Source organism: Caretta caretta, chromosome 6 (assembly GCF_965140235.1).
Source record: "Caretta caretta isolate rCarCar2 chromosome 6, rCarCar1.hap1, whole genome shotgun sequence".
NCBI lineage: Eukaryota > Metazoa > Chordata > Testudines > Cheloniidae > Caretta > Caretta caretta.
In genome coordinates this window covers 4500339-4612974 of record NC_134211.1, presented here as the reverse complement: position 1 = coordinate 4612974, position 112636 = coordinate 4500339, and the positions used below count along the sequence as shown (strand labels likewise).

General features: G+C 46.9%; 1 protein-coding gene across 1 annotated transcript; it reads right to left on the bottom strand.

Moving 5' to 3' along the window:
- Nucleotides 1-7782: 7782 nt before the first annotated feature.
- LOC125638251 (uncharacterized) lies at nt 7783-104574 on the bottom strand. Its single transcript, XM_075129186.1, has 30 exons — nt 104452-104574; nt 104083-104195; nt 101509-101608; nt 99858-99976; nt 93965-94041; nt 93505-93636; nt 89991-90110; nt 87762-87890; nt 81925-81962; nt 77767-77819; nt 69900-70163; nt 66037-66136; nt 64157-64278; nt 59301-59380; nt 58772-58900; nt 56253-56348; nt 55877-56047; nt 41056-41175; nt 40394-40431; nt 35631-35665; nt 34103-34202; nt 32361-32479; nt 29343-29422; nt 28116-28247; nt 17489-17581; nt 17180-17299; nt 16415-16543; nt 15627-15664; nt 15311-15363; nt 7783-9316 (listed from the first exon to the last, which is right to left on the bottom strand). The coding sequence occupies exons 2-30, from the start codon at nt 104171-104173 to the stop codon at nt 9252-9254; spliced, it is 2943 nt and encodes a 980-aa protein (XP_074985287.1). The 5' UTR covers nt 104174-104195; nt 104452-104574; the 3' UTR covers nt 7783-9251.
- Between the last annotated feature and the right edge of the window lie 8062 nt (nt 104575-112636).

Sequence of the window (112636 nt, the reverse complement as noted above, 5' to 3'; positions counted from 1 at the left end):
CTCCACCCAGGTTGGGAGGTAAAGCTCTGTAGATAAACTTTTGAACTCTGGGGCTGCCCTGACCAGGGACAGAGACTTTTGGGTCATTGGACTTTGGGGACTTTGGGTGATTTGGGGTTGCTGGACTCAAGAATCAAAGGGAAAGGGGCATGTCCCCATTTGCTTGGGGTGGGTTTTTTGCTCATGGGTTGTGTTATGAATCCTGTTGGTGGTGTTTCCCCAACATAATGCCACATTGTTTCTCTCTGTTATTAAAAGGCTTTTTGCTACACTCAGACTATGTGCTTGCAAGAGGGGAAGTATTGCCTCTTGGAGGCACCCAGCAGGGGTGGTATCTATTTGTCCCAGGTCACTGGGTGGGGGTCGAGCCGGTTTGCATTGTGTTATTGGAATGGATCCCCTAGATATTGAACCCGGCCCTTGTTGCTTCCAGCTCTGACGGGCAGAAGGGTTACACCTGCCAGGCAGGGTGAGGTAGTAAAAGAGAGCAAGTTGGTGCAGCAGCTGTTCCTGTTATAATATGAACAGAGTAGCCACAGTGATACTGTAGGATTATCAGGAGTCTGAACCCCAAAACTAGAGGCTTCTGTCAGCTTAAAGTAAAACTATTTTTCAGTACAAACCACTCCATAGGCAACCCTTAAAGGAGAAAGTAAATTTTCTTCCTAGCAGCCAGGAGGCAACGGTATCTGGCTTCTTCAAGTTTTCTCAAACCCCTTTCCGCAGGGCTTCTTTTATGAAGAGTCCAGAACTTCCCCTCAGGGTTTCTGTGGGTGTAACCCCAGCTGGGGAAATTTGGCCTAAAAAAATTACTTTCAAGGCAAAATAGCTTGAAGACTTTTCTCTGCATCTTCAATCGGATCTTCTTCTTCTTCTTCTTCTCTCTGCCCCCGTGTCACCTCCCCAGAATCTCCTTTAGCCAAGTTCTAAGAATGTAAAACAGACTTTGTGGATGAGCACTGCTTCTCTAATACTTACAGTCCTCCAATATTGTGCTGGCGTTGGGTATTGGTGTAAGGATTTAAATGGATTGTCCAGTATGTAAAGCACAGTTGCCAACTTTCGTGCAGTAAATAAGCACCCTGACTTTCACAATAAGCCAAAAATTAAGCTAATCCCATTTCAAAACAAGCCAATCCCTAAGAACCCCAACACTCTATGTGACTAGATTCCCCCTGGCGTGCAGTCTGGGACTGGGGTGGGCCCACTGTGCACCCCGACTCTCTCCCTTCCTTGCCCCTGCTTGCAACCCTTTCCTGGGAGCAATTCACAAGCCAAAAACAAGCCCAATTTCTGCGTTTTTCCCGTGGGTTTGGAATGTCTGATGTAAAGGTGAATTATCTAATCATATGCACAGGGAATCAAGTGTTCAAAACACCAGAAGAACTAGCCCTGGCTTTTCTGACATATGCATGAAGGATCTCCTAGCCCTGCCTCATTCCTTGCACACAATACACCTTTACACCCATCCAGTCATAGCGAAAGTGATAGCTCAAGGAGCAGCCAAGTATAAACAGTGACCAAGAGCCTCTTTACAGACCAAGAGGACAGAGTCAGAGAAATAAAGGATTCAGTTGTAAGAACTGGGTGTGTGTGTGTATGTGTGTGCTTTCAGAATAGATAATGGATCTTGTATTTAAGATAAGATAAGAACATTATTAAATGGATCAAGTAGCGAGTGCGTGACTGTAGTTTATTTTAGTTAAAAAGGAGGAATCAGACTTCTTTTCGTTCAGCTGTCTGTGGGCCTAACGAAGGGACACTACTAGACTATTCTCTGGTTAACATGCAGTGTGTTGAAACGTGCCACAATTTCAGATACTTGAGGCTGTCAGATGATGCACTAAACACATGAGGAGATACGAAGGAAGGCACAAACGTGCAAGTCGGTTAGTATTACTAACATAAATAACAGCAGTAATCACATATTGTTTGTATAGTCCCAAAAGTGTCTAGCTGCTTGTATAAACTGAAGGTTTTGTTGGGGGTTAGCCAGCTAGTTAGGATAAAATAAGAACTGCCTTATCATTGAGTTAGGACCCCAATATTTTAATAAGGGATTGTGACTTTACCCAGGGTATAGTCTGGACTGGTGAATGGCTGTATCCCCTCAATCCTCCAGCCTGCGGTGCCTTTTACCCTGCTTTGCTGTAAGAGCAACCACTCCTGGTCTGCTCACATACAGCCTCCAGCATGTAAATCACTCCCAAATATACTGTGTGAGTGCTAGGACCAGCCACTGTTGAGTTACACAGCAGAGCAATACCAGCAAATTCCCAGTCCCAGACTTGCCCCCGGAAATGTGCGTCTTGTACCGTCCTGCACAACACAAGCTCAGAGAAAGTCCGTCATTTTATTAATAGAAAATGATGTGGACAAATCTTGTTATCCCAAATGGTGTTTCCTATACACTTGGGTAAAAGCACACTGGTGTTGATAAAACAATAAAGCAAGTTTACTAAGTACAGAAGGATAGATTTTAAGTGATTACAAGTAATGAGGCATAAAAGTCAGAATTGGTTACAAGGAAATAAAACGTACAATGCAACGAACACCTGACTTAACAAGCTAAGTGAATTCAAAGAAAAGTCTCCATCACCCCATTTCCTCAGGAAGTCAGTTCAAACACAGCCTTTTGCTATCAGCCCCCCCCCCCATGTCTGTTGACCTCTGGAAAATCCAGACCGAATGAGTGTATGCAAGCCTACCCGGGACTGCCACTCTGGAGGTGCTTACAACCTGAGTGATCACCTTACTCAGCCCTCCCCACCGTTTATAGTTCCTGGAGGAACTGTGGAAATCTTCCCCATGGCCCACAGTGATACATAAACCATTCATAACCTTAATGCAGTATGCTTCCCCTAAAGATCCTGTCTGTGGGTGCACCCCCAGTACAGAAGCCCTCCCATCGGCATAGGGAGTGTCTTCACTGAAACGATACAGCAGTGCAGTTGCAGCATTTTAAGTGTAGACAAGCCCGAGGGTTGCCAACTTTCTAATGGCACAAAATGGAACACCTTTGTCCTGCCCCACCCCTTCTCTGAGTTCCCACCCCTGCTCACTCCATCTCCCATCCCTCCTCACTCACTTTCACCAAGCTGGGACAGGGGGTTGCAGTGTGGGAGGGAGTGAGGGCTCTGGCTGGGGTTGCGAGCTGTGGGATGGGGCCGGGGCTGAGGAGTTTGGGGTGCAGAAGGGGGCTCCAGGCTGGGGCCAAGGGGTTTGGAGTGAGGATGTGGGAGGGGCTCAGGACTGTGCAGAGGGTTGGGGTGCAGGGGGTGTGAGGGGTCTGGCTGGGGTGTAGGCTCTGGTGTGGGGCCAGGATGAGGGGCTTGAGATACAGGAGGGGATCCGGGCTGGGGCCGAGGGGTTCGGGATGCAGGAAGGGGTGAGGGGCATAGGCGCTGACTCCGTGGGTCCTCCAGGGCTGGAGCACCCACGGGGAAAAACTGGGGGGGTGCTCTGCACCCACCGGCAGCTCCCCGCCCTGCCGCCCCACCCCACCTCACCTCCGCCTTCTCTGAGCACACCTTCCCCGATTTTCCTCCCAGTGCTTGCTGCCACAAAACAGCTGTTTCGTGGCATAACAAGCTGTGGGAGGGAGGGGGGAGGAGTGGGAATGTGGCACACTCAGGGGAAGAGGCGGGGCCGGGGTGGGGATTTGGGGAAGGAGGTCCAATAGGGGCAGGGAGGGCGCGGAGTTGGGGCAGGGACTTTGGGGAAGGGGTTGGAATGGGGGAGGGGCCCGGGTGGAGTCACGGCGCGACCGGGGGTGGGGAGGGGTAGGGCAGGGGAAGGGGTTAGAATGGGGGCAGGGCAGGGGTGGAGTCGGGGCAGGGCCGGGAGGGGCGCGAACCCCCACCGGCGCCCGGGAAGTTGGCGCCAATGATGTGGGGTGTGGGGTCCGGGCAGCACTTATCTAAGGCGGCTCCTGCGAAGCGGCTGGCAGGTCCCTGCGGCCCCTAGGCGTATGGGGGGGCCAGAGAGGCTCCACACACTGCCCGTGCCCACAGGCACTGCCCCTGCAGCTCCCATTGGCCGGGGTTTGGAAACAGTGATGGCCGGAAAGGTAGGCTTGAAATTGCGATCAAGGAAACCGTCTCCTGTTTGATCCGACTGCATGCAGTGACCCAGGCTTTGGGGCACATGCTTTGTAAGTGAACATGATTGCAGCACAGACATACCTGACATTTATATTCTAACAGAAATAAACCACAAGAGCTGAGTACTGGCTAAATGCTCCTGCCAAAAGAGGGGAAAACTATGGAGCTCAGCTGTCCCTTTGGGAAAAAAAGCTTTCGGCAGAGAGGGGTATTGTGGATATTCCTGAGAAAAAACTGAGACAGCTCCAGCAGATCAATGAACTATACAACTTAAGGGAAAGTTACACCCTGGCACAGTAGCCGGTTTAGGGACTAAACAGCAAAATCTAGCCTGAGGTGCTAAGTAGCGAGTAGGAACGAAGCAGGAACCTGGTGCCCTGGTGCAACAGACGTTTTGGCTGTTTTATTAAATAGTGCCCCTAGCACCAGTCTCTGCCCAGAGATGTTGGCTGGTGCCCAGGAGAGGGGGGAGTGTGTTATGCTGCAGGCTTTGGCAATATGGGGTCGTGGTAAGGTGATATGTGCCAGGGGCAAGCAGTGAGGAGGCATGTGGTGTTGGTCCGTGTGTTGTCTTGTGGGGTCACAAGAAGGAGGCGAAGTCTGGACTCTTAGAAGTAAGGCTCTGTTAGAGCCAAAACATAGTTACAGAGGAGAGCTATGGCCTCCTCGCTGTGTATCTGAGCAAGCTGCCGCTAGACTGCTTCAAACCAGTTCTCCTTAGCATGTGCCCTGCTCTTAAAGGCAGAGTATGTACTTCTAACAGCAGTGGGAGGTGGTCGATTACAACAGGGAAACCTCGTGTGATAGGGTGACCACCTTTTCGAAAGGCAAAAGAGGGACACAGGCAGGCGCCCTGCCCCCTGCTCCTCCTCTTCCCCTGAAACCCTGCTTCCCCCTCTCCCCTCCAAGGCCCTGCACAGGACGGAAGCCAGAGTCGAGCCCTGGTAAGAACCACCCAGGGAGCTCGGGCCACTGTGGGAAGCCCCGGACCCTCCACCTGCCATGGGCCAAGGGCAGGTGGAGGGTCCAAGTCTCCCCACAGCAGCTTGGGCTCCCTGGGCGGCTCTTACCACTGCCCAGCTCTGGTTGGCTTCCAGCCTGGCCAGGGGCAGGGCCTCAGCTAGGAGAGGAGGAGCGGGGGGGGGCTCATGGTGATGAGGGGCTAAGGTCCATCTCAGCCTCCTCCACCGGAAAGAGGCTGGTGCTTCCCCTGAGCCTCAAGCAGGCGCAGAGCACCGCCGCAGGGAATCCGGGACAAATGCTGTCCTGGAGTCAGTCAGCCCGGGACCAGGACTTGAACTCTGTATTTCGGGACAGTTTACCTAGGGGAATGCAGAAGAGAGATATGGTTGTCACAGGGGATGTCTGGCTTTTTAATGCTTACTGCAAATTGCTTGGTGGTCTGCAGGCCTTGAAGCAGCGAATTCATTGCAGAGGATGCCCTCTTTCTATTTAATAAAAAGGGGGGTTACTTTGCAAACTGTGCCTTGCATCGCCCTGATGATCATGCAGCCAAACCCCTGAGCTTCACAGGAAGCATGACCTTGGGCTGGGCCAGGCCTTTGTGGGGCTCCGCCCTTGAGGGGAATTCCAGACTCCAGCCTGTCTGTTTACAAGCAGGCTCAAAGATCAACTCAAGGCACGACTTTCTGAAAACAGCTCGACTCCTGAAAATGCTGCTTCAGTCAGCAAGGAACATGAAACTTAAAACTGTCTTTCACTTTCTCTTTCTCGGGGAGGGGGGGTAGTGATCGATCTATCTAGTGTAGACACGATAAATCGATCCCTGATCATTCTGCCATCGACTTGGGAACTCCACCACGCTGAGAGGCGGAAGCGGAGTCGACGGGGGAGCAGCCGTCGTTGATCCCACACCGCGAGGATGCAAAGTACGTGATTCCAAGTCGATCTAAAATACGTCGACTTCAGCTACGCTATTCTCGTAGCTGAAGTTGCGTATCTCAGATCGATCCCCCCCAGTGTAGACCAGGCCTTTGACTCTCAGCTTTCCTCCCTACATATTTCACCAGCTGGTGCTGCATCAAGTAGAAAACAGTTGTAGTAATCAAGCGCAGTTGCCTGTAGCCATGTTGCAGTTTGAAATGACCTTTTAATCCCTAGTCCACAAAACCATGCAGCCAAAACTCCTTGGAAACCAACAGGATTTTTGCCTGAATAGGGTATTATGTTATTGACATAAACTATGACCGTATAGATCATTGTTGCAACCACTGTTATACAATATTTGCAGCAAATATTGTACGAAGTGTGAGAAGAAGAAAAGGCTGACCCAGAGGCGGATTTGAGTAGATGGGCTTCTTTATTGCTGTACTTGTTCCCCTGGACGCAATTGTCCAGTAAGCGCTGGATTAGTTACAACATTCTCTTTTTATTTACATTAGGATGTAAATCCCTACATTTATTACAAACACCCCCAATATCCTTACGGAGTAATATGAATGCCCACACAATGAATATTGATAACCTTATACTGAATATAATTATCCCTGCCCCTGATTACTATTTACCTCATTGGCATGTTCTACCGATAAGTTTTACTTTGAAGATACGCTCCTTTGCTATAATTGCAGTCATGAACTCCTTGGATCAGCAGTTTGCAGGGAAGGGAGGAAGGGGCCATGACCCCAAACTTGCCTGTGCAGCTGGGAATGAAAGGGAGAGGGAGATAACACCACGTTACCCAAAAAGGCATCCTTTAGCTCCCAACATTCCTCAGGCAGCTGCAACATTCTCAAACCCTTAAGAAGGAGAAGGGAGGTAACCCTAAATCTATCAGACACAGAAAGATGCCTGCACTTTATCAAGTGCAGAAGCAGTGCTTGCCCGTGCCTTTACTCCCTAATGCAGGGGTCGGCAACCTATGGCACGTGAGCCGATTTTTAATGACACGCTGCTGCCTGCCGGGTCCCAGCCGCCGGCTCCGCTCAGCCTGCTGCCGAACCCAGGCCGGGACCCCGGCAGGCAGCAGCGTGCCATTAAAAATCCTGCTTGTCCCGGCCTGCTCTTCTCCACCCCCTGCCCCCCCCCGCCACGGGGCAGGGTGAAGAAGCTTGGTCCTGCCGGCTGCTGCTGCAGGGAAGGCAAGGTCCCCCCTCCCCTGCCTCTTTTCCGAGCGTGCTGGGTTCCTGCCCCTCCTCCTCTCCCTCCCAGCATATCCCCTCCAGCCCCCTGCCGTGAGCCACTCAGGGCAGGGGGCTGGGAGCACCCCCACGACCCTAGACCACACCCCAGCCCTCTGCCCTGACCCCTACATCCCCCCCCACACACCTCAGCCCTCTGCCCTGACCCCTGAACCCCCTCACACACACCCAGCCCTCTGCCCTGACCCCTGCACCCCACACGACCTCAGCCTTGACTCCAGCACCCCCTCACATACCCAGTCCCCCCACAACCCCAGCCCTGACTCCTGCACCCTCCCCACACATACCCAGCCCTCTGCCCTGACTCCTGCACCCTCCTCACACACCCCCAGCCCTGACTCCTGCACCCCCCAAACCCCATGACCTGACTCTTGCAAACCCCCCCCCACATTCCCATCCCCACCCTGAGCACCAAATGGGAACTGCCCAGGTAAGCACTCCACACCCAAACCTCCTGCCCCAACCCTGAGCCCCCTCCCTCATTCTAGCTCCTGTCCAGACCCTGCACCCCAACCCCCAGCCTGCTCCTTCACCCCCAGCCCTGTGCTCAGTGCACTCCCACCCTCAGCTCAGTGCAGAGAGAGAGGAAGAGAATAGGCTAGAACCAGGGAGAAGGTAGGTACCCACTCTATGTGGGCAGAGCCGGGATCCCAGACCGGCAACAGGCTGAGCAGCGGGCTGAGCCGCTCTGTCCACTGCCAGTCTGGGGTCCCAGTCGCCGGCCCCGCTCAGCCCGCTGCCGGTCTGGGGTCCTGGCTGCAGGCCCCGCCCAGCCTGCTGCCAGCCTCAGTGAATGGCCCAGGCTGGCAGCAGGCTGGTGGCGTAAGATCAGCATTTTAATTTAATTTTAAATGAAGCTTCTTAAACATTTTGAAAACCTTGTTTACTTTACATATGACAATAGTTTAGTTATATAATATATAGACTTATAGAGAGAGACCTTCTAAAAAACGTTAAAATCACTTGGTGGTGGCAGCAATACCATCCAAGGTCAAGGAAAGGATTGTGCCTTGGGGAAGTTTTTAACCTAAGCTTGTGGAATATAAGATTAGGGGGTCTTTCATGTGGGTCCCCCCATCTGTACCCCAGAGTTCAGAGTGGGGAGGGAACCCTGACAGCTTCTCTTTCACTTAAACTCACTGTGGTCTGTGCTTCTTCCTCACTGACCCCATTCTACCCCTCACATTTCAGTATCAGCTCCTTCTCTTCTTCCCCTCCTCTTTGATCACTCACTCATTCATCTCACCTCACCCCTTCTTTCTCCCTCATCTAAGAGACTAGTTACACCAGTGGCATTTCCATCTAGTGGCTAGTGCTACTGTCACTACCAGCTAAATGCTTAAGCTTGAGTGGTAGATGCCCAGGCTTCTAGGGCTGATGCTCTTGGTGTTCAAACCCATAACGGGAAAGACTATTAAAGTGGTGTCCCAAAAGTGAAGGTTGAACTGCCGTGTATCTCAGATGCTTGTGATGAATTTCCCTGACAGGGTAAGTGTGTAACACACTTGTGGTTGCTGTCTCCCGCTGAAGTGACTGGTCTACACAGAGGAAAATACCTTATTACTACTATAGAAGAGGGAATTAACTCCTCTAGCTAAGATGTCTATGCCTTTAGTGCTGTAGATCCAGAGAACAAACCCCAATTACAACCCCTGAGGGGCACTGTTATGCACATGCATTCCCCTGCTTATCCTAATATGCTCACAAAGTCGCTCCCCCAGAGACATTCCTCAAGGGCTGTTAGGTCACCTGCTAAGCAGCCAGAAGAGGAGCCGTTTGTTGAGCACAAAGGAACTGAAAGGAGCCCCAGGACCCACAGATTGTTGCATCGGTAGCTGCTGGGAAGGCGAAGGAGAGGACTTCATGCTCTGAGCACCTGCAATCTCAGCTGGAGAAGCAACTTTCTGCAAGATCCCCAGGCAACAGCACCAAGGCAAAGGAAACTGTCCTGACTAGGGTGCTGCCAAGCCCAGCTCCAGCACAGGCCTCAGACAGTTGGTCTTGCATCCATCCCTAGGGACAGCCCTGACTTGGGTGGGCTTTGGTCAGCATCTTAGACAATAAGAAACAATTTATTTTATTTAGGATAGATGTTTTGTGTTAGGATATAGATATTCAGGCCTGTCTGCAAAGTCCTATACTTTAAGAATGTAGGTATAAAAGAAAGAATTAAAATCACTGTCTGCCAGGGTAAGGGCCTTCTCTCTCTGTGACAGTCTGGGGCCCTGTTCTTAGGCTAAGGCCTTTGGCTAAGCAGCAGAGGCAGCCTTATGCTGGGAAGCAACCGGTCACATCCTCCCATTCCAAACCCGGCTCCACCAAAGTTCAGGGCCGGGTCTCTCCCCCGGCCCCGCCTGCCGCCCCCAAGCGCCTCCCCCAGAGCATCCCCCATAGCCCCACCTGCCTCCCCTGGGCAAGTTAAAAGGGCCCGGGGCCCCCGCCGCCACCACCGGCAAGGCAACAGGACTAAGGCGGCTTCTTGCTCCCCGGCTCCGCTTACGGAAGCGGCTGGCACGTCCCTGCGGGCCCTGGGTGGGGAGGAGGGGGAGTGAGCGCTGGGATATAATTGGTTAGATAATCATGTTACAATATGTTAGGATTGGTTAGTTAAATTTCAGTAAAATGATTGGTTAAGGTATAGCTAAGCAAAACTCAAGTTTTACTATATAGGCTGCAGTCAATCAGGAAGTAAAGGGGGAAATGGGAACAGGGAATGGGGGTGGGGGAATTGGAATTACGTTTCGCTAAGTGGGGAATGGGAACAGGGACACAGGCAAGGTTCTGTGGTGTCATGGCTGGGAAGGGGGACACTAAGTAAGGAAATTGGAATCATGCTTGCTGGAAGTTCACCCCAATAAACATTGAATTGTTTGCACCTTCGGACTTCGGGTATTGTTCCTCTCTGTTCATGCGAGAAGGACCAGGGAAGTAAGCGGGTGAAGGAATAAACCCTCTAACATTTTGCCTGGTCCAGGAGCTGGACATGGCCTCTGCAGAAGAAGAATTGCTAGGCAGAGACGGGCTCCACCTAACGAAGAGATGGAAGAGCATCTTCGCAAGCAGGCTGGCTAACCTAGTGAAGAGGGCTTTAATCTAGGGTCACTGGGGAAGGAGACCAAAGCCCCGAGGTAAGTGGGGAAGTGGGATACCAGGAGGAAGCAAGAGCAGGAGAGCGCAAGAGGGGAGGACTCCTGCCTCATACTGAGAAAGCAGGACAATCAGCGAGTTATCTTAAGTGCCTATACACAAATGCAAGAAGCCTGGGAAACAAGCAGGGAGAACTGGAAGTCCTGGCACAGTCAAGGAATTATGATGTGATTGGAATGCCAGAGACTTGGTGGGGTAGCTCACATGACTGGAGTACTGTCATGGATGGATATAAACTGTTCAGGAAGGACAGGCAGGGCAGAAGAGGTGGGGGAGTTGCATTGTATGTAAGGTAGCAGTATGACTGCTCAGAGCTCAAGTATGAAACTGCAGAAGAACCTGAGAGTCTCTGGATTAAGTTTAGAAGTGTGAGCAACAAGGGTGATGTCGTGGTGGGCATCTGCTATAGACCACCAGACCAGGTGGATGAGGCTTTCTTCAGGAAACTAACAGAAGTTACTAGATCATAGGCCCTGGTTCTCATGGGGGACTTCAATCACCCCGATATCTGCTGGGAGAGCAATACAGCAGTGCACAGACAATCCAGGAAGTTTTTGGAAAGTGTAGGGGACAATTTCCTGGTGCAAGTGCTGGAGGAACCAACTAGGGGCAGAGCTCTTCTTGACCTGCTGCTCACAAACAGGGAAGAATTAGTAGGGGAAGCAAAAGTGGATGGGAACTTAGGAGGCAGTGACCATGATATGGTCAAGTTCAGGATCCTGACAAAAGGAAGAAAGGAGAGTCCAGTCAGTCTGGACTTCAGAAAAGCAGACTTTGACTCCCTCAGGAAACTGATGGGCAGGATCCCCTGGGAGAATAACATGAGGGGGAAAGGAGTCCAGGAGAGCTGGCTGTATTTTAAAGAAGCCTTATTGCGGTTGCAGGAACAAACCATCCTGATGTGTAGAAAGAATAGTAAATATGGCAGGCAACCAGCTTAGCTTAACAGTGAAATCCTTGCTGATCTTAAACACAAAAAAGAAGCTTACAAGAAGTGGAAACTTGGACAAATGACCAGGGAGGAGTATAAAAATATTGCTCAGGCATGCAGGAGTGAAATGAGGAAGGCCAAATCACAATTGGAGTTGCAGCTAGCAAGGGATATTGAGGTAACAAGAAGGGTTTCTACAGGTATGTTAGCAACAAGAAGAAGGTCAGGGAAAGTTTGGGCCTATTACTGAAGGGGGGAGGAAACCTAGTGACAGAGGATGTGGAAAAAGCTAATGTATTCAATGCTTTTTTTGCTTCTGTCTTCACGAACAAGGTCAGCTCCCAGACTACTAAAGCTGGGCGAGCACAAGTCCATGGGGCCAGATGCACTGCATCCGAGGGTGCTAAAGGAGTTGGCAGATGTGATTGCAGAGCCATTGGCCATTATCTTTGAAAACTCATGGAGATCGGGGGGAAGTCCCGGACGACTGGAAAAAGGCTAATGTAGTGCCCATCTTTAAAAAAGGGAAGAAGGAGGATCCTGGGAACTACAGGCCAATCAGCCTCACCTCAGTCCCTGGAAAAATCATGGAGCAGGTCCTCAAGGAATCAATTCTGAAGCACTTAGAGGAGAGGAAAGTGATCAAGAACAGTCAGCATGGATTCACCAAGGGCAAGTCATGCCTCACTAATCTAATTGCCTTCTATGATGAGATAACTGGCTCTGTGGATGAGGGGAAAGCAGTGGACGTGTTGTTTCTTGACTTTAGCAAAGCTTTTGACACGGTCTCCCACAGTATTCTTGCTAGCAAGTTAAAGAAGTTTGGGCTGGATGAATGCACTATAAGGTGGATAGAAAGCTGGCTAGATTGTTGGGCTCAACGGGTAGTGATCAATGGCTCCATGTTTAGTTGGCAGCTGGTATCGAGCGGAGTGCCCCAAGGGTCAGTCCTGGGGCCGGTTTTGTTCAAATTCTTCATAAATGATCTGGAGGATGGCGTGGATTGAACCCTCAGCATGTTTGCAGATGACACTAAACTGGGAGGAGTGGTAGATACGCTGGAGGGTAGGGATAGGATAGAGAGGGACCAAGACAAATTGGAGGATTGGGCCAAAAGAAATCTGATGAGGTTCAACAAGGACAAGTGCAGAGTCCTGCACTTAGGACAAAAGAATCCCATGCACTGCTACAGACTAGGGACCAAGTGGATAGGCAGCAGTTCTGAGGAAAAGGACCTAGGGGTTATAGTGGACGAGAAGCTGGATATGAGTCAACAGTGTGCCCTTGTTGCCAAGAAGGCTGTTACGAATTACACCTGAGAGGACACGCACACAACTGCTACGAATTACACCTGGTAGGACACGCACACAAATGCTGCGAATTACACCTGGTAGGACACGCACACAAATGCTGCGAATTATACCTGATAGGACACGCACACCAGTGCTGCGAATTATACCTGATAGGTCACGCACACCAATGTTGCGAATTATACCTGATAGGTCATGCACAGTTCGAGTCTAGGCTGAGGCACAGAAACAAAGTCCACAACTGCAGAGTTCCCAAAAGACACTAAGTTTATTACGCTCAAGCGTGGTGCCCCCCTGCTAGCCAGGAGGGGACCCTGAATACAGATTATTCAAAGGTTATATACTTTTTAGCAAAGCTTGTTGCCCTCGTGCATCGGAAACCTTAGCCAATAAACAAACCCTTGTCTTATCTACCACCTATCCCTGCTTGGTGCATTCCTCGTGCTATACCAGTATGTTAATTACACAGCATGGTCCTAAAGCCATGCATCAGTAACTTTTATTATCAGGATGGGAGGCCTCACATCAAGGCCAAGAGACAAGGAGTTAGAGACTAACAAAAACCAGATACTGGGAGTCAAGGCAGGCTGGAGACGAGGAGGAGGATTTTCACAGGGATTCAGTATCTAAGGATCACTCCTCCTGGCGTATAATGTGCTGGCATTTAAACAATGGTGGGCCCCAAACCAAAATGGAGTCACATGTGCTAACTTTTCCTTAACAGGCTAACAGCATTTTGGGCTGTATAAGTAGGAGCATTGCCAGCCGATTGAGGGATGTGATTATTCCCCTCTATTCAGCATCGGTGAGGCTTCATCTGAAGTACTGTGTCCAGTTTTGGGCCCCACACTACAAGAAGGATGTAGAAAAATTGGAAAGAGTCCAGCGGAGGGCAACAAAAACGATTAGGGGGCTGAAGCACATGACTTATGAGGAGATGCTGAGGGAACTAGGATTATTTCGTCTGCAGAAGAGAAGAATGAGGGGGGATTTGATAGCTGCTTTCAACTATCTGAAAGGGGGTTCCAAAGAGGATGGATCTAGACTGTTCTCAATGGTAGCAGATGACAGAACAAAGAGTAATGGTCTCAAGTTGCAGTGGGGGAGGTTTAGGTTGGATATTAGGAAAAACTTTTTCACTAGGAGGGTGGTGAAGCACTGGAATGGGTTACCTAGGGAGGTAATGGAATCTCCTTCTTTTGAGGTTTTTAAGGTCAGGCTTGACAAAGCCCTGGCTGGGATGATTTAGTTGGGGATTAGTCCTGCTTTGAGCAGGGGGTTGGACTAGATGACCTCCTGAGGTCCCTTCCAACCCTGATATTCTATGATTCTTTAAAAACACAGTGAATAGAGTAAGGAAGAAAGGGAAAGCTCTAGTGGCTTGGTGCTACTGGTGAAGAGAAGGCAGCTCACTCCAAACTGACTGGGGTAGCAACCCACATGGAACATGACGGGAGGAGCGTGGGTCGCAGGAGGGAAGTGTTTAGAAGAGGCTACAAACAGTCAGTCTGGATGCATGTGGCTAGAATAATAAGCTGCAAGAACTGGAGTCAGGAAACTGAAGGGAAATTTAGCAAGGTACAGCATACCTGACATACTACGCTCGGACAATGGGCTGTGACAATGATTCAATGCAAAATGGGAATTTGAGCACAAGGCCTCTTCCCCGGCTACCCACAAAGCAATGGGATGGCATAGATGGCAGTAAAAACAAACAGCCAAGAGATTGATGGCAAAGGCCAAAAACCAGGATAAGATTCCGACCTGGCAATGCTGGAACATCATAATACTCCCTTCCACAGACTAGGTAGTTGCCAACCCAGCTACAATTGCTCCACCAGTTACCACAAAGGATTCCTAACCCAGGTCAGCCCAGAACAGGGGTAATAGGATAAGAGACTTGTTGAGATTCCCTCACTTTGTCCCCCTGCCTGCAGGCCGCCGCCCTGTGTCTTCCTGCTGTGTCAGCAACAGAGTGTAGCTCTGTTCAGCTCTCAGCCTTCCCACCCCAGCTCACAGGTTGCCTACTACCCAGGTACTTCTCAGCTGCTTTCTCTGGCCTGTTGCAGCTGCTTTCCCATGGCGTAGGATTCCTTCCGAGTCCTGAGCCCAATCCTTTTAACCTCAGGTTGGGCTTCCTTTGTTTGTACCAGAGAAATTACAGAGCCCTCTACTGGCTGGCTGTTGAATGGGGTTCTTTACAACAGGAGAACATAAGAACGGCCATAGTGGGTCAGACCAATAGTCCATCTAGCCCAGTGTCCTGTCTTCCAACAGTGGCCAGTGTCAGGTGCTTCCCTTGGAATCAGAGGTGAGGGACGTACATTTGAAATCAGAAAGATGATTTACGCACAACAATCCCAAGAGCCTGGCAATGTCATCACACCCCAGTAGCAATTTGCAGCAGCTCCAGCGCTCACTCCCCGGTTGAGTGGCGGAGAGGGTATCCCAGTACTTGGGCTTAGGAGGGCAGGTTTCTGTCTGGGCCTCTCCCTGTCAAACCCCACCCCCACAAACTGCAGCAGCTCCTTCTCACACTCCCCAGTGGAGAGGTGGGATGTGAGTCTCCCAATACATCAGCCAGGGCAGGGGCCCTGGTGTAATAATGTTTCCCTGGCTCTGGCAGCGAATAGTAAACAATAGGTGCATGTTACTTACCTGGCTTAGCATCAGAATTCACCTTGTGGTACATTAACAGAGATACGGTGCCACTACGACAGAAACAAAGGGCTTGTTTATACCTAGTCACGTGGATGCCCATATCCCTGAGCCCTTCCCACAGCTCAAGGGTGCTTTGCAAGTGTAGTACAATATTTATATTATTCAAGTGAGTTATACCATCAGAGTGCTCGAAGACAAATAGAAATAGTCTGTCAGGAGGCCTGACCGGGCCAACTCTTTGGGAGCTCTGAAAATGTCACACTGGGACTGAAATGGCTGAAAGCCTGATTCTCAGAATGGGCATTGAAAATACCTGTTCTGGACTTTTGAAGAGATCTGTTCTTCTGAGACCTGTAAAAAAACAGACAGGATCATTTCCCAAGGCAACTTCTGACTTAGTTATTAAATATCTGCAACACAGACAGTGGATGGAAGCAAAGGGAATGTCTCCTGTGTCCACAAGCGACAACTTTCAAAAGTGCTGGGGGGTGCTTGACCCCCTGGCTCTGCCCCAGGCCCTGCCCCCACCCCACCCCCCAATGCCCCACCCAGCCCCACCTCTTCCCGCCCCCACTCCACCCTTGCCCTGCCTCTTCCCGCCCAGTTCCGCCTTCTCCCCTGAGCATGCCATGTCCCCGCTCCTCCCCTATTCTCCAGCCCCGGAGCACCCATGGAGTTGGTATCCCAATGGCTGTGCTAATGCTAGACAAAAGGTGATAACATTATGACGTACATTAAACACCAATCAAGGGGAGAACTATGCTTTTTTCTATGTGTTTCAATTGAGTATTTCATTTCTATCTGGTCAGTCACTTCAGAGGATCATTACAGCTCTCATCTACTACACCTGCTGGAAAAGGCTGAGGGTTGTAAGCTGAGGATCAGAGGCATAAAACTGGGAGAGAAACGTTCTATAACTGACGAGGGGGGAAGGGCTGGGGACTGACAATGCTCTACCTATATTTTCGGTAACACAAATAATAGATAATAATAATTCTCCTGTATTAGGAGACGTGGATGACCCTTTATCCAAATCAGAGCTCCGTCCCCACACAACCCAAGGTATTACATAGTTTCCATGAACTCTTAAGCACATTTTACCTCAGACACTCCTTTATCATTGAAGTGGTACCAGTGATTATCTTCCAATGACTTTACTTCAGCTGTGTAATGATCACCATGAATTGCTCCAATATGGTGACATATTCCAAAGAGCTCATAGTCTGTGTACTACAAGATAATCATGATAAAGTTCAGTAGTCAACCATCTTGTATCTTCACAACAAGAAGATTGTCAGAGTTCACAACTGATGAGGTCCTAGGGCACTAGCAGTGATGTTAACAATGAAGGGTTGGGATCATGAACTGAACCCTACATGATTATATCTGAGGAATGGGTCGTGACCAGACCACGAAGGTTTGAGTTTATGGGCTTATCTCTCCAAGGGGACATGCTCTGAGCCTGGTGTTCCCCAGATACAACTGATAGGGGAAGCCATTGAGGACAGGGAGCCAGAGGAGGAGGCCATAAGACCCTACCAGAAGATGGAAATGGTAAGTAGAGGCCCCAGGGCTCAGAGAAGGGCAAATATCAGGCTAGGGGCATCCAGCTGTATTCATAGATTTCTCCTAATGGCAAACTTCCTTCCTTCAGGTTCACAAAATATCAAACTTCCAGGCCAGGCTCAGTCCCACAGGCTCAAAGTTCATTACAATAGCCTTGCACAACAGCAGAGCTGAACTCTGTGAGGCCTGGTTAAAGAAGCTGTTGGTACATTTTCCTTCCTGTTCTTTTTGTCATTAGATCATGTAGGTAAAACAAAATAATAATCCCTTGAGAGCTCGATGGAAAGTCCATGTACTTACAAGCTGCTTGCCTGTTGTTAGCGTGAGTGAGAGGGGCACAGACACCCCAGCATTAATGTCAACCGGATCTCTCTCCAAATGGATGACCAGAATCTGAGGTAGAGTTTCAAAACAGTAGCACTGAAAGAGACAGCAGTGCAGGACACTGTATCATTTTGGCCATGCTAAAATTCCCTATTGTAGGCAGACAAGAGTAATGAGATACACGTTTATAAAAACCTTTGCCTTCTGCTTGGGCTTGCCTTTTACATTTTAACAGCTCAGCCCAGCACTGAGCACAATAGAATGTTCTAAAAAGTCCTTGCTTACCTGTGTGCTTCTTTGGTTTCCACAGCATTGACAATAGTGTTGGCCATCCCCAGTATAGGGATGTTCTTCCTGCATATCAGCCAAAGCATGATCCTATGCAGAGAAGGATATTGAGATGTTATACGGCATTACTGTGACCAAAATAAAACAGTATGGATTCTATTTGACAAGGCAATAAAGGGACCTGCCTTGGGAGAACTATAAGGGAAATTCTATGGACAGTCATTAGGGGGAAAGGTAATAGTTGGCTGTAATCCACCTTGCACTCCTCAGGTCCTGAACCCTAATGTCTGGGGGAAAAACATCCAACGCACACAGGGTGCCAATTTTATATAACTGGTTAAACTAAATAACTAAGTCAAAAGCGCAATACATATAAACTAATCAAATTAAAAGAAAGTGGGTTAATATGAAATCATCAAATTAATTTAGTAATCAGGTTGGTTAAACCACATCAAATAAACCAGCAATTCTTTATAAGCATCATCTAATAATTTGGGAAGGTGGCAGTTTTTTGTTTAAGTAACAGCCCCAAAATAACAGGACATTTTCAATCTCAATGCCAATTAATATGTTTATAGTCCAGCCAAATGGTTGGGAGGGTCAAGTCACGCCAAGAGCAATTTGAATGTGAATCACTTTGATAGCAATTCGGTAATCATGCTCAAATAAGAGGCAGTTAAAGTGATAGATCATCTCTTGCTCCCACAATGGATTACATGAGACATTCCAATGAAATTCAAGATAACACATAGCTGGTTACATTTATAATTCAAACTAGAATTTAGGTGAAATTAGCAATGTCAGGATTTTACATATTACTCCAAACCCATAAGATATATGTACACATGATCTTTCACACAGAGGGGTTATTTAACTTAGAGCTTTTTTAGATGTTCGAGGGGGGAGAAACGGTTACTTTACCGTCCCGTAACTCTCATGCTTCAAGATGTGTTGCACATGTCCGTTACGCTGTACGTGTCTTGTGCGCTGCTGCCAGAGAGTTTTACCTAGCAGTATCCATAGGGGTGGCCCCACCCAATGCCGAACTCCTCATGCTCCATAGCGAGGATATAAAGGGTGCCGTTGCCCCACTCATCCACAAGTTCCTTCACCCTGGAAACCGATGGGAGACTCCAACACTTCTGGGAGGGAGGGTGGGTGGTTAGCATCTCCCGTTTACTACGGCCACAACTAACGAACCAGATGCATGATGTAAATAAAAGTGTTCAGACCCCCTGAGGTGCCTGGTATTTATGTTCCATTCTTTTGGCCACAGTGAAAGGGGTTTGCCAGATTGTTTTGGCCAGCTGCATGATGACCTCATTTACGGGCAGAGCCACTTTCCCTGCCATAGCAATTAGTTTGTGGGTATTCTTCTCCACTAGCTCCACCGGAGGAAGGCTGCCGTTCTCCTGGGGAGCTCCTGTAGCCCCTTAAAGTCACCCAGTACTGGGTAGGGTGCCCCACCCCTGGTACCAGACCCTCATCAGGAAGACTCATGCAGGAGGAGCTGCTCTTGTGGTACCCGGACAGGTTGCAGCTCCAGAACAGGCTGAGGTAAGTCCTGAGCTGAGGTCAGTGCAAAGGCTGATCAGTGCCAACCGTGACAGGTCTCAGCACCAAAAGGAGAAGGCTCCTTCCTGGAAAATCTATTTGCATGGAAAATTGGCAAAGGACATCTGGATACTGGAAGCATCCCCCAGGGTATTCAGTAGGGCCCCTGAAAGGCTGGTATGGTACCAAGCCACAGGCGTGTCTGCCCCAAGCATCCCAATCCCTGGCTGAAGTCTTCTCAAATCCAGACTGGTGATGAGAAAGGGACTGGGAGGAAGCTCTGGACTCTCAGTACCGACATAGCCCAGAGCCTACCCTGGAACTGGAGTATTCTAAGTACCAGGATGGCACAGAACCAAGAGGGGACCGTTGACTGAGAGCTAGGCTTGCATTGAGGATGCAGCACTGGAGGAAGCATGGATGACTTCCTAGCTACTCATAACGTGTGGTGAGGAGGAGCCGGTACCAGTCCAGAAGACAAGGTAGGAGGCGGTACTGATCCTGAAGCTGGAGGTGCCAGACTAGAGTATTCTGGTGCCAATGGTTTGGGCAGCTGCACTAGGCCCAGAGGAGGGTCCTCAATCTGAAGCAAGGGTGATGGCAGTACTGACAGGCACAGCAAGGTCCTGGCTGCAGCATAGGGCTCTGGCGTAGTTGGAACAGACATGGGCTACTGACCTGGAGTGATCAGGGACAACTGCTGCATTGCAGCTGAAGAGGTAGACTGTCTCGACAGTCTCTGGGAGGGTACCAGAGACAACAGCTCAGATCTGTCTCTATGAGCCAGCACTGGGGACCGTGCTGTAGGGTACATTCTATTGTCTGTACCAGACCGATCTTCTGTAAAGGAGACCCACACTCCGGACTTCGAAGAACCTGATGCCAACTTCTTCTTATGTTTCAAGGCCAGGACTCTTCTGAAATCTTGGGCCTCAAAGAAGATAGTGCCAGTAAGGGGGATCTCCTCTGGCTCTGTCTGTGGGCAAAGCTGGGGGAGCTCTTTCGGACCAACAGAGTGCCAACGCTGACCTCCAGGTAGCCTCCATGTGGATGTATTGGAGACACTCCTCCCTCAGTCTCTTTATCCTGGTCTTGAAACCAATACAATTGGAGCACATCTCTCTAACCCAAGCAGTTGAGACAGTGTGATAAGGGTCATCAACGGACATAAGTTTTCTGCAGCCTGCACTAGGTCTGAACCCTGGGGATCCTGGCATAGGCCCCCCGACTGGGAAAATAAAAAACTAAAAAAATAAACAAAAAAACTGAACAAAAGGAAAAGCAAACAAACAAAATAAGATTTTAGAACATCAGGTGATGGGAAGAGCGCCATTGTGCACAAAGGTAAGTTTGTTCACAAGGAACACCAATGCTCCAACCACGGATGATAAGAAGGAACTAAAGGAGGGATGGGGTGTGTCATAAATATAAAGGGAAGGGTAAACCCCTTAAAAATCCCTCCTGGCCAGAGGAAAAATCCTCTCACCTGTAAAGGGTTAAGAAGCTAAAGGTAACCTCGCTGGCACCTGACCAAAATGACCAATGAGGAGACAAGATACTTTCAAAAGCTGGGAGGAGGGAGAAAAACAAAGGGTCTGGGTCTGTCTGTGTGATGCTTTTGCCGGGGACAGAACAGGAATGGAGTCTTAGAACTTTTAGTAAGTAATCTAGCTAGGTATGTGTTAGATTATGATTTCTTTAAATGGCTGAGAAAAGAACTGTGCTGAATAGAATGACTATTCCTGTCTGTGTGTCTTTTTTGTAACTTAAGGTTTTGCCTAGAGGGATTCTCTATGTTTTGAATCTACTTACCCTGTAAGGTATCTACCATCCTGATTTTACAGAGGTGATTCCTTTACTTCTATTAAAAGTCTGCTTGTAAGAAAACTGAATGCTTTTTCATTGTTCTAAGATCCAAGGGTTTGGGTCTGTGGTCACCTATGCAAATTGGTGAGGATTTTTACCAAACCTTCCCCAGAAAGTGGGGTGCAAGGGTTGGGAGGATTTTGGGGGGAAAGATGTATCCAAACTACATTTCCCAGTAAATCCAGTTAAAGTTTGGTGGTGGCAGTGGAAATCCAAGGGCAAAAGGGTAAAATAGTTTCTACCTTGGGGAAGTTTTAACCTAAGCTGGTAAAAGTAAGCTTAGGAGGTTTTCATGCAGGTCCCCACATCTGTACCCTAGAGTTCAGAGTGGGAAAGGAACCTTGACAGGGTGACTGTCCTTGCTTTCGAGCACAAGGAGCTCACTGGGTGGATGAAGCCGTCCCTAAAGGTACTGCTAGGGAAGCCACTCTGGCACTGGTGCATGAGATACATGCACCATACAGCATAGTGCACATATGCGAGCACTCAAAGAAGAACTGTTCTATAGGCACCATTCTCAGAGCAATGCTATAGTCATCTGCTGGAGTTTAAAATAAAGTGCAAGAATTCTAAGGTGGTTGTATTCCCGTATCAATAAAAGTAGGGGAAAGAAAACCAAAGCAAAAAGGTTAATACTCATGGCAGGTTTATAGCTGACACTCTGGGAGGAGTGGTAGATAGGCTGGAGGGCAGGGATAGGATACAGAGGGACCTAGACAAATTGGAGGATTGGGCCAAAAGAAATCTGATGAGGTTCAATAAGGATAAGTGCAGGGTCCTGCACTTAGGACGGAAGAACGCAATGCACAGCTACAGACTAGGGACCGAATGGCTAGGCAGCAGTTCTGGGAAAAGGACCTAGGGGTGACAGTGGACGAGAAGCTGGATATGAGTCAGCAGTGTGCCCTTGTTGCCAAGAAGGCCAATGGCATTTTGGGATGTATAAGTAGGGGCATAGCGAGCAGATCGAGGGACGTGATCGTCCCCCTCTATTCGACATTGGTGAGGCCTCATCTGGAGTACTGTGTCCAGTTTTGGGCCCCACACTACAAGAAGGATGTGGATAAATTGGAAAGAGTCCAGCAAAGGGCAATAAAAATGATTAGGGGTCTGGAACACATGACTTATGAGGAGAGGCTGAGGAAACTGAGATTGTTTAGTCTGCGGAAGAGAAGAATGAGGGGGGATTTGATAGCTGCTTTCAACTACCTGAGAGGTAGTTCCAGAGAGGATGGTTCTAGACTATTCTCAGTGGTGGAAGAGGACAGGACAAGGAGTAATGGTCTCAAGTTGCAGTGGGGGAGGTTTAGATTGGATATTAGGAAAAACTTTTTCACTAGGAGGGTGGTGAAACACTGGAATGCGTTGCCTAGGGAGGTGGTGGAATCTCCTTCCTTAGAAGTTTTTAAGTCAGGCTTGAGAAAGCCCTGGCTGGGATGATTTAATTGGGGATGGGTCCTGCTTTTGAGCAGGAGGTTGGACTAGATGACCTCCTGAGGTCCCTTCCAACTCTGATATTCTATGATTCTATGATTCTTGTACTTTTTTCATTCAGCTTCAGGAAGCTCGTATCCCGCTGAAAAGATGAGCTCTGTTTCGAGCTCAGACTTGCTGGCTGGCTAGAGGTTGCTTGCTTGTGTGATGGGATACGCCGCCATCCCACTGACAGCAATGCAAATGAGTCAATGCACTCGGCAGCAGCCAGGCACACAAGCAGAGCATGCTCTACCAGGAGAAGGGGAGCTTACAAAAGTGAAGCTGACCGCAGAGCAGGAAGGACGTTTGCCCAAGAGCAGAGGCTGCTGGAGACTGCTAAGGAGCCCAGCAGCCAGAGGAGTCTAACAACTAGGGGAGCCCAGACTGAGGCAGTGACTAGCCTTCCCTTTCTCCCCCTTATTTAGGGCACACAGACACTTCAGCCCTGAGAGGGGCTCTGGGTGGCTGCTCCCTGTCAGTGCCCTGTAACTAGACTTGATGAGCAGTGCAAGGGACTGGATGTAATTGGACTCAGAAAGGACTCTGGGAGAGAGCTCAACTCCCATGGGGAACAGTGAGCTTGCCCAGGAGTGGGGCTCCCAGGGGGAGAAGGGATGGTGATTACTTTTCTTGATTTTGAAGATGGCGGCCTGGCTGATACTCCTTGGGACTCCTCCTCGGGAGTTTTTTGGTAAATCACAATGGAACACTCGCTGTCTAAAGGCACCAGTATCATCCAGTGGTGTTTGATTGGGTCACCTTTATGCAAACATTTATGTGAGTCCTGACTAAAAAAACAATGAAAATGCAAAGCTAACAAAAAATTGAAATTTAAATCATAAGGAAAACCCCAATCACACATTCATTCATCCAAGCACACAGAGGAAGAATAGTTCCTTATTCTTCAGACAGATGCTTAACTTTTCTTTTGTATTTTGGTATTCAGCAGCTCATATCTGAATAGTGACACAAAGTATTTGTGAAAGGTCAGAATTTAACTCTATCAGAGCAAAGTCTTTTCCTCCTAAAAATGATGGTTTAGGAGTTCCTTTTTCATCAATACAGGTCTATATCTCATAATCTGAAGGTCAAGAGATTCAGAATTTGATCTGTTTTTTTCCTTATATAGAGAAGTTCACTGACTTTGCTAACAAAGGACTTTAGCCCAACACCCACAAAAACGTTTTGTGCAAAGAGCATTCATGTTTAGGAACATCCCTATTCAGGAACACACTTAGACGTATATCTTCTATTAACTTCAATGGGACTTAAACATGTTTCAGGCCATGTCTACACTACCACTTACGTTGGCAAAACTTATGTTGCTGAGGGGTGTGAAACCCCTCCACCCTCAAGTGACATAAGTTTTGCCAGCATAAGCGCTTGTGTGCAAAGTGCTATGTTGGTGGAAGAGCTTCTCCTGCCGACACAGCTACCATCGCTCATCAGCATAGAGTGGCTACATGAGCGATCTTACAGCGCTGCAGCAGGATTGGTACAGCTGTGCCGCTGTATGTTCGCTAGTGTCAACGTGGCTTAAGTGCCTTCCTATGTGGGAATGGACTTAAGCATGTACTGAAATGCTCTGCTGAGTTGAGATCCTAGAGCTGATGGTCACACAGGGGCTGTGGCAGTGGCTGGCCCAGAGAATCAAGGAGCTGTAACTGGCCTGAAGCCCTCTCCTACCACTGACTTCTGGCAAAGAACCTAGTCCCATGGCTACATTTTTCTCCTCAAATGCATCATGCGACAATAACCTCAACTACCTTGACAAATATTTGATCTAATCAAAGTAACGGAGCAGAATTAAATAACCCTTGTTTAAATCATCCATGTTTGTAGGTAGATTTAGAGAACAGGATGGCCCTAATGCTGCAAAGACTTACACATGACTTTAGTGTTATCTATTTTAAGGACAGAAGGGCCTGTTGAGATAATCTAGTCTGACCTCCTGCATAACAAAGGCCAGAATATTTCCTGCAGTAGTTTCTGATTTCTGTTTGTGCTATAGCAGCGGTTCTCAATCTGTGGGTCAGTACCCCAAAGTGGGTCACAACCCTATTTTAATGGGGTCACCGGGGCTGGTGTTAGACTTGCTGGGGGTGGGCGGCACGGCTCAGGCTTCGGCCTTGGCTCTGGGTGGCGGGGATCAGGTTACAGGTCCCCAACCCGGGGCTGAAGCCCTGGGCTTTGGTTTTGGCCCTCCCACCTGGGACGGTGGGGCTTGGACAGGCTCAGGCTTCGGTCCTCAAAGTAATTTTTATTGTCAGAAGGGGGTTGCGGTGCAATGAAGTTTGAGAACCCCTGTGGCTCTAGCATGTTTTTTTAGAAAAGCATCCAATTTTGATGTACAGCCTTAAAGTGACGGAGAATCTACCATGACCCTAGGCAAACTGTTGCAACGGTGAATTCCCCTAACTGTCAAAAATGCAGAATTGTCTAACTTCAGCATTAATCCACTGGATCGTGTTATGCCCTTGTTCGCAGAGTAAAGAACAAACCTTCTCTCAAGGTAGGTACTTACAGACTGATCAAGTCGCCACTTAGCCTTCTCTTGGATAAAGCTAAAAAGATTGAACTTCTTAAGTCTTTCACTATACGGCAGTTTTTCCAGACCTCTAATTATTCCTGTAGCTTTTTTTCCAAACCCTTTACAATTTTTCAACATTTCTTTGGAAGTATGGACATCAGGGCATATTCCAGTAATGGAGTTCACTAACCCCATAAAAGAGTGGAGCAGAAGCTCGGTTAAAGGTCTGAGCATCTCTTACTGTTGAAGAGACACCTAACCTAAATCCTCTCCAATCTACACACTTAATTGGATTTTCTTGAAATTTGTGGTGCCTCATGGAGATGGAGGATAGAGATAGTGGTCCAAATTTGGAACCATTTGAGCAAGGAGTTTCCCCCTAAAATCATGTGTTTACAAAATCTCTTGTTTTTTCTAATGATTTTTGTGCACACCTGGGACTAACTATGTCTTTAATCTTCCCCAGGTTGATCTCAGACATTAGGGATTTAACTCAGCAACTGTACAGCAGCCATTGTCCCTTAGGGATGTAATATTTCCCCAGCTATTCAGGATAAAAGTTTAGAACTCCAGCTTACTTTGAGTCTAACGGATGAGCCATGAGGGTATGTCTACACTGCAATTAGACACTTGTGGCTGGCATGGGCCCGCTATGGATTTCTATTTGCAGTGTAGACATACCCTGAATGTGCAGCAATATTAGGGCTCTGTTCAAGCTACAGGGTTTGCAAGCAGGCTGTTGGTACAGTAATGGGGTGGCTCTTACTGTGGCCATTGAACCCGATCAATACCCAAGTCTGAGCCCATGGCAGCTTTCACAGAATGAGTGTTTGTGCACATTAGCTGTTCTCTGCCTGCATTCTGCAAGCGTTCCTCTTGAAATGTTTGCCCCGGTTTAAGAGCTGGTATTTTAAAGTACTCTAAAATCCACATGCAGACTCTGATTTTAGAAGCCCTGTCACAGAAATTAGCATTAATTTTAAATGGGGAAGATGAAAGACTCTAGTAAGTAACGTAATGTAATCATGGCAATGTGGTCATGATTCAGGCTCCGCATCCATTTCCTGAACAATGGGACTGAGCACAATCAAAGAAAAACAAATTGCTGGGTCATTCAGCCAACTGATACACAGCCCCTCTACCAGGAGCTACCAGGAACAGTTAACATAAGAACATAAGAATGGCTGTACTGGGTCAGACCAAAGGTCCATCCAGCCCAGTATCCTGTCTACAGACAGTGGCCAATGCCAGGTGCCCTGGAGTGAGTGAACCTAACAGGTAATGATCAAGTGATCTCTCTCCTGCCATCCATCTCCACCCTCTGACAAACAGAGGCTAGGGACACGTGGGTTTCCAAAAGCATAGCTCTTCTATGATCACTTGCTGAATAAGGGATCCTTCTCAAAGGGATCTTTGCTCTCTGGGGGCTCAGAATCACTGAGAGCAGAGCCAGATGGTGTGTGTGGAGGGAACTGGGCACCTTTCCTTCCAGTGTTATACTTGGAGGGGAAGTGAAGCCATCTATGTCCTTTCCCACTCCCCTGCAAGAACCACCACTGCCCAACAATTCCTCCCATGGCTGCTCCAACAGGCCAAGGCAGGAGGCTCAGGAGATCCCCTTCCCTGCACTGAGCCCTGTTTGGGGGAAGGAACCCAGAACTCTCCTTCTTCCCCAGGCTGCCTCCAGCAGTGGGCTCCAGGCTCACCCTTCTCTTCAGTGCTGCTGCTCCTATGGAAGAAGAGGTCAAAGCAGTGCATGAGAGTGGGGGGGAGAGGGGAGGGAATGAGGGTGTCATAACTGTGCAGTGGAGGAAGTAGGAGGGCTTCAGCTGCGACAAACCATACCCACTATTTCTATCCCCCACTTCAAAATGTGCCCCCAGATGACTCCGTCTAAGTTTCTGTGTTGTCTGCCCAGTTCCGCAACCCATGGGATCCCTGTCAATGCCCACCCTTCTGTGGGAAGGAGAGTTGGTAATGGAGGACTGCCCTCAGAAGGGCAAAGGGGAAGGGTGGTAACGCTTAGTAGGTCTGGGACAGTTTGTGTGGTGTAAACTCAACGCCTGAGTGTTGGCAGCATCTGTTCACTACAATTGACCTAAACCTTAGCAAAGCGAAGGTGTTAGACTGTCTCCTACAAGGCTCTTGTATTCTGTTCCCTGAGTGTTCAGTAACATCTGCAAGGGGAAAGGGCTAATCTGTGTGTCATTGACATGTTTGGGCATCACGCAAACAGGGCAGAGTTAAGTGTGCTTTGTGGGGATGGCTGGTAACTTAACTCTCCATTTTATGGTCTTCAGAAGTTCGAGTGTAGCTGAACTCAATGTTCTGGAAGGGCACAAGGACAACTGGCAACCTTCATGGCACATTAACAAAGTTTTGAGGCAGTTAGTATAGAGGTAATACCACCTTCCTACTTCTGGGTGAGATTCCTCTGCTCACACATCTAGCAAGTAAATTAGCCATCTTAGCAACATCCCACTGGGGGCTCATGTTCAACTGGTTATCCACCAAGTCCTTTTCAGAGTCACACCTTTTCAGGATACAGTTCCTCCATCCAGTAAGTGTGACCTACATTCTTTGTCCTTAAATATATGATCTTACATTTGACTGTATTAAAAGACACGTTGTTCAAATTAGTCCAGTTTACCAAGAGATCCAGATTGCTCCATGCAACTGATCTTCCTTATTATTTATCACTCTACCAAATTTTGTGTCATCAGCAGATTTAAGCAGTAATGCTTTTATATTTTCTTCTACATCGTTGATAAAGATATTGATTACATTGGGGCCTCATTAGAAACACACCTATTATATTAGAATTAAGAAAGAGAATTAAAGCAGAAACCATCTTCAATTTTTTAAAATAAATGAACAGTTGAGATCAGCAAATTCCCAGAAGTGCATTAGACCCAATTTGTGGGGAAATTTGGAAATGGACAAAACCAAGGTGGTTATGCAGAGCTGAATGCAAAAGTTAGCATGCACCCACACTTAATTTTCTTTTGAATCCCCCAATTCATGGTGAGATTTGGATATAAAGTTCCAGCATTCAGGGTACTTCCAGGAACCTCCCTCCCCCTTAATATATATGGAAAGAAGCTTGAAGACTTCCTATTTAAGGTTTAACTTTAGCCAGCAGATCTGCCTTTGTAGCTTACCCAGAATTCCTAACAAATACCAGGATATTTTCCTTACCACAGAATAAAGCGCACAATTAGAACTTTGTTTCTGAACTGAGACACAAATACTCAGATTGGATTTCTTCAGCATCTTCTGATGGTGGCATCCATGGCAAGTGATGCGGTGGACCATTTTCACCTGGTATAGCTAGTAAAAGAATGACAAGTTATAAGTGTTTCTGCCCATCTAGAGAGATTCAGTCCTAAAGGTAATGCACAGAAATGCCTTTTATCTGGGTGGTGGTGGTGTTTCAATCTTCATCTTCCCAGAAAACCTCCCCAGTAACAATCAAAGGGGTTTCTGACTTATATTGCCTTCTGAGAGCAGAGCCAGCCCTATCTGCTAGAAATAAGGACCACACCACACGTCTAAGAGCACAGGGATTTCCCAGTCTGTCTTACACTGGAAGCTTGAAACCCACAAGGGAGTCTCCTGGGGAGATGGGATCTTTACACAAATGATCATTGCTTTCTTCTGCTCTAAAACAGTGGTTCCCAAACTGTTAGAGGGGGTTCTTGAGAAAAAATTCCCTAATGGTGGACAGAGCTGTCCATAGGGATCCCAGACAGCATGGGGCCAGCAGCCAGGAGCCTTGGGGACTTCCAAGAGCTAAGCAGATCAAAGCAAGCATATCTATCACACTGAGGAGATTTAAACTTCAAGACTCCTTATATGAAATAGAAAGAGGTGTATGTTTTTTGCTGCTTTTAAAATTAAATAGGCAGCTAGTATTGTTTTAAAAATTATTATGAACAAGTTTAAACTTTGTAGTAACGTGCATTGTTTGCCTGGACTGCTCAAGATCTTACTGCTTGTGTAGGAGAAATTCTTTGAGTTGGCTTCTTAAATATCTTCATGCTGTTTCACATCTGATACTCCTTGATGAAACATAGGAGCCTTGTCTTATAACAGATTATTCAAAGGGATACAAGCTATGAAAGTGAGATCTTGGAAGAGTGTTGCTGTTTTCATAATGTAATAAAAATACTGTAATGATAAATAATAATTAATAATAAATAGTGTGAAATAAGCATGTCATAAAAACAAATTTTATATTTCCAAGATCACTGCTTTTATAATTTATACTCAGGTAAAGGAGAAAATCCCTGGAAATATTCATTTTTAGGAGGAGGTTCACGAGACTTGACATTTTAGTGAAAGGGGTTCACAGGTTGTTAAAGTTTGGGAACCACTGCTCTAAAATAAAGTCTCACATTTACACTTGCAGAGAAGATGAGTTACCTGCTGAATATCTTCTTTGTCCTCAATGATTTTATTCATCAGAAGCTGGAAACATTCCTTCACATTTAGCTGCTGGCGCACTGTACACACACAAATCAGAATGATCAACGCGTAACTGTGGTGGCTGGTTCCTCTGTTCTGTGGTGGCTGAGAAGAGCTGCTAGCCCTTGGGGCAGTGTCTTCTGCCCATTTCCATTTCTCCTGGGCTATTTTGGAGGAGCCTCTTTGTTAAGATGGCAGAACTCGCATGCACAGTCAGAAAACGGGGCTGGATGGAACCCTGTAAAACTGTCTGGCAGCTGCCACACAGTTACCACCTTTGTAAAACATGACACACTGAGACCTTTCAGTACCATTTAAAACATCCAGAGGAGGGTTCCCCAGCCTGCTGCCTATTCCACTTTGCTAATCCCTGGGTCAGTCCCTCCCAGAGCACACTTGGTGCCTCTGAGTAGAAATGCAGGCTGGATATCAAGATTCTCAAAGGCCAAGGTCTGTGGGGTGTATTCACTATGTAGAAGGGGGAAGTAAAGGAGAAGGAGGGGGACTTTGGGAGCCTTTTTATTTGCCTGAGAAAACTTTCTGGATTCGCAGAGAGGCAGGGGAGCTAACAGGGGAACAAACAAGAACATGCTGGGGGCTCACAGCAATTAAGGGGAGTAGCATGACAGTCTGTTGGGGACTGGGGAAACAGTAGTGACAGGGGCCAGGAGGCAGAGAAAGAGGAGATGATGGAACTTCAGGAGATTTCAAATGAACATCCAGACTTCTGGGGTTTGTCCAAATTGAACCACTGGCCCTTTTGATGTTCACTACGAGTAATAAGGAGACACTTCAGCAACAATACTTGTCCCACAGGAACAGAGGATGGGAAAGGACCTCTTGGGTCACTGAGCCCAGTCCCCTGCTATCACAGACAACTGCATCATATCATCCTGCTCACAAACTTCTCATGCTCCATTCATATCCCTTCTCAGCTTTCCTTTTGCTAGGCTAAACAAGCCATGTTCTTTTAGTTTCAAGGGAGGTTCTCCATTCCCTGATCATCTTTGTAGCCTTCTCTGTACCTATTCCAGTTTGAATTAATCTTTCCTGAACATGGGTGAAAACTAGGGCTGTCAATTAATCACAGTTAACTCACGCGATTCAACTCAAAACAATTAATCATGATTTAAAAAATTAACTGCAATTAATCATAGTTTTAATCACACTGTTAAACAATAATAAAATACCAATTGAAATGTATTAAATATTTTGGATGTTTTTCTACATTTTCAAATATATTGATTTCAATTGCAACACAGAATACAAAGTGTACAGTGCTCACTTTATATTATTTTTATTAAATATTTGCACTGTAAAAATGATGAAACAAATGAAATAGTATTTTTCAATTCACTTCATACAAGTACTGTTGTGCAATCTCTTTATCATGAAAGTGCAACTTACAAATTTAGACTCTTTTTGTTACATAACTGCATTCAAAACCAAAACAATGTAAAACTTTAGAACCTATGAGTCCACTCAGTCCTACTTCTTGTTCAGCCATCGCTCAGACAAACAAGTTTGTTTACATTTACAGGAGATAATGCTGCCCACTTCTTATTTACAATGTCACCTGAAAATGAGAACAGGCATTCACAAGGCACTTCTGTAGCCAGCATTTTAAGGTATTTATTTGCCAGATATGCTAAACATTCATATGCCCCTTCATGCTTCAGCTACCATTCTAGAGGACATGCTTCCATGCTGATGATGCTCATTAGAAAAATAATTTGTTAATTAAATTTGTGACTGAACTCCTTGGGGGAGAATGGTATGTCTCCTGCTCTGTGTTTTATCCTTATTCAGCCATATATTTCATGTTATAGCAGTCTTGGATGATGACCCAACACACTTTGATCATTTTAAGAACACTTTCACTGCAGATTTGACAAAACGCAAAGAAGATACCAATCTGAGATTTCTAAAGTTAGCTCCAGCACTCGACCCAAGATTTAAGAATCTGAAGTACTTTCCAAAATCTGAGCGGGACAAGGTGTGGAGCATGCTTTCAGAAGTCTTAAAAGAGCAACACCCCAATGAAGAAAATACAGAACCTGAACCACCACCAAAAAAAAAAAAATCAGTTTTCTGCTGGTGGCATCTAACTCGGATAATGAAAATGATCATACATTGGTGCACACTGCTTTGGATTGTTATCGAGCAGAAGCAGTCACCAGCATGGATGCATGTCCTCTGGAATGGTGGTCGAAGCATGAACAGACATATGAATCTTTAGCGTATCTGGCAGGTAAATATCTTGTGACACCAACTACAACAATGCCATGAGAATGTCTGTTCTCACTTTCAGGTGACATTGTAAACAAGCAGTGGGCAGCATTATCTCCCACAAATGTGAACAAACTGGTTTGTCTGAGCAATTGGCTGAACAAAAAGTAGGACTGACTGGACTTATGGGCTCTACAGTTTTAAATTGTCTTATTTTTGAGTGCATTTTTTGTACATAAATTCTACATTTGAAAGTTCAACTTTCATGAGAAAGAGATTGCACTACAGTACTTGTATTAAGTTAATTGAAATACTATTTTTTTACAGTGCAAATATTTGTAATAAAAATAAATATGAAGTGAGCACTGTACACTTTGTATTCTGTGTTGTAACTGAAATCAATATATTTGAAAATGTGGAAAACATGCAAAAATATTTAAATAAATGGTGTTCTATTATTGGCATTATTAACAGCGTGGCAAATGGTATTATTAACAGCATGATTAATTGCACGATTAATTTTTTTAATCACTTGACAGCCCTAGCGAAAACTGTACACAATATCCCAGATCAGGTTTGACCAGTGCCTTGTACAATGGCATTAATAGTTCTCTCTCTCTCTCTACTAGAAATACCTCGTCTGATACATTTTAGGATTACATCTTAGGTCACCCTGTGAAGAACTGTTTTACCAGAATCTGTGAATGCAAGAACCACATAGCATAGGTCTCTACAGAGCCCTCTTACCATTGCCCATCTCGAGGGCTCTTGTAATCTCAGTGGTAGGTGATGAATCACCAGTCATCAGCTTTTTAAACAGCTGTTGCAGATGGCACGCAATGACGGAGTCACCAACATTATCGCACCTACAAAACACCAGAGAGACACATAATGAATACATCACTTCACAGGTAGAATCCAGGTGCTGATGCAAAGGGAAGTGCAGCAGTGCCTGCAGGAGAAAGTGTGATCTCACCAGGTCTGGGTTGGATTCTCCTGGTGGAACTGTGAGAGGAATCCCAGAAATGAAAGAACAGTGAAATCACCTCTAGGAGGATCTCTCTGGCTCAGAGTTACAATGTGTTAGCTCAGGGGTTCCCAAACAGGGGGCTGCAGCCCAAAGATGGGCAACGACACAGTTCAAGGTGGTCCGCCATGGGTGGAGTTGCCCCCCCAAACTGCATATGTTGGCGGAGTGGTGGCCAACGATGGCCCCCACCCAGGGCTGGAGGAATCTAGCAGTGGGTGGAGGGCGATGACGAGAAGGGGCCAGCCCTGAGAGTTGGTGGCTTCCAGGGTGGTTGGAGAAGACTGGAGAGTTTGCAGCCGTTCCCGCTCCGAGCTGCTGCACCTTGTGATCTGTGGCTGTTGGACCCCTGAAGTATCTGCCCCAGGACCCAGCCAGGGACCTGGGCTCAGCGGTGCCGCTCTGTTTCCATCTGGACAATGCTGGGATTGGGACTGTCACAGGTAACGGCCAGGCTCGGCCTGAGTGCCTACCTCTGCCTGGCACTGGCAGCCCCTGATCCCTTCCCTTGTTCCTGGGCAGGGGTGCCCATGAGGTGCACCGGGCACCGGGTGGATGACCGGGACAGGGCTGCCAGGTGACCAGCTCAAAACTGCTGAAGCGGAGGGTGTCGGCAGGGCCTGGCCATGCATGCCCCAGCCTGCAGTGTTCCCTCCCTGACAGAAGCGTGCTAATAGTAGGCGGCAGTGTCGACTGCAGCTGCATGGGTGGGCTACAGGGAAAAAAGTTTGGGACCCCCTGCATTAGGGGCTTGTCTACACTACCGCAGGGGATCGATCTAAGTTACACAACTTCAGCTACGTGAACAGTGTAGCTAAAGTCGATGTACTTAGATCTACTTACCGCAGTGAAGACACCGCGGTAAGTCCACAGCTGACGCTCTCCCATCGACTCTGCCTGCGCTCCTTGCTCTGATGGAGTATCGGAGTCGACGGGAGCACACTTGGTGGTCGATTTGTTGCATCTAGACTAGATGCAATAAATCGACCCCCACTGGATTGATCATTGCCCGTTGATCCGGCAGGTATAACCAGGTTCATCTCAGAAAGGTATAACCAGGTTCATCTCCTCTGGCCCTTTTCAGTGCCCAGCTATTCCTAGGCTTTACCAGGGCAGGTTCTCTGGAACTGGATTGCTGATCCAGCATCCCACGGCCAGCCACACAACAGTCCTTACCCCACCCTCTACTAGTCACTTGCAGACATGAAGGCAGGTAACTGCTGCCTCATTTCCTTTTCCCTTCCCCTGTAGCCTGCTACCACTTCCAGTTCCTTTCTCTTCCCCTCCCCGCCACTGCAGGTTTCCTTCCCTCTCCCACCACACCTGGCACAGTGCTGCCCTTTCAGTCTTGTCTCAATGGGTCAGTCTTACAGTGGGTCCCACAGCACCAGAACCATGGAGCTATCCAGAATAACCACACGTTGCTGATGTAACCCCAGGGTTTATTGTGAACACCCCTCACCTGAGGATGGCCTCTCTGAGCTCTCGCGTGAAGAAGAGACAATGCAGCAGGCTGTTTAAATAGCAGGTGCAGCTTTGGTTACGCAGCCCCACATACATCCCTGTAAACAGAATCTATGTCAAATCCAGTGATATTTATGTATAATTTTTTAAGTAGAACAAATGATCACAAATATTTTAACAGGTAAACTCTGGTTGAAGTGCTGAAATATGGTAGAGCTGTTCATCGAAGTTAATATTTGGTCTGTGTGAGCTGTAGGAAAGGTGCAGGACAGCCTTTGCAAACGCTCTTTCCTTCCTCCCAGAATTGTATTGCTTGGAAAATAGGTCTCTATTCAGCCCCAGCCTCACCCCATCCAGTGCCTTTCTTATCTGCTTAGGTGCTTTTGTGGGCTGGTTTGAGGTTTTCTAACACAACCCATGATGTTCCCAGGCTCCACATTTATGGCTTCAGGAGGAATTGTTGTTTGCTCCCAGAAAAAAAATCAAAGCTTCTATTTTCTTTCTGAGCCCCAGTAAGACACAAAAAACAGTTCCACAAAGACTGAGGCATAATTCCCTTAATAACCTCTCTATCCTAGATTGTGTATTCAGGACACCCAAGAATATCTGAGTAAATGCCTGACAAACTTTCATTCACTAAACTCTGACACTAACCCAGGTAGTTGCATCAATACTCCAATTGTTATTTTGCTGACACAGTGTATTGGGCACGGGGACTCACACTCATGCTTGGTGCCCCAGAAAGTTCCTGTGTTTTGTCCAAAAACAGCCACTCAACAGCGATAAATCAATCAACAAAGCCAACAAATAAATAACTGGGGAGACAAACTGAAATGCCCCCGCACTAACAACAGCCCCCTCCCCCAGCAATAAGGCACAAACAGAACAACAGATGGCTCCAGCAATGAGGTCTCAACAATAATCAAGAAAAAGCCAACCGCTACCTGGGCAGAGCAGACTCCCTGACTTAGCTCTTGGGGGCAGGGACTATTATCCTACGGGGTATTTGTACAGCTGACTGAGCGTCCGTGCCACACAAATATTCAGGAGAACAACCAATGGAGAAACCCACCCCTTCCATCACCGAACTCGATCCCCACCTGGATCCTCACTGTGGCTATGGGGTCTCTAGAGCCACCCTCCGCTTCTCCACGTGCTGAACCGGCTGCACTTTGCACACAGCACCTGAAGAAAGGGCTCTCAACAGGCTGCAGATAGGCTGGGGAATCTGGGAGGCTCAGTGAACCGTATCTGTATGGCCGTAATGTGTGGTGAAAGACCAATCTAAGACACACAGACACTTGAGCAGGATGGTGTCTGGGGGAAATGGAGGTTCCCAAAGCCCTTCCCATGGGTTCTGTTTACCCAGGAACAGAATCTTCATGGCACTGGCCTCGCCCTGGCCCTGACCCTGACCCTCCCTGGCAGCAAACTGAACCAGCTCCTCTCACTGGCTCTCCCATCAAATGGTGGGAAGCAAGCCTCCAGGAACTTCCCTTTGTCTTTGACAGCAACATGTCACTTACTTGGCTTGCGGTACATTAACAGATATGCAGTGGAACTATGACAGAAAAAAAGAGAAGTGAATATTAATACCTAATCAAATGGATGCCACATCTCTCCACACAAACACCTTTTCAGTCTAGGAGTTTACTGGCCACTTTACCTTGAAATGGTCCATTTAAATATATGTTAACTATTTAAGCTAAACAATCTGTTCCACCTTGTATTTAGCTGTGACACTCTGAGTACATTTCCCAGACTAGAAGAAGAGCTCTGTGTAAGCTCAAAAGCTCCTCTCACTCATCATCAGAAGCTGGTCTTGGTCTCTTTGATATCCTGAGACCCACATGGCTACAACAACGCTGCATACATACTTAGATGAACCAGAGATTCTGCCTGGCCAAGAAAAGAATCATAGAATCATAGAATCATAGAATATCAGGGTTGGAAGGGACCCCAGAAGGTCATCTAGTCCAACCCCCTGCTCGAAGCAGGACCAATTCCCAGTTAAATCATCCCAGCCAGGGCTTTGTCAAGCCTGACCTTAAAAACCTCTAAGGAAGGAGATTCTACCACCTCCCTAGGTAACGCATTCCAGTGTTTCACCACCCTCTTAGTGAAAAAGTTTTTCCTAATATCCAATCTAAACCTCCCCCACTGCAACTTGAGACCATTACTCCTCGTTCTGTCATCTGCTACCATTGAGAACAGTCTAGAGCCATCCTCTTTGGAACCCCCTTTCAGGTAGTTGAAAGCAGCTATCAAATCCCCCCTCATTCTTCTCTTCTGCAGGCTAAACAATCCCAGCTCCCTCAGCCTCTCCTCATAACTCATGTGTTCCAGACCCCTAATCATTTTTGTTGCCCTTCGCTGGACTCTCTCCAATTTATCCACATCCTTCTTGAAGTGTGGGGCCCAAAACTGGACACAGTACTCCAGATGAGGCCTCACCAATGTCGAATAGAGGGGAATGATCACGTCCCTCGATCTGCTCGCTATGCCCCTACTTATACATCCCAAAATGCCATTGGCCTTCTTGGCAACAAGGGCACACTGCTGACTCATATCCAGCTTCTCGTCCACTGTCACCCCTAGGTCCTTTTCTGCAGAACTGCTGCCTAGCCATTCGGTCCCTCGTCTGTAGAACCATGACTATAGCCTGCAACCACCTACTTACCATCAGACCAAGAAAGGAACAGCTCTTCTCCGGTCTCTCTTTTTGTTTACATTTGTTTGCTGTATGCTTGAGGGGGGAACTGGACTTGACAAAACTTGCAGCTTTGTAAATAAGCTGACATTGATTGTATCATCATTAATATTCCAAAATTAATGAATAAAAGCTGGGTTGGTGTCTTTAAATTTCCCTGCACATTTAGGCTAATAAAGATTCACATCATATGTGATTACTGACTACATAAAGCTAAGGCCAATACAGATGCCTATGGCAAAGCACAAGGCATGAGGTGCAAAGATATTATCAAAATAACCCTACAACCATGGCAGAACTGGACTTCTGCTGTATTCTCTCCTTCCTAGCCAAGGAGATTCATCCTGTTCCAAAGCTCACTACATGGTCCTGATAAGCTAGACTATATACCAGGCCTAGGATCCAACACCCCTTAGGATCTGAGAGAGCTCTCCTATCAGATCTTCACATGCTTAGGCAAGTAGAACAAGCCACTAGGTGCTGGAATCAAGGAGTGACTCTAGACTAAAGCCCTCTACCTAGGGAGCTTGGAAACTGTGCTCCAAGCTTTAAATGGTGCCCTTGCTCTAAGCAACAAATAGGTGAGAAAATGGCACAAACTGGCAGAGGCAAGGTGGGTGACACATCACTAGAGACCACTGAGATATGTGAAGGGTTAACCCAAACCAAAAGGGGAGAGATTTTGGCTGTGCTGCAAAAACACCAGCAGGTATTTTCCAGCAAGCCAGGTTTAACTCATAAGATGGTCCATACGATTAGCGCTCTGAGGTCACAACATGTCCCTAGCAGAGCTTATTGAACCACTAGAAAAAAGAAGGGGCAAATTTGTAAAGAAATACAGAGTTGTGACACTCTATACCTCGGGGGAGCGCCCTGTAACCCCCATATTCCTCATTTGTATATGGTTGTGATATTGCATATAAAGCATGCCATGTGAGGTATCATGGGAACGGTTATGATCTGCTGAAACCTGCTGTTCCAATATGTATAACCTCAATGCATATGAAGGTATGAGAATTGTATTGTATGGTTGTCACTAAAATATGCGTTTGGGAAGTGCCCAGATACAAGCTCCCCAGAGACAATAACAAGGGAAGTAACCAGTGCCCAGGCAGGTGCTGAATGGACATCACCGGCCATTGTCCAGCAGAGGAGTTACAATTCAATGGCTCACTCACACAAGACACACCAGGGTATTGCTCCACCTTGTGACTCAGCAATGCCCACCAGACAGAGCTGGACTTGTGCTTTCCAAGACCACGGACTAAGAGTATAAAACAGAACACAGTGGCCCCACAGTTCGTCCTCTGTCTTCTCCCCGCACCTACACTGCAAGCGACGAGGACACTGGAGCTTAAGAAACCTGGTCCCCAGGCTAAGAGGGAAAACCTGCATATGAAAGACTGTAACCAACCTGCAATATCCAGTGGGGTGAGAAAAACTGCTTAATCTAGATGTTTCCTTGTTCAACAAGGCTAAGAGTTTAGACTGCATGCTTATATTTTATTTTGGTAACCGCTCTGACTTTTTGCCTATTTCTTATAGTCACTTAAAATCTACTTTTCATAATCCATAAACTTGTTTTACTGTTTATCTTGACCAGTGAATTTTCCTGAAGTGTTTGGTAAATCTGTTCAGGTTTCAAAGGCTGGTGCATGTCACTTTCCATTGATGGTGTGATGAACCAATCAATAAACTTGCATTGCTCAAGAAAGGGTCTTGAACAGTGCGAGATGGTCTATTCCTGAGGAGCAAGACTGGGATTTGGCTGGAGCCTCTCTATTGTTAGTTCATGAATGGCCAGAGAAGTAATCATGTAACTTAGTTGGGTGTGTCCCTGCCTGTGGATTTCTGTGTAAGTACAATGCCTGCCAGAGATTTGTAGCTTGTCACAGCAACACAATGTGAGAGGGAGCCCAGAATGGTGGGGCAGAGGGCTCAGCAGTACCCCAGTTCCAGGTTGCACCCCAGGGATCTCATCTAAATAGAATACTGGAATGGTTGTTCCTGAGCCTCACAAGTTATGGTTCCTAAAATAGATGGGACTATAAGATTTTAGAAGAGGGACAAGGTAGGTGAGGTAATATCGTTTATTGGACCAACTTCTGTTGGTGAAAGAGACAAGCTTTCAAGGAGAGTTCTTCAGGTCTGAAAAACTTACTTGGGGAAAGTCTACTCTACAAAATTAAGTTGACCTAAGTTATGTCAATGTACAGCACTGTAGTAAGTGAATCGGTTTTACATTTCCACACTTCGCTCCTTGGGTCAGCGGTATGTGTCCTCACGAGGAGCGACTGCACCAATTTAACTGCCAGTGTGGGAGGTTGTGGGATGGTATCTTAAAGACAGCAACAGTCGATGTAAGCAAGGCACTGTCTATACTGACACAGCATCGACCTAATTACATTGACTTAAGCGCTACGCCTCTCATGGAGGTGGAGTTATGAAGTCAGTATAGTGGGTGAGTTACAGTGGTGGGATCTACATTTAGTGTAGATACTTACAGAATCTACTGTAACCCTGCAGCATAGACCAGACCTCAGTGTCACAGCTAAATACAAAGTGGGACAGATTATTTAGCATAATAGTTAACACATATTTCAAAGGACCTGTGACGGGGATCCCGCATGTTAAGCTGGGCCGTCCCCTTGGCCCAGTGTGGGGTTGGTACACCCCATCACCCAGTCATTGTGATTCCCTGTTAAGTGGGTAGTTGCGGCCAACTGGGTTACGGTCTCCTGACAGGGTCACACAACCGAGTAGTACGTTGCCTCTGGGTGGGCAAAACAACCAAACAGTCCAGAGCCCTGTAACCACCTGGCTGGGTCAGGCAGTAGCAGTTGGGAAAACAATTCCCTAGACAGGCAAAGCAGGAAGCAGGCTGCAGCCCCTGGGCGGGGCAAAACAAGCAAACAGTCTAGAGCCCTGCAGCCTCCTGGCTGGGGCAGCCATGGCACTTGGGGAATTAGCCCCCTGAACAGGGCCAAACAGCCGACAGTCTATGGCCCCTGAGTGGGGCAAAACAAACACACATTCTGGCCAGTCCAGCTTTTGACAAAACATTCAAACTCCGCACTAATGCATCAGACACTGGTTTAGGCATGGTATAGATGCAGACAGTGGGAGGTAACAAAAGTAGCCCCTTGCTTTCTTAAGTGAGAAGCTGACACCCACTGAATAGAATTATTTTGGCATAGAAAAAAGCGTTATGCAATTGTATGGGCAGTCCACACTCAAGGGAGTGCTCTGCATACAAGCACCTGAGGAGTCAGGAATGCTGACCCTAAACCAATATTTTCACATTGCATGTCTCAACTCCAGATACCTAGCAGACCCAATCTCAATGCAAAGGGGAAGAAGCAAACAAAAGGAATGGAACAGAATTTGTCTGTGGTCCAAGCCAATCAACAGGCACACAACCCCCCCCCCCTTTTTTTAACTACACTAAACAACTGACCTAAGCAATGATCAGCGAACTAATAAGAAAAATGGTGGCCAAGGAAGGGAGGAGCTTTGAAAAAGTCACACTGGCATCGGAATGGCTGAAAGTCCAACTGTAAAACATGGCAATGGAAATACCTGTCCTTGGCACCCATTGTGTTCATGTCTTCTGGCATCTGTATGAACAAACAGAAAGGATCATTTCCCAAGAGAATTGCCAAAGTATTTATTATATATCAATACCAAGCACTGTATGGAGGTGAAGGTGATATCTCATGTATCCCTATGGCTGTGTTAGCACTAGACAATGGATGATAAACTTAAGATCTACATTTAATGTCAGTTAATGGGAAGGAGACTATACTCTGCTTTGTTCCAGCAGGGCCAACAGAATAACTGCCATCTGAACAACAATCACTTCAGATGTTCATTACCTCTCTCATCCAACAGGATGGCACCACATCTGCAGGGAGAGGGAATGCTGGGCTATCCAAACATCATATTGTATTGAAGTAAGGCTAAACGGAGCACGTCCAGGTTGTAATGCACGAATATACACATGGCAAATTTTGCTCTCAGTTACACTGGAGTAAAGCCAGAGCAACTCCATAGGCTTTGAATGAGTAGCTGCAGATTTACACCTATATAAATGAGTACAGACTTTGGTTTACAGTGTTTTCAATCTGCTATAGAGGTAGTTCCAGATATGGCACTTCCCTCTTGTACTACACTTCTCAGATCCCTTAGTAGAAACTTGGACATGTCTATGTTTGTTTTCCCTGAACTCAGGCACCCATTACCTTTTCCACCACGGTATCGTTGAAGGAGTACCAGCACTCATTTTCATATGATTTTATTTCAGCCACATAATGGCCACCATCAATTCCTCCAGAATGGTGACACACTGCAAAGAGCTCATACTGTAGGATTGGGAAGAAAATCATGATGAAATTCAGATCAGCAATCTTTTCAGTTGCACTGCAAACAGACTTTCAGAGGGGTGCATATAGAGCTAATTGCAACCTTACTTTTAGTCAGGAAGCATTTCTGTCACTTCACCTATAAGCATTTCCTAGGCCTCTGAGCTGAACTCGTCAATGGAGAATAAATTTCAGACAGTATGGAAATAAAATTTTGATTTCTTTACAAAAAGCAAAAGATTTGACTATATTGGTGAAACCGTAGTAACAATGTAAAGACTGACATCTGACTGTGTGCAAATATGACCGCATAAACGTTCACAGTATAAACAACTATTTTATATTTATTATAAACAAATGTATTAAATCTGTGCCATACATTAAATGACTTTTGTAAAAAATAAACCAATGGTCTGATTGGACACCCAAGGTGATGATACTGCTCCTTTCTAACAGGAAAACTGGCAACTTCCGAGCTCAGAGGACAGCTTACTCTTTGGATTCATTTAAACAGTGTCTTTCTTGCCTGTGCATTTAGCCAATCTGGAATAATGTGACAATCTGGAATCCCTGCAACAAACCCCATTGCAAATTCAGTCCGCATATCTACTCAAGGGACACCATCATAAGACCTAAGCACATCAGCCACACTATCAGTTCACCTGCACATCTAACAATGTGATATATGCCATCATGTGCCAGCAATGCCCCTCTGCCATGTACATTGGCCAAATCGGACAGTCTCTACGCAAAAGAATAAATGGACACAAATCAGACCTCAAGAATGGTAACATTCAAAACCCAGTCAGAGAGCACTTCAATCTCTCTGGACACTAAATAACAGACTTAAAAGTGGCCATAGTTCAGCAAAAAACTGAAAACAGACTTCAACGAGAAACGGCAGAGCTGGAATTAATTTGAAAACTTGAAACTATCAGACTGGGTCTGAATAGAGACTGGGAGTGGCTGGCGCACTACAAAACGTAATTTTCCCTCTTTTGGTATTCAAACCTTCTCATCAACTGTTGGGAGTGGGTCACATCCACCCTGATTGAATTGGCCTCATTAGCACTGGTCCTCAACTTGGTAAGATACCTCCCATCTTTTCATGTGTTAGTATATTTATACCTACCTACTGTAATTTCCACTCCTTGCATCTGACGAAGTGGATTATAGCCCACGAAAGCTTATGCCCTGTCAGGGTTCCCTCCCCACTCTGACCTCTGGGGTACAGATGTGGGGACCCGCATGAAAGACCTCCTAAGCTTATTTCTACCAGCTTAGGTTAAAAACTTCCCCAAGGCACAAATCCTTTCCTTGTCCTTGGACAGTATTGCTGCCACCACCAAATGATTTAGACAAAGATTCAGGAAAATGACCACTTGGAGTTCCTATTTCCCCATAATATCCTCCCAATCCCCTTCACCCCCTTTCCTGGGGAGGTTTGAGAATAATATACTAACCAACTGGTTACAAGGTGAGCACAGATCAACCCCCCTGGGTCTTTAGGACACTGAAAATCAATCAGGTTCTTAAAAGAAGAAGTTTATTTAAAAAAAAATAAAAGAATCACACCTGTAAAATCAGGATCAAAGGTAACTTTACAGGGCAAATAAAAAGATTTAAAACATAGAGGATTCCCTTCTTGGCTTAGCTGAAAAGTTACAAAAAACAGGAATAAAACTCCCTCTTAGCATAGGGAAAATTCACAAGCTAAAACAAAAGATAATATAATGCATTTCCTTGTTATTACTTACAATTTCTCTAATTTTAGATGCATCATTTCAGTAGGAGCTGGTTACTTGCTTGGTCTCTCTCTTTGTCCCCAGAGGGAACAATACAAAGAGCACAAACAAAACCTTCCCTCCCCCCCAGATTTGAAAGTATCTTCTTTCTCCATTGGTCCTTCTGGTCAGGTGCCAACTAGGTTAATTGAACTGATGAACCCCTTACAGGTAAGTGATTCTGTACCTCTGGCCAGGAGGGATTTTATATTACTGCATTCATGCAGGTTGTTACCCTTCCCTTTATATTTATGACATGCCCAAATAAATTTGTTAGTATCTAAGGTGCCACAGGACTCTGTTGTTTTTGCTGATACAGACTAACACAACTATCCCTCTGAATGTGACAACTGTTGTTTATAGATTGGTTTAACTACAGACTATCCTGTATACAATGAAGTGTTTGGATCAGGATTACATTCTCCAACTGAACCCTACATTATTGTATCTGAGGGACTGACAATGAAAAAGAGGTTACTTACCTTATAGTAACTGATGTTCTTCAAGCTGTGTTGTCTATATGTATTCCACTCTTAGTACTGCATGCCCCTCATGCCAGAGATCAGAATTTTTTCCCTTATTTGTCCTCACATGCTCCCTGAATGCCCTTGCACTCTCCCATTTCCGCTCTCTCAGGACACAAAGATGTGGGGCATATAGGGAGGACCTGACATCAATGCATAATTTCACCCACTCTACATGCAGAAGAAAACACTGTTTTCATAGAGAGAAGACTTAATGGGCGGGTAGCTAAAAACTCAAAACAGTGTTTTCATTAAACTTGACAACACAATATTCAGATCCCATGGAGCAGGTGGAAAACACTTAAAGTAGATGCCTAAGGAATCTTTTAGAAATAGGAGAAAATACATTAAACCAATCAAGCTTAGGATGAGAGGCAGAGATTGACGCTAGATACACTTTAATAGACCTAACTGATAACCCAGAGGATTTTAAGGATAAAATTTAATTAAAATGAAGGGAATGTCAGCCTGGAATGGGGACATAGAATGATCCTGGGACCAAGCATCAAATCTTTTCCAGTTATAGCTGTAAGTGGAAAGTTTTTTTTTTTTAATCATTTGAGAAGAGGATCGCAGTTTCATTCAAGCAGCCATCATCGAGACTGTTAGATGTATGGAGGACAAGCCCAGATGAAGAATTGTCCTGCCGTTCTGCAATATCAAGTTGGGAATGAGAGGAAGTGTGATGGCTGGTCGTATCGACAGCCTGACTGGTTCTGGAAAGCAGTATTGTCCGTGCCATACTGGTGCAATGAAAATCATAGAAGCTGAGTTTTGTGTGAGCTTCATTAAAGTTCTTGGAATCAGTGGAATTGGTTGATAAGCATAATGAAGGCCTGTAGATCATGAATGCATCAGTTATAGAGCCTGGACTGACCCCTACCTTTTGTAGGCCTTGCTGGAGCCCTAGGCATCACTAACAGTGCGAACCAAATGCTTTGAACCAGAGTAGGCCTGGCCTTGGCAAAATGAGAACACACCAGGTATTAGCTAATACCAGGTAAGCGCATTCCTGACCAGAGAGGATGGTACAAAAACCACACAGATCTCTCAAGTTATGACATAAACACATACTTAAGAGATGGTATGGGAAGACACCAAACCCAGGATAATGGATAAGGATGTTTTGTTCGAACCAGCAAGTATAAGGAAAAGGGTGGTAATTAACAATGTCTGGCGTATGATACTTAACTTGTTTGTATCAATGTATAAAAGGAGAAGTCATAGGAGTCGTACTCGCCAAGGGGATAGCATGCTGAGCGGGTATCTGGTCATGGGCATCCATGTAGCTCCTATGGGGGGCTAGTACTGCACTTCGTCGACAATAAACCTGGCCAAGCACCTTTGCCACCAAAGCTAGCCTGTGGTCTTTCTTATGAATAAGATCGAGGTCTGCTGAATCGCTAAGCTGCGTTCTCTGCTAGTTCAGCTGGCATCGGAGCTCCCGGACAAGTGGCACTGGCAGCAGTAACAATGTAGCAGCCTTAACAACTCTCCTCGGCACCTATGACATCCTTGAGCAAAACCGCTGACACTTTTCACTGAGCTGTGGGTCAAGCAAATCCACACAATGGTGGCCCCATTTCTGTAATATGGCAAGAGTAACAGCTCTCTTCAGTGATCATTTGTGATCTGAGGCAAATCGCTTGCTTAGCAGATCTGCACAAATGTTCAGCAGACTTGGTAGATTAACCTCGTTCAGGAAGGTGTGACAGTGTATACACCACTCCCAAAGAACTGAGCTTCTTCACATAAAGGTGCTGATCTAGTCCTCTCCCCTGCCTCTCCCGCACAAGTCTGTATACATAAAACTTTCAAGACACAAGGTGAGTGAGGTAATGTATTTTATTGGACCAACTTCTCTTGGTGAGACAGACAAGCGTTTGAGCTTACAGGATGAGGAAAGGTACTCAGTGTCACAGCTAAATACAAGGAAGAACAGATAGTTTAGCATAAGGAATTAAAAACACCACAAACAAGAATTTAACTGTCATAGGCTTGGTGGGGGGAGGGGGGAATGGTTCTTCCTACTACAGCAGAATGGAACGCCAAATGATGCTGAGCAAACTTTTCCCTTTAGGTGGAGCAGGTAATTAAGAATAAATTGTATGTAAACCTGTAAATAAGAGGTACCTTTGTACTGGGACCACACAGAGAATCTTCTCCATTTCCTGAGGGCAGAACATCTGGTGGATGGCATCCTGCTATTTAAGAGAACATTCAAGGGAACAGCCTGAGAGAGTTAAACACCGAGCATCCAAACAGACAGATGTAGGCTAACAGACAGTGTTGAAATGCAGCATCTGGCTGTGGTCCTATGAAACTATGCTTGAGACCAGAGGGAGAGCCATGGGATCTTGAACTGAGAGAGTCAAAAAGTCCAAGAACAAATGCTGTTGGGGACAGGCTGGTGCTATCAAAGTTGGAATGATGTGATCCTGTCTGCATTTACACAAACTCTAGATACCATAGGGCTGGGGGAAAGGAGTATAGAGGTTTCCCTTTCTGGGACAGTAGGAGGGTATCTGGCAAAGACTCCAGTCCATGACCTGCTCTTGAGCTGTACAGGTAACCCTGTTCTGTCCGGTAGCAGGGTGGTCTATTTCTGGCATTCCCCAAGTCTGAAAAATGGACTTTGCTGTGTCTGCTTTGAGGGACCATTTGTGATTCCTGCTGAACATCTGCTAAGCTGATCCACCAGACAGTTTTGGACCCTTGGGAAGTGTGATGCTTTGAATGTAATTTTGGTCTTGATGCAGAAACTCCGAAGGTCTACTGCATCTTGGCAAAGAGGATCTGATAGGGTGCTTCCCTGCCTGTCCAAATAGAACATAGCATCAGTGTTGTCTGCAAACACCAGTACAGCACATCCTCTGATGTGGGGCAAGAATATTCAACATGCCAAGTGGATTGCTCGAGGCTCCCAGACACTGATGTGGAAAGAGAGATCTTGCTCCAAACATAGCCCCTGAATCTGTAGGTCCCATAAGTGATATCCTCATCCAAAGGATGAGGCATCTGTGACCAGGGTCATGGAAAGCAGAGTTAAGGAAAAGGGAACCCCTTTGCATATATTGGCAGGGTCCATTCACCAATCCAGGGACAAGACACTTGCAGGTATGTGAGTGCAGTGGATGACGAAAGGGAGAGTAGACTAACTCCAACCACTTCTGCGTGACTCTGAGATAAAGTGTGGCATGCTGAGTCACATACATAGAATATCAGGCTTGGAAGGGACCTCAGGAGGTCATCTAGTCCAACCCCCTGCTCAAAGCAGGACCAATTCCCAATTTTTGCCCCACATCCTTAAATGGCCCCCTCAAGGATTGAACTCACAACCTGGGTTTAGCAGGCCAATGCTCAAACCACTGAGCTATCCCGGATACATCGGATGAAGTGAGCTGTAGCTCACAAAAGCTTATGCTCAAATAAATTGGTTAGTCTCTAAGGTGCCACAAGTCCTCCTTTTCTTTTTACAAATACAGACTAACACGGCTGCTACTCTGAAACCTGGTAAACTATTGGGTGCATTAATTTCACAATCTCACTTATAGTATCTGTATCCCCTGTTATAAGGCAATATTTATGTGGGATACTGAGAGGAAACACAAGGAGGAGGGTACAAGACGAGAAGCTTCCTGATTCATACTGAGAAAGTAGGGTAATCAGCTAGTTATCTTAGGGGTGTGCACACGAATGCAAGAAGCTTGGGAAACAAGCAGGAAGAATTGGAAGTCCTGGCACAATCAAAGAACTATGATGTGCTTGGAATAATAGAAACTTGGTGGGGCAGTTCACATGACTGGAGCAGTGTCATGGATGGATATAAACTGTTCAGGAAGGACAGGCATGGGAAGAAAGGTGGAGGAGTTGAATTGTATGTAAGAGAGCGGTATGCTTGCTCAGAACTCCAGTATGAAACTGGAGAAGAGCCTGTTGAGAGTCTTTGGGTGAAGTTCAGAGGCTAGAGAAACAACAGTGACGTCATGGTGGGTATGTGCTATAGACCACCGAAGCAGGAGGAGGAGGTAGGCGAGGCTCTCTTCGAATAACTAACTGAAGTTTCCAGATCACAGGCCCTGGCTCTAATGGGGGACTTCAATCACCCTGACATCTGCTGGGAGAGTAAAACAGCAGTGGAAGACAATTCAGGAAGTTTTTGGAGAGTGTTGGGGACAACTTCCTGGTACAAGGGCTGGAGGAACCAACTAGGGGCTGTGCTCCTCTTGACCGGCTGCTCACAAAAAGGGAAGAATTGGTAGGGGAAGTAGAAGTGGGTGGCAACCTAGGCAGCAGTGACCATGAGATGGTTGAGTTCAGGATCCTGACAAAAGGAAGAAAGGAGAGTAGCAAAAAAACAGATCCTGGATTTCAGAAAAGCAGACTTTGACTACCTGAGGGAACTGATGGGCACAGGGCCGGTGTAACCATTAGGCGAACTAGGCAGCCACCTAAGGTGCCAAGATTTGAGGGTGCCAAAAAGTGGTGCCCAAAATGTCCGGGATGCTCACTCAGCACTGGCTAATACGTAACCTTCTTCCTGCCGCTGTGCAAGGAGGCGCTGCAGCTTTGATGGGCTCCAGCCAGCCAGGAAGTGATGTTATTCCTCCTCCGGCCGCCGAGGACGCTGCAGAAACCATGTGGGCCACCGCCTGGCCCTGGGCACAGGCCCTCTTGCTGCTGCTGCTCCCCCTGCACCCCCTGCCCTGCCCGCAGCCAGCCCTGCACCCCCTACCCTGTCTCCAGCCAACCACTGCCACACCCCCCTGTCTAAAGCCAGCCAGCCCTACACGCTGTCACGTTATTCATTTATTTTCATTAAATATGTAGACTAAATAATGAAATTAATAAATTTTCAAGCCGAACATGTATTAATTCTAATGAACAATGTCACATTATGCAGTATTCATTTTTGAAAGTTTATAATAAGCAATGCTCCAGGAGGAGGGGAAGGGGGAGGGTGGGCGCAAGGTGGAAGTTTCGCCTAGGATGCAAAATATCCTTGCACTGGCCCTGGATGGGCAGGATCCCCTGGGAGGCTAATATGAGGGGGAAAGGAGTCCAGGAGAGCGGGATGTATTTTAAAGAAGACTTACTGAGGGCACCAGAACAAACCATCCCAATGTGCAGAAAGAATAGAAAATAGAGGGACAAGGTCCCTCACCAAAGGCTCTTACGTAAATTAAGTTGCCATGGGATAAGAGGGAAGATGCTTTCATGGATTGAGAACTGGTTAAAAGACAGGGAACAAAGGGTAGGAATAAATGGTAAATTTTCAGAATGGAGAGGGGTAACTAGTGGTGTTCCCCAAGGGTCAGTCCTAGGACCAATCCTATTCAACTTATTCATAAATGATCAGGAGAAAGGGGTAAACAGTTAGGTGGCAAAATTTGCAAATGATACTAAACTTCTCAAGATAGTTAAGACCAAAGCAGATTGTGAAGAACTTCAAAAAGATCTCACAAAACTAAGTGATTGGGCAACAAAATGACAAATGAAATGTAATGTGGATAAATGTAAAGTAATGCACATTGGAAAAAATAACCCCAGCTATACATACAATATGATGGGGACTAATTTAGCTACAACTAATCAGGAAAAAGATCTTGGAGTCATGGTGGATAGTTCTCTGAAGACGTCCATGCAGTGTGCAATGGCAGTCTAAAAAGCAAACAGGATGTTAGGAATCATTAAAAAAGGGATAGAAAATAAGATGGAGAATATCTTATTGCCCTTATACAAATCCATGGTGAGCCCACATCTTGAATACTGTGTACAAATGTGGTCTCCTCATCTCAAAAAAGATACACTGGCATTAGAAAAGGTTCAGAGAGGGGCAACTAAAATGATTAGGGGTTTGGAACGAGTCCCATATAAGGAGCCATTAAAGAGGCTAGGACTTTTTAGCTTAAAAAAGAGGACACTAAGGGGGAATAGGATAGAGGTATATAAAATTATGAATGGTATGGAGGAAGTGAACAAGGAAAAGTTATTTACTTGTTCCCATAATAGAAGAACTAGGGGACACCCAATGAAATTAGTGGGCAGTAGGTTTAAACCAATAAAAGGAAGTTCTTCTTCACACAGCGCATAGTCAACCTGTGGAACTCCTTGCCTGAGGAGGCTGTGAAGGCTAGGACTATAACAGGGTTTAAAAGAGAACTGGATAAATTCATAGAGATGAAGTCCATTAATGGCTATTAACCAGGATGGGTAAGGAATGGTGTCCTTAGCCTCTGATTGTCAGAGGCTGGTGATGGATGGCAGGAGAGAGATCACTTGATCATTACCTGTTAGGTTCACTCACTCCAGGGCACCTGGCATTGGCCACTGTCAGTAGACAGGATACTGGGCTGGATGGACCTTTGGTCTGACCCAGTACGGACATTCTTATGTTCTTATGGCAGGCGACTAACTTGGCTTAACAGTGAAATCTTCAGTGAGCTTAAAATCAAAAAGGAAGCTTACAAGAAGTGGAAACTTGGACAGATGACTAGGGAGGAGTATAAAAATATTGCTAGAGCATGCAGGAGTGTAATCAGGAAGGCCAAAACACAATTGGAGTTGCAGCTAGCAAGGGATGTGAAGGGTAACAAGAAGGGTTTCTTCAGGTATGTTAGCAACAAGAACAAAGTCAGGGAAAGTGTGGGACCCTTACTGAATGGGGGAGGCAATCTAGTGACAGATGATGTGGAAAAAGCTGAAGTACTCAATGCTTTTTTTGCCTCGGTCTTCACAGACAAGGTCAGCTCCCAGACTACTGCACCGGGCAACACAGTATGGGGAGGAGGTGAGCTGCCCTCAGTGGTGAAAGAACAGGCTAAGGACTGTTTAGAAAAGCTGGACATGCACAAGTCCATGGGTCCAAATCTAATGCATCCAAGGGTGCTGAGGGAATTGGCTGACATGCTTGCAGAGCCATTGGACATTATCTTTGAAAACTCATGGTGATTGGGTGAGGTCGCGGACAATTGGAAAAAGGCAAATATAGTACCCATCTTTTTAAAAGGGAAGAAAGAGAACCCGGGGAACTCAGACCGGTGAGCCACACTTTAGTCCCCAGCAAAATCATAGAGCAGGTCCTCAAGGAATCCATTTTGAAGCACTTGGAGGAGAGGAAGATGATCAGGAACAGTCAACATGGATTCATCAAGGGCAAGTCATGCCTGACCAACCTGATTGCCTTCTATGATGAGATAACTGGCTCTGTGGATATACGGAAAGTGGTGGATGTGATATATCTTGACTTTAGCAAAGCTTGATACGGTCTCCCACAGTATTCTTGCCAGCAAGTTAAAGAAGTATGGATTGGATGAATGGACTATAAGGTGGATAGAAAGCTGGCTAGATTGTCGGGCTCAATGGGTAGCAATCAACAGCTTGATGTCTAGTTGGCAGCCGGTATCAAGCGGAGTGCCCCAGGGGTCTGTCCAGGAGCCAGTTTTGTTTAACATCTTTATTAACAATCTGAATGATGGGATGGATTGCACCCTCAGCAAGTTTGCAGATGACACTAAGGGCAGGTCTTCACTACCAACCAGATCGGCGGGTAGAGATCGATCTTTCAGGGATCAATTTATCGCGTCTCATCTAGACGTGATAAATCGATCCCTGAATGCGCTCCCCATTTACTCCGGTACTCCAGCTTGCAAGAAGCACAAGCGGAGTCAACGGGGAGTGGCACTGGTCAACTCCCTGCCGTGAGGACAGCCAGGTAAGTCGATCTAAGATACACCGACTTCAGCTACGCTATTCACGTAGCTGAAGTTGTGTATCTTAGATCGACACCCCCCCCAGTGTAGACCAGGGCTAAGATGGGGGGAGAGGTAGATATGCTGGAGGGTAGGGATAGGGTCCAGAGTGGAGGACTGGCCAAAATAAATCTGATGAGGTTCAACAAGGACAAGTGCAGAGTCCTACACTTAGGACGGAAAAATCCCATGCATTACTACAGGCTGGGGACTGACTGGCTAAGCGGCAGTTCTGAAGAAAAGGACCTGGAGATTACAGTGGATGAGAAGCTGGATATGAGTCAGCAGTGTGCCCTTGTTGCCAAGAAGGCCAACTGCATATTGGGCTGTATTAGTAGGAGCATTGCCAGCAGATCAAGGTAAGTGATTATTCCCCTCTATTCGGCACTCGTGAGGCCACATCTGGAGTATTGCATCCAGTTTTGGTCCCCCCACTACAGAAAGGATGTGGAAAAATTGGAGCGAGTCTAGCGGAGTGCAACGAAAATTATTAGTGGCCTGGGGCACATGACTTACAAGGAGAGGCTGAGGGAACTGGGCTTGTTTAGTCTGCAGAAGAGAAGAGTGAGGGAAGATTTGATAGCAGCCTTCAACTATCTGAAGGGGGGTTCCAAACAGGATGGAACTCGGCTGCTCTCAACGGTAGCAGATGACAGAACAAGGAGTAACGGTCTCAAGTTGCAGTGGGAGAGGTCTAGGTTGGATATTAGGAAACACTATTTCACTAGGAGGGTGGTGAAGCACTGGAATGGGTTACCTAGGGAGGTGGTGGAATCTCCATCCTTAGAGGTTTTTAACGCCTGGCTTGACAAATCCCTGGCTGGGATGATTTAGGTGGTGGTGGTCCTGCATTGAGCACAGGATTGGACTAGATGACTTTCTGAGGTCTCTTCCAACACTAATATTCTATGATTTTATTCTATGATTCTAATATTTAAGTGGGGCTCTGTAATTTGAAAAGTATTTGCTCTGAAATTGTAACACATACACCCCCGCTCCCCTGGCAGGCAAGAAACATCACCCAAGTGTGAAATACTACTTTGCCACAGTAAATGTTATGTTCAACAAAATAAGGTCCATAGACACCAGACACGCCATTGTGGAACATCAAAGGAAAAAAGACTTTGTTGATTGCTTGCCCCACACCCATAGGCACGACCCGGTACGGAGATTAAAAGCTTGAATAACAAATGAAAACAAGCAAAATATTTTTGAAAAGCAAGTACCACTAACAGTAACTAGCTATATACACACAATAATTTTCCAGAAAACTTCCTCTGAAAAGAGAAAAAGGAAAGAGTTTGACAAACGCACACGCGCACACACTCTGACTACAGACCACAGGCAGTGAGAAGGAACTGAGGTATATTGGAACAGCTCTGTACTTTATACCTTTGGCTAGAAGGATGAGAGGGTGTGGAGGATGCATGCTTGGGGGAAAAAAATCTCCAGCAATCTTCTTTTAAGAGCTCAGAAAGATCTATAATCATCTAGAGGTGAGGAAGGTGTTGCTGTTGCCCCTTAAGGAAGAGAAGACAAAATATTTGCAGGAGTTTGCTCTGACTGAACCTGAAGAGCTCTGTGTAGCCTGAAAACTTGTCTCTCTCACCAATAGAAGTTGGTCAAATAAAAGATATGACCTCACCCACCTTGTCTCGCTAACATCCTGGGACCGATACAGCTACAACGACACCACATAATGACTGACCCTGTAATTCTTCTTCGGAGGAAACAGGCTGATGTAGAACAGGAGATGTATGAGGTTGCTCATCAGGAAGACCAATTTCTAACTATCTGGGTGATGGAGACCTTTGCCTTGAATGAGACCAAGATGGGGTCCTCTACCCCTGAGGAGGAGCCCAACAGTACTAGTAAGGCCACATTTGCTGTTCATGAAGAAACTGCTTGGCAACCCAAGAAGGAGGAAACCAAGAAGCATGGGAAAATTCATAACCTTAGAAGTAGATTTCAGAGGTCTAGTTTTAGGATGAACGAACCTTTGGTGATAGATAAGCATGTGTGTAAGAAGGAGATCCCTACAAACTTGCCTCACAAGCTGATGAAGATAATTCATATTCTTCTGAACGAAGATAATAGACCTTGGAGGGGTCTTCATTAAGTGAATACTAGATCGGCAGTCAGATATTTAATAAACAGTACCGGTGACTCACCCAGACATGGTACTGACAATGGATTGTCAGCATTAGCCAGTAAAGGTGATTCTCTTTGCCCAGGTACCAATAACCCTGGTGGTACCATGAATAAGGGAGCATTTTTCGTTGCTTTCACCATGCATAGTTTCGTGACCACAGGAGGGTGTACTAATGTCCACAAGAGGAATGCACATGATTGTTCAAAGAATTCTAATTGGTTTTTAACTGGAGCCCAAGTGTTAGCAATTACAGAAGGCTGCTCAGACTCCATTGCTCAGTCTCTGAGCTCAGCTAGCCCTGTTCCTCCAATCAGCTGATTTGCCGCACTCCTGGAGGGAGTGGGAGGAGCAGGAGGGAGCCTTGAAGAGCTGCAGGCTACACCTCAAAAAGCCACATGCGGCTCACAAGCCGCGGACTGAGTATCACCGCCTTAGACAATACCTGTGCACACAATACTGAATCCTTGTGTATCAATGGAGCACTTGTAGTAGAGGTTAATGTAACCTTCAGAGGAGGTATTGAAACTTCTGACTGATCTGAAGGCTCTCTCCTTAACAGTACTGAGCTCTTACAGGTATGCTTCAGGGCTTCAGATGGCACTTTTGTATGCCTTCCAAAGCCACAGCTTGAGGTGTTCTGACCTTTTTTTCCTTTAAAGACCTGGGGAATTAAATGAGCATCCCCTTTGAGTCTAAGGCCTTGGCTACACTTGCAAGTTAGAGCGTACTAAAGCCACCCAGAGCACTCTAACTAATTCCCCATCCACACTGGCAAGGCACGTAGAGCACCCTGACTCCCTGGCTAGAGCACTCCTGGTAATCCACCTCGGCAAGAGGGATAACGTCTGATGCGTATTGAGTGTCATGCCCCAGCGTCAGTGTGAACGAGGTGTTGCATTACTGCGCTCTGATTGACCTCCGGAAACGTCCCATAATCCCCTTAAGTCAAGTGACCACTCTTCTCATTGTTGTGAAATCGGCTGCAGGAATGCAGAAATGCCCTTTCAAAGCTCCATTTTGGACAGCCGGCTGCTTATCTGCTCCAAGAAAAAGCAAACATTTACTGTTTGCTTTGAATGAGTGAGAGAGAGGCGGGGCGGGAGGGGGGTCTGAACTTACAAGACAGCATGCTGACACACTTTCAGCACCCCAAAAATCCACACTCTCTCCCCCCACATACACACAACACACTCCCTGTCACACTCCACACCACATCCCCCCCGCATTTGAAAAGCACGTTGCAGCCACTTGAACGCTGGGATAGCTGCCTATAATGCACCACCCCCAATGCTGCTGCAAGAGTGGCCACACAGACTGCACCACTCTCCCTACTACGGTCTCCAGAGGCTGGTTAAGTCAAAGGGCTCTACATCTGCAAGTGTAGCCAAGCCCGATCTTTGAACTGCAGCAGGAGCATGACTTGTAGCAGCCGATAGACAGATCTGACTGTCCAGGATCTGAGTCAGGCCTCGTGGATCTCTCCAGAAGATGCTTCCTGAGTTTAATCTCCCTGTTCTTCTGAAACCCTTTGCCGAAAGAACAGCAGTAGTACATTTACTAGGAATATGCCCCTCACCTAGACAGTAAAGACTCTTTTCTTGAGTGTCGTGGTCCAGCACAGCAACATGACATGAAGGCCATGTTTTGAAACTGGGAGATTTAGGAGATGACACAGCTGCCTATCACCCACTAATTAACTAAATGTTAAAACTATCTTAAAATACTGACCCTAAAATACTAATAAAAATTAATCTAAAACTAAATGACTAAATCACTATTTGCAATAGATTATGCTACTTGAGCTTAAAACAGAAATAAGGCACTGCTGAAGTGTTCCACCTCCATCCTAAGGCTGCAGTTGAAGGAAATGAGTGGTGGTTTTTCTGCTCCGCCCCTTTATGACTGGAGGTGGGTGGGAGAGTGTGAGGGCATTCAATGAGCACATGTGGACCAACAGCAGACAGTGCTAACTAGGAAAAAGCACCAATCTCTGGCACTAAGGGGTGCACAATACCAAGAGTGGAAGATGTACAACATCACTCAATGAAGAACCATCTCACAGAGGTTTGCTTGCAGGTTCAAGTTTATGAACTCATCTCTGCAAGGGGGCACAGACTAACTCCTGCACCTACTGTCCCCCAAAGACTGAGGCAGTAAAAGTCACCAGGGACAAGAGGAAGTCAGAGGAAGCCATCAAACCCCCACCTGAAGTTGGAAATGGTACCTAGGGATGCCAGGGCTCAGAGAGGAGCGGATGTCAGGCTAGGGACACTCCAGCATAGTTCACAGACTTCCCTGAATGGCAAATCTCTGTCCTTCCGAGTCAACACCTCAAATCTCAAGACAAGGCGCCATCCAACACAGATTCAAGGTTCATTACAATAGCTTTGCACAAGGGTAGGCCTGAACTCTATGAGTCCTAGTTAGGGAATTTGTTAGTATATTTTCCTTCCCATTCTTTTTATTAGGCAAAGAGAGAATAAAATTCACCTGAGGGCTCAGTGGAAAGTCCATGTTCTCAGCAGTCTGTCCTTTCAAATTCACAGGCAGTGAAAAAGGCACAGACACCTCATAATGCAGCTTTCTAAACCAGTTACCATCAAACTGATATCTCTTCAAATTCAGAACAAGAATCGGGGGTAGTGTTTCAAAGTAGCAGCGCTGAAAGAGGCACCAAAGCAGCTCATTACATACCATATTACTATCGTCTCCCTTCTAAAAATTCCCTTTTGTAGACAGTTCATTACAATAAAATATACATTTATTAAAAAAAATCAATTTCCCTCTTTTTACGTACAGCTTTCAAGTCTGAGCAGCTCAGCTCAGCGCTGCGTACAATAGACCATTCCAAACAATCCTTGCTTACCGATGTGGCATCTTGTTTGCTTTCACATGTTTCACAATAGAACTGCTCATCACCAGTAAATTTATTTTCTTCCTGGACAGCATCCAATGCATTACTCTACACAGAGACAGAAATTACAATTTGATGTACATTATTATGATTGAAAGAGAGAAGTAAATTGAACAGCATGGATCATATCCCACAGGGCACTGAAGGGACAGCATTATAGTAAACAGTATTTGACCTGCTTTTTTTCCTGCATGAAGAAGTACATCAACTTTGCTAACAAATGAGGTTTTTTCCCCAGGCAAACTTTTAGTACATAGACCAAACCTAACCAGGAAACATCATATTCAGGAAAACACTTAAGCAGGTGCTTAATGTTAAGCACATTCTCAATGCCCCTTGACTTTAATGGGACTTAAGCATATGTACTCAAACATATGCTGAAGTTCTTATCTGAACAGGAACTGACTTGAGTATGACCTTCATTTATTTTTGTTTTGAATTTGAACAGCAGCTCTGAGTTACAACAGGGCTGTGGCTGTCCCAAGAACTGGCCCCCAAACACCCTCCAACGAACTCTCTCTTATGCCACGCAGACCTCTGGCAGAGAGTTTACCCTCTGGCTTCATTTTTCTTTTCAAAGGTACATTTTAATTATGACATCAACTTCCTTGGAAAGGTTTTTATCTCATCAAAGCAACAAAGAAGAATTAAATAACCCCTGTTTAAGCAAACTGTTTTTTTAGTTAGCTACAGAGCACCGGGCATTTTGCTCCAATTCTGCAGAGACTTAGGGCTTCTCTACACATACAGTTCTGTGCCACTGTAGCACTTAGTGTAGACGCTACCTATGCTGATGGGAGAGCTTCTCTCATCGGCATAGGTACTCCACCACCCCAAGAGGCAGTAGCTATGTCAGTTGGCGAAGCTGTCCTGTCAACATGGCACTGTCTACACTGGGGGTAGGTCAGTAGAAGGTGTGGATTTTCCACCCTCCTGAGCAACGTACTTATACTGACAAAAGTTTGTAGTGTAGACCTGGCCTTACTCTGCTTAACTTTCAGAATGTATTACAGTCAATGTGACTGTTCTCATGCTTAAAGTTACGCACATGCCCAAGTCATTGCAGGATTAGAGCCTATACCATGTGCCAGTATATAAGGTGAGAATATGCATTTCAAGTGTGAGTGAAGGTTTACAGTAAAAGAAAACTGCCCCATCACTCAAAGACGTACCACTGCTTAGTTTACACAGAGCGCAGGATACATCTGGCAGTGTAATCATCGCTGGTATACTGGTAACAAGCTATTCCTTACTACTTTCAATAGGAATTGGAAAAAAAAAGTTGTCAGGGTTCCTTCCCCACTCTGAACTCCGGGGTACAGATGTGGGGACCCACATGAAAGACCCCCTAAGCTTATTTCTAGCAGCTCAGGTTAAAAGCTTCCCCCAAGGTACAAATCCCTACTTGTCCTTGGACAGTATTGCTGCCACCACCAAGTGATTTAGACAAAGATTCAGGGAAAGGACCACTTGGAGTTCCTATTCCCCCCAAATATTCCCCCCAAGCTCCTTCACCCCCTTTCCTGGGGAGGCTTGAGAATAATATCCTCACCAGTTGGTACAGGTGAGCACAGAGCAAATCCCTGGGTTTTTAGGACTCTGAAAACCAATCAGGTTCTTAAAAGAAGAAGTTTATTGTTTAAAAAAAGTAAAAGAAGCACCTCTGTAAACTCAGGATGGAAGGTAAAGTTACAGGGTAATAAAAGGTTTAAACACAGAGAACCCTCCTCCAGGCTTAGCTTCAAAGTTACAGAAAACAGGAATAAAACTCCCTCTTAGCACAGGGAAAATTCACAAGCTAAAACAAAAGATAATCTAACGCCTTTCCTTGGTTTACTTACTATTTTTGTAATCCTAGATACTTATTTCGGAGTAGGGGTTTAGGAGACGGATTTTCCTGCCTGGTCCTTCTCCGGCTCCGAGGCAACATACAAACAAAGAGCACAAACAAAACCTTCCCCTCCCCAGATTTGAAACTTTCTTTCCCCATTGGTCCTTCTGGTCAGGTGCCAACTATGTTATTTGAGCTTCTTAACCCTTTACAGGTAAATGATTATGTACCTCTGGCCAGGAGGGATTTTATATTACTGCATACATAAAGGTTGTTACCCTTCCCTTTATATTTATGACAAAGGTTAACAGCCCGCACTGTATATTTAGAAATGCATCAGTATGTAAAACAAAAAGGAACCTGTCACAAGAATGAAAAGCTCATTATTTCATAAAAATGATATGTTCATTAACCCCAAACAAGATGACAAATCTGCACCAGATCCCTTTATAGTTCTGGAAGGCTTGAATGACCACACAACACCCAGACAAATGAGTTTGGGGTACTTTTCTATGACAACCCTTTCCCCCTTTTTTTTGCCTATGAACTTAAATTTAATGGCTTCCTATTGAAGGTTTAATTGTAACCAACAGATCCACTGTTGTAGGTCACCCAACCAATGCCAGGATATTTTCCTTACCACAGAATACGCTTTACAGTTGCACTTGTCAAGAGAGAGAGCAAGACTCAGGACAGGATTCTCCTTGATTCTAGTTTGCTGTTTGCATCCATGGCAGACGATGGAATGGACCATTTCCACCTGGTATAGCTAGGGAAAGAGTGACTAGTTAGAAGTAGCAGAGGGGTAGCTGTGTTAGTCTGTATGCACAAAAACAATGAGGAGTACAATGGCACCTTAAAGACTAACAGATTTATTTGGGCATAAGCTTTCGTGGGTAAAAAGCGCATCTGAAGAAGTGGGTTTTTCACCCACGAAAGCTTATGCCCAAATAAATCTGTTAATCTAAGGTGCCACTGGACTTCTTGTTGTTTTAATTAGAAAGGTTTCCAACAATCCATAGAGATATAATGCCCCAGATGGCACACAGAAAGGACTTTTATCAGGTGAAGGGTGTACTGTAATGTAAAGTTCTTTAAATGCAGGGTTTTCTTGGAAGTAATGATCTGAAAAGCATCTCAAGTTTCGATTTCCTGAAGGGAAGAATTACCTGCTGAATCTCCTTTTTGTCCTCAACGATTTTATTCATCAGAATCCGGAAATATTCCGCGACATCCTGCTGCTGGTGCACTGTACCAACACAAACCAGAATGATCAACATCTAATTGTGGTAGCTGGTTACTTAATCCTAAAAGGGGCAGTGTTCACTGCCTCGGTTTCCATTTCTTCTGTTTCTTCTTCAGCAGAGACTCTGTGGTAAGATGGCAGATCAGATACAGCTGGGATGTTTCCGGAACTCACATGCCCATTGAAAACTTGTCTTGCAACTGCCACAAAGATACCATTGGAGTTTGTTTTTTAAAAACAAACAATAAAACCAAAACAAAACAGTGAGGCTTTGAAATACTACTTAAAACAGTGGTCACCAACTCATCGATTGCGATTGACTGGTTGATTCTGGAGCCTCTGACAGTCAATTGCAATCTCCGGCCATTAATAGTCCAGCAATGCAGTGGGGCTAAGACAGGTTCCTTGCCTGCCCCTGCCCGGCGCTGCTCCCGGAAGTGGCCAACGTGCCCCTGAGGTAGGTAGGGGGTCTCCGCACACTGCTTCTGCTTGCGAGCACCATCCCTGCAGCTCCAGTGACTGGAAATGGGGAACTGTGGCCAATGGGAGCTGCAGGGGTGGTGTCTGCAGAGAGGGGCAGCGTGAGGAGCCACATGCCACCCCCCAGGGCTTCAGGGGCACATTGACCACTTTTGGGAGCAGCCTGGGGTTGGGGCTCGGGCAGGGGCAGGGGCAGGAGCAGGGGCAGGCAGGCAGAACTGCCTTAGCCCTGCTGCACTGGCATCTGGGAGCCGCTTGAGGTAAGTGCCGCCCAGCAGGTGCCAGCACCCCAACCCACAGCCCTGACCCCCCTTCTGGAGCCAGCACCCCATAGCCCCCTCCCACACCCCAACCCCCTCCCCAGCCCTGAGCCCCCTCCTGCACCCAAACTCCCTCCCAGAGCCCACATCCCTCACCCTCTCTCATACCCCAACCCCCTGCCCCAGCCCAGTGAAAGTGAGTGAGGGTGGGGGAGAGTGAATGATTGAGGGAGGAGGGATGGAATGAGTGGGGTGGGGCTCTGGGGATGGGGCAGGGCCTCATGGAAGAGGCGGGGTAGATCCTGAGATGCACTTAAATTAAAAAAAGGAGTACTTGTGGCACCTTAGAGACTAACCAATTTATTTGAGCATAAGCTTAGGGTTTGACATCTGTAGTATGCAAGGTCTTGGAAAAAATTTTGAAGGAGAAGGTAGTTAAGGACATTGAAGTCAGTGGTAAATGGGACAAAATACAACATGGTTTTACAAAAGGTAGATCGTGCCAAACCAACCTGATCTCCTTTTTTGAGAAAGTAACAGATTTTTTAGACAAAGGAAAAGCAGTGCATCTAATTTACCTAGATTTTAGTAAGGCATTTGATACCGTGCCACATAGGGAATTATTAGTTAAATTGGAAAAGCTGGGGATCAATATGAAAATTGAAAGATGGATAAGGAATTGGTTAACAGGGAGACTACAACGGGTCCTACTGAAAGGTGAACTGTCAGGCTGGAGGGAGGTTACCAGTGGAGTTCCTCAAGGATCGGTTTTGGGACCAATCTCATTTAATCTTTTTATTACTGACCTTGGCACAAAAAGTGGGAGTGTGCTAATAAAGTTTGCGGATGATACAAAGCTGGGAGGTATTGTCAATTTAGAGAAGGATAGGGATACCCTACAGGAGCATCTGGATGACCTTGTAAACTGGAGTAATAGTAATAGGATGAAATTTAACAGTGAGAAGTGTAAGGTCATGCATTTAGGGATTAATAACAAGAATTTTAGTTATAAGCTAGGGACGCATCAATTAGAAGTAACAGAGGAGGAAAAAGGACCTTGGAGTATTGGTTGATCATAGGATGACTATGAGCTGCCAATGTGATATGGCTTTGAAAAAAGCTAATGTGGTCTTGGGATGCATCAGGAGAGGTATTTCCAGTAGGGATAAGGAGGTTTTAGTACCGTTATACAAGGCACTGGTGAGACCTCACCTGGAATACTGTGTGCAGTTCTGGTCTCCCATGTTTAAGAAGGATGAATTCAAACTGGAACAGGTACAGAGAAGGGCTACTGGGATGATCCGAGGAATGGAAAACTTGTCTTATGAAAGGAGACTCAGGGAGCTTGGCTTGTTTAGCCTAACTAAAAGAAGGTTGAGGGGATATATGATTGCTCTCTATAAATATATCAGAGGGATAAATACCGGAGAGGGAGAGGAATTATTTAAGCTCAGTACCAATGTGGACACAAGAACAAATGGATTTAAACTGGCCACTAGGAAATTTAGACTAGAAATTAGACACATTTTTAACCATCAGAGGAGTGAAGTTTTGGAATAGCCTTCCGAGGGAAGCAGTGGGGGCAAAAGATCTATCTGGCTTTAAGATTAAACTCGATAAGTTTATGGAGGAGATGGTATGATGGGATAACATGCTTTTGGTAATTAAATATTCATGGTAAATAGGCCCGATGGGCTATTAGATGGGGTGAGATCCGAGTTACCCAGGAAAGAATTTTCTGTAGTATCTGACTGATGAATCTTGCCCATATGCTCAGGGTTTAGCTGATCGCCATATTTGGGGTCGGGAAGGAATTTTCCTCCAGGGCAGATTGGAAGAGGGCCTGGAGGTTTTTCGTCTTCCTCTGTAGCATGGGGCACGGGTCACTTGCTGGAGGATTCTCAGCTCCTTGAAGTCTTTAAACTACGATTTGAGGACTTCAGTAGCACAGATATAGGTGTGAGGGTTTTTTTTGTAGGAGTGGGTGGGTGAAATTCTGTGGCCTGCGTTGTGCAGGAGGTCAGACTAGATGATCATAATGGTCCCTTCTGACCTAAATATCTATCAATCTATGAAAGCTTTCGTGAGCTACAGCTCACTTCATCGGATGCATACTGTGGAAAATACAGAAGATGTTCTTATACATACAAACCATGAAAAAATGGGTGTTTACCACTACAAAAGGTTTTCTCTCCCCCCACCCCACTCTCCTGCTGGTAATACCTTATCTAAAGTGATCACTCTCCTTACAATATGTATGATAATCAAGGTGGGCCATTTCCAGCACAAATCCAGGGTTTAACAAGAAAGTCTGAGAAGGGGTGTGTGTGTGTGTGTGTGTAGGTACGAAAAAACAAGGGGAAATAGGTTACCTTGCATAATGACTTAGCCACTCATTATGCAAGGTAACCTATTTCCCCTTGTTTTTTCCTACCTACACACACACACACACCCTTCCTCAGACGTTCTTGTTAAACCCTGGATTTGTGCTGGAAATGGCCCACCTTGATTATCATACATATTGTAAGGAGAGTGATCACTTTAGATAAACTATTACCAACAGGAGAGTGGGTTTGTGTGTGGTGGGGAAAAAAAAGGGGGGGGGGGGGAGAAAACCTGGATTTGTGCTGGAAATGGGCCAACTTGATTATCATACACATTGTAAGGAGAGTGATCACTTTAGATAAGCTATTACCAGGAGGAGAGTGGGGTGGGGGGAGAGAAAACCTTTTGTAGTGGTAAACACCCATTTTTTCATGGTTTGTATGTATAAGAACATCTTCTGTATTTTCCACAGTATGCATCCGATGAAGTGAGCTGTAGCTCACGAAAGCTCATGCTCAAATAAATTGGTTAGTCTCTAAGGTGCCACAAGTACTCCTTTTTTTTAAATTCAAAAAGTGATCTTGTGTTAAAAGGTTGGAGACGACTAACTTAAAAGATCCAGAGGATGGTGCCCCATACTGCTGCCCTATTCATTTCTTCATCCCTGGTCATGTGCATCCCAGAGAACTTTTCATGCCTCTGAGCAGAGAGCACCCCGAGCACCTCTGAATGCAGCAACACTTAAGAATACGTCTTCACTGCAGTTAGCCTGGGTGACTGACACCTGTGTTAGCCTAGCCCAGGTGTGAAAACAGTCACACCGCAAAGCCAGATAATGCATCATCATTGGCACTGAGATCCCCTGTGTATTTCTAGGGCTTCTGGGGGACATATCCTATGGTTCTATGTGCTGCAGTAAACTGAGCAACTCCATGATTCTTTGCCGTTGGATTGTAGGAAAACTTGTCTGTCTTCCTGGGCACATGGGGTGGTTTGTGAGAAGGCACTGGAGGACTATCAACACTTGAGTGATTTATCCTGTGTTCTTACTGCAAAGGGAGCGGATTACCAGCCCAAGTGAAAGCAGAACGTGGGCTCTGACACACCCACACAGCTGGGCCAGCTAGACCAGGTTCAAAGGACCACTAAACTTGGGTGGGATGTTTGTGGGTGTGGACAGAATGGGAGGTTAGCAGCAACACCTGAGAAAGGCCTCGGGCTACAGGAAGAGAAACTCTAAGGATCCATCAGAAGACAGTGTGCCTGACAGGGCAAATCTTCAGAAGTACAGGTATCTGAGAACTTTTATTGTAAAGAAGGAGGAGAAGCTGCATAGGAAGAGGGCAGGGGAAAGTCATGGAGCAGAAACAGGATTATGGAAACCTTTTATACTTGGCTGAGAAATCATCTTGTATTAACAGACAGGCAGGGGAACAAATAAGGGGCCTAAAGTAAACACACTGGGGGATTCACAGAAATGAATGGGAGAGGCATGAGAACCTGTTAGGGACTGGAAAGGGGGCAAGAGGGGACTGGGGAAGAAATATAGAAATAATTCAAATATGCATACAGAGTTTTAGTGGCCTAGCAAAAAGGGAACTTCCAGCCCTTTTGATGATTAGCATCAATAATGAGATATTACTTAGGTAACGTCTGTCTCCTGTTTAATAGAAAGCTGTGTAAATGTGAATATGCCATGGCACAGAACTCTTACCATCTCTCACCCCAAGGCACTTTGTAATCCCTTTGGTGGAAGGTGCTGATTCATTACACTTCAGTTCTTGAAACAGCTTTTGCAGCTGACACACGATGCTGGAGTCACCACCATTATCGAAGCTACAAAATATCAGAGACACAAATTTAATTGGCCACTTTCCAGGTAAAATCCAGGTTCTGACCCAACTGATGCTGTGGCAGTGCTTCCAGGAGAGAGTGGTCCCTCCTGGTGTCTGGGTTGGGTCCTGCTAGTGGCACCCTTGGAGAAATCCCAGAAATGAAAGAACAGACTGAAATCAACTCTCATCTCGCGGGGGAGGAGTGGGGGGATTCTCTGTGGCTTGGTGATACAGTGCAATAGGGGACTGAGTAAGGGAGAGACAAAAATTACTTGCTCTGACTCTTTTCTGTGACCAGTCTATTCGTAGGCTTTACAGGGATGGCTTCTTTGGGACTGGATTTCTGACCCAGCATCGCATTTCCATTCTGGCCAGGTACACATCTCTCCTCGGCCTGCTCTTTATTAAACACTTGCAGAAATGAAGCCAAGTAACTATTCCCCTTTCCCAAACTGGCACAAAGATTGCAGATGAGAGTCAGGTTACAGGCCATAAGGGCCTGCAGTACTAGAACCTGGGACGTGGAGCCTGGAACAGCTGAAGTTCCCACATTGCCACCTGGAGGCCATGGAAAGCTGTAGCCAAGGAGCACTGTGGAGATTAGGTACCGCAGGAAGTACCGCCTACAGGGCCCAGAGTGACAGCACCCTGCGGCTTTCTGATTGGCCCCTGCTCACTATTTAACTCTGGTGGTTGCCCTGGATGCTGTGTGGGCAACCACATGGAGTGCTGGCTTGCTGTGACTCCAGGCCTGCCCCAACTTTCTGATCTCCGGTCTCCATCTCCAGTCTGACTCTGACCCTGACTCTTGCCTTTTGATTCCAGCTTGGTTGCCAGTCTCTGACCCTGCTCGCTGTCCTTGCCTTGTGGACACCAACCCAGCTGTGGTCACCCCAGTCCCTTACACAGACACAACATGTTACTGCCAAAGAGGTGTTTATTGAAAGATAACCAGAGAGGAAAGGATTTCAAAGGTTAATACCAAGACAAGGTCTAACCAATTTGAGCGAGTGTCTCAGTTGTACAGAAGGAGGAAGATATTAAAACATTAAATATTATTCAGCAGCCAACCTTGGAGAGAGAAGGGCCCCCTCTGGCTCCCATCTCCAGCCCTGGCAACCTGGGTCTTATTTGACCTCTGGTACCCAACAGCTGTTTTCATCACCTTCTCCCGCACGGTTCCAAACCCTCCTCAGTCATCCTAGGCAGAGTGAGTGAATCTGGGGAGCTCCCAATAGACGTCTGACTGGTCTATTTAAACCCCAATCAGCATCTTGAAGGCTGATTTCTCTTACAGATGGTTCAACTACACAGACCAGTGCCTGCCTACCATGGACACTGCCTCCTTCAGAGAGCCTTCCCTTAGAAAAGGTGTTTCCCTGCTACCGTGCCCTGGTTGTCTCTCTTGGGAACACTCTGCCACCCCACTGGACATGGCCATCACATTGCTTGAATGTGCCCTGAAGCCACTATTAGAAGTGGGCCCCATTTTCCAGTATAACTTCAAGGTGCCTCCTCCTCTGCCCTCCCCATACTTGTGGGCTGCTGCCCCTTCTCTTTTCTCTTCCCCCTCACACCCTGAAGCCAGCTATCACTGCCTGCCCCTTTCTCTTGCACAGTGCTGCCCTGCCCTTCTTACCTCAATGGTTGTGTCCTACTTTGGGTCTCAGGGTCAGAACCATGCAGCTACCGAGCCTAACCACACGTCTCGTGTGCTGTTGCTGATGAAACCCCAGGGTTTACCATGAATGCCCCTCACCTGAGGATGTGCTCTCTGAGCTCTCGCGTGAAGAAGAGACACTGCAGCAGGCTGTTTAAGTAGCAAGTGGAACCTTGGTTACGCAGCCCCACGTATGTGCCTGTAACCAGAGAAAATCTATTTCACATCCGGGTTGGTTGATTTATAAAAGGAGAGAAAATGATCAGAAAGTGACGAGCCAGAGAGCTGTAATACAGCAAAGCTCCCTTATCAGAGGTGGGTAACAGCTCTGGGTAAATGCAGCTCTAGCTGGGTTGCAGGGCAGCATCTGAGAAAGAAAAACCCCAACATTTCCCTCTGCCAGGATTCCACTGTTTGGCAAGCAGGTCTCCATTCAGCTCCAGCTGCACCTCAGCCAGTGCCCTTCTGCTCCCTGCAAGTACTCTCTTGGTCTAGTTTGAGTTGATTTAAGCACAGCCCATGATGTTCCCAGGCTTCAGGAGGATCAGATTCCTGACATCAGGAGGGATTGTTACCGGCTACCAGAAATCTATCAAACCTTCTGTCCTACTTTTGGGTTGCACCAACTCAGGAACACTAGTTATGTAACACCCGAGGGATGATAACCTTCTTAGCTTCCTTATTCTAGATGGCATTCCTTATGGGACCGGAGACTATCAGAGCACATTCCTCACTTATGAAACTCCGACCCCAAGCCGGATGGCTGCAGCCATCGCCCAGCTGTTATTTTGCCGATATAGTGTGCTGGTTGTGGGGACTCACACTCACGTGTGTGTCTTCCAAAGTTTGCTGGGCTCTTTTTTCTAAACTAGCTGCCCAACAGGGATACATAAACCAAACAACAAAACTAACAATAACCACCAACATGGATCCCCTGCTGTGGGGTCCCCAGAGCCCCTCCCCAGCTCCACATGCTGAACCGGCTGCACTTTGCACATAGCACCCGAAGAAAGGGCTCTCAACAGCTGTAGATATGCTGGGGAATCTGGGAGACTCCATATACGTATGGCTGTTAGGAGTCAAAAACATGGGTGGGCCAAACCATTATGCACTTCAGTGCCCTGGACGTTACATAGACGTATCTTAAGGTGCCCAGAGGGCTGTGAAGGTGAGCTCCTGCCTAACTCTGAGTATTTAGGCCACTAATCACTCTACTTAAAGAAAAGGAACTGAATTCCCACTGCTTTGCCTTCAGTCTCAGCCCCGCCTCAAGCTCACTTACCTGGGTTTGAGGTCATTCCAGCTTTTCCTAAACTTTTGAAAGCGAAGTCACCCAGTTCAGGAAAATGAAATTAATCGTAGCCCTGCCCGTGCTGCTAATATTTTACACATCATACCAGCACAAATCTACCTATTTTAATTGATATACCACTACCTCCTTCCCCCTTCATGTACCACTGACTTAGATAGTCACATAATACTTCCTCAGCTTTCTTACAGGCTTGGAGCAGAGAGATAATTGGCAATGTTGGCATTTCAATGATCATCACTGGCATCTGACTTACAGTCCATTGAAATGAATGGGGCAGCTCATACATCAGAGCTACTTCAGACTCCCTGCAAGCTCAGGCAGACATGGTTACACTCGGTTCATGTTTTGAAGGCTCTCTTCACAACCACAACAGCTAAAGATTCATCTTTTTAAAATGAAAGCTGAAACTTCAGAGAATAATTGAGAGGTCTGTCTATGGCCTCCCTGGCAGTCTTCACATCATTTCCCAGTTTCTTTCTGCCCCGCTCTCCACATCACCCACCTGAGAGTGACCACTCTCATGAATCATCGACCTCAAACACATTCCAACAACTTAACCCTTTATAGCCTCCCAATCCTGGCTTTCCAGTCAGGCAAGTCAGCAGGCTAGTGCTTCCACTGGTCTCCACACTATTTTTGCAGACCTGCAAAAACAAACTTCAGTCTTGCAGACCCTAGGATGTCTGGCAAGAAGGATACGGATGCCCCTTTGCATACAGACCCCCTAAGCACCCTCCTCTTTGCTTCATACTAGAGATTTGGCTGCAAACACAGCTATGGAGTGGTGGCTGCTATTGTGTTCCCTAGGCCAACACCTTGATTGTGGCACAGAATATGCAGTCTAAGTGTTGATTTTAAAAAATACATTTCTAGTCCACATGGCTGCACAGAAAAACCTTCCAAATGTGAATCAAGTATAAAGCAAGGCAGGTGTTTCTATGTCTGCAGCCAGCATGAAACAATGGATGAATTCGCAACTTCTCCATCCACACTATTAATCTCATAAGATGCTAATTCTAAAGGCAAATGATAACACGGTTAAGTGTCAATCGCCTTTTACTGTTTCAGGGCTGAACAATCTAGGGGCTTGTCTACACTGGCAAGTTTCTGCGTAGTACAGCAGCTTTTTGTGCTCAAACTGCAGACAGATACACACTGCCAAGCCACTTTGTGCACAGAAACTCCTCAGTCGCAGCGCTGCACAAAAACCCACCTCTACAAAAGTTGTGAGGCTATTTGCGCAGAGGCCCCAGCGCCGTATTGCCAGTGTAGACACTTGATTGCCTTCTGTGCTGTAATTAGCCTCCGGACCTGTCCCATAATGCCTCGAATGACCGCTATGCTCATTGTTTTGAACTCGGCTGCCCTGGAGACATGCGCCGCTCCCCTTTCAAAGCACCATTTCTGACAGCCCTTGCACGCTGTGCTGATCTGCTCCGGGACACAAAGCAAACCATTAATGTGGAATGCTTGTGCTGTTGAACACAGAGGCAGGTGTCTGCGTGTGCGTGTGTGTGAGAGAGAGAGATTGCTGTGCAGAGAGCCCAGAGAGGGAGGCTGGGGCTGATGTCGGGGTTTCCCCCTCCCCCTGCCTCAGGATTGGTTGCTTTCTGCCACTGTCTGAACTTACAAGACAGCATGCAGACACATTCTCTGTCCCCCAAAACACACCGTCTCGCTCTCCCACTCCATACACACACACACACTCCCTGTCACACACTCCTCCCTCCCACCACCCCTTCAGCTGAAAAGCAGCTGCCAATGTAGTAGGATGCCCATGGAACAATGGGATTGGAAAACCTGCATCACGTGACGCTGGGCCTGCCCCATGAGGGATTGCTGCCCAGGCCTGTAAAGGGTGGTGGTTGAAATAAAACAAATACATTACACCTCAGTGTTTACAAACCGGAGGCGTTAGAGCCATTTGCATGAGAAGACAGACCAGCAGGCATGACCTGTCAAACCCACGTTCAAGTCCCTGCTCTTCATAATTTGGGACCCCACCTCCCACGCAAGTGCCCCAACCAGCAGACTAGCGGCTATTCTGGGTTGGTCTCTCGCTCTGGATTTACACAGGAAAATAAAATAAACTTGAAAGGTCTCGGTTCCGTACCAATGTGGAACTTTGTTTTGTGCAGATGTGGTCACCCCATCTTAAAAAAGATATATTGGAATTGGAAAAGATTGAGAAAAGGGCAACAAAAATGATTACGGGTCTGAAACAGCTTCCAAATGACGAGAGATTAATAAGATTGGGACTTTTCAGCTTGGAAAAGAGACGGCTAAGGGGAGATACGATTGAAGTCTATAAAATCATGACAGGTGTGGAGAAAGTAAATAAGGAAGTGTTATTTACTCCTTCGAATAACACAAGAATGAGGGGTCACCAAATGAAATTAATAGGCAGAAGGTTTAAAAAAATCAAAAGGAAGGATTTCTTCACACAACACACAGGCAACCTGTGGAATTCTTGGCCAGGGGACATTGTGAAGGCCAAGACTATAACAGGGTTCAAAAAAAGAACTAGATAAATTCATGGAGGACAAGTCCATCAATGGCTATGAGCCAGCATGGGCAGGGATGGTGTCCCTAGCCTCTGTTTGCCAGAAGCTGAGAACCGGTGACAGAGGATGGATCACTTGAGGATTACCTGTTCTGTTCATTTCCTCTGGGGCACCTGGTACTGGCCGCTGTTGGAAGACAGGAGACTGGGCTAGATGGACCTTTGGTCTGACCCAGCATGGCTGTTCTGGGTGTGCGCTCCTGATGGAAGCTGGTGATCCACCCTCTTGCATGGCAGCATTCTCCATCTCCCAAGACATCTGAGTTTCACGTGCAGGTGAGGAGCCTTGGCTGGATGTATCATCAGTGTCTAAGTTCCCCATAGACTCAGCAGATGTCACAGCAGGAATACCTATGATTTAATGAGACAGAAACAGTACTAGGAGACAGTCATCTTTCCTCCACAGCACACTCGGCAACCTGCAGCAAGGACGCCATAAATGGACACTATCTCTTAGTGCTACAATGATATTCAGAACAGTGCTTGCAGAATGGAAAGAGGGGGGAGACCATTATCTATCTTGGATAGAGGCCTAAGAGGGCCCTGAATCAGAGACCTCAGGTGTACGGGCATGTATGTGTAACCTTTGGGTGGGATAGAGTTCACTTCATTTCCCACCTCCAGTGCCTACGAAAACCAGCCCCAACTCCCACAGAAGAGTAGCTGGAGACCCAGAGTTCAGTCTCTAAGGATTTTCAGCAAGGATTGCACTGGGTCAACCTCCCCACATTCAAGTCCCAAAAGGAACTAAAGAAATGAATTTAATTAAATAACTTTATAAAATCTTATGAGAAAGAAACAAATAATAATCTAATTTTTACAGCATGACATGGCTATTTTATTATCCATGGACATTACCTTCACAGTTATACATAAACGTAAATTAAGAAAACTAATTAAAATCTGAACAGTTCAGTCCCCACAGAAATACAGTGAGAAGAAACTGAAAGTTCCCAAAAGCTTAGGTTTTGTTCACCTAAGTCTCAGAGTCTTTGATCACAAAATCTATACAATCTGCTGAGTCTAAAACAACATCTTCCCTCCACTGGTTTGTAGGAATCTTCAGCTGGAATCCATGCAGACCCTTCCTCTGCTCAAATCACTGCTCATGGTTATAGTTAAGCTGTATCAGAAATACTTTTGGCCCTCTGGTGGGAAACAGGCTGGCTTACCAGCCCTATACTGCATAGTGCATGAACACCAGTTACCCTGCCTCTTGGAATCTCCTCATTTATAGCCCACTCTTGTCTATGGTCTCTGAGTGCCTTCTGCACTGGTGAAGTTGGGGGTGGGGTAAATACAATTTTCCTCACATTAAATCGCAGTGATCAATGTGTGGTTCATGCAAAATTAATCAGTTGGACTGAACCCCTATGGTGCGGTTGGGAGAGTGACGAAGAAAGAAGGTTGCCCCTGTATTATAAGGAACATGGAATTAGGCACCTCATAGAATGGCTGAGGGCCTGACCCAAAGCCCAGTGAAATCAATGGAAAGACAACACAAGAAGGGAGAGGGACACAGCTGTGACAGACATGGAGACTCCGGTCCCAACGAGGGCCCAGTTCTGCTCCTGGACTCCCAGCTCCCATACCCAGGGACCCCCGCTCCTGCCCTCTCCATGCAGCCCGCTCTGGGTACCATAGTCTCCCACTGCCCCTGAGCCCGCAGCATCTGCCTGGGGCAGCCTCCCCCTGCCACTGTCTGGGACCCTGCAGCCAAGGCTCCCAGCACAGAGGTCTGCAAGCCCTGGGGAGCCCTATATAGCCCCGCAGTACCCAGGCCAGCTCCTGATTGGCTGCTCCAGCCTCCTCTATGCAAATAAGTCCCCGTCCCCTGATGCTAACGAGGGCCCAGGTGGCCCCTTGGGGGGAGGGGAGCTCAGAATGTCCCTGAGGTGACAGTTAAACCGACATAACTGACCGCCTGGGGAGCAGTGGGGAGGGGTTGAACTCACGGGGCTCCTCGGGGGCTAGAGAGGGGGAAATTCAGGATGGGGCCAGGGATGAGGGGAGGGAGGAGCTTGGTAGGAGGGATCAATTGGAGAGGGGAGAATTTGGGGGGTCAATTGGCTGAGGGGAGCTTGGGAGGGGTGTTAATTGTGAAGGGCCTGTTCTGTAGGGTTGCCAACTGTCTAATCCGAAAAACCCAAACACCCTTGCCCTGCCCCTGCCCCTTCCCTGAGGCCTCGCCCCCGCTCACTCCATCCCACCACGCTCACTCACTTTCACTGAGATGGGGCAGGGGGAGCGGGCTCTGAGCTGGGGCTGAGGAGTTCACAGTGTGGAAGGGGGCTCGGGGCTGAGCCGGGCAGGGGGTTAGGGTGCAGGAGGGGGTAGGGACCCTTGGAGAGAGTTTGGTTGTGTGGGGGGCTCAGGCCTGGGGTGCAGGAGGGGATACGGGCTCGGGGAGGGAGTTTGGTTGTGGGGGGGGCTCAGGGCTGGGGTGCAGGAGAGGATACGGGCTTGGGGAGGGAGTTTGGTTGTGGGGGGGGCTCAGGGCTGGGATGCAGGGTTGCAGGCTGTGGCCAGGCGGCGCTTAAGTGTATAGATTTAAAGAAAATCCTGTTACAAGAAAATACAAAACTAAGACTAGCAAAATAGAAATAGCTCTGTCCCACTACTACATTTAAAGAAGAGTTGGTGACTCCGACTAGTCGGGACAATTTAACTAGAACAGTTTGACTAAAATCAAAACCACATTCAAAGCACGCGATTAAAATCGAAGACATTATTTTTCCCTCCCAATTTCCCCCTGGCTATAATAAGCACTGCCAGGGCTTCCCTGTTGGAGGGTAACATTATCACTAAACTGCTGCAAAAAGCTCCAGGGTTAGGGACACCAGCCTGCTTCCTGCTCCTGGACTCAGCGTCTCCCAGCTCACCCGGGGCACATGGCCCTTTGCAAAGCAGCTGCCCTGACCGCTCCCCCTCATGGAGTCTGACCCCAGCAACAGGGAACCTACTGGAGCAGACCCCAAACTACCATACCCAATTCCAGAAGCTTCTGGATGTGAGGGCTTAATCAGCCTAGCAACAATGACCCAGACACAACCCACTCCTACCCGACCCTCAATGGGTCTCTTAAAAAGATATCTCCCTATTAGGCACATGGGTTACATATGCACATTGTTCTGGTGCAGCAAGAGGCATTATTGGTGCATACCGCTCCCTGCCTCTCTGGTGGCAGGGTGAACACACACAAAGATATGTAACTACTACTTCTTATATACAACTCCCGTAACATTTTTCTTCCTGTAACCGAATTTCATTCAATGGACTTCAAAATCTGAAATTCCTAGGCAACGACAGTGTTCTTCCACTTTGGGTGCTTTATTTTGTGTCACAATCATAGAATCATAGAATATCAGGGTTGGAAGGGACCTCAGGAGGTCATCTAGTCCAACCCCCTGCTCAAAGCAGGACCAATCGCCAACTAAGTCATCCCAGGAGGGCTTTGTCAAGCCTGACCTTAAAAACCTCTAAGGAAGGAGATTCCACCACCTCCCTAGGTAACCCATTTCAGTGCTTCACCACCCTCCTAGTGAAAAAGTTTTTCCTTATATCCAACCTAAACCTCCCCCACTGCAACTTGAGACCATTACTCCTTGTTCTGTCATCGGCTATCACTGAGAACAGTCTAGATCCATCCTCTTTGGAACCCCCTTTCAGGTTGTTGAAAGCAGCTATCAAATCCCCCCTCATTCTTCTCTTCTGCACACTAAATAATCCCAGTTCCCTCAGCCTCTCCTCATAAATCATGTGCTCCAGTCCCCTAATCATTTTTATTGCCGTCAGCTGAACTCCTTCCGATTTTTCCACATCCTTCTTGTAGCGTGGGGCCCAAAACTGGACACAGTGCTCCAGATGAGGCCTCACCAGTGTCGAATAGAGGGGAACGATCACATTCGCTATGCTCCTACTTATACAGCCCAAAATGCTGTTAGCCTTCTTGGCAACAAGGGCACACTGTTGACTCACATCCAGCTTCTCATCCACTGTAACCCCTAGGTCCTTTTCTGCAGAACTGCTGCCTATCCACTTGGTCCCTAATCTGTAGCGGTGCATGGGATTCTTCCATCCGAAGTGCAGGACTCTGCACTTGTCCTTGTTGAACCTCATCAGAATTCTTTTGGCCCAATCCTCTAATTTGTCTAGCTCCCTCTGTGTCCTATCCCTACCCTCCAGCGTATCTACCACTCCTCCCAGTTTAGTGTCATCTGCAATCTTGCTGAGGGTCCAATCCACACCATCCTCCAGATCATTAATCAAGATATTGAACAAAACCAGCCCCAGGACTGACCCTTGAGGCACTCCACTTGATACCGGCTGCCAACTAGACATGGAATCATTGATCACTACCTGTTGAGCCCAATGATCTAGCCAGCTTTCTATCCACCTTATAGTCCATTCATCCAGCCCATCCTTCTTGAACTTGCTGGCAAAAATACTGTGTGAGACCGTATCAAAAGCTTTGCTAAAGTCAAGGAATAACATGTCCACTGCTTTCTCCTCATCCACAGAGCCAGTTATCTCAACATAGAAGGCAAGTAGCTTACTTAGGCATGACTTGTCCTGGGTGAATCCACGCTGACTGGTCACTTTCCTCTCCTTGAAGTACTTCAAAATTTGATCTATGAATGTCGGATCTGTTTGACTTAGTGATTCCTGAAGGTTTAGTTGTGCAAATCACGCTTCTCCACTTCCCTCTCTTCAGCTCAAACGCTGCAGGTGGTATGAGAAAAGCTAACCTGGAAAGCTGTCATTCTGTTGCTGTTTGAGTACTTTTGCAGAATGATTTATTTTATGGCAGTAAGCACCTATGGCACCTAAGCTGGACATTTGCCTTTTTAACTGTTTCTCCAACAGTGCATGTATTGCTTGCCCTTCTTTGCAAACCAACGTTCTCTTTGTTTTCATCTGCGTTTGTGTCTATCTTGTATATGTTGTATGCCTTTTATATTGTTAACGATTTCCATTTTTGTAACGGTTTCTTTGCTTGGTTGCTCTTATGGCATATATCAAATAGCATGGTTAAATTTCATCTGATTGTCATAACATATGCAATCTGGTTTCATTGCCTTTTGTGCCTAAATCTTTCTGATCTCTAACAAGTTCATGTGCAAGCGTGCCAAATTTGTGCGATTGAAGCTAATTAGTGCGGTCTGGTTGCATATTGGTCCACAGGTTCTTTCCCTTAGATCAGATGTGTTGAGAATATACCACTCATATATTACATTTCTTTGAAATACAAAGTTTTGGGGTTTTTTTTCTAAATCTTCTAGGACTGTAGTTGCATCTTGCTTTTCTTCGTCTGCTACCTTCAATGTGGCCACTCTGATTTGCATGCTTTCTTGAGTCAGTTTGCTCAGAAGGCCACAAAGAAGCTCCAGTTTTCACTAATATCCCCATGTATTTTCATAATAGCAGAGAGTGAATAGGTAGTCGCAGAGACCACAGCTAAAATGTGACTCAATGACTCTGGTCAGCTACAACCACCACCTAAAGCAGTAACAGCTCTTTTACTTCTGACACTATGTTAAGAGCTGCACACAGGCAGCTATCTGCTCTGCATAACAACAAACATTTTATTAAACCTATATATTTATGATGAATACAATAGACACTATTAGCCTTATGTGCCAGCAGATGGTGATCTTTATATGTAATAATTATACATATACCATATGCAAAAGTGTACAGAAAAAGAGTACTGATTGAGGGCCCTTTTTTCAATCTCATGTCGAGCCTCCGGCTGAACAGGGTGAGCACCACTGGGGTAATGGGAAAGGTCTGAAGAGCCACAAAGCTATATTACTAAAAAGAAGCAGGTGTCTAAGGTGAGGATAAAGTACTATCCAGGGGGAGCGTGTCTGGGTTCGGAAGGATTGGGAGGCTGCCATGCTGAGTGAGATGAAGGAAGGGTAGATGTGATAACTATTCAGTACATTTCATTCAGAGCTGCAAAAGGAAATCTCAGGTTGCACTAGAGATGAGTGAAGAGCAGTAGGTGACCAGAGGCAATGGGTCTCAATGACACTACCATTTCAGCCAGGGGAATTAAGGCTCTGCCTCCTGTAGCCAGTGATTTTAGTTTATTGTTCATTTATTGTGTGATATTATAATTTATTAACATGTTATGTCATACATAATCATTGTATGCTAAACAGAGTTAAGTTGTAAGATTATAGAAGTATCAGATTGATCAGTATGTAGAGGGAATAATCATGTATTAGGTCTCTAAGTAAGTAAGGCTGAAACGCAAGGCCTACAGCCTGAGGCCTGTAAGATATTAGCTTAGCCATACTAGGCCATAGAGTTAAGAAATGCTGATATGTGTGCCACTGGTATGCTACAAAAGATGCTTTGGCATATACATGGTTTGCCCAGTCATCACCTCAAAGGGGGTATGATCTGTGGTGGCAGTAGTGGGAGTTCCCCTAGTTTAAAATCCCTCCTGGCCAGAGGAAAAATCCTTTCACCTGTAAAGGGTTAAGAAACTAAAGATAACCTTGCTGACACCTGACCAAAATGACCAATGAGGAGACAAGATACTTTCAAAAGCTGGGAGGAGGGAGAAAAACAAAGGGTCTGTGTCTGTCTGTGTGATGCTTTTGCCAGGGATAGAACAGGAATGGAGTCTTAGAACTTAGTAAGTAAACTAGCTAGGTATGTGTTAGATTATGATTTCTTGAAATGGCTGAGAAAATAGCTGTGCTGAATACAATGAATATTCCTGTCTGTGTGTCTTTTTTGTAACTTAAGGTTTTGCCTAGAGGGATTCTCTATGTTTTGAATCTAATTACCCTGTAAGGTATTTACCATCCTGATTTTACAGAGGTGATTCTTTTTTACTTCTATTAAAAGCCTTCTTGTAAGGAAACTGAATGCTTTTTCATTGTTCTAAGATCCAAGAGTTTGGGTCTGTGGTCACCTATGCAAATTGGTGAGGATTTTTACCAAACCTTCCCCAGAAAGTGGGGTGCAAGGGTTGGGAGGATTTTGGGGGGAAAGACATTTCCAAACTACGTTTTCTCAGGAACCCAGATAAAGTTTGGTGGTGGCAGTGGAAGTCCAAGGGCAAAGGGTAAAATAGTTTGTACCTTGGGGAAGTTTTAGCCTAAACTGGTAAAAGTCAGCTTAGGAGGTTTTCATGCAGGTCCCCACATCTGTACCCTAGAGTTCAGAGCGGGGAAGGAACCTTGACACATGGTTTGCCCAGTCATCACCTCAAAGGGGGTATGATCTGTGGTGGCAGTAGTGGGAGTTCCCCGAGTGCCATTAAAATGAATGGAATCAGGGTATTCCAACTGCATCCATTGGCATCTACCAGTTTCCGCAGCATTAGCTTGATGGTGTGATTTGTTCTTTCTAGAATCCCTGAGGATTGACGTCTATATGGAATGAGCAATTTTGTTGCACTCCGAACAACATCTCTGGAACACTCGTGTTTAGCAAAAGCATCTATATATTTAGTCACTAATGGCTGCACATTTGCCTTTCCCTTTGCAATGTTTTTCCTTGGGGGATAAAAAACTGCACCGGGCCTGTTGGCTTTAGGCTATCATTATGGGTCCGCCTTCTCCACCCCCTGCTAGAGACTCTAAATCTGAAGCAAGTAGCAGAGGTGACTTTCCCTCTGTTAAGCTTGAAATTGTAGCCACCAGAGCTGAACCCACGATGGTGTAATACCACATTACAAAATTCACTTTAAACAAAATACAAGGCTACACTCCCCATTCCCAAACCCCTTGCCAGGGTTACATTTTCCATGTACCCAGTTCTCACGGAAACAGAACGTTGATAGAACAGGCCTCTCCCAGACCCTCCCACTAGAGGAAATTGCAGCAGCTCCTTCTCTCACTTGCCAGTCAAGTGGTACGAAGCAAGTTTTTCAGTACATGGGCCAAGCTCATCCTTGGCAGCAACTTATAAACAATCAATGAATGTCACTTACTTGGCCTAGCATCAGAATTCACCCTGTGGTACATTAACAGAGATACGGTGGCACTATGGCAGAAACAAGAGACATACGTATTAACACCTAGTCCAGTGGATGCCACCCCTTGCACCCATCCCACGGTAACCTTGGTTGAATTTTGAGACAACCCACAAGAAATGAACAAGAGTCCACTTTTCAAAACAAAGTTCCCCTATTTTCACAATCATATTGTTTGGGTCAGAAGACCTACCTCTGCGAGAACAATTGTGAATAGCACAATCATTTCCCACTGATTGGGAATTACAAAACTAAGAAAGCAAAGTGGAACCAGTACTTGTCTTTGTTTTGTCAGTTTTGTTTTGACTCAGTTCCCCCCCACACACACACACTTTTTTTGTTTAGCTTATTTTCCACTCAAGTTATAAGCATCAAGCCTTTTGAACCTCAGCAATGGGGTTTCTTGGATGTTACCAACATATGTTAACTATTCACAGATTTGCTTTTCCATGCTCACCTGAAGCTTGCTCTCACTATTGGGAGAGAGGAGGGAAAATTTAGATCAATAATGAGACTGCACCTCTGACCCGAACTTTGCACTCTGACCTCAGATGAACCAAAGACTGAGCCATGACTCTAGCCTGCAACCACCCACCTACCAACAGACTGCCTGCTCTTTTGCTATTCTCCTTTCTCTGATTTTTGCATTTGATGGGGGAAATGGACAAATCTCCAGCTGTATACGTAAACAGTGTTTTGGTTGCAATATCATTAACATTCCAAAAATTAATTTAAAAAATGTAACTTAATATTTTCCTGTACACTTGGGTTAATAAAGTGAAGGGGCCCATCTTGTATGGTTACTGAATGGTTAATCATGACAGCATTAAGGAAACCTAAGATGAAGCGCTAGCCATGGGATGCAAAAGTAACATCTAAATAACATGACAGATCCGGTCTCCTGCTGTATTATCTCCTTCCCAGCCACAGAAGATTCAGCCTGCTCTAAGGCCACTGGCCTAGCACATGGCCCTGACAACCTGAATCATTTAGCAGGCCTTAGAGTCTAAACAGTTCTTCAAGACTGTCAAATGCTTTGCCATGCAGAACAAGGCAATAGCTGCTGGAATCGAGGATTCTGAGTCTAGACTAAAGTGGAAATTACCTTTACCTAGCAAGCCTGAAAAACTTCTGCCAGGAAAAACAGTTTTAAATGGTCCTTCTGCTCCAGGCAGAGTTGGGGTGGGGGGCAACATTGCACAGAAAAGATATCCCTTTGAGGAGCTCCCCTCACCCAAGCACTGAGAAGCCAGGTTTACTAGCCTGATGGCAATGTGTTTACATCACACTGAAATCTGACCTCCTAGCCGAGCCCACAGTCAATGCCAGGGGATGGTAGGAGTTTCTACAGATATGTAGAAAATCATTTTTTTTAAGTATGCTAAAAACTGACTTACCTAGGGACCACTACAACTGATAGAGAACATGGGAAAAATGGATGCAAAGGACAAGAGGAGCCTAAGGGTATGTCTACATTGCAATAAGCGCCCAGGCTGAAGCTCTGGCTGAAGCTTACCTCCCACTCCGCTGCTATCTACACTGAAATTGCTCTAACCCAGGGCTTGGACCCAAGGTCCCAGGACCCTGCAGGGCTTCAGGGTCTGAGCATGAGTCAAGATGGGACCCAAGGTCTGAGCCCTATTGCTTTGCTATGTGAACACAGCTCTCCTCATCTTGTGTCCTGAGAGTCTGCCAGAAAAACCCCACAATTCCAAGGGCTGACTTCCTTTGTCCTCTCTATCCCAACAATCTTCCATTCAAAATGGAAACCACCCCTCCCAGAGTGCAGCAGCTGCTCAGTTAGTCTGCATTAACCCATTACCATATGAGCACCGAGCTGCAAGTACAACTTTGGAGACCCTCCTGGGTTTGCCATGGAGACCGAACCGAGCAAACCTTTTGCAAAGCGAGCTCCTTCTTGATCACAGGAGCACAGCCAAATTTTGGTGAATCTCTGGTACGAGACCAGTAAAACTGTGGATTTCGGCAAAAGCACCAGAAATGGCCATGCATACCAGCAGATAGCTAAAAAGCTGGCAGCTTTGCAGATTTTACAGACAGATGACCAGTTCAGGGAGCATAGTAAGAGACTGAAGAGTGAGTACCAGAAGGTCAGGGACCAGAACCATGCCCATGCCTTGGGCAACTTGCCAATGTCATGCCCATTATAGGAGGAGTTTGACTGGGTGCTGGGCACTGTGCCCAGCACAGAGCCAACTGTGGTGCTCATCAACTAGAATGATGCCTTGCTGTCACCTGAATCTAGCTTGGGGACTGATGGGAGCCAGCAGAAGACTCTGAGCAAGGAGCACGAATGCCAATTTCCTGACACAGGAGAGAAAGCACAGGCAAAACAAGTTCTTCTACAGCAGGGGTTTTCAAACTTTGGGTCATGGCTCATCAGAGTAAGCTGCTGGAGGGCCGCAAGATGCTTTGTTTACCTGAGTGTCCGCAGGCATGGCCGCTCACAGCAGCTCCCAGTGGCTGCAGTTTGCCGTTCCCAGCCAATGGGAGCTGCGGGAAGTGGTGCAGGCTGGGTCAGTGAACCACAGCCACTGAGAGTTGTGAGCTGCTGTGCTTGCAGACGCTCAGGTAAACAAACCATCTCATAGCCTGCCAACGGCTTACCCAGACGAGCCATGACCCAAAGTTTGAAAACCCCTGTTCTAAAGGTCCCTCCTTCACGTTGCTGGCTCTAGTAGTTGGGAATGCACAGACAAGAAAAACTGCTCCAGAGGCAGTGTTGATGGGCTGTTCAAACTTCCTATAATGTGCAGGGTGAGCTGTAAAGTTCTCCCCACAGTGCACCACAGTCAAAATGCTAGAGAAGCCACATTTCAGGAGGAAGCTAGGGACTCCTCAATACAGTGGTTTTGACTCAGGGCTGCGTGCTGCAGTCTGGATGCCAGACCTCCAGGTTCAAGCCCAGGTTAGAAAAGTCTTAATTGTGATGAAGCTCCTTCTCTCCGTGCTTCTGGTTAGCAGTAGTCTGAGAATTCTATCCCTTTCCAGGGAAAAACCTGCAACTCCCAGTTCTAGTGCTCACCTCAGTGGCTCACTATAGTTCTCAGGGGCATGCTTCAGTCTGTTTTAGCCACTCTCATCATCGGCCAGTAAGGGAGGTGGGAAGAAGCAACCCTCCCTCGCACAGTGTCTGTTGTCCCACAGTCTCCATGATTGACTGGGGAGGGGGAAGATAGAGCCTGGGCCCACCCTCTACTCCAGGCTCCGGCCCAGAGACCCTAATAGTAGGAGCTATTGGTAGCTGACTTTTTAACAACAACAGGACAGGTACAATTCCATGGGCCACTTCCCCACAGCAGCCCCCCGTTCCTCAATATCTCCTTTACCCTTACCTCAAGGCCTCCTTCCTTGTGCCTGATAGTGTTTGCACTGCCCAGTTTCTCCAGCAGCGTGGCTTCCTCTGACAGCTTCTGACATGCCTCCCTAACTGACTAACTGGGAGGCTCTTAACTAGTTCCAGCCTGCCCTTGATTGGCTTCAGGTGTCCCAATCAACCTAGCTGTCTCCACTGCTTTCTAGAAGGATCTTAATTGGCCTCAGGTGTCTTATTTGACCTGGAGCAACTGCCATTTGGTTACCATGGTAACAGGGATTTGTTTAGCCTGGGGCTAATATACCTGTTTCTCATTACTTTCCTATAGCCATCTGGCCTTGCCCCATCATATTAAAAACCCATTAAAAACCAGTGCAGATGCTCAAGCCTAGAATTCTCTAACATGGGTCAGCTGACTCGAGTCCCACTAACCCTGGGCTTACACTGCAGTTTAAACAGACCCTAATGGGTACACCCTCACTGCTTCACTGGGGAGCAAGGGGTGGATAGGGCAAGGGTGTAGCTCCTTACATGCCCTGGCTCATTTTCCTGTCTGATATAGCATACACTGCTTCCTAGCAGGCCTGTGACTCTAGGCTGGGAGTACATGTAGAGTACATGGGAGTATATGGCAAAGTGGGTCAATTCTAGTACTTGAAGGAGAACAAAAATAGTCACTATGGGGACCTGACAGGACCAACTCAGTCGGAGCTCCGAAAACATCACATTGGCATTGGAATGGCTGAAAGAGTGATTCCCAAAATGGGGATTGGAGATACCTGTGCTGTTCATCCAAGCAGATCTGTCCTTCTGGGATCTGTAAAAAAGAATAGAATGGATCATTTCCCAAGGCAACTTCTAAAGTATTTATTAAATATCAGGCACTGGATGGAGGTGAAGGCGATATCTCCTGTATCCTTATGGCTGTAGCTGTAACGTAATGGGTGATTAATGTACATCTTAATTTTAACACCAGTTACTGGGAGCGGGACTTACTCTGCCCTGTTCCAGCAGTAAGGAAAGTAGTCCAGTGGGTATGGCACTAACTTGGGACACCTGGGTTCAATTCTATGCTCTGCAGAGAATTCAATTTTCTCAGACTTTCTGTGTGACCTTTGGCAAGTCACTTAATCTGTCTGGGTACATCTATGCTCCAATTTAAGCACCTGCGACTGGCCCATGCCAGCTGACTTGGGCTCATAGGGCTCAGGCTAGAGGGCTCTTTAATTGCATAATAGACCTTTGCTGGAGGCTAAGCTCTGGGACCCTGCAAGGGGTGAAGGTCCCAGAGATGAGGCTCCAGCCCAAACTCAAAAAGCTATACCACAATTAAACAGCTCCTTAGCCTGAGCCCCTGCTAGCCCAAGTTGGCCTACATGGGCCAGCCCCGGGTGCTTAACTGCAGTGTGGACATATCCTCTGTGTCACCAGTCCCCATCTGTAAAATGGAGGTAACAGCACTGCTCTGCCTCACAGGGGTGTGTGAGAATAAATCTGTTAAAGATTGTAAGGCACTCAGATAATGTGATTCTGGGGACCATATAAATATCATAGATCAACAGTAAATTTCAATAGAATATTTAATTTCCATGTGAACAGTCACTTCAGATGTTCATTGGATAATGGCATAGAGAGAGCACTTATAAAGTTTACAGACAACACCAAGCTGGGAGGCGTTGTAAGCACTTTGAAGGACAGGATTAGAACTCAAAATGATCTGGACAAACTGGAGAAATGGTCTGAGGTAAATAGGATGAAATTTAATAAGGACAAATGCTAAGTACTCCACTTAGGAAGGAACAATCAATTGCACAAATGCAACATGGGAAATGACTGCCTAGGAAAAAGTACTGCAGAAAAGGATCTGGGGGATACAGTGGATCACAAACTAAATAGGGGTCAAAAATGTAATACTATTGCAAAAAAAGCAAATATCATTCTGGGATGTATTAGCAAGAGTGTTGTAAGCAAGACACAAGAAGTAATTCTTCCGCTCTACTCCACACTGATAAGGCCTCACCTCAACTGGAGTACTGTGTCCAGTTCTGGGCACCACACTTCAGGAAAGATGTAGGCAAATTGGAGAAAGTCCAAAGAAAAGCAACAAAAATGACTGAAGGTCTAGAAAACATGAGCTGTGAGGGAAGATTGAAAGAACTGGGTTTGTTTAGTCTGGAGAAGAGAAAACTGACAGGGGGAGGACATTATAAGTCTTGAAGTACGTAAAACGTTGTTATAGAGAGGAGTGTGATAAATTGTTCACCTTAACAGTTGAGGACAGGATAAGAAGCAATGGGTTTAAATTGGAGTAAGGGAGATTTAGGGTAGACATTAGGAAAAAATTCCTAACTATCAGGGTAGCTAAGCATTAGAACAAATTACCTAGGGATGTTGTGGCAGCTCCGTCACTGGGGGGTTTTAGGAATAGGTTCAACAAACACCTGTCAGTCACAGTCTAGATAATACTTAGTCCTGCCTCAGTGTAGGGGACTGGACTAGATGACCTGTCCAGTGTAGTAGGGAGAGATGTAGAGCACTGGGCCTGGTGCAAGACTTGAGGCCTGAACCAGGGGCTGTGAACCAAAGACAGGCCATGTATTAAAGCAGATGTTTACAAGCTCACTGTCCGAGGCATGAACTTAGCAAGGGTACTGCTAGTGTTGCTAAAACAGAGGCACTGCTAAGAAGCAACAGATGCTGGGTATGTATGTGAACGTACTCCAGAAGATTAGCCCAGTGACATCCTGAGCTTGAACAAGAGAAAAGGGTCTGACAGAAGTGATGAATAGGGATTCTTTTTACCCAAGACTTCTGGAGCAAGGTACAAGGGGAAGTAAGAACCAGATGTCATAAAACACATAAAATGGTACATAAGTTGTTTGTCTCGGTCTATAAATGTTGGGGTACCTCACTTTAGCCCTTTGTGCAGCTGAGGGGACAGAAGAAATTCCTGCTGCTGACTAAGTCATTCCTTGCCACTGGGCACTCATTTTAGTGTACCGGTAGCACCTATAGGACACTAGGACTGTGCCTTGAGGGCAATAAACCTGGCTGAGTGCCTTTTTCACTGAACTGTGCCTGTGGTCGTTCTCTGTGAGTAACAAACATTGAGGTCTGTTGAATTAGGAGGGTGCACTATCTGCTTGTGTTAATAACACTGGAGTTCCACAAACAGAAGCTCTGAGCAGCGGTAACAACCTGGCAGCAGTAACAACATTGTTCATCAACATTCTTAACAACTTTGTGGTCCTTCCCAGGCCTATGTTTCTATGAATTTGTCTCTCATCCAATAGGACGGTACTATACCTGGGGCAGGAGGAATGCTGTGCTTTTCGAACACCATATTGTGTTGAGGTGAGGCTAAATGGGGCACAACCAGGTGGTAACACAGTAATAGATGTAGGCCAAATTCTGCTCTCATTTACACTAGAGTAAATCCAGAGCAACTCTAATGGCTTCAAGTGAATAAGATTTAATTTGCATAAATGAGAGCAGAATTTGGCTTACTTAGTTTTCTATTCCCTATAGGGGAAGTTCTCATTAGAGCCCTTGTACTACACTGACCAGAGCCCTTTACAGAAAGTTTGCATATTTTGTTTTGTGCACAGCTTTGAGGGCTGGTTCTCAGGTCCAGTCAGGTTAAATATATTCATTTCAACCAGCTCCCTAAAAATTGCCCTGTATAACAGGGATCCTCATGAGGCATACTGCAGTCTTTGTGCCTCAACTCCAACCCCCTACCCAACCTGTTAGAGCAGCCCCATGAGGCCATGGACAGAGGGATGTAATTTAGATCAGGCCTGAGGCTGCTGTAATTTATTTCAGAGACTGGCCTGCCAGCCAACTGGCCACAGGACTGGGGAAAGTAGAGGTGGGCCACAGCCGACTTTGCTCACTCCTTCCCCCAGCTGTGCCAGCCGTATCTCCCTTACCAGAAAGGGCTGAAGGCACTCTGGGGATTGTGTGCCCAGTGCTGAGAGATGAATCATTCTATGTGACCCTCTGCTGAAGCTGGGAGCTGCCCTGACTAAGTCTATGAAGACTCACTCTGCTTCCCTCAGCCAAGGACAGTTACCTTAGGGTCAGAGGCACAAAATGTGGGGAGAAATATTCTACAACTGAGAATGGAGAAGAGCAGGGGACTGACAATGCTCTACCCATATTTTTCTCAGCATTTGAGAACAATAAAAGATCCATCTTCACTGCCACAGTACGAGGCAACAGTGGACAGTTACAGAGCTGGGGGAAAGTCATTCAGAATCATTGCTGAACTTTGGGAGATCGAATGTCTCTGGTTTTAGACAGATTTTACACTAAAACTAGGTTTTCCTCGTCTATATTTCCATTCTCACTCCATAGATACAGGGGACACACGTGGCAAGGGGAGAAACAAAGTCCCTCCCCTGACCTCACCATCAGCTGAAGCATCGCTGAACAGTATACATAGGCATAACTGTAATTATCTAAATATAGTCAGAACACCTGACAAACCCCACCCAGAAGATAATCGCACACACAAGAGTAACTTGGCTAGAATCAAGCCATTTCCATACAGGCAGCTCCACAACGAACCTCCAACAGCAGCACAAAGAAGTTTACAGCTCTAGTGTTAGAGCTGGCTGAAGAATAAACAATTCCTGTGAACATTTTCAAAATTTCAGACACTTTTTGTTATGCTGGATTTTTTAAATTGACTTATTTGTCACTTTTTACACACTTTTCTACAGAAACTCTCTTTAGAAAATGGTAGATTTCACAAATGGCATTTTTTAATTTCAAACTGACAATTTTTCAGTTTTAAAATATCCCACTAAACTTTGCTTGAGCTGACCAATCTATGTTGTAATGAAAAGAATCCAAGCAAAGGAAACAAAAAAGTTTCACAGAGTTAGAGAAATGTGGGACTGCGAAGGTCCTCAAGAGGTCAAAGTCCAGGCCCCTGAACTATGACATGAGAATGTAAACCTAGATTATCTCTGATGGGTGTTTGTCCAACCTGCTCTTAAAAATCTCCGGTGATGGGGATTCCACAACCTCTCTTGGAAGCCTATTCCAGAGCTTAACTGTGCTTCGAGTTAAAAAGTTTTTTCTAAGGCTACATCTCCACTACCGCAGTAAGTCGACCTAAGGCACGCAACTCCAGCTACATGAATAACACAGTCGGAGTTGACCTACCTTAGGCCAACTACCTGCGGTGTCTACACCGTGCGGGGTCGATGGGAGACACTCTCCCATTGACTTACCTTACTCTTCTTGTCCAGGGTAGAGCACTGGGGTTGACTGGAGAGCAATCTGTTGTCGATTTCGCGGGTCTTCACTAGACCCACCAAATTGACCATCAGTGCATCGACCTCCACTCTGTCGATCTCAGCTGTAGTGTAGATGTAGCATAACATCCGACCTAAATCTCCCTTATGGTGGATTAAGCCCATTACTTCTTGTCCTATCTTTAATAGACAAGGGGAGCAATTGATCACTGTCCTCTTTATAACAGCTCTTAACACATTTGAAGACTTTTATTAGGATACTCCCTCTGTCTTCTTTTTTAAAGACTAGACATGCCCAGTTTTTTATCTTTTCCTCATAGGTCATGTTTTCTAAACCTTTTATCATTTTTGTTGTCCTCATCTGGACTCTCTCCAGTTTGTCCACATGTTTTTGAAAGTGCACACCCAGAACTGGACACAGCTGAGGCCTCAGCAGTGCTAAGTAGAGCTGGACTATTACTGCTTTGACTTACATATGACACGCCTGTTAATACACCCCAGAATGTTAGCTTTTTCACAATTGGAGCACATTGTTGACTCATTCAATTTGTGATCCACTATAACCCCCACATCCTTTCCAGAAGTACTACCGCCTAGCCAGTTGTTTCCCATTTTGTAATTGTGCATTTGATTTTTCCTCCCTAAGTACTATGCACTTGTCTTTATTGAATTTCATCTCATTGATTTCGGACCAATTCTCTAATTTGTCCAGGTTGTTTTCGATTCTAATCATGTCCTCCAAAGTGCTTGCAACCCCTCCCCTGGAGTCATCCTCACATTGTATAAGCATGGGTCTGGACCCAAGACTGATCACCGGTGCCCAACTAGCTACACTCTCTTAGTAAACCCTTGATAGCAACTCTGAGTAAGGTCTTTTAACCAGTTGTGCACCCACCTAATGGTAATTTCATCTAGATCACATTTCCCTAGTTGGCTTATGAGTCTGTCATGTGAGACTGTGTCAAAAGCCTTACTAAAATCAAGATATTTCATCTCTACTGCTTCCCCCTACCCAGTAGGTCAGTAACCCTATCAAAGAACGAAGTTAGGTTGGATTGGCATGATTTTTCTTTATAGAACATTTTCAAAACATTGAGAGTTTAGACAGATCTATCAGCCATCCTGCAACTCATGAGCTTGGCACGCAGCTCCCATGATTTGGACCTGCAGGAGCAATGCATGCAGAAGGACAATGAACATTTCTAGAGGTAATGCAGAATTTGGGATTTTGAATGACTCAGATTTGTCTGTATTAGAAAAAGTGAATGAACCTATCTTCAAATCAGAACCTCTTCCCCACACAGGCCAAGGCATTACATACTTTTCCTGAACCCACAAGCACATTTTACCTCTTGCACCTGGGTTTCAGTGAAGCGGTACCAGCAATCATTTTCAACTGACTTTATTTCGACCATGTACTGATCACCCTGAATTCCCCCAGAATGGTGACACACCACAAAGAGCTCATAGACGGTGTCCTAAAAGAAAATTATGACAAAGTTCAGTGGTCAATAATCTTGTATTTGCACTGCAAGCGGACTGTCAGTGCTCATAAATCATGAAGTCCTAGAAGAAACTCACAATAAAGTTCAGATCACCCATCTTTTTAGTTATGCCATAAACAAATTTTCAAAGATCTAGTCCACAGAACTAACTGCAGCCACAGGCGCTGACTTTCAAAAGTGCCGGGGAGGGCTTGATCCCCAGCTCTGCCCCAGGCCATCCCCACTCCACCCCTTCCCTCAAGGCCACACCTCCACCCCACTTCTTCCTGCCCCCGCTCTACCTCCACCCTGCCTCTTCCCACGCAGTTCCACCCCCTTCCCTGAGTACACCGCATCCTCACTCCTCCCCTCTTCCCCCCAGAGCCACCCAAATGCTGCAAAACAGCTGATCCCGGTGGTCAGGAGGTACAGGGAGGGAGAGGGAGGCACTGATCCACGGGGTCCACTGGTGGGCAGGAAGCACTGGGGGGTAGAGGAGGGGGGCTGCCAGTAGCCGCTCAGCACCCACAAATTTTTCCCCATGGAGTCAGCACCTATGACGGCAGCTGCTTTCAAGAGAACTCTACTTCTAACCAGATGCCATTTCTGTCACTTTAAGTACAAGCATTCTTTAAATATCTGAGCTGGTTTAAATAGCTAAGGGCTTGTCAACACTACCTGCCAGATCAGCAGGCAGCAATTGATCCAGAGGGGGTTGATTTATCACTTCTACTCTAGATGCGATAAATTGACCGCCGAGCGCTCCGTCGACTCTGGTACTCCACCAGAACGAGAAGCGCAAGCGGAGTGGATGGGAGAGTGTCAACTGCTGACTTACCACAGTGAAGACACCGTGGTAAGTAGATCTAAGTACGTCGACTTCAGCTACACTATTCACGTAGCTGAAGTTGTGGTATCTTAGATCGACCCCGTGCGGTAATGTAGACAAGCCCTAAGAAACCAAAATATTGAATTTCAATATGAGAGAGAGAGAGAGAGAGAGAGAGAGAGAGAGAGAGAGAGAGAGAGAGAGAGAGTTGATTAAATTGGTGCTACCATCTTAAGAATGTAAAGACTGCCATTAGTTGGTGTTGCACAAATGTAGTCACATAAAAAACTATTTTACATCTATCTCTATTGTTTTAAACAAATCCATTAAATCTGTACTTATTTTTGATTATTTGAAGGGAAAATAGGGTTTGCATCATGATGATGTTCAGGAATTGAGCCCTACATTATTGTATCAGATAGATGGCCAGTGAGCATCACATGCACATTTGAGCTTCTCTTTCCAAGGAGAAATGCCCTAAGAAATCAATTCTTTTTTGTCAAAGGCCAAATTCCTTAGTCAAGGTCCAGATTCCAGAGAAAATAATACAAACATAACAATAATGATAATAATAATAAGTACATAAAAAGATTTTGGGTCCATTCAAAAACATCTGACAATCCAGATTTGGCCTGCAGTCTGCCTATTGACTACCCCTGCCCTAAGCCCTGACCCTACTGTTCCCCAAAGGCGACTGATGGATGAAGCCGCTAGGAATGTGAAGCAGGAAGAGATGGCCATCAGACCCTGCCTGAAGATGGAAATGATAAGTACTGCTCCCAGAGTTCAGAAGGGGGCAGATGTCAGGCTAGGGGTGTCCAGCAGGGTTAATGGATTTCTCCAATTGGCAAATTTCCTTGCTTCAGGTTCACAAAACATCAAACCTCAAGACCAGGCTGAGTCCAACATATTCAAAGTTCATACTATAGCTTGGCACACTGGTAGAGCTGAACTCTATGACATGTGACAGATGTGTAGTCAAATTGCTTAATGCACTACTGGAAGGCTATACAGATACTATGGTAATAACAAGTACGGTGTAAACACCTATACAGAATAGAATATATGAGTTTCTCTTTCCCCAAAGGCCAAAAGGACAGTTATTACCATCTTTAATACCACATGACTATACCAGCCAATATTCCTAAATTTGAAATCAGGAAGTTGCTGGCATGCTCTCCTTTCCTTTTTTTTTTTTTTTAGATCGGTTAGGTAAAACAGAGGATAAAAATAATGAAAGCTCAGTAGGAAGTCCATGTACTTACAAGCTGCTTTTCTGTTTTCAGTGTCCGTGAGGGGGACACAGAGACCTCAACATTAATGTCACCCGGATCTCTCTTCAAATGGATGACCAAAATCTGGGGTAGAGTTTCAAAACAGGAGCACTGAAAGAGAGAGCAGTGCAGGATACTATATCATTTTGGCCATGAGTAATGAGATACACGTTTATAAAAACCTTTGCCTTCTGTTTAGGCTTGCCTTTTACATTTTAGCAGCTCAGCCCAACTCTGTTTGGGCCCATCTGTTGTATTATTTGGCCCTGCAAATTTTCTTTAATTGTGAGCTCAACTGAGAAAAGTGACCTATTTGATGGGAAATGGTGCTAAAGAGACAGTCTTTGAATTATATACATAGGCCTCTTTATTTGGACTAACTCAGTCTGTGTTAAGACCATGCCTAGCAAACGAGAACAGTGTGAGACCAGAAATCAATGAACCAAAATTGTTGTGTTGGAAATTAGCCCTAACTGGTGGACAAAATAATGAGAGGAAGGGCTCTTCCAGACAGTACTTCCCTTCTGCGGTCCTCAGAAGGGGACTTTGGAAGGAAAAGCTGCTTACCACAACACTGTCTGATTGAGAGATGGGAGAAGGGGAAGGAGTGAACTTCACCATGATGCTGCCACCCCCACAGTGTCCTGCGGCCCCAGACCTTCTTCATCCTGATCCTCTGAGATGTCCTGACCAAACTGGGCCAGAGAGAAGGAGCCAGATAACACCACCACCTCCAGATAATCACACCCACCACCTAGGATGTGAGACTGTGACACACACACCCACACCCCTCCTTATGTCTTCTTTTCCTTTCCCACCTATTTCTTCTCCTTCCTACCCCCTCCCCTCCTTTTCCTTCTGTTGAAGGAGAGTCTGGCTTAGCTGACCAAGGCTGTATATATTACAACACTGCTGTGAGTCTCTTATGAGAAAGGTTTCAGAGTAGCAGCCGTGTTAGTCTGTATTCGCAAAAAGAAAAGGAGGACTTGTGGCACCTTTGAGACTAACCAATTTATTTGAGCATGAGCTTTCGTGAGCTACAGCTCACTTCATCGGATGCATACCGTGGAAACTGCAGCAGACTTTATATACACACAGAGAATATGAAACAATACCTCCTCTATTACCAGCAGGACAGTGGGGTGGGAGGAGGTATTGTTTCATATTCTCTGTGTGTATATAAAGTCTGCTGCAGTTTCCACGGTATGCATCCGATGAAGTGAGCTGTAGCTCACGAAAGCTCATGCTCAAATAAATTGGTTAGTCTCTAAGGTGCCACAAGTACTCCTTTTCTTCTTATGAGAAAGGCAACTAAATGCAATGCGCTAAATAGCCTTATGCTGGTACAAGATTGCCAGGTCTCAGAGTAGCTGATAAGACCATGTGCTGTGCCTGTGTTTCTCCACAGTGAGGCTGCAAGCAGCGCCACTGATGCGGGGGTGGGGGTGGCAAAGGGCAGCTGCCCCGGGGCCCGACAATTTAAAAGGGCCTGGGTCCTTTTAAATCACCACTGGAGCCCCTGGTCGCACGGTCCAGGCTGGGCAGGCTGAGGGAAACTAGCCACCAGCCCCGCCCCTTCTGCCTGAGGCCCTGCCCCTTCAGGGGCCCAGAGTCGCCCCCCACCCCCCCGCGCCCACCTTGCCTAGGGGCCGGCAAGTATGTCGGCCGCCCTGTTTGCCATTGAGCATCATCCCTGAGACAGAAGCTATGTTTTCTATCTTGCTGTTCTTTTCTTTCCCCTTTGTGTGTATTTATCTTGTTTTGTCTTCCAGGAAACGGGTCTTTAACAACAACAGCAACGCCAGCTTCAGTCCATCTCACCTAACTTCTCTGTTCCCTAAAGGCCACACGGCCCCTTATTACCATCTTTAATACCATCTAAGAGACTGTCAGACAAGGGGAACTTCCTTCTAAACACCCTCTCCAGCCAAAGGGAAAGGGAATGAGGGATGATGTTAAAATGAAAGCCTTACTTAATACTTTTCATTTCATATACTTTAACTGTCTTTGTTTCCTTCTTTTTCTGTACCTTTAATACAAGGTTAAATGATGTGTTTGCTACGGTGCTCAGCAAGCAGAGGGCTCTGGACAGGGCCGGCCTTACGGAGGGCTGGGCTGGGCCACCGCCCCGGATGCCACGCTCGGGGAGGTAGGGTGGGGGGTGCCAGGCAGGTACCTCCCACCAACCTGACCTGCCGACAGTCAGTGGGGCTTAGAGGCAGGCATGGTGGCACCTGGAGAGGGTGGATAAACTGTGTTGCAGGAGGGCAGCTGGACCAATCAGGTAACTCCTCCGAAGCAGTGGGGGAGGAAAGGCTCCACTACCATCTGCAGCCTCCCCACTCCTGCTCCTCCCACCCCCACCAACAGAGCAGCCCCTGACCAAGCTACCTGGGACCGGGAGCCGGCCTCCTGTCTGCTGCACAGAGTAGGCAGTGTGGGGTGTCCCCTCCCCCCACCCATGTACCTGGTCTCCGCTGAGCTGGGGTGGGGGTCAGGGGCAGCTTGGGACCTACTGGTGCTGCTGTTCAGGCCTCTGAATGCTCTGCTTAAAGAGACAGCGCGCTGACCCGATCGCTCAGGCACACACACACTCCCCCGCCCCAACACACACACTCTTGCACTCTCGCTCACACACTCCCTGCAACATACACATACTCTCTAACACAGACACTACCCCAACACACACAGACACTCTCACACACACATTGCCCCCAACTCTCTCTCTCACACACACACACACTGCCCCCTACACTCTCACACACCCAGTCCCCCAACACACGCACACACTGCCCCAACACACTCTCTCTCACACACACATGCACACCCCCAAGACACAAACACTCCCCCAACACACACAATCTTTCTGTCTCACTCACTCACACACACACCCTTCCTGAAACATATGCACACTCCCCCAACACACACACAACTCTCACTTAGGGTTGCCAACCCTCCCAGTTTCGCCGGGAGTCTCCCGGAATCAGGCCCTATCTCTCGAAGGCTACTGAAGCCAAACTGGGAGATTTTGTGTAAAGTAAAAAGACTTACACATGTTCTTAACTTTAAGCATCTCGTAAAGTTAATAGGACGCTTCGTGTGGTTAAAGTTAAGCAGGTGTGTTATTAGTAACCATGTTTACTGCAGCAGTGACTAAGGGCCCATCAAGAATGGGGCCTCATTGTGCTAGGCACTGCAAAACACAGGAGTAGACAACCCAAATGGACAAAACAGACACCAAGAGGGGGAAAGGGCATATAAAACACCAGCAGAGTCAACAATGTCACAACAGCAAATGGCATCTTAGTTCCATGATTTTTTTTAGGAGATGGAGGATGGTTTTAGTTAAGAGGGAAAGAGCCAATCAGCACAGGGTAGAGACGGTCTCCCACTCTGCTCATCTTCTTGTCTGTAGGCAGAGTGTGAAGGCTTCCTAACCATAACCAGCTAATCTGCTGATGTAGATCACCACAATTCCTAATGAATGCCAGGACACTTTCCTTACCACAGAGTAAACTGTTGGAGCCGGAGTGCACTTGTGAACACAGAAGGTGAGATTCAGGTCAGGCTTCTCCAGCCTCATCAGATAGCTACCTCCATGGGAAGTGGTGGACTGGACCATTTTCACCTGGTATGGCTAGGAAAAGAGTGACTAATTAATAGTATTTCCACCAATTCAGAGAGGTAACAGAGAAGCACATCTTTTGTCCATCTCCCGTGAGCGCCTTCCCAGTAACAGCCAAAGTTGTTTCCAACTTCTACTGCCCTGGAAGACCCACCTCTAACTGCTATAAATAATAACACCTCAAACCTAAGCGCACAGGGATTTCCCAGTCTGTCTCAGACCGGGACCTCCCACAAGGGAGACTCTTGGGGAGATGGGATCTATACACAAATGATCTTTGCTTTCTTATGCTCTAAAAAACCTCTCGCATTTACACTTCCAGAGAAGATAGATGAGTTACCTGACGAAACTCTTCTTTGTCCTCAATGATTTTATTCATCAGAAGCTGGAAACATTCCACCACCTCTAGCTGGTGCACTGTACACACACAAATCAGCATGATCAGCACGTAATTGCGGTGGCTGGTTCCTCTGTTCTGTGCAGGCTGAGAAGAGCTGCTACCCCTTGGGGCACTATCCTCTGCACATTTCCATCTCTCCTGGTTCCCTCAGAGAGGCCTCATTGTTAAGATTGTGGATGTCTCCAGTGACGTCTCCAGAACTCTTATGCACAGCCAGAACTATCAGCCTGAAAACCTCTCTGGCAGCTGTCCAAACATACTATTTCCAGTCTCTTTTTTTAAACCTGAAACACTGCAGCTTTAAAGTACCATTTAAAACACCCAGAGGAGGATTCACCATCATGCTGCCCTATTCCACTTTAGTAATCCCTGGTTCAGTGCCTCCCAGAGCACACTTGGTGCCTCTGAGCAGAGATGCATGCTGGGCATCAAGATCTGCAAAGGCCTAGGTCTGTGGAGAGCATTCACTGTGAAGGAGGGACAGCAGCAGGCAGTGGGGAGGGGAGGGAATCAAGGAGAAGAATTGGGATTTCGGAGCTTTTTTATTTGCCTGATGAAGCTTCCTGGGTTCATGGAGAGGCAGGGGATTTGATGCTTCTTGGGGGTACCCAGGGTTGTGAGGCACCGCGTTACCACCTGTCCTTAGCATGAGGAGGCCTTGTAGGTTTGCCAACTTTCTAATCACACAAACCGAACATCCTTGTCCTGACCCCTGCCCCACCTCTTCCCTGAGGCCCCACCCCTTCTCTGAGGCCCCACCCCCCTTCACTGCATCCCCCCTCCCTCACTTTCACCAGGCTGGAGCAGGGGGTTGGGGTGTGAAAGGGAGCTTAGGGCTGGGGACGAGGGGTTCAGTGGGCGGAGGGGGGTGCGGGGTGCAGGAGGGGGCTCAGGGCTGGGACAGGGGGTTGGGATGCAGGGGGCACGAGGCTCTGGCTGGAGGTGCAGGCTCTGGTGTGGGGCCAGGGATGAGGGGTTTGGGATGTGGGAGGGGGCTAAGGGTAAGGCAGAGGGTTGGGGTGTGGGGGTGTGAGGGCTCTGGCTAGAGGTGAGGGCTCTGGGATGGGGCTTGGGATGAGGGGTTTGGGGAGTGGGAGGGGGCTCAGGGCTGGGGTGTGGGAGGGGGTGAGGGCTTTGGCTGCAGGTGTAGGCTCTGGGGTGGGGCCAGAGATGAGGAGTCTGGGGTGCAGGCAGGCGGCCCCGGGGCTGGGGCAGACTGAAGATGCCTGCCCAGCTCTTTCCCCGCTGGCAGCAGCAAGCTCCGGGGCCGGGAGAGAGGCCCATGGCAGCTGGGGTGACCAGGTGTCTGGTTGTCGACTGGAACACCCAGTTGAAAAGAGACCCTGGCAGCTCCGGTCAGCAGCACCGACCGGGCTGTTAAAGGTGCGGTCAGCGGTGCTGTGGAGCCAAGGCAGGTTACTCCCTACCTGTTCTGGCCCCACACTGTGCCCCAGAAGTGGCCAGCCAGTCCGGCTCCTACCGGTGGGGGCCACAGGCTCCATGCGTTGCCCCTGCCTGAGCACCAGCTCCGCACACCCACTGGCCGGTTTGGGCGGGAGGGGGGGAGGCGGTACCTGCAGGCGAGAACAGCGCACGCTGCAGAGCCTCCTGTCTGATCCCCCACCTTCCCCTCCAAACCCAGAGTCCCCTCCTGCACCCCGACCCCCTGCCCCAACCAAGAGCCCTCACCCCTTCCCACACCCCAACTCCCCCTGCTCCAGAGTCTCCTCCCACACCCTGAACCCCTCATCCCTGTCCTCACCCCAGAGCCCGCACCCCTCCTACATCTCAACCCCCTGCCCCAGCCCAGAGCCCACTCCCACACCCTGAACCCCTCACCCCAGCCCCACCCCAGGAACCTCACCCCCTCCTGCACCCCAACCCGCTCCCTCAACCCACAGCCCTCTCCTGCACTCCAAATCCCTCACCCCCATCCCCCAGCCTGGAGCCCCCTCCTGTACCCCCTCTTCCCCAGCCCCACCCCAGAGCCTGCAACCCCAGCTGGAGCCCTCTTCCCCTCCTGCACTCCAACTCCCTGCCTCAGCCCGGAGCCCCCTCCCACACCCTTAACCCCTCATTCTTGTCCCCACCCTGGAGCCCACACCGCCATTTAGAGCCCTCACCCTCTCCTGCCCCAGCCCAGTGAAAGTGAGTGAGAGTGGGGGAGAGCGAGCCACTGAGGGAGGGGGGATGTAGTGGGCGGGGCCTGGAAGGGGCGGGGCTAGGGAGTCTGGTTTTACAACAATAGAAAGTTGGCAACCCTCGTGGCAGCCCTGCATACCCCACCTTGCTCCCCTCCCCAGTTCCTGCCCACCCCCTACCTCTCTCCTCTCCAGGCCCCTGCTGTGTGGCCCTTTATACTGTGCAGCCATGCAGCCTAGAGGGAACTTAGCTGGCAATCCTTAGGCCCTGTCTGTGCCCTCCAGGGGTCAGCTTTCCGACAACTCCAGACACAGGCAGCACAAGCTCCCCTCTCATTCTACGCAGGTTCCGCTGTCCTCACGGAGGCTAGTGATAAAAACATTCCAACTCCTCCGAGCGTCCCCCAGCACTGCCAGTCCCTTATTCACAGGACACTCACAGAACTATTAGACCCACGTTCCCAAAGGAACACTACACCACGTTCCACCTTAGAATCATAGAATCCTAGAATGTCGGGGTTGGAAGGGACCTCAGGAAGTCACCTAGTCCAACCCCCTGCTCAAAGCAGGACCGATCCGCAACTAAATCAGCTCAGCTTAGCACACAGCACTTACATTTGTTTATAGAGAAAGCCATGTAAGTTTCTTTAACAAGATATACAAAGGAAAGCAAGTAGAAATATTTTAAACAAAGGGTTACAAATAAAATAAAATCATAACACACCTACTCGAACCTAAGCTAAGATATTATGTCATAAGAGCAAAAGCTCACCCAACAGCCTCCCAGTATATTACATCCAAGCTTGGCTGCGCTTTTTCATTCATTAAGCGAACCCACTGTCAGCTTACTTCCTAGGTGAAAGATACCATGTGTCTTCTTGCATTCCCCTGATATACAAACTAATTTTTTGATCTTAGTCATAAACTGGACACCCTCCTGCTGCGTGTTTCTTCCTGTCGATTTTGTGATCTCATGGACTTTCCAGTCTTGATTAGGTGGTGATTCCATATGTAAATAGACTTCTATTGTAGGACACACAATGCACCATGGTCAGCCAGAGAGATCAGTGTCCCCTATTTCTTGTCAGAACAGAACCTGTTTATCACTTTCTGGTGACCTGTCTTACATACATTTTCAGAATAGGCACATAACTCCTTACATATTATACGTACATACACTTTGCAAAGACTATGATGATCCGTGTGACACAGGCTTTCAGTAATCACCTAACATGACTCTCTCTGGCAATCTAGTACGAAGATATCAGATCCAGGGTATTGTTGTAACCCTTATGCACCCTTGTGCCCTCTGCCAGTTGGTACCAAAAGGTCCCTGGGTGACAGGGAGCTAATATGGAACCAAAACAGAGTACTTGGGGTGGCTCACAACAACTAAGAGAAGTATCATGGCAGCGGGGCCAAGAAAGGGGTGAGTAAAGGAGAAGAAACTTCAGGAGGAGTCAAACAAATATCCAGACTTCGGGGATATTTTCAAAACTGACCCACAAGTGCTTCTGATGTTCACCATCACTAATACTGAGATACATCAGCAGCAAGAAGCATCTCCTATGAATAACACCTGTTTAACTGCAGTTTATGAATGCGAGTACCACATGACACAGAACTCAAGAGGGCACTGAATCACAGAAATGTAGGGCTGGAAGGGACCTCGAGAGGTCATCAAGTCCAGCCCCTGTGCTGAGGCAGGGTCCAGCAAACCTAGACCATCCTGACAGGTGCGACAGCCTGTTCCAGAGTTTCACTAAATTGTCCTAATATCTAACCTAAATCTCCCTGTGACAGACTGCACACTTGTGTCTCCTCCTGCACACTGTTGTAACAATCTTTGTACACAGTATGCCTTGTGAGGTATCATCTGAACACTCATAATTTGCTGGTCAATATTGCCCCAAAATGCACGTGAGAACATTGTATGTGAAGTTATAAGATTTCCCTGTATAATGTTATTAACACATGTTCCAAATCACAGCAGAAGTTGGTGAACAGGTCTATCTCAAACCAAGGAATGGGTTCTCTGCTTAATTTTCATTTAAGCAGTAAACAGAGTTATCAAGCAGGAAGGGAAACAAAAGAAGGTCCAACAGGTAGGAGAAAGCAGCAGGGAGCATCCTTCCCTATAGACTTTGTCTCCTGAATTTCAGCTGGAAATGTTTTCCAAGAGAGCAATTAACACTACAAAAAGGAGGGACAAACAACTCAAGGCACCCTCCTCTCTCTATCAATTCACTGCACCAGAAGAGACAAAGAAAGCAGCCATTGAACTGGAGAAAGGGCCTGCCCTAAGACATTTGGTCACTAAGACTGCTGAAAGCATGTGATGAGAAAACTTTAATTTGAATTGAACATAGTTTGTTGTTAGGCACCAGTTGTGTTTTTTCTTTATTTTTTAACCGTTTCTTATGTTTATGCCTCATTACTTGTACTCACTTAAAACCTCTTTGTAGTTAATAAACTTGTTTCATTATTTTATTTAATCCAGTGAGTTTAAATTGAAATGTCTGGGTAACTCCATTTGGGGTGGCAAGTTAAGTGCATATTATCTCTATTAAAGGAATAATGGACTTTATATAATTTATATTGTCCCAGAGAGGGCTGGGCAGTACAGGACAGACATTTCTGGGGGGAAATCTGGGACTGGGGGTGCATTGGGGTCACGCTACCGTATAACTGAAACTGGTCAGAGCCAAGGGGTGGCTGACTGGCTGCAGCACACACAGACATAGCTGGTAGTGACTTACATGCTGGAGGCTCTTTGTGAGCAGTCAAGATTGGAGGCCACAGCATCAAGGCATTGTAAAGGACACCCCAGGTTAGAGGGTAGAGGTGACAAACTTACTCATTGGTCTGGATTGTGACCAGGTATGTCAAATTCCCTTGCTGCAAATTAAGCCCATTACTTCTTCTCCTATCTTCAGTGTACAAGGGGAACAACTGATCCCTGTCCTCTTTATAACAGCCCTTCACATATTGGAAGACTGTCCTCAGATTCCCCCTCAGTCTTTTTCACGCAAGACTAAACACAGCCAAGTTTTGTAAACTTTCCTCATAGGTTAGGTTTTCTAAACCTTTTCTCATTTTTGCTTCTCTCCTCTCTCCAGTTTGTCCACATCTTTTCTAAAGTGTGGCACCCAGAAATGGACACAGTGCTCCAGCTGAGGGCTCACCAGTGCTGAGGACATCAGGACAATGACCTCCTGTGTCTTACACACTGCACTCCTGTTAATACACCTCAGAATGACATTAGCCGTTTTTTGCAACTGCATCACATTGTTGACTCATAGTCATTTTGTGATCCGCTACAAACCCCACATCCCTCTCGGTACTACTATTACCTAGCCTGTTATTCCCCATTTTGTAGTTGTGCCTTAGATTTTTCCTCCCTAAATGAAGTACTTTGCATTTGTCTTTTTAAAAAAAAGTCATCTTGTTGATTTCAGATCAGTTCCCCAATTTGTGAACGTCCTTTTGAATTCTAATCTTGTCCTCCACAGTGCTTGCAGCCCCTCCCAGCTTGGAGCGATTCCTCAAATTTTATAAGCACTCTCTGTCCAAGTCATTCATGAAAATACTGACTAGTACCAGACCCAGAACTGCCCCCAGTGGGACCCCACTAGATGCACCCTCCCAGGTTGACCAGTGAACCATTGATAATTACTCTTTGAGCATCTTACCATTGTTCATCCTAAGATATTGGATAATTTCGTCAGTATTAGGTGATGAATTACCAGTCATCCTTTGACACAGCCTTTGCAGATGGTACATGATGTGGGAGTTGCCAACATTATTGCAGCTACAAAGTACAACAGAGACATACAATTAAATTGCCACAGTACAGGTAGAATCTAGGTTCTGAAACCACTGATGCTGTAGCAGTGCCTCCAGGAAAGAGTGGTCTCTCCCGGTGTCAGGGTTGGGTCCTGTTGGTGGCACAGTAGGAGGAATCCCAGAAACGAAAGAACGGACGGAATTCACCTCTCACCTCACTGGGAGGGGCAATGTCTCTGGCTCAGGGTTACAATGCATTAAGGCACTGGGTAAGGGTGTGACAAGAACTACCTGCTCTGGCCTTCATTTGCTGCCCTTTTCAGTGACCAGCCTAACATGGGCGGCAGCTCCTTGCCCCGCCTCTTCCAGCCAAGGCCCCGCCCCTGTTCACTGCTCTCAGCCCCTCCCAGCCAAGGCCCTGGTGGCGGGGGGGAGGGGGCGCAGCTGAGAGCTCAGCCCCGGCCAGGGTTGAGCTCTCAGCCGCGGCTGGGACTACGGCGGAGCTCTCTGCCCTGGCTGGAGCTCCAAGCCTGGAGCTCCTTCCCCATTCTGCCCCTTCCGCCCGTTGCCCCACCCCATTCCGACCCTTCCCTGTTCCACCCACAGCCCTGGCCCTGTTCTGCCTCTTCCCCCTGCTCGTTTCTCCCTCACACCCCCTCCCCCAGGCTGCGGCCCTGAGACTGGAAAAGCTCTGTGCCTCTGGAGCTGTGGCAGGGAGTGAGATTTCCTCTAGCCCCGGGGCCACGGCAGGGGGAGATTTTTCAGGGGACCCCAAATCCACCACGGCTCCTGCCCCCAGCAGCGTGAGTTTGGGATAGGCTTAGCCTCCCCTAGCCTCCGTTACACGCTGCCCATGCAGCCTATTCTTAGGTTTTACCATGGCAGCTTCTTTGGAATGGGATTTCTGACTCAGCAACCCTTGGCAATCCTCACTAGTCACACACCTGTCCTTAACCTGCTCTCTGTAAGTCACCTGCAGAAGTGAAACCAGGGAATTAACCCCCTTTCCAAGAATGCCACACAGTGCAGAGCAGTCAGATTGTAGCCACAACATGTGACAGCCAAAGAGGCAGCTCTTTAAAGATAACCAGAGAGGAAACATAACATTAAAGGATTTAAATGGTATGTCTCTGCCACCGTGCCCTGGTCCTCTCTCTGAGGTGGGGGACAACACTCGGCCACCCTTCTGGGCAGGGCATAACAATACTGGAATGGGCCCTCAACAAACCATTTGAAGTGAGCTCCATCTGCCTGTATAACTTCTAGATGCCCCTCCCTCCTCCTCTGCCCTCCCATACCTGCAGACTGCTGCCCCATCTCTTTTCCCTTCTCCCTCACACCCCTGCAGCCTGCTACCAATGCCTACTCCTTTCTCTACCCCTCCTCCTCTGCCGGCTCCTTCCTTTCCCCACAATGCTGCCCTTTCAGTCTTGTCTCCATGGGTCAGTCCTATAACGGGTCCCACAGCACCAGAACCATGCAGCTACCCAGCCTAACCACACATTTCTTGTGTGTTGTTGCTGATGTAACCCCAGGGTTTGCTGTGAATGCCCTCACCTGATGATGGCCTCTCTGAACTCTCGCGTGAAGAAGAGACACTGCAGTACGCTGTTTAAGTAGCAGGCAGAATCCTGGTTACGCAGCCCCACGTATGCACCTGTAACCAGAAAAAATCTATTTCACGGCTTTATTTATTTATAATTATTAAAAGAAGAGAAAATGATTACATATTTTACTACATATTGACTTGTCAAAGTGACCAGCCAGAGAACTGATACAGCAAAGGTTCCCAATCAAAACTGGTGGGGAGTGTTATTACTATTTATTTTTTGTATTGTGGTAGTGACTTCTGATCTGGTTAGGTGCTTTCTTGGTCTGGTTTAAGTTTATTTAAACAGTGTCCATGATGTTCCCAGGCTTCAGTAGGATCAGATCCCTGACTTCAGGTGAAATCATTACTGGCTACCAGAAAACCATCAAAGCTTCGGTTTCCCCTGGAGCTGCAAGTAAACATCGACAATAGTACGAAGAACAAGGGATGGGTCCTTTACGATTAACCTCTCTATCCCAGGTAACTTATTTCAGGGTACCCAAGACATATCTAAGTAAATTCCTGACACACTTTCTTTTACTAAACTCTGGCACCACCACCAGAAACTGCAAAAATAGCCCAATCATAAATTTGCTGATATAAGGCCTCTGAACCAATAGCCATTTTGGAGGGAAAACAAAGAAAAGATTAGTTCAGAGCTTTTATAACCTAAACTACTTGGGGGATGGGTGCTTTTGTGTTCTCAATAACTTGCCTAAGGTTTAGTCTGCACTACAAATTTATGTCTATATTATACTGACCTAGTCCGCAGTCTAGTCAATGCTATGTTGACTAGAGAGCTTCTCCTGTGGACCTAGGTACCACCTTTCATGGAGATGGAGTACCTACGTGATGGGAGAAGCTCTCCTGTTGGTGTAGGTAGCGTTTTTGCTAAGCGCGAGAGCAGCACAGGGAGCTAATCAGAAATAGTTAATCAGGAATAGTCCTCAGTAACTCCCAGTGTAGACAAGCCTTCAGCCAGCTAGACAAATTCAGAACGTTCTCAGCATGACAATTCATAGAAAATTATTTGCTCAATGACATTATGCATATTTATTTGCTTTTCTCTTTTAAATAATCCCAGCAGGTAACAGCAAGTTTGCCATTTCACATAAACTCCTCTCTAATTTGACACCTGGCTTTCTCCCTTTCTTCCTAGTCCCTCCACTCCTGCTGCCCATTCCTTCCTCTTCCTGGCTTCCTCATTCAGGCCGGGTCTATGCTACAAAGTTAGGTCAACACAAGGAAGCTTACACTGACCCAGTTGTGCACGCGTCTACACTTCAATCTGACTCCTGCCAATGTAAATGCCCTATTACACTGACTTAATAACATCGCCTCCCGAAGTGGTATACAGCCATTGCCTGATGCACTGTGAGCATAGTCACTGCATTACATACGGCGACCGTAACTGTCTCCAGCCGCCGTCCCACACTGACTGCTCTGGTCACCATTGTGAACTCCGCTCCCCAGGGGTCATGGAGAATGGAAAGCCCCTCCCCTTTAAAGCCCCACACATTTTTGTCCTGGTTGCCCAGCTAGGTGAACACACCTATCAGCTCCCCACTGTTGAGTGCAACTGCTCCGCTGACTGTGTCCGCTACACACTCCAGACATGCTCCTGCCTGGTATTGGATCTCCTGGGCCTATGAGGAGACAGGTTTAAGCACGACGCTGGCTATCACCAGGGGAGGTGCTCAGGGGGGCTTGCAAGGGCTATAGCTACTCCAAAATTTGTTTTATCCTCCCACCCCACCCCATCCCCCCGTAGCAGCTCTGCTTTCTGGCTGCCCAGCTCTGAAGACAGCGGCTCCTGACCAGTGTCTCTCACACCGCCTAGGACATGTGGAGGGTCCAGGGCTCTGCACAGCAGAACGGGCGATCCGCTCTGGCCTGGGCTCCTGGGTGCCACCCCACGAGTGCTGCCAGGGCTCTGCAAGCCCCGGAGCTAGGCCCCCCTCCCCCGGCGGCTGCTGCAAGCACTGCACGGCTCTGGCCTCCCATCCCATGGGGACAAGGGGCGGAGATTTGGAAGGAGAAGAGGGGCTGGGGCGGGGCCACAGAGAGGACAGGGCCCCATGGCAAGGTGGGGCAAAAGCCCACAACAGGCCCCCCACCAGGAGAGGCCGGCACCACCCCTGACCATCACACTATGTTCGGGGGGGACAGGACATGAAAGATCTAGATCCAAATCAAAACCCTGCCAGCGAAGTGAACCTGCACTAAATGCCAAGTGGTGCTGCCTCCCGCCTGGGCTCTGATCAAACAAGAAAGTTTTGCCTTTAATGGGAATCCAAGTGAATGAGTTTTCTCCTGTCCCGCTTCCTGCTTGCCAAAGGCGTGCAGAGAACGATTGTGAACATGGTGCTTGTCATAAATTAAGGGATCAAAAATGGGGTCCCCCTTATTAAGTACTGCCTTATCCCAGTGATGATTCGTATTCCCAGCAATACCACCAGTTTATAAAATGCCCCCTGAACATCTGGTACTATGAAAATAATACCTAAATTATTACTGTCATTTATTTTAGTAATACTAACTCTTTTGCATGTTTGTCTCGTCCCTCGTCTCCTTCAAGCTGCCTGGTTTAGTTCCATCAGCCGTTAGCATCCGACATCTTCCCAGGTTCATGCACGTTTCGATACACTGCAAGCTAATCAAGCACACGACATAAAGGTTAGTAGTATCTAGCTGCAAAGTCCACCACCAGCTGAATGTCAAGGTCTGACTCTCCCTTTTAACTAAACAGGCATTGCCACACTATTTAACGCTGCTCGCTCCTGTAACACAATCTCCATTATATTTTCCACACAGTGAGGCCGATACACATTGTGAACTAGCTTCCCCACCTCTGTCACATACGTTCTTTTCAAGTTCTGATTTCCCCTGTGCACAGTAACACAACTTACCTTTTTGCACAAGTCCCTGAGCGGTGTGTAAATTAGTCCCCTGAGCAGAGTTCTGAGAAGAAAGCTAAAGGCTGAATCCTCTAGACCGACTGATCCTGAGGGCTTTGAAGCAGCTGCTCCTTTAACTATCACTTTTGTTATGATGGAACAGATTGAGCAAATAAGTAGCTTTGCTACATTTTCCTTCTTAGCCCACTAGAAGGAGCAGTGGAAAGAAAGCCACTGACATTTGTTTGAACACATATACCCTTGTATGGTGTGTTTAGTATTCAGCGCTTCATGTACAAATTTAGCTGTGCAACTTCCTTTAACACCAGTGGGAGTCACAAGGCTAAATCCTATGGCACTGCATTGAAATATTATATACTTCCTCAAAAAACAAACAACAAACATAAAACCATCATGGGCCTGATCTTGCCCTGCGGGGTGTGGAGGGTCCACCAGCCCCACCTTACTCAATGCACAGGTTAACATAATGCACTTTCACACATAGAAAACTGCCAATTATTCACATGCACACACAGTAACAGAAGGGGAGAGCTAACTTTGTTGGTACTTATGTGGCCCCATTTCCATAGGATCTGAGCATCTCCATCTTTTTAACCTAACACACACACACACACAGGAAGCAGGGCAGTGGCATTATCCCCATTTTATACTGAGGCAAGGGAGACTTAGGGCTGGTCTACACTACTGCTTAAGTCGATGCAGCTTACGTCGCTCAGGGGTGTGAAAAAGACCCCCCCCCCAAGGGATACAAATGACAGTGGCCAAAGCGCTGTCCATGCTGGTGCTATGTCAGTGGGAGAGCAGCGATTATGCCAACGGGAGAGTGCGCTCCCCTCGGCATAGTGCCTCTTCGCCAGACGCTCTACAGCGGCACCGACGTAGCGCTGTGGTGTAGACTTGCCCTTAGTCTCTTGCCAAAGCCACACAGGGAGTCTGAAGTGAAGAAGGACGTGAACCCAAGGCTCCCAGGTGCTAGGCTAACACCCTAACCACTGCCTCACCCTTCCTCTCCTGAGGTTTAAAACCATCCTCGCAAAGCCTTATTGCTAGTAATATAAGAACCGTGGCCCTAAGGAAAGGAGGTTGATACCTCACCTTGTCCCTTCAGAACAGCTTGAGTGGAGAAAAAGTTTCACGTTAAGTTGACAGAAACCAAGACATTTGGGGTTTGGTCCCTTGAACTGCCATAGTGAAACTGTAGGGTTATCAATTCTGACAGACACATGAATAGCTCCTGTACCCACCGGCTCATTATAGTGTCTCCCCTGATCTGCAGGAACCTGTGGTTGGGCCTCGATTCAATCCTTGGTGTTAATGCTCAGACTGCTACAAACCTGACCACTGGGAAATGGACTGAGGCTTTTCAATGCTTACTGCAAATTGCCTGGTGTCCTCTGCAGGGCCATAAAGGGACAAATTGCAGAGGACGCCCTCTTTCTATTTAAAAAAAGGGAGGTTACTTTGCAAACTGTGCCTTGCATCACCCTGATGATCATGCAGCCAGACCCCTGAGCTTCACAGGAAGCATAACCTTGGGCTGGGCCAGGCCTTTGTGGGCCATTGCCCTGGGGGGGGAGGGGGAATTCCTGACTAAACCTGTCTGTTTACAAGCAGGCTCAAGGCATCACTTTCTGATAAACAGCTCGATTCCTGGAAATGCTGCCTCAGCCAGCAAGGAACACAAAACTTAAAACTGACTTTCACTTTCTCTTTTTTACTCTCAGCTTAGCTGTCCCTCCCCACATATTTCACCAACCGCGCTGCATCAAGAAGAAAACAGCTGTAGTAATCAAGCCCAGTTGCCTGTAGCCATGTTACAAGCAGTTTGAAATGACCTTTTATTCCCTAGTCCACTTCAACAAAATTATGCAGCCCTTAGCCAAAACTCTTGGGAAACCAATAGGATTTTTGGGGACTGTAGGATTTATCCTCAAGTGAGGAAGCTTTGGCAGGAACAGCAGTTACGAGGCTTGCCAGGGGTCCCGTTTTCGACCAGAACACCCAGTCAAAAAGGGACCCTGTCGGCTCTGGTCAGTACCACTGACGGGGTGGTCCGGTTGGTGGCGCAGCGGAGCTAAGGTAGGCGCCTTGCCCGCTGTGGCTCCGCACGGCTCCCGGAAGCAGTGGTATGTCCCCTCTCTGGCTCCTACCCACACTCTGCCCCACACCAAGTGCCAGCTCTGCAGCTCCCATGGGCTGGGAACTGCAGCACGGGGCACCAGGCATCTATGACCCGCTCAGTGAAATGGATAACAAAATGTCCTTTTGTTTTCTCCTTTATATTCCCTAAGTACATTGTCCTGGTTTCAAGTCAGGATGACCCCTGGGGCTCAGACTCCAGTGTGCTCACCCCTCTCTCTCTCTCTCTTTCTCTCTTTCTCTCTCACACACACATGAACCTATTTTCCCTGTTGACTTAATATTCAAATAGGGCTTGTGTTGGTTTCACACTGCTTAATTTAAATTAGAGGCCTAGGCAGGCAGGTAAATCCACATTCCTTTGTCTAGAAAAAGCTCATTTATCAACCCTGCCTGGTTACATAATTTAAACATATTTTTCGTATGCACCTCTAACTCCTCACACCCTGACCTGTCATAGATCTCACACTGACTATGCCACAAGTTTCTATTTGATGCCTCACAAGACACTTTTTGGATAAGTACTATGAAAGCAGTGTGGTAGGTGTAGTGAGCTTGTCAGGCCTGATCGGTGTTGCTGTTGCAGAACAGTGAATCCTTTGCCCGTTGGCACTGAGCGATTCTTAGAGTCATAGTCCCCACCCACCACTTCTCTTGCTCCAAGGAACTGGATTTGAGGGAGGAGGGTCCCAGAATTCGAGCTCCAGCCTCAGCCTAAACATCTGTACCGCAATTAAATAGCCCCTTAGCCCGAGCCCCATGAGCCCGAGTCAGCTGTATGGGCCAGCCGTGGGTTTTTAATTGCAGTGTGTGGAGAGATCCTGTGAGGCTCAGGAATCAGGACTTGCAGCTGAGCCAGTCTCCAGGGAATATAATGAGCACAACTGGCTTACAGGAGGCTGCCTGATTGGCAAGAAGAGTCAGCAGACCAGCTCTTAAGCCCAGCAGCAACAGCCATTTGTCAGCTGCTCAAAGCATTCGCCCATGGCTGTGGGAGCCCCTGCGCTTGCCTTGGGGCCAGCTTTGCCTCTGTGATGGGTTCGGTCACAGAGATCTCCTTGGGACTGTCACCTGATGTGCTGAAATTACCTCTGAGTCCGTTTTCCGTTTCCCCTGCCAGCCCAGGCCTCCAGAATCCTGCCTTGTTGAGCCAGACATGCTAGCCTGCCCAACACATACCCAGGGTCTGAGCCATGCCTCCAAAGCTGCAGACATTAACTGAAAACAGCCCAGCAAGTTGCCTGTCTCCAGCATCCAGACACCCAGCTCCCAATGGGATCCAAACCCCAAATAAATCCATTTTACTCTGTACAAAGCTTATACAGGGTAAACTCACAAATTTTCTGCCCTCTATAACACTGATAGAGAGATATGCACATCTGTTTGTGCGGCCCCCCCAGCTATTAATCACTTACTCTGTGTTTATTAATAAACAAAAGTGATTTTATTAAGTATAGAAAGTAGGATTTAAGTGGTTTCAAGTAATAACAGAGAGAACAAAGTAAGTCACAGAGCAAAATGAAACAAAACACACAAGTCTCAGCCTAATACATTAAGAAACTGATTACAGGTAATATCTCACCCTCAAAGATGTTCCAATAAGCTTCTTTCACAGACTAAACTCCTTCCTAGTCTGGGCCCAATCCTTTCCCCTGGTACAGTCCTTGTTAGTTCCGGCAGACATCTTAGGTGGTAAGCAGGGGTTTTCTCATGACTGGCAGCCCCCTTTGTCCTGCTTCACCCCCTTTTATAGCTTTGGCACAAGGTGGGAATCTTTCATCTCTCTTGGTACCCACCCCTCCTTCTAAATGGAAAAGTACAAGTTTTAAGATGGATTTCAGTATCAGGTGACATGGTCACATGTCTGAGACCTCATTCCCCATGGGCTCGCCCACACGTACACAGGAAGGCTTTCAAGTAAATAAGGCCATTTACAACCAATTGTCTGGTCAATAAAAAGAAAAGGAGTACTTGTGGCACCTTAAGGTGCCACAAGTACTCCTTTTCTTTTTGTGAAGACAGACTAACATGGCTGTTACTCTGAAACCTGTCTGGTCAATGGGAGCCATCAAGTTTCTAAACCACCATTAATGGCCCACACTTTGCATAATTACAATAGGACCTCAGGTTCTGAGCCTCGGCCCTGACTCCTGGCTATCAACTCTGGCTCCAACTGCTAGGCCTGACTCCAGCTCCAACCACTAGGCACAATCTCCCATGTCCCAGTCTCCGACAGTTTGAGCAGACAAAAAGCCATCAACAATAAAGGAACTAAAGCAGATATGGTAAGCATGGATCTTACAAAGGCCAATACCTCTCTGACAGAGATAGTGGGAGCCCTGCACACCTCACAGGCCCAAGTTGCCACCTTGCAGGTGCAGAATGTGCTCATGCAAGTCAAGGTGCGCCTCCTTTAGCTGCCCCACCTGACAAGTTTGATGGTGATCGCGACAAATTTAGTGCATTCCTTAAATCAGTGTTGGCTCCTATTTCTACTACGGTTCTGGGTGCCCTGAGAAATGCTCACCATGACGTAGTAGTTGAACAGGATTTACAGACCATTTTCTCGTCCTCCAAGCACTGGTAAATTAGATTCTAAGAGGTTCACAAGTGAGAAGGTTGGAAACGGAGAAAAGGTTGCAGTTTTGTTATTTTCTGGTGATTTCAGGTGGGGGCCATAGAACAAGATGAAGAAAGCAGCAGAAAAGTCAGGGTGAGCAAAGGAGCGTGTACGGAGCTCACCAAGAAGCTGTGTGTGTAATGAGGTCCATCAGCTGCTGATCATAAGCATGAGAGCTAGTGGCCAGATGGCACTTACATGCCATGAAACATGGCACAGACCCTGGCCAGAAGAGGGCCCTTTTCCTCCATCGAGGCATGCAGGAGATCAAGCAGATGACACAGCAGAGACAGTGGCAGTGGCGAGAGGTCCAGAGATGTGGATACTCTTGTGTAAAAGACTGCTCATGGAAAAGAGACAGAGGGAGCGGGAGGCCAGGTGTCAGAGTGAAGAGGCAGAGTAGGAGCAACAGAAGCTTGCTGACCAGGACAAACACAGGCAGCTCAAACAGGAGAAGAAGGTCAAGTGACGCCCATGGGGCCCAGGTGGAGAGACGTAAGGATGAATCCCATCCTCTGCCCACACCTGAGTCCATATGGACACTACAGGGAGATGCTGCAGAGGTTATCTGGGGACTGGGAGACACGAGGAGTTACCTGCAAGGCTAAGGAAAGGCTGGCACAGTTTCAGAGGAGATTGTTTGGGTGGCTAACAGACTGGGGCAGTAAGGAGCTGACATCCAATTTAGCCAGAGGTAGATTACAGTTTTGTGGGGTCCTAGACCAGAGCACACGGGGGCCCCTCCCCACCCTTTCCACCTGTAGCCCTCCAAGCAGAAAGTGGGATTGGGGCATGGGGGTTTCCTCCACCTGCCTGGCACTTCTGCCAGGGAGTGGGGTCATGGTGTGGGGGCTTCCCCCACTCCCCAGCAGGAGCATCGGGCGGGGTGGCGGAGCACGGTATAGGGCCTCCCGTTTTTCCGGGGGCCCCCCAATTGGCCGGGGCCCCAGGCACAGGCCCCGTTGGCCCAGTGGCTTATCCACCACTGAATTTAGCACCAGCAATTCTCTCTCTTTGAAGCAGGAAGAAAGCACCAGAGTGGCATGATTCAAAAAAGGTTGGAAACCCCTGTTGAAGAGCATGCTGGTAGTCACTGCTCATAGCAGCTTAGCCGTGGTCATGGGGGAGGACTTTATAGGCATGTGTACAGCATTAAGTTTCAAGGCGTTTGAAGGAGTACAGGGTAGTTTTGACATTATCTTCAAATGCACATGCATGCACACTCTTGCAGAGATCCAGGTTTAAGCATTGTGCAAGACTATCTGTGTATTTTCCAGGAACAAATTCCAGACACTTTCAGTGAACTGAACTAAAGCTAAATTCCAAGTGGTGTTAGATCCTCAGCAGGGGTCTCCCTTCAGGATGGGGGAGCAGGCAGACACCAGACACAGGGTTGGTATATAATACTCTGAATACTCTTTATTGCTTACAAAATGAACCTCATTCACTTCACATTCATATCCCATACATACAATACCAGAGTCCACTTGTGTCAGAAGTCAAGGTTCAGTTCAGTCACAAGGTGTGGGGAGTCCATAAATACCACACCTATATCCACACGGGGCTCTGCATCATGCCTTTTACCCATGCAATTCCAAAGAGACAATCCTGGGCAGGCCACCATGATTCAAGGTATGCCATTTCCTCCTGTTCTTATCCATAACAGTCCATCTGGTGTTGTTTCCTTATCCACTGACTCTCCACTTTTTCCAAGGACACACAACAAAGGTGTTTTGTACAAAGAGAGTTCTGACTACTTGACATTTAAGTTCTCACAATGGATGCCAAAATGCTTCTTGGGTTGGGTTTTCTTTAAGTGGTTGGGTTTTCTTCAATAGGAATTCAAGGGAAGGAAATCTCTCAACCTTCCTGCCTGCCAACACATGCACCCCTGGGACAGGCAGTCGCAGTCTATTATGGTCTAATGGAGAAAATTTGGGGGCATCCCTGTGACTGATGAGGTTCAATAAGGATAAGTGCAGGGTCCTGCACTTAGGACGGAAGAACCCAATGCACAGCTACAGACTAGGGACCGAATGGCTAGGCAGCAGTTCTGTGGAAAAGGACCTAGGGGTGACAGTGGATGAGAAGCTGGATATAAGTCAGCAGTGTGCCCTTGTTGCCAAGAAGGCCAATGGCATTTTGGGATGTATAAGTAGGGGCATAGCGAGCAGATCGAGGGACGTGATCGTTCCCCTCTATTCGACATTGGTGAGGCCTCATCTGGAGTACTGTGTCCAGTTTTGGGCCCCACACTTCAAGAAGGATGTGGATAAATTGGAGAGAGTCCAGCGAAGGGCAACAAAAATGATTAGGGGTCTGGAACACATGAGTTATGAGGAGAGGCTGAGGGAGCTGGGATTGTTTAGCCTGCAGAAGAGAAGAATGACGGGGGATTTGATAGCTGCTTTCAACTACCTGAAAGGGGGTTCCAAAGAGGATGGCTCTAGACTGTTCTCAATGGTAGCAGATGACAGAACGAGGAGTAATGGTCTCAAGTTGCAGTGGGGGAGGTTTAGATTGGATATTAGGAAAAACTTTTTCACTAAGAGGGTGGTGAAACACTGGAATGCGTTACCTAGGGAGGTGGTGGAATCTCCTTCCTTAGAGGTTTTTAAGGTCAGGCTTGACAAAGCCCTGGCTGGGATGATTTAACTGGGAATTGGTCCTGCTTCGAGCAGGGGGTTGGACTAGATGACCTTCTGGGGTCCCTTCCAACCCTGATATTCTATGATTCTATGATTCTATGACAGTCTGTACCCCTATGTTGACCCCTTGTACAAGACTATGATACATTTTGTACAAAGTATGCCTTTTGAGATATCATTTGAAAACTTGTAATTCACTGATCATTATTGTCCTTGTAAAATATGTGAGACAACATTGTACATAAAGTTCTAAAATTCCACTGTATGGTATTATTAAGACATGTTTCAACATGTTCTGGAGGGCAGGCACAAACCAGTTCCCTCAGAGACAAAAGGTTAGCCGATGTCTGTGCGGCCTCTGTCCCGCCATTGTAAGGTGTGCGGTGTGGTTGCTCTTTATCACCGGGGGAGAGTTCTCTCAGTGACAAAATAAAACCACCTCCAACGAGGGGTGGTAGATTTGTCGCCAGCAGCGTGGCTCCCATCAACAAAGCGCTGTTCACCCCTGCACTTGTCATCGCTAAAACTTTTGTCATTCATGGGGATGTTTCTTCACACACCTCCCACCCCGAGAGACAAAATTTTTAGTGACAAGTCCAAGTAGACACAGCCTAAGTGGCCGCTCTGGCAGAAAAGAGGCTGTGGGCAAAACAGCTACATCTTGACAAAGAAGCAGCTTGAGGTTCCTGCCCACACAGATTTTCTGTCTCCTGAGCCTCAGATGGAGCTGACTCTTGCACAAGAGAAAAGGCTATAAGAGGAGAGAGCA

What these genes read in the sequence shown, in the direction of transcription:
- LOC125638251 (XM_075129186.1), bottom strand. Translation starts at nt 104,173, where the DNA reads ATGAACCTGGGAAGATGTCGGATGCTAACGGCTGATGGAACTAAACCA. An exon ending in CTCCAACAGTTTACTCTGTG is followed by an intron (nt 90,111 to 93,504) that starts GTAAGGAAAGTG and finishes TCTCTCTTTCAG; the next exon opens with TGCTCCTGTTTTGAAACTCT. An exon ending in GCAAACAAGATGCCACATCG is followed by an intron (nt 56,048 to 56,252) that starts GTAAGCAAGGAT and finishes TGCCTCTTTCAG; the next exon opens with CGCTGCTACTTTGAAACACT.